Raw genomic sequence first — 132,349 nt, 5'->3', positions numbered from 1 at the left:
AATAAAAACAATATTTAATTTTTACGTTAAATGATAATTTTAATTACATTTTTAGAACATAAAGGTGGGTTGAATCTATATTGTCTTTAAGCTATGTTAATCTTTGAATGAACAATAATTGACATCCAACTAAAAAGTAATGAATTCTTCTGTATCCACATTGAATGTACTTTATTCTTACGTGAGTGTTAACAGTAGCTTTGACACAGAATTGAGAAATGAATCCAGAAAGAAGATGACCTTTCCCTATGTAAGTGTTGCTTTTTTTGAAAACTATGATACTGTAAGAAAAATACAACTTTTTAACTTAGGTACATTGTACACATACGCTGTGTGATCAAATCATTGTTATAATGTTCTGTTGTGCCAAATTTAAGGGTATAAACGGAAATGGTAGTTGACATTAAACCTCACAAATATTAATTACCCTGCTACTTTCTTTATATGTCAGTTCCAAGCAAATGGCTTTTAAACAATGCTATCTTAGGTAAAAACGATCATAGTTTTCCAATGTTAGAATCTCATATATCGATCATGAAATGACAAATCCCGGCAACAAACAAAAACTGAGAAAATCGCATGACCTCAAAAGGGAACAATATCAGTTGAGGCGACATAGTTATCGGATCCTTCTATATAGGTGTAATACCACCATTGATTTTCTCCTATTAGTCTTTGTTAAATTTGCACTTTTCAAAAAAATGTGCAGAACTTATCTTTGTTTCAAATAAATAAATACTTTGCATGAGTAAAGTTTTATCCTGTCCAGTTCTATAGAAAAAAATTCACATTACATTTCATTGCATATAAGAAAATAACCATCATTGGAAGTTAACCAATCAAATTTCTCCCCTTATTTTATCTGTGTACAAGGTTTAGTCACCATGTAACCTCAAGATTACAAAATTTTCTATAGAAATCCCAAATAAAAATTAATGGTGTTTTGAAATACCCAAGACATATGTTTTTGACACAGAAATGGTTTTACTGCAATAAAATGTAGGATTAATTACCTACAACTGTAAAATTCAAAGGGAATATTTTTTTCGACCTACTTTCGTATACAACCAGATGTGACATACCATGATTTGGTGGTATTACACCTAAAGAAGACATTTTTGTTCAATAAACTGAATGTGACTTTTTTCCTTTGTTATACTAGTTATTTCAAGCATTTCTGTTAAGTTTTGTCATAATCAGTTCAATAGTTTGAGAAAAATCTAGTATAATGAAAGACGACATCTACAGCGATTCGAGCAAAATTTCTTCGACAAATCCAAACCAAGCCGCATCAAGATAGAATAGTGTGTGGACCAATAAATGATCAAATATCTATCTTATCTCCCTACAAACAGTTGAATATGATACACAAGATGATTTTTGGAAGATAAATACCACTAATGGACCTCTTTGTTTTCTTTATAAGGTCTCTTTTGGTCAATTTATACCTCTCATTAGCTTAAAATTTCAAATTTTCAGGCCAAAAAATAACAATAATGGGGTAACTTTCACTCAGATATGGTAGAAATGTTATGAGAAATGAGTAATTGAAGCATTCAAGCACAATGAACAATCCATATAAAAGTTTACTGTCTCCAAGGAGGTTTCAATAAGTCCTTACGTAAAAATTAAATTTACGCCGCGTTCCAAAGAGGGACATAAAAGGCTTCTCTTTTAGTAAATAATTTGTCGTTACAGCATTAAAAATAATTTCATCTACTTATAACTATATATTTATTTAAGTATTTCCTAGGAAAAAGTTCTATCATAGCAGAATATAAGAAATAAGGAGAAAAAGCCCCCCCCCCCCCCCCCCTTTTAGTATGGCTTGTTCTGTCAACTGAATATTCATGGTAGAGTCCTATTTCAAGACAATTTTATCATAAAATGTGATTTGGAGACTCAATTTACTCAGAATATTTCATTTTTTAAATTATTTCACTTAAATAGCAAGAAATTTTAACACATGAGATTACTCACAAGGTCAAAGGTGCATGTGCAGCTTCCCATATTAGGTGTAATACCACCATTGATTTTCTCCTATTAGTCTTTGTTAAATTTGCACTTTTCAAAAAAATGTGCAGAACTTATCTTTGTTTCAAATAAAGAAATACTTGGCATGAGTAAAGTTTTATACTGTCCAGTTCTATAGAAAAAAATTCACATAACATTTCATTGCATATAAGAAAATAACCATCATTGGAAGTTAACCAATCAAATTTCTCCCCTTATTTTATCTGTGTACAAGGTTTAGTCACCATGTAACCTCAAGATTACAAAATTTTCTATAGAAATCCCAAATAAAAATTAATGGTGTTTTGAAATACCCATTGCAAGACATATGTTTATGACACAGAAATGGTTTTACTGCAATAAAATGTAGGATTAATTACCTACAACTGTAAAATTCAAAGGGAATATTTTTTTCGACCTACTTTCGTATACAACCGGATGTGACATACCATGATTTGGTGGTATTACACCTATATGCTTCACCCGCCATGCTAGATCATAATGTCTTACCGGTAATCAATGATAGGACAAAATTAGTAAAATATCAAAGCAGACGACTAAATTTCTCTTTAAAGATCTAATGCCTCGAAAACATGTCATAAGTAAGTAGAGACACTGGTAAATAGTATATACCTGTCAAAACCAAGAGACAATTGAGCAAGGCTAACATAGATTAAGGTTATAGTACTTTCCGGTTTGAATATCGAAAATTGATTAGGACGTGACAAATGAAGATCTCACTACAAAAACTGAGAGAGTTGTATAATCTCAAAAAAAAAAGCGAGACAGTATGTGTCAACAAGCATATCCTGCTTAGAATGCTTCACCCATCGTGCTGAATTAAAATGTCACAAACCGACATAGGACATAATTGATTGAATAACATATTAAACGACTAGTTTGATAAGATCTAAGACCGCACAAACATGTCATTATTAAAACGAAGATGTGGTATGATTGTCAATGAGGCAACTCTCCACAAGAGACCAAAATGACACAGAAATCAACAACTATAGGTCACCGTACGGCCTTCAACAATGAGCAAAGCCCATACACCATAGTTAGCTATAAAAGGCCCCGATAAGACAATGTAAAATAATTCAAACGAGAAAACTAACGGCCTTATTTATATACAAAAATGAACTAAAAACAAATATGTAACACATAAACAAACGACAACCACTGAATTACAGACTCCTGACTTGGGACAGGCACATACATAAATAATGTGGCGGGGTTAAACATGTAAGCGGGATCCCAACCCTCCCCCTAACCTGGGACAGTGGTATAACAGTACAACATAAGAACGAACTATAAAAATCAGCTGAAAAAGGCTTAATTCATCAGATGGATAAAAAAACAAGTGGACGTGACTGAGTACTTATACATCCCGACACAAAAAGACACAACGAACAGATCTGAGAGTACTCGCAGTTATCTGACAGCTATTTCAAAGCAACTAACAACTAATAAAAAAATCATGCATCTAAGACTAAACTATCAATCCGTGCACATCCAACATCCAATGGATTTAGTGTAAAGACGTCATAAACAGGCAGAGAAAAACATGACCTTGTGCAATGCCAAGTTACAGGTATCGACAGATTGTAGATCCATGAATCTGTATATGTATATAACATACTTGAATATTTTAGTTAGCTTTTAATTCACTGAGAACAAAATCAATACTTATACAAATAAAAACAATACTCAATGATCTTACTACAGTGTTGAATAGGTAACCTTTTAGAATAAGTTTATTTAAAGGAGCGACAAGTTTACATGGATCATTTCTTAATTTCCAGTCACGGTTAACAATAATTCCGTAAAAATGAGGATGTGCTATCCCGTTTGAAATTTTAACCAACCAAATTTCAAAACCAAATCTGTATAACTATGGAAAAATTTAGTAAAGGTTTTAAGTAATTTATAATAACGATATCCCTGGTTCAATAATTTACCAGCAATACATAGATATATTTTATAAGTTTCTTTATTATACTTCCAAGACAAAATTACGAGTCAAACATGAATTTATTTTTTTTGCAAAGTAAAACTTAATACCTGCATTTATCGAGAAAGTGCAGCAAATGTATTTACTGTCTTATTCTGTTATAATTTTTTAACATCAACATGACCAAAAGTTATAAGCTTCCAGGAAACAGCCGGATGTAATAAAACATTTAACCACTTTTACGAGCGCATTGTACCACCAGAGAATAGATAGTATTTGTTGTCCGCATGCAACGTCCTTTTCCGTATGGTGTCACGTTTATAAAATATTGTCTCATTCATTGATTTCCTCGGGATATTAATTGTGCACTGCAGATGATTTATTTTATTATTGTTTTTCGCTTTTGAATTCTTACACATCAACATGTTCAATTACCTTGCTTTTCAAAGATGATTATTTTATAATATCTAAATATGTTCAATACAGTTATTTTATACACAGAGTTGGGGTAGAACGGTTTCCATGACTACGGAAAATACTACAAAAACCATAAATTATCACAACATTGACGTCATCAAAATGTTCTCAGAATTGTACAGTCCGTTTGTGATACTCCTTCTTTTAAATACATACATACAAATATAATCAGACAACTAATTTTCGTAGATTTCATAACGGTAGCACTAGATCTGCATGCTATATGTTGTATGGACTGAAAATGTTTCCGATTTGTCTATCTACGTTTTCTATCGTTACCCTGACACTATACCGTGTGTATGTTATTTTTATACCTATATCTTCCTCTGGTGTTAAATGCAGAGTGTCATTGATAATGACAACATGGATTCTGGCGATATTACTTTTAATACATGGCGTGTGTAAGATTTAAACATGGAAAATGTGGAAAATGTGGACATAATTTTGGCAAATCTAAAAAGGTAAAATTACTGTATGACTGTGTATAGGAATTTCAGTTTATGTGGTATTAAACCCAACAAAAAGCCATTCAGTAGAGATCATATAGCTCTGATTTAAGAAAATAAAAACTATTGTACGACCTTCAATAATGGGCAAACACAAATATGAAGATTAGCTTTAAAAGACCTGTTTATGATAAAGTAAAACGAACAGTTTGTGTATGTTCAAATATTTATAAGATACCACATTTATAATGTAATATACAAGACGCGCCCTATCGTCTCATCAGTGAAGCTAAGATCAAAATAGTACAAACAATTAACAAAACACATATGATAGATAGAAATCAACAACAATCATTGAATTACAGACTGCGTACTTGATTACAAACAGAAACGATGTTTGATTCCTAACATTTTCTTCTTTTTCTTCTAAAAATCTCGGAATGATTTATTTAAGAGCCAGTCTGCCATAAAACCATGCAAAATCTCAAATTTCGTCCAAATTGGTAGTAATAACTTTGCAACATTATATATATTTCCAAAATCTTTGGGTATTTAGGGTTAAGATAAAAAAAAAATTTGGTTAATTCACACTATTTTCCATTTAACAGCCTTATTTGCATATTTGTGAATTATAAAAAAATAATGCAAAAAAATCACCAAAATTTAGGTACTTTTTAAAGGTTTGAATAATTGATATATCTCTTAAATATAGCATTATCTTGTTATATTTTGCAAAAAACATTATAACAAAAAAAGAAAAAATGCATTTTGACATACTTTTTACCTTTTGGCAGGTTGCCAGAGAGATTCGTGCAACAGATGTATTAAATAACTTGCATGTAGTACATGTACTCAGTAGGTGTTTTCTCTCAAGATCATATTTATTTTTTTAAACTTTTAGGATTTTTTTAAAGGTGCATATCAGTTCTAAGACAAGTAAAAAATTTTAGCCTGGCAAATAATGGGAAGTTAGTAAAAAATGCCCCGAATTATCTATAAAATGCACTATTGTAATTGTTTTTGGCCCTTAACATTTTAACTAAAACTGATCAAAGTAGACTTATATTTCGGACAATAACTTTAGTTTAAGTGTATAGATCTTTATGATTTTTTTTTCAGAAGGTTCAATACCACAAAATGAAGCCTTGGAACGATTTTGGGGATGATGGTCCCTACCGTTTAGGAATTAAGGACCCAAAAGGGGCCCAAAACAAGCATTTTATAGTTTAAGGATAATAACTTGTGTATAAGTATTTCAATTGCTCTGATATTGTATCATAATGTTTAAAACCACAAGTAGAAGGTTTGGATTCCTTTAAATGGGTCATGGAATCAAAGTTAGGAATAAAGGGCCAAAAAGGGGCCCAAAACAAGCATTTTTCTTATTTCAAGACGATAACTTGTGTGTAATTGTATGGATCTCTTTCAAACTGTACCACAATACTCCATATAACAAAGGGGAGGCTGGGATTTAGTTTTGGATTAATTGCCCAAAATATGTAGGAATAAGGGGCCAGAAAAGGGCCGAAAAGAAGCACATTTCTAGTTCCCAAACAATAACTTGGGTTTAAGTACATGTATATGGATCTCTCTGTAATTGTACTACAAGGTTCTGTACTAAAAAGGAAAGGATGGGATTGTTTTCAAGGGTTATTGCTGAAAGGGGGGTTTCAATAAGTTTGGGGGGATTTGTTAAAAAAAATTAAGGGATTTCTTTTTTTTTTTTTTTATTTTTCAAATTTCAAATCTTGAAAATTTTCAAGAAGAAATCTTCAATTGCACAGTATTGTTCAATAGATTTGTTGATCTTTGGCCACATTTATTTTGTAACAAAAACCTTTTTTTTTTGTCTAAAATTCAATCACAATCCAAATTCAGACAGCATCAAGCTTGAACATTGTGACCATATTTAATTTGCCCCAACTGTTCAGAGTCCAACCACTGCGGTTGTATAAAGCTGCGCCCTGCGGAGCACCTGGTTTTCACATACTTTCAATTCATGACAGTCTTTTAAAAAGCTTGTTATATGAAACAGAGTTGTGAACATACTTGTACTTCGAAAAATCTTCCTCTTTGAAACTTTTGATTGGAATGCAACCAATTATAGGGCCAATCACTCTTTGAGTGTCTTGATTAGAAAGTTGTGTCTATTAGAGCGTATGTAAAAAAAATGTGGCCATTTTTTTTTTATCTACGAAAAAAGATTATGTTTGCATATATAATGTGCCATATAAAAGTTTTTGATTTATATCTCAGATTAAATCAAGATAAAAGAAAGACATTTGAGGTAACCCTACTTCTTCAAAAATCGAAAGCTTTTCCAAAAATATCTTGAATGTTCCCTCTCCAAAGAGCATCTCTTTTGTGTTTGTTGATACTTTCAGATTTTGATTTTTAGTCCCCTAACGGCTAACGTCTAAGTGGACTTAGGTTTGCACTGCGTGTCTGTCAGTCTATCTGTCAGTTCGGCAAATCAGACTTTTTTGTGCTTGTAGATTTTGATTTGATTTATCATGACAAGTTACAGGTCAAATTCATTATTCACGCTTTAAGCTTTTCTCTTTGTTCAGTTGAAGCCCTTTCTCTAGAATTAAATTTTTAATGAAATACTTATTCATTAGAAGACTTCTGTTCAAACGGAAATAACTCATTTTTTTTTAAGACAAAATGAAATTTTGAATGTTTTTTCTTTTCTTTGGTATTTAGTGATTCAATTGTGTTCCAGTCTGATAACTGTGTGCAGAGTTGTTGTCTTTGGACATAGAAAATTCACTGAGATAGTCAGAATTCAACAAGTTTTTACATTTTGCTGGAAGATTTTGTCTCGATATTTTTATGTAGTTTACATTATGACAAATTATAGATCAAATTTTTGTTCCATTACAATGAATTTGTAACGGGTTGGGGACTATGTATTGCCATGTATTACTCGCTTCTTTTATCAAAAAATGTTCAACTCTGATGCTGCAAATTGTTTGATATTTAGTTAAAATAGACATTGATGACTTTATTATGTGAAACTTTTTTTTAGATCTATCATACTTTTACTCTTTTTTGCTAATACCTTCATCATGTTCATTCATGACTAAAAACTTGTATTTAGACCATTTTGCACGTTTTTCTTTACGGTAGACCACAATAATATTACATGTATATGAACAATAAAATCTTACCATTTTAATGACAATATAAAAAGATGATGTGGTATGATTGCTAATGAGACAACTGTCTACAATTAAGAGACCAAAATGACACAGACATTAACAACTATAGGTTACTGTACGGCCTTCAACAATGAGGAAAGCCCATACCGCATAGTCAGCTATAAAAGGCCCCGATAAGACAATGTAAAACAATTCAAATGAGAAAACTAACGGCCTTAATTATATAAAAAATGAACGAAAAACAAATATGTTACACAGAAACAAACGACTTCCACTGAATTACAGGCTCCTGACTTGGGACAGGCACATACAAAAATAATGTGGCGGGGTTAAACATGTAAGCGGGATCCAAACCCTCCCCCTAACCTGGGACAGTGGTATAACAGTAAATCATAAGAACGAACTATAAAAATCAGTTGAAAATGGCTTAACTCATCCGATGGACAAAAATACAAGTGGACGTGGTAGGGTAATTGTATGTCTGTTCAACAGTTTAACCCTTTATCTGTGTATATTTGTTTTTATACAACCGCAAAAATTGAAAAAAATTTGGTCCTATATTGGTATGACGTTGTCGTTGTCATCGTCGTCGTCATCCAAAGACATTTGGTTTTCGCACTATAACTTTAGTATAAGTAAATAGAAATCTATGAAATTTAAATACAAGGTTTATGAACATAAAAGAAAGGCTGGGATTGATTTTGGGAGTTTTGTTCCCAACAGTTTAGGAATTAGGGGCCAAAAAGGGTCCAAAATTAAACTGTTTGCTTTCATAAAAAAATGAATTATTGGGGTTCTATGATATGCCAAATCTAACAGTGAATTTAGATTCTTAATTTTTGGTCCTGTTTTCAAATTGGTTTACATCAAGGTCCAAAGGGTCCAAAATTAAACTTAGTTTGATTTTAACAAAAATGTAATTCTTGGGGTTCTTTGATATGCTGAATCTAAAAATGTACTGAGAATTTTTGTATTATGGGCCCAGTTTTCAAGTTGGTCCAAATCGGGGTCCAAAATTAAATTTTGTTTGATTTCAACAAAATTGAATATATGGGGTTCTTCAATATGCTGAATCTAACCATGTATTTAGTTTTTTAATATTTGGGACCGGTTATCAAATTGGTCCGAATTGAGGTCTTAAGGGTCTAAAATTGAAAATTATTTGATTTCATCAAAAAATTGAATTCTTGGGGTTCTATGATATGCTGAATATAACCATACATTTAGATTTTGGATATTGGACCATAATAGGTAAATGTTAAATTAAATTTTTTTAAGTTTTTAAGTTTAAGTTCTTAGACCACACTCATTGTGTTGTGTCAACTATTTAATCCCAAACCAAATTCAGAGCTATATCAAGCTTAAATGTTCTGTCCATACTTGCCCCAAATGTTCAGGGTTCAATCTCTGCGGTCGTATAAAGCTGCGCCCTGCGGAGTATCTGGTTATTACATGTGGTTATGAAATAAATTTTATTGCAATTTGAAATATTTGTGTTTGTCTCAGCTGGTAGTAATAGGCCAACTATATTTTACATGTCTTATTCCCAAGCCTCAAATTGCTAGAGATTACATTCTAGGAGGAAACTTGACATTACTGTTATGTCCACTGTTCTCCCAAAATTGACATAGGGATAACTAACTGGTTCATGTCAGCGTCACAAAATTTCAGTTGCAGTTTTATCAGGAACTTCTAGGAGTAGTCTATTTATATTTGGCATAAAGCTGCATCATAATATAGAAAATATAGCACTTTTCTAGGTAAGAGGCACAATTCTATGAAATTCACAAAACTATTAAATCTTCCTCTTTTCTGGAAATAAATTACATGAATTTACAAAGCTTTCACATTTATGATTCATTATCAAATACAACATGTTTTAAAAATTTAAGACTGAACTCAATTGTGGCCACTTTGAATTTAGACAAAAAGCGTCTAAAAACTAGACTATTATAAAATGCTAAATTTGTGAAGAACTCATGGTGATATTACCTGATGAGTGTGCATAGTATTGTAAATAAAACAGCCCATTTTTAAGTTACTAAAGTTATTTTCTTTTGAATAGGTTAATATTTTAAACATATTGTAAAAATGCTCAGTTTAGGGGCAAAAAATGCAAAAAAAAGCGGTCTTCCCAGGTTTACTCCTTTAGTATATTTTCTAATTTAAACTTAGTTGAACTTGGTTTATTCAATTAATATAACCAGTTAACATTAGTTCAGTCATTATTTTTCTTATATTTTGACTATCACATACTTTTGAAAAGTTTCTATTGAAACAGATCAAAAAATCAAAAAATCGGCAAAATGGCCATAACGCCTATCTTTAATTATTATTTTATCGTAATAAGGTATCATTTGCCGAGCACCATTTTCTAGCATTTTGTAGATGAATATATAAGCTTCATGAAATATTACATTTTATTGAAAATAAAACATGATCTTACAAGATTCAAGCCTTTAAAAATATACAAATTTTGCTGAATCGGCACTTTTTCAAAACCATGCAATTTCAACCTGTCAGTAGGGGTATTGAGAAATCTCACAACTTTTTGAATTATCATAATTTCCTTTCATTTCAAGTTGTTTGTTAAGATATATGTTATCATTAAGCTAATTTTTTTCCATAAAACAAAATTTTCGAATGTTCGGCATACACAAATAATGGCTGAATATTTTTTCAAAATATTTTGCACTAATAGTTATTACATATAAGGTATCTAAAATACAAAATATCAGCCTGATTGGAATATTTTGGATTTGGACAATTTTGCATGGTTTTATCACAGACTGGCTCTTAAAACAAATATTTCTTCTGTTTCTGTCTTTTAACCAAAAAAAGAGAAGCTGTCGTAAAATAACCAATGCGACAATACTGCAGTTAATACAACATGATGTACAAATTAACAACAGTAGGAACTGTACGGTCTTCAACATTGGGCAAAAACACAAAAATGTTTTCATTTTAATGATATATTGAACATTGCCATATATATCATCCTCTGATCCTCTGGCAGGAGACTGTACCAAATCATGAAAATGGCCATTGTTATAATATAGTTCGTGTTTGTGTGTGTTGCATTTAAATGTTTCTATTGTGTCGTTGTTCTCCTCATATATTTGATGTGTTTCCCTTAGTTTAAAAAAAAAAAAAAAGACGATGTGGTATGATGCAAATGAGACAACTGTCCACAAGAGACCAAAATGACACATTAACAACTATAGGTCACCGTACGGCCTTCAACAATTAGCAAAACCCATACCGCATAGTCAGCTATAAAAGGCCCCGATATGACAATGTAAAACAATTCAAACGAGAAAACTAACGGCCTTATTTATATAAACAAATGAACGAAAAACAAATATGCGACACATAAACAAACGACAACCACTCAATTACAGGCCCCTGACTTAGGACAGGCACATACATAAATAATGTGGCGGGGTTAAACATGTAAGCGCGATCCCACCCTCCCCCTAACCTGGGACAGTGGTATAACAGTACAACATAAGAACGAACTATTAAAAATAGTTGAAAAATGCTTAACTCATCAGATGGACAAAACTACAAGTGGACGTGGCCGGGTACTTGTACATCCCGACAACAAAAAGTCACTAGGTTTAGTTTGTAACCCCGATTTGTTTTATTATTTTTTTTTTTCTCAATCGATTTATGAATTAAATTTCGAAATTCCATAAGATTGAACCCACGGTCCTATTTATATACGACAATGAACAAAATACAAATATGATGAGTATAAATTTCTCTATTTAGAAGACAAAAATCGAATATATTGAAAACAAAGAGTTTGACGTTTGTAAATCACTACAAACCATTAAAGTCTGAAATGGCCTACATCTCTACTCAACTGTACTGATTTTTACTCGACCAGTCTGAATTGGTCTGACTTTTACTTGACATTACTCGACCCCAGTCTGAACCATACTTGACTGTACTGAATCGTACTTGACCCTTATCTTTGCCGTTGAAAATAGTCTGAACTATTACTCGACCAGTCTGAAACAGTCTTAACCCATTCTCGACATGTACTTGACCTATTTTTCCAGTCTAAACCATACTTAACCAAAGGTCTGAACAATACTCGACCAGTCTGAACCATACTAGACCAAGAAACTGTTAAAATAAATTTCTTTTTAACTTATATATATATATCTAAAAGTCTATAAAAACGACGTAGACTTAGACTTAAACTGATATATATATATATCTATATATATATATATATATATATATATATATATATATATATATATATATATATATATATATATATATATATATATATAACAACAGCCAACAAAATTTATAAAAAAATTAACCTTATAAAAGAAATATATCTCTGATTATATTTAGGATAAAAAAAATATATTATATATAGCTTATATAAAAAAAGGGATAAAATTAAACAAATAAATAAAAGTGTTTTCCTGATTAGTGGTGAAATATAAAGTATAACATCTGCTTGGGGGCAAACTCATAAATAAGATCACACCTGGCCAGAGGTATTAAATTCTAAATAACATTGATTCAAAATTGCAACATCCTGTTTAAATTAAATAACAAGGCCTTTCGAATATACATGTATGTACTAGATAAGTAATACACGAAGTTTAAGAAAATAGGGTTTTCTTTTTACCTGTAAAACACACATGTACTGAGGTAATAAGAACATATTAAAGTGCTTTATGTATGCCATGTTAATTTGACAAAAAAATACTTAAATTAATTGAAATATATTTTTACTGTTACTTTGGAATACATTTCCTTTTTTAAAAAGGTTATCAAGGATTGCTATGGAAATTCTATTATCATGATTATATTAAATTCTTGGTTTAATAAAACAAAACAATTAAGCTCTCATTGTTTTAAAATTTATTAAGTTGTTTTATATACTATTTTATATATATCTTAAAACATTCACTGCATTATTACCTGAACTCAACTGACACCATATATCTATACTAGGCTTAAGTAAATGGTGAAAATAGTCCAGTTACCATAAAATACTTCCGAAATATTTATAAAATTTTGAATAATATTGAAAATATACATATACATATACATCATTATGTAAGTGTTGATTAATATTGAGTTGCAGTTATATTATGATTGATTAGGCCAATTAAAATTAATTGCTAGATTTTCATCCCCGCCCGCCCCTCTGAAATCGTCCCGCCCCGATTTTTTTTATTTAACAAAAATACGATTTCCGGATTTTATCATGTCCGTTACCGGGAACCATCGATAATTTCGTTTCATTCAACACTTCCTGTTTCAAATTTCGTTTTTGTATTTCTCCGAGTAATCTAATAGCGATATGATTAAGTCGACATATTCTGCTGCTCTATTATGAAAACATCTACCGAGAATAGAGATTGATAACGAGAAGGGCATGAAATATTCGAGTAACGAGTAAAACGCCTTGTCATTTAACGAAAATTGCGGTAGTCACAAGTGAATCGAAAACCGTGTTTTTTCTTTATTTATACGATGACTTTGTGTCAGGAAATTTGGACTGTAAATGATATCCAAAGCGCAAGAATCGTAGAACAAATTGGTACAAAAAACATGACTGGATTAAAGAAATTGACACAAGCACGAATTTGTTTGATTTATGACCGTATATTGAGAAAAAAAAAGTCGACAAACACGCATTTTAATTCCCTTATATTTACCCATGGCTGTTGTTTTTGTTGACAAACAGCAAACACCCTCTGTAACTGTCCCAATACCCTCAATTTAGTCATTAAAAAACTACTTTTTGGTTAAGTTCATGTTTTACATCACATACTGAGTTTACATTTTATTTTGTACTCATAATACTTGTGTTGTATACAATTGTACCAATACATTTTATTGATTTTATGTGGACTACAAACCATTGCTTAGAAAGCAAAATAAATTTGGTGTAGGTCTAGTCCAACCGAAGAGAGCATTTCTCTTCCCTTTGATGTATACTATAAATAGGTTTCTAAAGCGGCAATTACATGTATAACAGTGGTTGCCAATCAGGGATTTTTATTTAAGAGTTTAAAAAATAGTGTCAGATTCCTTATACAACATGTATATACATTATACAAGCTTGTTTTCCACTAGCATATACCCCGCGGTATGAAGAACTTGTGACAAGGGTTTCATATGAAATAAAATTTAAAAAATAAAATCCTCCCACCCGCCCCATGTTTTTCAAAAATTTGGATGAAAATCTACTAATTAATTTTAGTTGGCCTTATTGTGAAATTTTAATTTCAGTACTGTATTGAATACATTTTTAATTTCAAGTTGCTGTTCAAATTTTATTTTTATTAAAAGAATTCCTAAATTGATAAAATTCAGTTGATAGATACAAAGAATAGGTCTAGGTTGGTTAAGACTTGGTAGAGTATGGTTCAGACTAGGTCGAGTATGGTTCAGACTAGGTCGAGTACGGTTCAGACTAGGTCGAGTACGGTTCAGACTAGGTCGAGTACGGTTCAGACTCGTATAAAATGGTTAAGTACACATTCAGACTGTTAAGTAAGGTTCAGACTACAGTCGAGTACTATCAAGTAAATCTCAGACGAATTCAGACTGGTCGAGTAAAAATCAGTACAGTCGAGTACAGATATAGGCCATTTCAGACTTTTAATGGTTTGTAGTGAATACAAAATGTACTTTCCTAAATGGAAACCAGAAAAATCGCTGTTGAATACAAACACAATTTTATATATACATGTATTAAACATTGAAAAGTATTATTTCGAAATGTTCGATGTGCTGTTTCATCAATGCCTAATAAATTCATTTAATAAAATAACATGCACTTATATATGAAACTTCATCACATTTTACACAGCAAATACAATATATTTTTGTTGTATATATTTCAAGGTACAATCAAGATTATTAACAAAATATTGTGTTTTTTTTTTTTTTTTTTTTCTAAGTTATGCTTATGTTTGATATCAGCATCAATCTGATTCTTCCTGTCCTTATAATTGTAATTTGCTTTACATGTATTGTTGTGACAGTATGTTGTTGCGAGAGAAAAGATTATTAAATGAGAATACGGGAAGAGTCAAAAGTAAATAACTTCTTTGAACTAGACAATTTAAGAATGAGTATGGGCATATCCACATTTCAAAACAACATACGGTTTAGAAGAAAATAATAAAGAAAAAAATTTGGAACATATAGATTCAACCCGTCTGGAACATTAAAAACGTCAATCTTTACAAACGGAGCAGGAAAGCTGCCATCAACACGCTGTTAGCCATTCCGTTGTTAGGTCTCTCATTGATTGTTGAACTTGTAAGCTGTGAATTCGCTATTATATAATGTACTACACATTACCATGACTAATATACAACATCATGAATACTACAGTTATATAGTTATTCGCTGTTGATAACGTAAGAGAAGAAAATCCTGGATAAATGTTCAGCTCATAGAAAGTCTGATATTTACGGTCCAATCTCATTTTTTACACAAATCTGTCACTGTATGTTAAATAAACAGAAATCTACACATTGTTGAAACTAGCACCATATCGTCTATATGATACATATATTTATCGTCCTTCCCTCCGCCTATATTACCCTGCTCTGTTGCTCCGTAATTCTCGTATCAAGACTTCAAAACGAGACCAGGCATTATCAGCGACGTCACAATGTGAGAGGAGAAGTTATCAGCGACGTCACAATGCGAGAGGAGACGTTATCAAGCTTGCTTTTGTCAAGCGTAAAACTGTCTTAGGGAGAAAGAAACGACCAGTAATAGAACGATAAAAAGATAATCGGGTTTTCTTCATATAGATATCGTAAAATATTAGCTTACTCGCCAAAAAGGTTCAGGTTGTGGCTCGCGGCTGATATTTTACGATATCAATGTGTAGAAAACCCGATAATCTATACATATACAAAGCTGCACTGTGACTTTAAGATGAAGAACAACAAAACAGTACTGTTCCTTTGCATTTTGTTTGTTTTTATGCTATGCATGGACTGATTTCGTGTCATTGATAGATAGTCCGTTTAGTTTGATTTTCATCTATGGAAATATATGGTCAATCTAACCTTACAATAAAAAAAAATCACAGAAATACCGAACTCCGACCAAATTGATAACAGAAAGTCTCTCATCATTATCAATGGCATTATCAACTGCTCAAACACAGCCATGAATGGATAACAGCTGTCATATTCCTTACTTGGTAGAGATATTTCAAACAAAGTTATCTGAGGTGATGGCGTCAAAAATTATAAGTGTAGTTAAAAATGTAGGCAGATAAATAACTATTATTTCATTTATTTACTTCAGAGGTTGAGTCTCATGACATTATTATTTTTGGCTTTTTGATGATCAAAAGAAGATGGTTGTCTTGGTTTTCTATTATTACTGCAATTTGATTGATTTTGCAGTGTTGTACAACAGAACTTTATCCAATACTTTAGTTACATGTTGCATCTGTTATATGTAATACAACTAACAAAACTATGTTAGCAGGTGTTATCTGTATAAAACTAACAAATCTATCTTACCGGTGTTATCTGTAATAAAACCATCTTATTGTTCTCTATCTCTCGCCCATAAAGTTTTTTTTTTCATATTGCTTTTTTTCATCTCGATTTTTTTTTATTGATAGGATTGAAATTGGGAAAGGAGGTTCGATTGTTGGGTTTTCCCCTAAATCATTTATTGTTATGCATATTCTTTTATTCATGGATCCTCATTTGAACACACAATTACCGTTTAAATCAATGATCTCAACACACATGAGATTGGGAACATTGAAGTTTCAAGAAGGAAGGCATCGATTCTAGTTTACTTTCCCGACTGACACTTGTGTTATTAAGGATGTGTGCTCCTCTATTTTTTTTAATTTTTGTCAGATTTTTGGAATCCTCTGGTTTTATCCATGTTTTAACAGCAAAAACTTTTGCTCACTAACCCCCAGTTTTCTTTTTATAATTTTATTACATACAGATTAAAAAGCCATATTTAAAAATCTTATGAAATCCTTGTTATTTTTTTCATATTTTTTGAAACAAAAAAGGTGCCAATGTTAAATGCAAGAAAAATCTAGAGAGAACTATTTCCCGCTAAATTTTCAAAGCCTTATATCTCGAAAACAAGCACACGGACTCTCAATTTTTTTCTGTTTTTTTAGTTTCTTTATTTATATACTATCAACTTATAACAGTTAAAAAGCTTGTTATTTTAAACAGAGTAGCGAACATTCTTACGTCATCATATGATAAAAGGTCAAAGTCCATTAAAACAATATTTATTTCCCAATAATAGCACCACCAGATCCAGAAATTCTGAAAGAAAATCAGGATATTGTAAAAAAAAATTAAGACAGAAAGTAATATATAAACATCATGATAAAAGTAATACAATAAATTCACATTATCGTGTCTTTTATAAACAGTATAGCAATGATAAAGCCCTACGATACGGATTTGACCCTAAGGTGATGTCTTTGCGAACTATTTCTAACCTTTATATTATCTGTATATAGAAGAAACCTGTTCTTCTCGGTAACATTTTACAAATCATTATTATTATAAAGTAGTTCGAAATGATATAACAGTGTATGATAATTAATAGTTATCCCATTAGGACGCGGTGTGTCAGTTTAAGATCATTCCGATGGCCGGAGGCCAGAGGACGATCTTACACTGATACACCAAGTCCGAATGGGATAACTATTTTACATCCCAGTTGTTTTAGATTAGACGAAAAACCATTTACTATTAAAAAATCTTGTTTAGAACACCACACAACCTTTATAATATACTTTATATATTACTATATGATGTATACCCTTTATGATCCCCTAACACGATGAGTGGATATCAAACAATGTCAACTCGCCTCAATGGCCAATCGGCCCACACTATATCACCACTTTATGAACAAATCGCCCCATTCTTGTAACCGACTTGACCAACTTTCAAAAAGTGTAAAATCAAATTGAACAATCAGTCTGACAACTCATTTATTTAACGAAAAGGATTTAAACCCTACTGAGTAAAGGTCTGCCAACTCGCCACAGTTATAAAAATATCTTGCTTCCTTTAAGTATGTTAAATTTCAGATAATTCGTTTCCAGTCGTCCTGGTGAAGTGGTATGTGTCGTGGCTTGATATGCTAAATATCTTGAGTTTGAATCCCAGCATATACACTGGATTTTTTTTCTACGTGAATTTTGATAGATAATTTTCTCCGTATTGATTATAAGTTTTATACTGGATTTGACATGTCCGCCAAAATGTTACAGAACAAAGGAAAGCATGCAAAACAAAGAAACTTAAACTGGGGTAATTTGGTTAGGGTGTAGATCATCCAAACAGAACAAAGGAGCTGGGTTGTATTTAAACTAACTTCTATATTAATTAAAGTAAAATATAAGATGACGTTGTGCACACTTTCATCATAGTGCGAACTTTTAGTAACACATACGTTTCTAAGTGAGTAGTATTCAATTCAATTAAAATCACACACAAACTAGATTATACTTTTTGACCGATTTGCCCAAAAATGGTGTAGGAAATTGTTTTAATTGTGTTATACATAAAAAAAGATATACTATATCTATATTAACAAAACTGTGTGTATAAACATAGATATATACGTATCTCCTGGATATTTAGAACATTTTCAGGTTTTGATTTTTAGGACTGGTTTACAAAGTTTGAAATTTTTGCTGCCTGATTTTAAACACCCGATCCCAGTTGTCAGTTTATTTCTAATGTATCAGTTTGACTGAACCTCTGGTATCTTTCTTTTCCGTTTATAAAAAAACCATTAGTAAATGTTAAAATTATAATGTAATATGAAATAACTCCCTACGGCAAATATCGGCTTCTTTCGCTGCTCTTGCGAAATCTACCGAAGTTTGCTGAATTGAGAACAAACTTACGACTTTTCACATATATAATAAGAATGTGATTCACATGACCAATCATTCCATTGCCACGAACCCGCTTGCCAAAGTGCCAGACAGTCTTCTCCTTGTGAATTATCTGGTTGTGTTGATATCCAGTCGGTGAAATCGAATGGCTCATCCGTTTCAGCCCACGTCCATTCCCCCTCTATAAGATCGTCCTCACCACCGACCCAAAAATTAGCTGAAAATGAGTAATAAATTGGTGGCGATTTTGTTGCTCAGTGTAATTATTCTGTGTGTTAATGTTTGTTGTTTTGTTGTTTTTCATGGGTTTTTAATCAAGGCATTTAGAGCTTGTTTTTGACTAATGATTTTAAAAATATAGTGGGTATATTTCACCTCCCCTCAATAAATGAACATTAAAATAGTATTATTTACGCTCTATATATTGTCTTGAAAATAATGTAGTTGAAGTTCTGCGATTTACGGTATTTGGACACAACATGTTTAGTATTGTCACTATATCAACTGTATGACAACATTTTGCATTTCAGGTTTATGTGTTGTAACTAATTTAAAGCCTTTTTCGAAAAAAAGGAAAGTATTCTAGTTATCCTTATTTGAACTGTGAAGATATTTTTTTCCCGGGAAAACATATCATCCTGTACGTTTGCACCTGTTCTAGTTGGAGAACCTTTTTAGTGGTTGTCTTCTACTAATGTGTTTCAGAAGTAGATTAAACCGTTGATTTTGGTGTAGGAACTGTTTTTCATTTGTCATTTAAGGGCCAGTTAGCTTGCTGTTTGGATTAAGCCATGGCTCTGTGTTGAAGGTTGTAATTTGATCTACAATTGTATACGGTTATACATTGTGACTTTAAATGACAGTGAGGCACTCATATCACATTTTCTTATTTCTAATTAACAGAACTAAAACATTCACTTTCACATACTTAAACCCATACATACCATTTATTATTTTTGACTGAGTTTTAAGAAAAGTGTTTTCGTCTGATGTTTCAATTGTTGCTAAGTAACCTGTATGGGCTTTACACGCACTCTAAAGCGAAAAGAGATACACTTTTTATTTGAAAATGTAAAAGAGTTAAGTAAATAAGAAAAAGCAAGGCACACAACACTGCTTTTCCTCTTTGATGGACGAAGGGGATTTTCCTCCAATGATTAAAAATGTCAAAAAACTTTTATCTGATTTTTGATTTGATGTTTCAAAAAATAAAAATAATCAGTGTTAAAAAATATATAGTTGTGTATTTTTCTTTAGTCGAGTGGTTACATCACTGTACAGTGTTAGCGAGAGGGTAAGAGCGCTTGCAAATATATTTTAAGCCGGTACATTTTTAATAAATTTTCTTTAAAAGGAGTTTGTAATTCATTGGCTGCCCTTTGTTATTGTATATCATATTTGTTTTGCGTTTAATGTTTTATTCATAAATAAAAACATTCATTCCCTCGATTAAATTAATATACATTTGCCATTTTGGGCCGATCATATATTATGCAATAGGGGATTTGTGTATTGTTGAAAGCCGTACTGTGACCTATATAAAGCTGCTTATATTCCACATTTGGTCTAATTTGGTACCATATCTAATTGTTGTTTTTTTTTTTATGTTAATTCTTATCACTGGGAAAGTATCAACCATTAGACTAAGAACGTTATTTTGAGTTTAAAGAGAACAAATCTTTAAGTAAGCTATAACAAGAAAGTACCGTCGTAAGATTTCATTAGTCTACTTACAGATGCGTCATACCAGCTTACTAGATGCTTAAAGAAACCATAACAGTGTCCACTATGAGGAAGCCATCCATGCGGGCAATTTGATATGAGAAGACTGTCAACTATATAAAGGATTGTTTATCATTATTGTGATAACAATTAAGTAGATCGGTAGTCATTTTCTGAGCATTCCTTTTAAAAATGTTGAAAGAAAACTGGATGTTTTTTACAAATATTTATCATGTTTATCAAGCTTCATTTGATATATTACAGACACGTTTAATAACATTAACGGTACCAAATGTCGCAACTAAAAGATAAAACAATTTAAAAACAAAATTACGGATTTTGTTGGTCCTCAATGCTCTTCAACTTCGTACTTTATATAGTCTCTCAACATGTTTTGATGCGAGCGTTACTGGTGAGTCTTTTGTAGACGAAACGGTCGTCTTGGGCAAATATGAAATTTTAATCCTGGTATTTATGATAAGTTTATTCAGACTCCCCAAATACCTGAATTAGCCGAATTTACATTAAGTCTAATCAAATTCTATCACGTTATGAAACCTATGAGCATCTTCCGAATCAACTTGAAATATGCTCTTAAACATTTGACCAATCAATAATTTCTAACAACATAAGGTCTTTTTGTTCTATGAATTCATTTTAACTACAGTAGTTTGATAATGCTGATGCAATGGCAAGGAAATTCTTTAGCTTTACTTTAACAAATAAAACACAACTTGGTAAAATAGATGTACAATCATGGTTATTAAAATTTCGATTGAAGCTACTTATCTATTACATAATAAACACAAAAATTTATTATAAAAAAATGTTAATATATCTCACCATCAACAAATCGTACAAATAGTACTATCAACACATGTCCAACTAATTTCATGATTTGTAAGAGGTATTCCGTTTGTGATTCGTATGGCCGAATTAAATTTAATGACCTTATATAACCTTTATAATCATCATATCGTCCGAAGATAAACTGTGTTCGTGTTATCAAGACCTACATAAATTCATCTATACGTTCTGTAAATTAAGAAATGGATACGTGTATTTTATATTACGATTATAATACAATTGACAAGTTTGCAAAATTATGTATTTCTTTTTAAGGAAATTTTGCATTCCAAATAGTGCAACCTTTACTTTTAGACTTTCTAGTAACACTAGACAAATTCTTTATATAAATTCGTTAAAATAAAAATTTTATTTTGAATAAAGCGGTGAATCAATGTTAACTGCTCCAACAAAGTTATGAGGAGGACAGATTAAGACTGACCCTCCGTAAATTTTATGGACACCATCACGACTTGGTTGATCCATACGATGTATCTTTGACCAAACTAGCTAAGGACATTTTTACCACATGGTAGATAGTGGTTTGTCATTACGTTGTCTAATCTTTTAATTACCAAACGTGACTTATTCCCGATTGTGACTGTTTTGCTGAGTGTGAATTCACATTACTATAAGACGTGTTACGTCTATCCCAAATTCATTATCTAGTTTGATGTTATATTTGTAATTCTCATCGGATTTTGTCAGATGTGTTGACGTCTTTTCTATTATATTCATGTGTTATGGTTAAAAAAAAATTATCACCGCCTTCATTTATTAGATTTGATTTTGTTCAACGTAATCTGTACGATGTTTTACGTTTGAAGTTAAATTCAAAACAAACCGGACATAGCTATATAATATAGTTAATTGCTACCTTAGTTTGCTATTAAGAAGTATTCGATGTGCATTGTTATTAAATGTAATATCAGTAATTAGTTCAAATATAATCTTAAATCAATCCTAATTCTATCTTATTTTTGAGATATAGTTTTAGTCATTCTAATGTGACGTCATGTTTGTGCTGTTTCAGAATTTCAACTAATGTGACGTAATTTTTGTGCCTTTTTACCACTTCGTATGTGACGTCACTTTTTTTCGCTTTTTGCGTTGAAGCCTTAAGGATGTACTTAGGTGAGGTTAGGTGAAAATTAATAAATTAAGAAGTTAAAATTGATACTATAAGCTGGTAGAGCATCAATTTAAAAGGAATAAAATAAGCTTAAAATATTGATAGGTCATGGACCTCCTTTTCGAGATATGTCAGATTTAAAATATGGCGGGAAAAGGCTGACTCAGACTTTTACCTTATATTTGCATTGGTATTATTACGTCTCAAAACAAAAGAAAGAAAATTAAGAATCTTCTAAAATTTTGGTAAATGACCTTTCATGAGCTATTAAGTCTTATATGAAAAAATAAATCGGTGTTATGGGGCAAAATATTTTACATTGTATTGTATGGAAAAACACCAAGGAGTCCGAACATTTGACACAAATTCCAAAACCTCACCTAAGTACATCCTTAAATAAGTCGGATGTACCTATTTTTTGTGTTGGTGTATGTATGTATCCGGGTTTTGTTTTTTACTGTTTGCAATAGCATAAATTGTTCTAAATAATAAGGATGTTCTTATCCCAAGCAGAAAACCCTAGCCGTATTTGGCACAACCTTTTTGAACTTTTGATCCTCAGATTAATAAGATTTTCTTTATTTTTTCTTTCTTTGTTAAGGTTTTAGAGTTCATTCTTCTGACTCCAATTGAAGTAATAACACAATAGAAGAGAAAATACAAGGGTACAAAAAAGGCCAACAAGCAACGACAAAATATTAAATGAAATTGCCGACAAGATAATTAACAAAAAGAATAAAACTATCCATAACAAACTACACAAAGAACCAAAGATTGGCAAACAATATCCTAAAAAAAACAGCAATGAAAATTATGGCGGAAATTTACATTTTCTTAGTTTTTAAGCAGATATTGCCAACAATGTCAAATGCAACCCGTCGTGTTCATCACAGCAAACAAAATTTCGGTGATAACTCACATATATGGATGTACATGTTTTTGCGTTCTAATTTTAGCAAAGTATCAACACATTATGGTTGTGTCAAATAAAGAAACAAAATAAAAATTTCTTCAGATCTTTTATAAAAAATACAAATAACATATAAATAATGTTAAATATTACAATGTACAATCCTGAACATAAATAAAATGATTAGAAAGAACTTTGGCAAAACTGTTCATGGAGTATATTAGGTCAGACATACAAGGAATACACAAAATTATGAATTTGAGACAAGTTGTATGAATAAGATTTCCTTTCAAATGGGTAACAGGGTCGGATCCAACCATTTAAAAAAGAGGGGTTCCAACCTAGGATAAGGGGGAGAGGTTTCAGCCATATGTCCCCATTGAAATGCATTGATCGGCCCAGAAAAGGGGGTTCAAATCCCCGGAACCCTCCCCTAGATCCGCCACTGGTTAACGAAAATTTGTAGGTCCATTTGCTCTTTAACTTTGTACTTATTTGGCTTTAGATCTGAGCTTCACTGATGAGTCTTATGTAGTCGACACGCGAGTCTGGCGTATTTAATTATAGTCCTGGTTCCTTTGATAACTATCTTAGGAATGACATGAATTGTTAGACATTAATTTTGTAAGATATAGACAAAAAAAGGTTTCGTTTATGGTATGCTTGATTTGTAAACTTGAGGTATCTTTCTGATTGTATTTCGTAAACGATTATATTTTAAATAATTCTTGGACCTGACTGAGAAATAAAAATTCAACATGTTTAACGAGGAAATTTTGATTATAATAGCTAAAAGATTATTTTAATTCAATTTAATTTAGATTCAACTTCAGACGTCATTTGTGTTGGAAAAAACTAAAAGCTAAAATGCTATTTCTTTATTTATTTTTTAATATCTATTTTGACTGAAAAGAGTATTTATCTCATTATATGTTTTTTTTTTATTTTATTTTATCAAAAATGCAATGATCAACCTTTTACCTTTCAGTAACTAAAAACAGATCGTACACGTGAGAAAAGGGTTATTTGGACACAAAAGTTGAATACGTATCTTAAAAAAATGGTATTTGCTCAGTGTTTTACAATGTTACCAATTCAAAGATACCGTTTTTTCTCAAATCGATCATTGTGTCTTCATTTATTTTATTATTTCAAACTTCCGCTGTATATGGGACGACCTTTTCTATATGTATTAAATTTGATTAACAGAGAAAAAATAATTAACGAAACATTAAAACATTGTTATTGAAAAAAGCACAATATGTTAAAACAAATCAACGTAACAGCAGACTTTAATTCACTACATTCATATGGTTTTAAATTACTGTGGATTCATTTATTTTCGTGGTTATCAATTTTCGTAGATTGAGAAAAACTTGCATTTTCGTAGATATTTGGTATCGTGTTTTGCTCATCCCTGTCTACAACGCTTATAGAATATTTTTTTTCGTTGCATATTTGAATTCATGGTCACCTGTTCCAACAAAACCCACGAAAATTGGTACCCAACGAATAATAATGAATCCACAGTACTAGACAATGGAATATCATTACTGGCCATAAATTATTCATTGCACTTCACTACAGGGATTACATATTGAGCAGGACGGACTTATTAGACTAGATTGATCCTGTTTTACCGCGTGGGACAGTCTCTTTTCATTACACACTTCTTGTTTAACAAAACGTGTCCTTTCGGACAAAGGCATTCTGGGGCACATGTGTCTCGACATATTTTTCGCCTTGTGTATGGATTATCACAAGTTCGTTCACATTTCTTTGTACACTTTTTGAAACGTGCACCTTCTGGGCATTGATCTGAAAAACAAAGAACACATTTAGTATTTGCGTTACACATGTACATAAAATCAAATTTTTATATAAATTAGACTGTTTGTTTTCCAGTTTGAATGGTTTAACATAAGTAATTTTTGGGGCCCTTTATAGCTTGCTGTTCGGTGTGAGCCTAGGCTTCGTTTTAAAGACCGTACCTTGACCTTTAATGGTTTACTTAAATTGTTATTTGGATGGAGAGTTGTCTCATTGGCACTCATACCACATCTTCCTATATCTATGTAACAAAAATATCGTAATCACAGGTAAACTCAAAAAAGGAAAACGCAATTACAACCTTAGACTTATATCAACCAATATAACGAATGGAAAACAATTGACATGTTTCTGACTTGGTATAGGCATTTTCAGAAGCATATTGTAGATCAAACCTGGTGTTATAAATAGCTAAACCTAAGTAAGGCATTTGATCATAGTTTCAATATCTTGGTTAAAAAGGTTGAGCTACCCGAACAGATTTGTTTGAATACTATGGACTCATTTTTTTTCGTGGGTACCAATTTTCGTGGATTAAGACAAAACTTACATATTCGTTGATATTTCGTATCGTGGTTTTACCGAAGTCTGCATACAAGCCAATAAAAAATGTGTTATTCGTCGTATATTTTATTTCGTTGATCACATTTACTCACAAATTCAAGGAAAATTGGTATTCAACGAACAATAATGAAACCACAGTAATGTGAGAATAATCGGGATCATACAAATAGTTATCAAAGGTACAACGTCTGAGGATTATAATTTTGTACGCCAGACGCGCGTATCGTCTACATAAGACTAATCAGTGACGCTCATATCAAAATATGTATCAGGCCACACAAGAACTACATTCACATTATAAGTTATATGGTTCGCTACTGACCCCATACGGATCCATAGAGGGTTATTAAAATCCATAGGGGGTGAGGCCGGAATTTATCGGACGCTGGACTTTTTCTGCGGCGTTTTGTTGAAAAATAAACAATGAAACACAACAACATTAATAGATGACGTCGCCATTAACGCGTCATGAACCCCATATGAAACTTACTAACCCCATACGGTCTCATAGGGGGTCACCACGTGACGGCGTTTAACCAATCACAACGTGATAATTCATCTGTGGTCCGATAAATTGTAAGATTATATCGAGTTTTCGATACTCCATGGTCTTCCTTAAAAGTTATCATCAAATAAAAATGTATACACGTTTACGTGAGAACCATATCATGACTGTTGTACACATATTTTGACTATTTTATTTATTAAGTCTGTTCACACATCATTGTAAATATAACGTAATTTGATGAGATTGTCAACAAAGTGTGAGGTTTAGCGCTATAAAACCAGGTTTGATCCACCATTTTCTACATTTAAAAATGCCTGTACCAATTCAGGAATATGACAGTTCTTATCCATTCGATTTTGATGTGTTTTGATTTTCCTCTAAGTTCAGTATTTTTGTGATTTTACTTTTTTTTTAAATGCAAGATTTAACATTATCTTCGGTACTTGTTATGCATAACAGATGGAGTTAAAATATGCAGCAACCCATGTGTAAGTGTGTTTGTTTGAATATGAACAATGAACATTCATCAAACTATTAACATAACGAAACGTCTACCATCATTTTATATAGATTGCTGTAAAATATTGGTATCCTTTAGTTTTAATATTTTTTTGACATTATATGTGTCTTTGCTTTCTTTTTGGTCTGGATCGTAGTCACGCAAACTATATATAGCATATATCTTACAAAACAAATATTTCTGTGATAATTAACATCTCTTACATTGTCACGCAACGCGTTGAACAAGATTAACAATATGTCTACTCATTGTTTTCAACAACATTATTTTATAAAATTTAGGTTAAAGTAGAAAACAAATAATGTTAACATCTTGCAAATCCAACGATTGTTGATGCATATATGGTGTTGTATTTTTAAACTTGTTCTTTTTATATTGTGTTACACAAAATACAGATGATTAGTAGATGTATTTCTGATTTATTTTCATGTAAAAGTGAGTCACAAAGGTATTGAAAATAAACTGCATTCACGTGCTTGTAAAAATATTGTTATTAGTAATTTAACATTTGAAATGATGAATTTCCTATGTCAAAATGACAAACATCATGTTAAACATAACCAAATGGTCTGTTCTCATCATTTTCTGTCTTAAAATTTTTTTAATTTCTTTTTTTTTTTTCCTTTCAAAATAAGATGCAAGTGTTATTGATCAGTATTATATAAACAAAACACGATTTTGACGTACCACATTTTAAAACTGGTAACTTTAAATTAAGTGGTCATGTTTACAAAACTTTGAATTTTTCGAAAAAACTAAGGATCTCTTATCTTAGGAATAGATTACCTTAGTCGTATTTGGCACAACTTTTTGGAATTTGGATCCTCAATGCTCTTCAACTTTGCACTTGTTTGGCTTTATAACTATTTTGAGATAAGCGTCACTGATGAGTCGTATTTAGACGAAACGCGCGTGTGGCGTACTAAATTATAATCCTGGTACCTTTGATAACTATTTCAAGAGTTTTTACACATCAGTAATTTACCATTATCGCAAAGATCAATATTATCAAAGTTTAAATTTAAATGTAAACTTACGCGGACAAATTATTTCTTCATCCCACTTGGTGGAAATTCCAAATCGTGAACACGCATGTGCATAAGCTTTGAATGATTCACATGCACATATTTGATCTTGTGGACAATCACACATATCCGTAATACACGATCTAAAACATAAACAGACTTGTAATATAATTATCTCACAGGCGATATCAAATTTTACAGAGCATCGTTTTTATACACAGTACAGGAATTGTGTTAAAATGGTTCTTTTAGAAAGTATTTAACACTGCAAAAGGCGAGTGTTGTATTTCTTGTATTGTCGTTGTTTATTTAATTGATTTTGGACTTCTATTTTCTATCATCGTGTTCTAGTTAAAACTACTCCACAAATGAAGCCCACATTGAGAACACATATATAGATATACATGAAAAGAATGCAAAACTATAACTTTGTATATCACATGTTTTACTGATAGGAACAACTAAAAAATAAACTGTTCAAGATATTTGCCGATGCAAGAGGTTTACAGATTGATATCATATATCTACATTACAACTATCAGGTGTTGCACTTCTAGTAGTGAATTATTAACATTCACCGACAGTTATCCGCCAAGCAACCAAGCTCATAAACTTACTGTATTGTTCAAATGGTATATGATGATTTCACGTTAAATAAGAACGGTTCCTGCAAGCAAATTACATGCTTTTGTTGATACGCTGCTAATTTTTTCAGTTTTTATAGGAAGTGTTTCTTACAACTTTTGTTTGTCTTGTACGGTACACTTATAAGATAAGGGTTATTTTTAAAATGAAAGAATCGATATTTGATCCCTTTTTAACTCTAGCAATTGTTTTTCGTTTTGACTTCATGAGGAAACCTACCTATAAAAAGGTCCAACGTCTACCCGGCGTCGACATTTTGTAAACATGCTTCCCAAAATAGTACTACATTCAGTTTTAGCTCTTTTCAATGCATGTTTTTCAGTATCGCAAGACGGCAATTTGGTTTCTTGTTTATCTACAATCGCACACGCAGCTCTACTGCCTACTCTCCAAGTATCTCCGAATTCCTCACTACTTTTGTAAACTTTCTGGTCTCTTCCACGCATGTCATCATCAGCATTTCCGTTATAATTACCACACAGTCCTTGCATTTTAGTTCTGTAACGACTAGCAACAGTGACTTCTACATAGCTATGACCGTCCCACACAACTTTAAGACCTATTTTTGATTGAAAGACTATGGATTGTCCCTCTCTATAAAGTTTAAAATGAGGTATCTTTGTAAACGGAAGTCGTACCCTCTTCCGGTTTACTTTTACTACCCGTTTTTGATGAAGTCCTACTTTATGTCCTGATATAAATATGGATAACATTTTAGTCCACGTGAACCACGGCGATGTTCTCGCCTCGTTCCTGACCCGTATAGCAAATGATTTACCCGATTCATCTTCTGCTAAGAGGTATTTACATGGTCCTTGGAAATTAAAAATCTTCCCATCGAATGTTCGGTAATGAGGATCGCCATACACAGTGCAAACACCCTCAACTACAATGATAAATAGGGAATTCGTTAAGTTACAGTTTTATTCATGTTACAGATAAGGATTTTTGTATGACCAGTTCAAAATCAAGAAACTTTTATAAAAAAAAAGTATTATAGTAATACACACTCATTCTCAATTTCATATTTCATTAATGCATATATGACTTATATCTACCATAATATACAAGAACATCATTGGTTATGGTTCGAATATTCTAAAAGAAACTGCCAATGCATGCAACAGTGCTGAACAGTTAACGCAATTCAACATTTCGTAGGAATCAAGTGCATATTGAACAGTTAAGTGTCGTGTGTAAACTGAAAACGTTTGGTATACTACAACTTTAGTACAAAATATTGGGGGAAACATATTTTCAATTTTAGGTATACATGTATTCTGTTACATATCTAAACTACAGTGAATAACAAGTGTATTTTGAGAATCGAGTTTAATTAACATTTTGATATAATCAATATATAAGGCACCTAATAAAACACAAAACAAACGAAATATTCTCTCTCACCTTCTACGCACCTAGGACAGCATTCCTCCTTTACATATTGTAATTTATAGCCCTGTAATAGATATTATAAAATGACTAGTATTTCTATTAAAATATATTCAGTGAATTATCTAAACGTGTGAACAAGGAAACTATTAAATCAAGAGTTCCAAATGGTGAAGTTGAAATCATCTCTTCGTAAATTTTATGGACGCCATCACGAATTGGTTGACGGCTTTGGAATAACCGTTTCAAAAATGATATCGGATATGTTCCTTACGTCGTAACTACAATCCCCTTTTCTTTTATGAATGTGACCTACCGAATTAGACTATTTACCGGATTTGTATTCACATAAGCAACACGACGGGTGCCACATGTGGAGCAGGATCTGCTTACCCTTCCGGAGCACCTGATATCACCCCTTGTTTTGGTGGGGTTCGTCTTGCTTATTCTTTAGTTTTCTATGTTGTGTCATGTGTACTATTGTATGTCTGTTTGTCCTTTTTGAATAATAGAGTAGAAAATTTTATTTCTGAAAAGTAACCAAATTCGACTAATTGATGTATGATGTACTTCGAGTGTGTAGTACAAATTCATGTGCTATAATTTTAGACACCACATATGTTATTAATACATACCATTGGGCACCAAAGAGTATTTTTACAGTTTTCCATGCGACACCTGGTTGCACCATCATCACAGTAACATGACATACATATATGAGGTTGCCACTTTTGTCCATCCTAAAAGTACAAAAAATTAAAATAACACTTTATGAGCATGGTGCTTATGCCGCTTGTTCTACGATTCAACCTTCATCAGAAATGCTGACAACTGACAATTTAAAAACCAACCATGTGAAAGAACTAATGAGTGCACAACGAGGCCGTTGAAACTTTTCTTTCTAAGTGGTTTTTTTTTTTTTTTTTTGTATATGTAATTTTACCCTTGGCTCTCTGTCATATTTCAGTAATCATATACTTTATTAAACCCTATGTGAGGTTTGGTGAGATGAAAACCATAGCTACAACCATTCCTAAAATTTGCTTTCAAACTGGAATTTCATTTTAATGTCACGTGTTGATGATTTGTTAACTTTTTATACAATCTATATCTGCAGCTTATTTCGTCTTCTGGTGTTGACATAGTTTCCCGTATTTACTTTTTTTGTCAATTTGTACAAGATGTGTACAGTGATGACTGATAGTGGAATTAACGATTTGTGGATTCTTATAGATTCTATATATAACTTTTGGACTGTTTTCGATCTCGGTCTGTTTCTGATATTTATTCTTACATGCTTTTGATTTTTTAACCCTGTATGCTAGCATTGCCTATGTAAATTTTAGGATTGTTTGCATGCACATTGAACGACAAATTTATGTGACGTATAAAATCTTCTGACGTCAGACACATAACTCAATGAATGTGTTTGTAGATAGATGTTTTTGTGTTCTGTTAAATTGTCCCTTTTAAAATTGTTATACGATGATGACTGATGTACCCATATTTCGACTATTTATTTATTGTGTCTGTTTAGTTAACGCATCAATGTAAATATAACGGAATTTGATGAGACTGTCATCAAAGTGACAGGGTTAGCGCTATAAACCAGGTTTAATCCACCATTTTCCACATTTGAAAATGCCTGTACCAACCAGGAATATGACAGTTCTTGTCCATTCGTTTTTGATTTGTTTTGTTATTTGAAATTGCCATGTGATTACGGACTTTCCAAATTGATTTTCCTCTAAGTTCAGTATTTTTGTGATTTTACTTTATACTTTGCCCAATTGTTTTGTATATCATAATCTATCTATTTGAATGTGTTCTGTTTAATTCCTGTTTCAATAGTTCCTTGCACAATCATTCACTCTTTTTTTTTCATTTTTACGTATACAATTGCACACCATTAGTGTTATATCGAACTATTGTATTGGCCATTATATATTTTTCGTATCTGATCTAGCTTTCTGATTTATCTATCCTCTGTTAAATGATGATGTTTTTTTACACATTTGCTCACCCTTTTAAATTTTAAAAACGTACCCGCTCCCTCATACAATATGAAGTTAAACGTTGTATGCGTCCAAAGTGATTTTCTGGATTTATCTTCATCAGGTACGCTCAAAGTCGAATATGAAAGCTCAGGATGTATACAAACCAAAACGTTCTATGTTTTAATCTTTGCTCGGTTTGTAGGTTGTTCCAATGTGCTCTTCATCTTCGTGTTTAATTTTGACTCCCAAATCTTGTTAATTCGAGCAACACTGATGAGGCTGACCTTAGAAGTCTAGGCAATCTTAGTAGTGTTATCTTAATGTCATCTTTTAATAATGTAAGCATACTGAACGAAATGAATTAAAAAAAATGAAGACAAACCTGTTTATATGTACCCTTGTATTCACATGGATCTTTACTAGGACAAATTTTACAACAGGAATCTTTTGGTTGGAATGCTCTGTCCAGAGAACAGGTCAAAGGTGGGCAAGATTCTCTATCACATATAGCAGTTCCTTCCTGTGAACATAAGGAAATGTATAACTTGTACTTATGCAAAAACAAATTGTACGTTTAAAACATATATTTATTCCATTCCAAATACACTTCCATAAAAACCTTTAAAAATGTATACCTTAATATATCACAGAATTCAACATGTTTGACAAGAAAAACAATTACTTTGATGAAAAATAAGAAAAACGAATTGAAAGAGAAATGCACAAAGTTTACATAGATCGCTCACAAACATATATCATGTTAAAACCGTGATACAAAAATAAATTCTGAAGTAAACAGAAAAGATACAAGACAATAAAATCATGAAATTTCGTTATAATTATCCAACAATATTCGAAAAATAAGCATACTGTATATGAATAAATAATTACTATAGTCTCACCATACATGTACATTTTGTGCAGTTCCCTGGCATAAAAAGTTGTCCTGTTTTGTAAATTTTATTTTGAAAGAAACACCTTCCTCCAGGTAAATTGAATATTCTTCTTTCACCTAAAACAGTATATATATTCAGTATAAACTTTGATCATAACTGTTTTTAATGGTTGAAATGTCCAGTCGGTTTTTTTGGATTTTTGAGTAATTTTTTTTAATATTTTTTAGGGAGATGAAGGGGGTCAAACAAAGAAAACGATGAAAAGAATTAATATAACTATATGTGACTTTTCAAATATGTGTACTATGGTCCTCATACAGGAAATATATAATTTGTTTATAAACTCACCAAAGATACAAGGGTTTGTATGTGGTACGCAAGACTTGCGTTTCGTTGCCATCGACGGATTAGTGGCACGCGAATCAAAACATTAAAAAAACCATTAATTACGAAGTCAATGAGGAAATAAAACAATCATTCAACATTGTTGTGCCCAATCAGACTTTATCTAGGGGTAGAAAACATTAGTGTCTCGAATCAATTTGACATTGTCTATACATAGGGGTAGAACAATTTTTTGTCGAAAGACATTGAAATTCCCTGAATAAAGGGTGTATAACCATTAGTGTTTCGAAAGACTTTGATATTTCCTGAACGAAAGGTAATATAAACATTGGAGTTTTGAGCGATTTTTTACCTTTTCTGAACAGATTATTGAAGGGACTTTGATAAACCGTTTTGATGTCCAATCATATCAACACAAACCCGTGGACTCTGGGCTGGAGATGTAGCTCATGCATTGTCATTATTGTTGTATCATTACCATGGTTACTACACAACAACACATGACGTTGTTGTTCTTTATAAATCCATTCGAAAATTAAGATGAGATATTTTCAAACTCAGTCACGAATATATACATATGAAGTTTAGAATTTTTAAAACTTGTCTACGTACCTGAACAAACAGCACAACATGATCCATTAGGAGTGTATATAACATTAGCTGGACAGTTTAAAACGGGACAAGCTTGCTTTTGACAAACTATACTTCCTCTCTGTAAAAACGAAAAGGGGAAAGGAATAAAACATAAGTTTTATTAACAATTTGAATGTAAACCTCTATAATGTACTTTTGTTATTTGTTATTTCTACAACTAACAGTTTAACACATCATGTGAATCTGTATTTTACTCTGTAGTTTATGTAATTACTGTTGATCATTTCGCGGTTTTCTCATAGTTTAAGCTGTTTTATTTGACTAATAGCTTAGACTTCAGATCCTTAATACACATGAATACGCATATTTTGTAGATGTGCGTGTAAATAAGTGGTCAATAGAAGTATATTTGTAAGCTAAAATAAGTATTAGCTCAACTAAAACTTGTATGACTGCTACTTTAATAACCATTATAGAAGGGAGATCATTTTGATTCAAACCAATTGAGGTACATAGAAGAATGGTCGATTGAAGCACGCCTTTTTTAATTCATCTTAGCTGTTAATAGTTGTCAAGGGTACCAGGATTATAATTTAGTACGCCAGACGCGCATTTCGTCTACAAAAGACTCATCAGTGACGCTCATATCAAAATATTTATAAAGCCAAACAAGGACAAAGTTGAAGAGCATTGAGAATCCAAAATTCTAAAAAGTTGTGCCAAATACGGCTAAGGTAATGTATGCCTGGGATAAGAAAATTCTTAGTTTTTCGTAAAATTTAAAGTTTTGTAAACAGGAAATTTATAAAAATAATCACATTATTGATATTCATGTCAATGGTATTGTTTTGTTTTTGTTTGTTCTTTCGATCGGGTATTGTCCTGTCATCTCAGAATTTGTATTCCCCTTTTTGTGTTGGTTTTCTTATATTTTTCTCCTGCTTTCGGGATATTGTATGATATATGCAGGTTATTGAGGCTTTAGGGATACTTAGTTCATACCTGACATAAACACTTTGTACATGGATCAGATTTTAATGTGAAAGACTCGCCATCACTGAGTTGTTTCCCTTGGTATTTACATCCTGAAATACAAATATAAATACATAAACTAGCTGTCGATATTGCACTGTGAAATGATGTACCAACACATCATTGGGTATATCATATCTGTATGTAATGAAATTATCAAGGTTTAGGATAATAGATAGGTTGCATCACAGTGACACGTCAGTCTATAGAACGGTAGATTGTTTCATATAGGCTTTAAAACAATTTACCATAACACCAACAACTTCCAGCAAAAGTTTACCGATTAGATACCTACTAAAATTAAATATTATGTTATAACCAAAATGCGGTTTGACAAGGATTCTCATACTTATATTTGTGCTAGAGTTATCTTTCTTTATTCACTTGACACTTTTAAACTAACGATATAAATGTCATACAAAGTGTTTGCACAAAAAAAAGAATAGCAAGAAATTCATTAGTTGACATACTCAAGTTTAAGAATATGTTTTTTTCAGATGCAATAACCGTGCCGCGTTTGTTTGAATGTGATAAAAGGAACCACGTGTTTGATATTTTTTAAGTTTAAATAACGACTAACTCTTAACATTTTAAAGTAAACATATTAACATGAATATCATAAAAGTATCAATAACGGGTTTTTTTTTTATTGAACGCAATTCTTTTTAAAAAAAAATGTGTTTACAAGTCGTGGAACACAAGTTAAGTTTTTTTTCTGTTGCTCAGTTCTTGTGATCATTTCAAAAGTACTTCATACGAAAGCAATGGCTATAACCCATCCGGAGAGATAAACAGTCAACAATCAGTGATAGTAAATCAAACATTGCTAGCGCTCAAATCAATTTTAACTACACTGATGAAAGGCAAGAGAAGAAACATTCAGTACTCCGCTTCGCATGATACGCCTTGAATATGAAACCTCAGTGCAGGTACGGATTGCTGGTTAAAGAATACGCTTCGAATAATATATATTCCCGTCAGAACTACTGATTACTGGTAAATAACTATTCCGTGCAGAAGCACAACTAACTCGCGGGATAAAAAAAAAATCCGCTATATGTCGCTGACTTTACATAATAAAATGATTAACCGAGTTTTACAGATTGAACGTGCTGTCAAATCAACTTTAAACAGGATAGCGAGAACCAACATTGTTTTTACAACTGCTTCAGTCAAGTTGATTTTGTTATATTTTTTTTATGTTTCCTCATTTAGTATATACATTTTTCTTACGGTAGATTAATTCCCAACCTCAAGGAAAGGCTGGAGAAGTTCAATGTGATAATGAAATAAGGCAATGGTTGCAATGTATGTGGTGATATGTTTTGGGCTTTCCAAACTTTTAAGTGATTCGAGCATTAATTATTTGTCTATCGTAGACGAAATCGAATAGCATTTAAAATGTTAAGCCTGGTATATTGATGAATAAATTCAAAAGTAAACCATTCATTTTTTCTGTCAAGATGCTTTGGTTAATTAGCTGGTTTCGTTTGCATTTAGACGTACTGTACCCAGTTAGACGAATCGTGTCCTATATATGACGTCCCATTTGTTCTTCAAACAAACTAGTTTAAAATGTAAACAAACCTTTTATAAATATGTACGTGGAATTTCAAAAGAATTTTTTGCTTTATCTACAGAAAATTATAATAAGGCATCATATATAAACAGTACGTTATTGATACTTGTATGATAATCATTTTAACATGTATACTTTAAAATGTATACAGTCAGTCATTATTTAGATTTAAAAATTATCAAACACGTGGTTTGTTAAATCCACGACACAAATACACAAGCGACGCTATTGCGTCTTGTTTATAAAAAAATCATTTTCAAATTTTAAGTATCAGTTAAGTTTAGATCTGGATAGGGTTTATGGAATAGCGAATAATGCTCAAAATGTGCAGAAAAAAGGTCAAAAAATAGAAAGAAAAGAGAAAAAAAATAGAACAATTAAACAATAAAGAATAATGGGCATTACAAAAAAAAGATTAGAGAAAAATAGTTTTAAAAGTTATAGAATACAGACAATCAAACCAATGAGTAAACAAAGACTGAAAAAACCAAAGGACATTTACATCAACAGTTATAGATAATAAATAAGAAACAACACAAACTCCACTAAAAACCGGGAGTGAAGCCAGGTGCTCCGGAAGGGTAAGCCTTGCCTACACTGTATTCAGCACCCGTCGTGTACAGAAGTGAAGGACCCCATCTAGACCCTCGTTCTAACTTCTTTATTCAAATTCACATATTATCTTATTCTTACAGTTTAAATCTCGACCCGGTCGGTTTGTATTTAAGTAGACATCAGTTATCTGCCAGTAAGTAAATATTTAGAATGGTTTGAATATAAAGATAAATGCCTTTTGTGGTCTATTTGATGACGGTAAATTTTAATGACTGCTCAAGAGACTCTATGAAGTACTTGTTTAAGTCAATTTTATCTCTCCGTGCACACCCAGAGGGCGGGTGCAAGACATTAGAAACTTTTGAATAATAGAATGCATTCCGGGACTAGGGCGGGTGCAAGACATTTAGCAACTTTTAAATAATAGAATGCATTCCTTGACAACCTAAATGGATTCACTTATTCAACGAAAATTTTAATTTCAAGTACTTCATATGAGCGTATTACAAATGTTTATTCAAAACAAGTCGCGCATCTCATGAAATGACTCCTCATAGTTACAAAGGCTTATAGTTGGGTACGTCAAACAAATAGTTATGGCGCTTGAATCAAAACAGTTGGAAGACCATACTGCAGATACTATTTCCGTTATCAATCAAATGGGTATAGAACAAAGATTCAGTTACTAGATACAACTCTTAAAATCTCTCTCTCTCTCCATGTGGAAATTATTTTGTTCAGGAAACTATGGTTATCAGAAGGTACAGCTTTATTTTTACACTATTCAATTATTCGTTTCGTCTTTCTAGGAAGTAAACAAAAAAACTTGTGTTGTCCTTTTTCAAATTTTAATGACTGATCAAGAGACTCTATGAAGTACTTGTTTAAGTCAATTGTATCTGTACACACACCAAGAGGGCGGGTGCAAGACATTTAGAAACTTTTAAATAATAGAATGCATTCTGGGATTAGGGCAGATGCAAGACATTTAGAAACTTTTGAATAATAGAATGCTTCCTGGACTAGGGCGTGTGCAAGACATTTAGACCACTTTTATTCCCCTTTAAAAGTGTCCTGTACCAAGTCAGGAAGATGGCCATTGTTATATTATTGTTCGTTTCTGTGTGTGTTGCATTTTAACGTTGAGTCGTTTGTGTTTTCTCTTATTTTTGAGATATTGAGATCAGACGTGGCACGGTACTTGTCTATCCCTAATTCATGTATTTGGTTTTCATGTTATATTTGTTATTCTCGTGGTGTTTTGTCTGATGCTTGGTCCGTTTCTGTGTGTGTTACGTTTCGGTGTTATGTCGTTGTTCTCCTCTTATATTTAACGCGTTTCCCTCGGTTTTAGTTTGTTACCCCGATTTTGTTTTTTGTCCCTGGATTTATGAGTTTTGAACAGCGGTATACTACTGTTGCCTTTATTTAGAAACTTTTGAATAATAGAATGCACTACTGGACATACTAAATGGATTCCCTTATTCAACAAAAATTTTAATTTCAAGTATTTTATATGAACGTAATACAAATGTTTATCCAAGACACAAAATGCATCCTATGAAATACCTCTGCGTATAGTTCGGTACGCCAGACTCGCGTTTTAAAAATATACCAGTGGTGCTCGAGTCAAAACATTTGGAAGATTAAACTGCAATTCGTGTAAATCGAGCTTAATAGGGGCTCAGTTCACCTTTACCTTGCAATATTTCCTTGCAAAAAAAATGTTTTGCGTTTTCAAAAGTTGCTAAATCAGTATATTGCATTCATAATGTCATGGAAAACATTGTCTAACGTAAAGAGCTTTCTCTCAGAATGTATTAACATCTGACTTCGAAATGTTCACAATATATACATCAGATATACTCACCATTACAAGAGCCACAGCACAGCCCAGACGTGGTAACAGGGTTCATACATGGGGTGTAGCACTTCATTTCCGATCTAGTTATAACTCCAGCCTACAATTGGAAAATTATAAGTCATCACTACTGCCAAAAATGCAACATTCAACTGATATTAAGTATTTATGATCATCAAACACAACAGTACACAATATAACGATCTCATATACATATGCCCAACATAAAATTGAGAAAGGAAATGGGGAATGTGTCAAAGCGAACACAACCCGACCATAGAGCAGACAGCAGCCGAAGGCCACCAATGGGTCTACGGTGTCAATAGTTTACGGTGCTGGGTTTATAAGAGGTCTGCATTTTTATTTCTGCAATTTATGACGCCTTTATCATTTTTTTTTTCTTTATATTTTGACATCTCAGTTCATTCTTTTCTTTAATTATGGCACATTTTTCTATATTCTTCATTTATTAACTGTATGTGCATGCTTCTCTATTATTTAAAAGTCATTCATATCATCATTAATATTATTATGGCTTAATCAGTAAAAATAAACATCTCAAAGTTCCAAATTACTCATGACCTAAACTTTTTTTTTTTAAACAGAAAGACTTTAATCGAAAGATTTTCATTTTAACTGTTAGTATTTTGCCATAGGTTTGATTACAAGTAAAATAGAAATGCTTACACAGAATTTGTGTTTTTGTTGCAATTTTTGCACATACAGGGAACTATTCATGTAAGAGATAGAATAAGAAGAAATACCGTCATGTTATTCTGCGCTAAACAACAGCAGTGTTAAGCGCTGAGAAACATTTTGATTTTAAATTAGTTTTATTTGAAAATGCTGAAAAATCTTTCTAATAAATGTATTAGATTTTTATTTGTACAGATTTTAAATGTAGTACATTTGTACATAACATTTATACATAGTGGTAAGCTTGATGTAAAATATTTAACAATTGATGTAAAATATTTAACAATTTATGTAAAATATTTAACAATTAAGAGCTACAAAATGCAATATTATAAATTATGTGGAAATGTTTCTCTTTAGGACATTTATAATAAAAAATAAATGTGATACAATTTCAAAGTCTAAACGTTAACGTTTTTCAATACTTTTTTTCCTCGAATAAACACATTCAAAAGAGAAGTTATAACATACAAACAACTACTAGTTTTAATTGTACAACATAGAAATACACCAATATACCGGTTTGATGAGCACCTATTATGCATTAAAGCTTTCGGATCCAAATGACAAATGATTGTGTTATGCAAACTATGGTACATTTGTTTCGTGCAACTGTTCAATTTCTAAAATACTTTTATATAATTATACAGCTGTGTCTAAATAATTTACAACTTATTATTACTTTTTTCACGAACATTTATTTTACTTATTAAACAAATTTCTCATTTAAACTTGTAACAGTACTTTTTAAAAGTGAAAACACAAAAGTACAAAACTGGAAGCAAAATTCAAAGCAAAAGTCCCTTATCAAATGTCAAATTCAAAAGCTCAAACACATCAAACGAATGGGAAACAACTGTCATAGTCGTGACTTTGTACAGGCATTTCCGTGCCTAAGTTGTTTTTACATGTCTACTGTTTTGTGCAACTTGGTGATTTTATATAATCCCGGTGGAAGGGATTATGTGGGAAATACAATAGATAAAATCAAATAATTGTCCGACATTTGGGAAATTTATACAAAATTTAATCTTAAATTTGTTTACAATTTTATTTGTAAAAATACCTATTATATAACATTGGGGGTGTATATATGTACTTTAAAAAATGAATAAGCATGGTCTTTGTTACAGTCTAATTATGTTGTCTTTGTTTATTATCATACTTACATTGAAATTTTAAAACTTGTGGTTACAGTATAAGGCACACATGTTAATATTTTCTGTATTATCATGATTATTAAAGTAGGAATTTCTTTTCTATTTTTTTTTTTTTTTTTTTTTTTTTTTTTTTTTTAATGTTTCATTTTTAAATATTTACGAAACTTATGGAACTATTTTATATACAGATTAATATTTTGAATCAATTAAAATCAAAGAATTTGGTGAAATTTCTAATTTCTAATTTCTCATGTCATGTTATCTTTCAATTTATGATTATACGACTAATTAGAAGTCAGGTTTACCACATGTATAAATATACTTTCAGTTTCGTTCAATTATTTTTAATTTAAATTTTCATATTTTCATTTGCCGTTAATTCAGTTTTGTACGACCCATTGATATACGGGATACGGTTTTTACTACAATCTACAAGAACCTGTTCTTTTATAGAAGTTGAATAATATTTCAAGCTGATGGAACCATTTTATCTTTCTATAAAAATTAATTGAGAATATTAAAGGACATCTTAGATATCATTCGATTTTAAATTAATTAGACTATTTAGTCTTTTCTTACACAGTTTAAAAGTGTGCGTCCTCATTCTTTCATCGAAATTTTAAGTAACTACCTTAAAATTGAATTTCAATGTCAAAAAAACGTTTTGCGAAAAGAAAATTAGCTATCTCGCCCCTTGTTCAAGGGTACAAAAACCTTTACAATATAATTAAGCTTTAATTTCAAATTTTCAATCTTTAAAAGCTTAAACAGGTCTTTAAACAGCCAGAAGCCGAAAATTATAACAATCGAAAATCGGTGTCGCTAACCGCTAAATTGACAGGGGGTGTCTTGAAAAGTCAAAAAGGATAATTAATAGCGAAAGTCATTTTCACAAACTTTATTTTTCCAATAATGAACTTGAAAAGAGGGTATTTAACACAGACCATCGTCCTATACACGGTTAATTAAGAAAGTGAAATGTCCGGCTGAAATGCTTTTGTTGTACACCTCGTGTTTAAGGGGTTGAGTCATGGTCTCACAATGTTCCATTACTTTACCACCCTTCAAATGGCTAAACAAATTACACATTAGATTCTCTGATAAACTGAAGATAATAGAGTGCTCCACAATGCATGTTTCATGCTCTTTTGACTGCCTTGAGGGATAGAAATAAATAACTAATTGGAACTCTGGGATTTTGTATAGTAGAATTCAATAGCAAATAGCTTGAATTTGCATACCTGTCTGTTTAAATTTTAGAAATCACTATTATAGTTGGTAACTGGAAAATGGAAAACTATTAGACATTCAAACGATGTCACACATTGTCCTTCAATTCTGCAACACTCTAATTTATTAAGATTGATAATACTTTATTCTGTTTGCAAAATACTTATGCAATGCTCGCTCCATTCAATGTCAAATGCACCCTTAACCCTAATGGACTTCTTTTAACCTTAGTTTTACTGTCCGAATTGCTGTATGTTTGCTTTTTTTTTTATATTGGCTAGAGGTATAAGGGGAGTGGGAGATCTCACAAAACAAAAAGGTTTGGTACCATTAGAAAAGTCAATATTAAATTATACTGTTAAACATTAAAACGTTTAATCTCGCTGCAAATGTTTACACCTGTCCTAAGTCAGTGGTTGTCCTCTGTTTAATTAGTTCATACGTGTTTCTCGTTTTTATATGGATTAGACCGTGAGTTTCCCCGTTTTAATGGTTTTACACTAGTATTTTTTTGGGGCCTTTAATAGCTTGCTGTTCGGTGTGAGCCAAGGCTCAATGTTGAAGGACGTGCCTTGACTTATAATGGTTTACTTTAAAAAAAAAAATGTTATTTGAGTGGAGAGTTGTCTCATTGGCACTCATACCACATCTTCCTATATCTATTAACCCCGCCGCATGTTTTTGCCTGAACCAAATCAGGAGCCTCTGGCTTTTGTTAGTATTGTAGGATTTTAATTTAAGTTATTCTTATATTTCGAAGTTTTGTATGACGTTTATTATCACTGTACTAGTAAACTTTTTTGGTAAGGGTCCAACCGAGGCTCGCCTCCAGGTGCAGGATTATCTTGCTGTTTTAGGACCCATTGTTAGCCTTCGGCTGTATTCTGCTCTTTGTCAGGGTTGTTGTCGCTTTGACACATTTTCCATTTCCATTCTCAATCTTAATTTCAGGTATATTATAAGAAGAATCAACTAATAACCTCTGTACTGTTATACCACTGTCCCAGGTTAGGGGAGAGTTGGGATCCCGCTAACATGTTTAACCCCGCCACATTTTGCATGTATGTGCCTGTCCCTAGTCAGGACCCTATAATTAAGTTGTTGTCGTTTATTATATATGTGTAAAATATTTGTTTTTCGTTCATTTTTTGTACATAAATTAGGCCGTTAGTTTTCTATTTTGATTTTTTTTACATTGTCATTTCGGGGCGTTTTATAACTGACTAGACAGTATGGGCTTTGCTCATTGTTGAAGCCGTACGGTGACATACAGTTGTTAATTTCTGTGTCATTTTGGTCTCTTGTGGGGAGTTGTCTCATTGGCAATCATACCACATCTTCTTTTTTATATAATAACAAACAAAAAAGAAAACAAACAAGAAAGACATGGTATAAAAAAGAAGATGTGGTATGATTGCCAATGAGACAACTATCCACAAAAGACCAAACTGACACAGACATTAACAACTATAGGTCACCGTACAGCCCTCAGCAATGAGCAAAGCCCATACCGCATAGTCAGATATAAAACGCCCCGATAAGACAATGTAAAACAATTCAAACGAGAAAACTAACGGCCTTATTTATGTAAAAAAATGAATGGTGCTTATATACAGTATAATAATAAAAACACCAAAGCATAGTTCAAAGTTTAAATTTCCTTGATCTGTATCTAAATTCCAATCTATATATTGTTCCCATGGCGTTGTACAGAGCCGGTTGTGGAGAAAAGGAGGTAGAGGGCGTAGGTCCCCAATTTGATTTGAAAATATCCTTTTTGGCATAAAATCGTCAAAATTTATTTAAAATATTAAATTTTCTATTGAAATTATGCACCCCTCTCCAACAAAATATAATTATGTAAATAACCTCCCAATCATATACTGTACTTACTCTACAGTGTAATGTAACACAAGGGTCATCAGCCTCTACCCACGACTGTCCACTATCGAATGCCTTGCCCTGGTACTGACAACGTTTACACACCTCACAACACTGGTTCTTCTGCCACGGGTTGTCAAACAATATCATATAACAACCTTCTAAACTCTGGCACACTTCTCGTTCACAACGAACTTCACCGTTCTGAAATAAAAAAAGGAGATAAATAAGCAAATGCTGATTGAAATAAATGTACATCATCAAACAAGAATAAAATACAATAAGGAGTGGAAAGTGATAAAGTATGGCTTTTCCCAGTTGTCCTTCATCCAAACATAAAAAAAGAAGATGTGGTATGATTGCCAATGAGACAACTTTCCACAAAATGACACAGAAATTAACGTACGGCTTGCAACAAAGAGCACAGTCCATACCGCATAGTCGGCTATAAAAGGCCCCGAAATGACAATGTAAAACAATTCAAACGAGAAAACTTAAGGCCTTATTTGTTTACGAAAAATGAACGATAAACTAATATGTAACACATAAACAAACGACAACCACTGAATAACATACTTGGAACAGCCACAGACATAAAAAGTCGTTTTCATTCTCAAGCTTTTTCGTCAATGCCGTTGATTTTAACAATAATAGGTCTCTAAACTGCCTTCGACAATGAGGAAGACCAAGAACATACCGTATAGCGGGTTATTTTCGAGGGTGTAAATTTTCGCTTATTTTTCGCGGAAACATCAAAATAAATTCCGCCAATTTAATACTGCACATTAGAAGGTGTTGAATAACGTTTTGAATCCGCCAAAATAATAACCGCAAAAATATTTCGTAAATCTTATTCAGTGAAAATCGCGAAATTTTACACCCGGAAAATTACCCGCTATACAGTATATAGTGTATAAAAAATTAAGGCTAAAATTAATTCCAACGAGTTATATAAACAAGTCTAAATTCAAAACTACGTTCAAACCTATGATTGCGTTGGATAAAAACCGCATTTTTTACGTGTGCATGTAAAACAAATTTCGTTGTAGGAGGGTCTAAATACAACACAAACAACATTTTCCATATATATATGTATATATAGCTTATATATCGTTATTGTATCCGACAAAAAATAAATGGTCAAAACCGACCCTTCGAATTGTAATTCCCGGAGGTAACTATGACTGTCTAATGCATACGAAATTGCATAGTATACAGACATATTTACATAATAATAACAAACAAAGTTAGAATATAAGAAGAAAAAAGCCGCCATTTAAGATCAAGCACAAGATAATGTCTGTAACAGTATGCAAAATATGAAAAACAAAACCATTAAATATGGACATCATATTCGTGTATTCGGAGATTTAATATACTCGGTACAATAAATATCACCGGTGTAAACTAAGACCGACGATTGAAGAAGACATTTTAAAATTTAGTTTCGTATAAATTGAGTCCATATAATGGGTTTTAGATCTTGATAAACTAAAGTTCTAAAATTCATGCACAATCATGAGCACTTAAACTTCGTCTATGACCAAAATTACCAAATATTTATGAGCGTATAAAATTTATTTAATCGTCTCATAAATATAAAGATGGTAGGCTGAGGTTATTTTTCTAAAAATTCGGAGATAAGGGTATCGTAAATCAAGACCCTTATAAAATATGAATATTAATTCATATTTAAAAACATAGACAACGGTTGTATTCAGAGGTAATAACGAGACAAAATGCACACATTAAAATTCGTAACTAAATATATACAGCAAGATGAGAATATATGAATTCATATTTCAAAACGGGACATGTTAACAATAGTTATGGTTAGCGCAGAGTGGTAATTTAAGTAACTAATTATATTTATTACAATGAAATGCTATCTCAGACTTGTATCAAAGCTTTGGTGGTCGCATGTCATAGCGGCAATCGGTGGGGTAAGGGGCGGGACCACGGTACTCAATTTGTTGATCAATTAAAGTTTTCAACAGTTTTATGTCCTCTCAAAAAGAGATAAATAATTAGTATTCCATGTATATAAATACTATTTAAAAGACAAAAATTAGCAAACAGGAAATCGGTAACCCTTAAAATTATTGATATTTATTATAAACGCTGTCCATCTTTTATTTATTTTTCTATAAGAAATAGATTATTAAAAAAATTACTAGAAAATAGGAAGATGTGGTAGGAGTGCCAAATAGACATCTCTCCACCAGAGAAATCTCCTGAAGTTTATATTTACAGAAATAATAATTCATTTATTAATAATTCACTTATCTAAAAAATTATTTATGTATTTGTTCTATTTCAGTATTGCCTTTTCAATATTAGTTTCCTTTTATGTATTGTATCTAAAAGACTTTTGTTTGTATTCGAGGCATTATAAATATGAATGTTTTCATTTTTTTAAAGTATATTGTATGTCCTTTCTAAAAACCAAATTCGGTAACTTGTTTTTGACAGACATATATCTCTTTGTTGTGAATACAAAAGCATAAAAACCTACTATATTTTCAATAAATTTACCAAAAAAAAAATATATAAGACGGCCTAATTTCGACAGCATCTTTTTATTCGACAGGTTAGTCACTGCTTCATCTTTTCGGATCTATATGTCTACTGTTTTGTAGACCCGAGTTTTGCCTTTTCTTCATCTGCTCATGTCCGTCATTAACGAATCTATAATCATTCATAATTACTTTACTATCTTTGTAATTTTCTTATCATTAGACAGAGAAGTACCTGCAAGTTATGTGCATGCATATACTTTTAAATTCCTTAATTGCAGGGTTAAACAAAGTGACTGGACAGGAGTTATTCAAAAACAGGAAGTAAGACCGGATATGACGCAAAGACGCTGATTGTCAAATGAAAAGAATGCTTCTTACCCGACTATTGCATTTTGGTTGTTACCTCCTAATTTAGAGCATAGACCAATCATTTACAGGCTAGTCAGTGAAAAAAAGTACACTATAAAATTCAGTTTTAAATAATTATACTAAGAAAAAAATGTTTAGACACAATTATTTAATTTGAAAGTACAAATACATATATAAAAAAAAGATGGAAGAAGTATCTAGGTATCATAATACTTCACTGATTAAAATAACTATTTCTCCCAATTAAGCTAACAGTAAAATATCAGTGACAAGGGAAAGTAATATAATCATTTAATTTGTATAAACAGTGTCTCTTTAACACACTTGTAACTTAGTCAAGAGGGCGGCATTTTGTTCTAAATTGCTCACGCCCCGTGAGGATCAATATCAGAGAGGTTTACAATTTATTAATGGGTAAAAAAAGACTGCATTATAACATAGGATTTAAATGGTGTGAGAACAGTAGTGTCAATAAATTATTTATCTTTTCTACAAGTGGTCTATCATTTTTATTGTTATTTCTCTTGTTAAAACTAAAATATCAATTTTAAAAAGATTAGGATTGAAAGTTTGATTTAGGTAATAGACTCAGAAGGTCTTGGTAGACAGACAGTAATAAAGTATACAAAGTTTGTTATTTCTTGTAATAATGTCTCCTCAATAAAACTTCTTAAATGGTTCGACAGCACTTAATCAGTGTATTGACATGGGCTTGTATGTTAAGATAGGAAAAAATACCCTAGAGGTACCCTAGGGGTAAACCGCAAATGTTTATATCACTTATCACAAAAGAAGTTCCTCGCAATCTTATCATAACTTTAACTTCTAAATTTGAAAATGCCTGTGCCGGGTCAGGAATGTGACGGTTGTTGTCCATTCGTTTGGTGGGTTTTGACCTTTGATTTTGGCATTTGGTTAGAGACTTTTCGTTTTTGGTTTTCCTCGGAGTTCAGTATTTTTGGCTTTTTTTATTTTGATCACTTGATAGTTTTCCATTATTTTAACTTGATTTAATATTATATGTGTTTTATGTTTTGTATTATTGTCAAAGTAGACCGATTAACAGCATCCAAATGATTTACAAAAATCAGTAACAGAACATATCTGATGACTGAGGACTGGTGTATATCAGGTTCAAAATTAAGCGGCAGTTGTGGTGCTTAACTAAACAATTTATATCTTTTTGGTGGTTTGTGTTGCTTAGTCTTTAGTTTTCTATGTTGTGTCTGCTGTACTATTGTTTGTCTGTTTGTCTTTTTACTTTTGACCATGGCATTGTCAGTTGATGAGTTTGACTGTCCTTCTGGTGTCTTTCGTCCCTCTCAGACAAGCACGTGGTACAAACCACCACAATACAGGAGATAACTTGATAACTTGTATTTTTTTTAAGATGATGTCTTTAATCAATATACATTTTCAAGTTCTTTTCAAAATTGAACTGGGATATTTCAAATACTAATTAAAAACTTTACAACCGTTTTTTTTTAAATTTAAATTTAAAACCGTTATAACCGTTTTTTTAAGTACCCCTTTTTAGCTCCTCATTTTAAAGTCTGATAATCAGGGGTTAGACAAGGACGCCGACTCTGATGTTTACTTTTTGTCACTTAATAGTTTTTAAACTAGATATCAATAGCCGTATAATGTAAAGCCATGGCGGTGTACGACAGGTTTCTATTATACAAGCAAAAGTTTAGCCGTCGACTAGTCTCGGTAGGGTAAAAATAATAGTATTTAATATTTATGATACAACGCTCGCATAATTTGGTAGTTCGGATGAAAGATAAAGTATGTTTTATTTATTTAATGTGCATCGCTAATTTAACCCCACACGAGCAGCTGGGAGAGATTAAAATGGGTTTTAATATAAATCTACTTGCTATTTGTTTATGCCCCGCTAGGTTGGTATATGACATTATGCGTCCGTCTGTTTGGTGCCGTCCGTTTGTCTGTGTGTTTAGTCATAGGTTAAAGTGCATATTTCAGGTAATTGACCATGTAAGTGTGATAATAGTGGCTAAACTTTATAAAACTTATTACAAATTTTCATTGTGCTGCGATTTATTTTTTATTTTTTTCTAGATATTTTCTAAATTATATTTTATATAGATTTTGACTATATATCATTAGTATAAACCTATCAAAAAGATCACGTTGCGAGCGATGCGTGTTTGCCAATCAGCCGTGAGATACGCGTGTTATGTGTGTCAAAACGTTTTTTCGTATCGCTTAGTTAATACCAGAAGTCTATAACTAGTCTGCTGATATTAGTCTGTGGAGTACATGTAGGTGTATTTGTTTATAAAATAACTTTATAAATTAACTATTTTCAATTCATACAATTTTGAAAATTCCAATCAAAATCTGTCTTCTTGAAGAATGAAAGTTAGTCAGTTTGTTTTGTTTTAGACGAGTTTGTTTTATAAACTTATAGTTCAAACATACGATTTGTATACAAAACTGATGACAAATTAATTTGTAAGATCAAAACAATTTATATCTGTCTCCTTATCATTTGTCAACATTCCTATGTAAATTTACACAAATAATTTCGTTTACCCTCGTATTAAAGCGATCATTTATAACCGAATAACGAGCCAAAATAAACAAAACAGCTAAGTATCAAGCGTGTATTCCGACTCGTGTCGGAGATTAACGATCATTAACGAGGTTTTACGGCTGCATTCGTTAAATTATCATAGGTGGCGCTTATCCTGATTGAAATTTAACAAAGTGAGAAAGCAAACATTCACATTCCAAATAATGGAGTTTATAAACCCGACTCTTGACTTTCAACTTTAAAATATCTTGGTAATAAACTACCTAACAAAAATGTTAGAAAATCAATAAAATTATTAATGATGTTAAAAATGTCTCATTGTATATTTCATTATTTGGTCATGAACAATATTGAACTGGGAGTGGAGTTATGCGCTACCGTCATGAAAACAGAGTTTTATTCAAATTTGTGCTAATTCCACTATAAAAACATGTCCTATAACATTCGAGATCTATAAGCTGATCTTCATAACTAAGATAGATAGATAGATACAATGTAGTTTATTCTCATAAAACCATGCAAATACAAAGGTATACGAGCATTCTCCTCACACCTAAGGAGATATCTTAACTAATATTTACTCATGAATTATTATTTTTTTCAGCTGGTGTAACGTTTGTTAGCGCACCGACCAGTTTAAAAGGGGTAGTGTTGAGTTCTAAAAAATGTATTAACCCCGACACAAGTCTCAATGTGAATGTGTCTTTGAAAATAAACTCATGAATGAGCCTCACATGTTGAACTTATAACATGAAGTAATCAAGGATTAATCATAAAATCTAAATACTGTTATTGATTGATTGATTGGTGACAGTTAATTGTAATCCTACAAGATATATGTCATATTTGGTCTGTTTATAGATTCAGATTCAGATTCAATATTTTATTTTAGTCTCACCACATACAAACATAAAATGAGATTCACATACATAGATTTAAAACATTAAAACATTTGCATTGCATGTACCAATCTTAAAAAGATTTAGGAGAGACTTTTAAGATATACATTGTATTATATACATATAAACATATTTTTACAATTTATAATTAAAATTCACAATATACATTTTTACTAAATGATAGTAAAACATTTGTTTCATTAAGAACTAGTGAAATAAAATACTATTTCTTCTTAATAAAATATTGTTGCAGGTATTGGCAACTATAGCAGCAACATTGCCATTACTAAATAAAAATATAAATTTTTCTTCTTTATATCAAGAAAGGTCCCCAAAACGTTAAACAAAAACTGCACATGTAGTAGAAATAATGTTGTGTTTTTTAGATAAAAAATGAATTATAATTATATAAAATTAAGAATTGAAATGAGGAATATGTCACAATGACAACAACCCAACTAAGGAGTATTCCTAAAGCAATGAATATATCTCAGGAGTTCTCGCCCGGACACGCACTCCATTATCTAGTATATTGTAAGAGCATAATTTCTTGTTTTTATATAGATTAAACCGTTGGTTTTCCCGTTTGAATGGTTTAACACTAGTAATTTTTGGGGCCCTTTATAGCTTGCTGTTAGGTGTGAGCCAATGCTCCGTGTTGAAGGCCGTACGTTGACCTATAATGGTTTACTTTTATAAATTATTTGGATGGAAAGTTGTCTCATTGGCACTCATACCACATCTTGCTATATCTATAAACCTGAAGCACGCAGAAGCACTCTACTGTCTCTGCATAAAACATAAATAAATTGCGTCGCATATTGGGTACATATATAATCAACTTCACATTAAACAGTTTGAGGGGTATTTGGATGAAATGAATACCTAATCATATATCCTAGGGGTATTTGGATGAAATGAATACCTAATCATATATCCTATCTTTCAACTAGACGATAATACCACAAAACACCTGTTCAAAATCAGAACTCAATTTTGTTAATGGAATCTTTTTCTCTTACAAATTCCTGTCATACCGATTATATCTATGTTACAAAGACTTGTAAAAGCGCCATTGTTAACCCGGTTTTCAAAAGGCCAATTTCACATAAAGACCCCGTTTTTTCTCAGTCAACCTATTACGTGAAAGGCCATACTTTATCCCATCTCAATCCTACTCAAAACAATTCTTTCTTTTTATAACTGCACGAGTTGTCTATGTTTTTGTCTTGGGTGTATTATCATTAAGACATTTTGATAGTCTGAGTACCACTTTATTTTCTCTGTGAAGAGCCATCTAAACGTTGTGTCAACACAATTAGATAAGTCTGAACAGACGGGTAAAAATAAACAATTGTCCTTTTGAAGGAGGTACCCAGCAGTTTGGATAAATATCATGTAGCTTAACATTTTTGATTTTTTATTTCAACATTTCTTTTCAAATTTAATTCATTTTAAGCCAGTATATTTCATTATAATTTTCCAAAATTAATTCATTTTAAGCCAGTAAATTTCATTATAATTTTCCAAAACAATTGTCTTTTGAAGGAGGTACCCAGCAGTTTGGATAAATATCATGTAGCTTAACATTTTTTATTTTTTATTTCAACATTTCTTTTCCAAATTTAATTCATTTTAAGCCAGTAAATTTCATTATAATTTTCCAAAACAATTGTCTTTTGAAGGAGGTACCTAGCAGTTTGGATAAATATCATGTAGTTTAACTTTTTTTATTTTTTATTTCAACATTTCTTTTCCAAATTTAATTCATTTTAAGCCAGTAAATTTCATTATAATTTTCCAAAACAATTGTCTTTTAAGGAGGTACCCAGCAGTTTGGATAAATATCATGTAGCTTAACATTTTTTATTTTTTATTTCAACATTTCTTTTCCAAATTTAATTCATTTTAAGCCAGTATATTTCATTATAATTTTCCAAAATTAATTCATTTTAAGCCAGTAAATTTCATTATAATTTTCCAAAACAATTGTCTTTTGAAGGAGGTACCCAGCAGTTTGGATAAATATCATGTAGCTTATCATTTTTAATTTTTTATTTCAACATTTCTGTTCCAAATTTAATTCATTTTAAGCCAGTAAATTTCATTATAATTTTCCAAAACAATTGTCTTTTGAAGGAGGTACCTAGCAGTTTGGATAAATATCATGTAGTTTAACTTTTTTTATTTTTTATTTCAACATTTCTTTTCCAAATTTAATTCATTTTAAGCCAGTAAATTTCATTATAATTTTCCAAAACAATTGTCTTTTAAGGAGGTACCCAGCAGTTTGGATAAATATCATGTAGCTTAACATTTTTTATTTTTTATTTCAACATTTCTTTTCCAAATTTAATTCATTTTAAGCCAGTAAATTTCATTATAATTTTCCAAAACATTTGTTTTTTGAAGGAGGTACCCAGCAGTTTGGATAAATATCATGTAGCTTAACATTTTTTATTTTTTATTTCAACATTTCTTTTCCAAATTTAATTCATTTTAAGCCAGAAAATTTCATTATAATTTTCCAAAACATTTGTCTTTTAAAGGAGGTACCCAGCAGTTTGGTTAAATATCATATAGTTTAACTTTTTTGATTTTTCATTTCAACATTTCTTCCAAAATTAACCACTAGATTTCTTCATTTCAACATTTTTTCTCTAAATTTAGCCACTATATATCTTTACAATTGCCTTTTAAGAAGGTACCTAGCAGTTTGGTTAAGTATCTTGCAGTTTAACATTTTTGTTTGATTTTTCATTTCAACATTTTTACAAATTGAGCTACTAGCTAGGTTTCTTTAAAATTGTCCTTCTTTAAAGAAAGTACTCTGCATTTTGGTAAATATTTTGTAATTTAACATTTTTCATTTCAAGGATCCTTTACTATAGATAATTTAGCTGATCTGTAACAATAACATCTTCATGCCTTATATATCATGTACTGTAGTACACCGCTAGATTAAAGCTGACGAGGAAAGGTAACACACGGCCAGCGAAAGCTCTTTTATGAGAGCCCAGGTGGTCGTGTGGTCTAGCGGGACGACTGCAGTGCAGGCGATTTGATGTCACGATATCACAGTAGCATGGGTTCGAATCTCGGCGAGGGAAGAACCAAAAATTTGCGAAAGCAAATTTACAGATCTAACATTGTTGGGTTGATGTTTAGACGAGTTGTATATATATATATATACATTAACGATAACAATTCTGTCTGATGAACCGCTGGAGATGCGGTGAAAGCGCTAACAGAAACAATGTTCGATTTATGATGTGATTTTTTGTGTTTTTTACTTTTAAATTATATATATATGTATATATACATAAAAATTATATATATATATGTATATATATATATATATATATATAATATTTGATGAACTTTTTTGTACCATTGTAACTTAATGGTGTTTGAGAAATAAAGAATCTTGATTAAAACGTTCATCTGATTTTTACAGAGTTATCTCCCTGTAGTGTGATGTACCACCTTAAAGTACGCATGCAATTGAAATGAAAACAATGACACGAATAAAATATTATTGTGAGATGAAGCATGACGGTAATTGATCATCATAGCCATTCAACCATAACTGCCAGATATAAATGTTGTCAGCAGGGCAATATTGTTTTAACAGATTAATTGATTTTTTGTATAATTGTGAGAGAAGGTACTAAACTGTATTGACATTTATTTCAAAATTTCTTAGTTTAAAAAGGTCGATGTAAAGTTTAATTGCTTCTTACATGGTATTCGTAACCAAAGTAGCAATAATTTTCCTAACATAGTTATTCATTTTTTGTTAATTGTGAAAGAATTTACATTTATTGCCAGTTCCAATTTCTTGGTTTAAAAAAGTCGATATTGTAAAAAAGTCGTGTAATGCTTACTTATACTTTAAAACTTAATCCTCTGCATGTTCTTGAACACATAAGGCATCATCAGAGGGCCAAATGTAATCTCAAACAGTGAACTTTCAGAAAGAACAGGTGTGAAGAATATAGTAAACGGGAGCATGTGAAAAAAGTGTTGACATGGACACCACAAGGGACAAGAAAGCCTGGAAGACCGCAAAACACATGGGGAAGAAATATAGCAGCAGAGATAAAAAGACATGGTTACACCTGGAATCAAATAGACAAAATCGCAAATGATAGAACGAGTTGGAGGTCCCTTGTTGATGCCTTATGTGTAATGCTAAATCGTCTCTTACTTGGTATTTTTTATCAGCCATGCAATACTTTTCTTATCAAATTAACTGATTTTTTGCTTCATTATACGAGTAGTCACTTTTGAACTTTATTGCCGGTCCAAGTTCTTGGTTTAAAACTTCGTTGTTCTGTGCAATGCTTACCCGTTCATATCCTGTACTTTGTTAATAGTAATGCAACATTGTTCTAAAACTATAAGATGCTTTATGTTAGCCTTCAACAATGAGCAAAACCCATATATGCATAGCAAGTTATAAAAGGTCAGAGTCTCTGTTATTAACATATTTGTCGTTTTTCTTTCGGTCATGGTATTCTCAGTGAATCGTCTTGTGTCTTTTGGTCATGGTATTCTCAGTGAATCGTCTTATGTCTTGAGGTCATGGTATTCTTAGTGAATCGTCTTGTGTCTTTAGGTCATGGTATTCTCAGTGAATCGTCTTGTGTCTTTTGGTCATGGTATTCTCAGTGAATCGTCTTGTGCCTTTTGGTCATGGTATTCTCAGTGAATCGTCTTGTTTCTTTTGGTCATGGTATTCTCAGTGAATCGTCTTGTGTCTTTTGGTCATGGTATTCTGGTATTCTCAGTGAATCGTCTTGTGTCTTTTGGTCATGGTATTCTCAGTGAATCGTCTTTTGTCTTTTGGTCATGGTATTCTCAGTAAATCGTCTTGTGCCTTTTGGTCATGGTATTCTCAGTGAATCGTCTTGTGTCTTTTGGTCATGGTATTCTCAGTGAATCGTCTTGTGTCTTTATGTCATGGTATTCTCAGTGAATAGTCTTGTTTCTTTTGGTCATGGTATTCTCAGTGAATCGTCTTGTGTCTTTTGGTCATGATATTCTCAGTGAATCGTCTTATGTCTTTAGGTCATGGTATTCTCAGTGAATCGTCTTGTGCCTTTTGGTCATGGTATTCTCAGTGAATCGTCTTGTGTCTTTTGGTCATGGTATTCTCAGTGAATCGTCTTATGTCTTTAGGTCATGGTATTCTCAGTGAATCGTCTTGTGCCTTTTGGTCATGATATTCTCAGTGAATTGTCTTGTGTCTTTTGGTCATGGTATTCTCAGTGAATCGTCTTGTGTCTTTATGTCATGGTATTCTCAGTGAATCGTTTTGTGTCTTTTGGTCATGGTATTCTCAGTGAATCGTCTTGTTTCTTTTGGTCATGGTATTCTCAGTGAATCGTCTTGTGTCTTTTGGTCATGTTATTCTCAGTGAATCGTCTTCTGTCTTTAGGTCATGGTATTCTCAGTGAATCGTCTGTGTCTTTTGGTCATGGTATTCTCATTGAATCGTCTTGTGTCTTTTGGTCATGGTATTCTCAGTGAATCGTCTTGTGTTTTTTGGTCATGGTATTCTCAGTGAATCGTCTGTGTCTTTTGGTCATGGTATTCTCGGTGAATCGTCTTATGTCTTTTGGTCATGGTATTCTCAGTGAATCGTCTTGTGTCTTTATGTCATGGTATTCTCAGTGAATCGTCTTGTGTCTTTTGGTCATGGTATTCTCAGTGAATCGTCTTGTGTCTTTATGTCATGGTATTCTCAGTGAATCGTCTTGTGTCTTTATGTCATGTATTCTCAGTGAATCGTCTTGTGTCTTTTGGTCATGGTATTCTCGGTGAATCGTCTTATTACTTTTGGTCATGGTATTCTGGTATTCTCAGTGAATCGTCTTGTGTCTTTTGCTCATGGTATTCTCAGTGAATCGTTTTGCGTTTAAGATTTATGATTATTCCTATTTCTTTAAACTGAGACGGCAGTTATACGACAATTGTTTTTTCAAGCGTTAATATACAGTGAAACCTGACTAAACCGAATCCTGTATAAACCGAAAACCTGTATAAACCAAACATGTTCGAAAGCACCATCATATCAAAGTATGTGCGTTGTGAATCTGATAAAACCGAACATTGGCCAAAACTGGACAAAATCTCAAGTCCTGAACAGGTTCGGTTTAAACAGGTTTCACTATATTTACTACACGTCAGTCAAGTATTTTATGTTACATAATTATGTGACTTGATGGGGGTGTAAAATATCTCATTATGTTTTATTGCTTGTATTATGAAATAATTGATCACAAAATATGTCAGTTACGTTCGAATAGGTGTGAAATAGTATCTCTGTTTTTACATGTGTCTTGTTTGATTTATATGAATACCTTTACTAGACATAATTATAACTGTTTATGCTGATTTTCACATTGCTTAATTTGACGAAAAATTATTATGGTAAGTATTCGACGAGGTATGATATCGAGTGGTTTTTTGCGCGACCTTGAATTGTCATAAGCTAGCTAGAAAGAAAAAGTGTCACAAAAATATAAGCACACTATATTTGACTATAGACATGCACATTACATGTATGTTGATCCCAACATGTTCTTACAAGTTTCCCTGCTCTATGGTCGGGTTGTTGTCGCTTTGACACATTCCCCATATCCTTTCTCAATTGTATTCTCTAAAAAATCAAAACTTTGGCCTGTGTCATGTTAATGGACGGGCTATGGGTAGAAATTGGGAAAATTTGGATTGGAAATAAAAAGCTGGCCTGGTAAGAACTGAAAATCGGTAACCTTGTCAAAAAGACAGCGGGAATTGCAATACGTAACTCAATTTCAGTCATTCAAAAAATCCTTCTGCTCTCTTAAAAGAAAAACCAAACAGTTTTCCCCTTTAGCGATTATTTTGTTCAGCATATAGGGTCAATTGAAGCTTGATAAGACAACTGGAATTAGTTGCTAAAAACAGTTTACCCATGGACAATGCCTGCTTTATTCACTGGTCAACATTTGTCCAGTGGATAAAAGTATCAAGCAACCCGGTACTGAATTTTATCGCTTGTGTTTACATCAGCGCACTTTTATATATATATAAGGTCACAAGAACTTGATAGAACGTATTGATCTTATTGTATGGTTTAGTCTAGGCGCACGTATTCAATAAATAGTGATCAATATGATAATATGATCTCATTGTCCGTTTAAGTCATCATGGTCTTTGCGCACTTTTTGTCAATATAGAACAAGTCAGAACTCGATAGTACGTTAGAATCTTATTGTATGTTTTAGACGAAGCGCACTTTTTTTATGCGTAGGGTCAACAAAAGGTGAATAGTACGTTGGAATCTTCTTGACAATGTATTTGTATATCGGTTGTCCTTAGCGAAAGATGTTCAATATATAAGGCACCAGGATTTTATTGTAAAATCAAATCTTAGCGCACTTTTTGCCCATTTATGGAGCAACAAGAACTTGATAGTACGTTGAACACTTATTTAATTTTTTATCATCAGCGCATGTTGTTCAATAAATATGGCAACGAGATCTTATTCTATGTTTTAGTTTAAGCGCACTTTTTTCAATTTATGGGATCAACGTGAACTTAGTAGTACTTTGGAATCGCATTGTATGTTTTAGATGAAGCCTTTTTTACAAGAATAAGGTCAACACGAACTTGGTAGTACGTTTGCATCTTATTGTAAAATTTCGTCTAATCGCACTTTTTTAAATATATAAGGTCAACACGAACTTGGTAGTACGTTGGAATCTTATTGTAAAATTTCGTCTAATCGCACTTTTTTTCAATATATAAGGTCAACATAAACTTGATAGTACGTTAACATCTTATTGTATGTTTTAGCCTTAAGGTTTACTACTAACAAGCAACCCTTTATTTGCACTAAAGCGAACGAGACCTATCATTTTTCACAAAGATTCTACCTAAACAATCTTTTATGATATTAAAATTATATTAATAAGTTCAGTGCGTGTAAATGAATTGATATTTTATTGAGTCACGTAGCAAATGGTACGATCTAAAATAAACGTGGAAGATTAAATACATTGTGGTATCTTGTTCTTTGATAAAAGGTGCACATAGTTTGGTATTCTATTGTGAAAGAGAAAATTAACCCTGTTGGAAGCTCATTATTATAGTCTGTTTGGGCGAGAATCTAATTTCGTCATCAAATGACTTTCTGATCATTGGAATGACGGTCACCCACGTGCAACAAATCGACGCATTGTAATGACCCTAATTTTGCACTTCCATTTAATTGGACAATGAATTTGTTTTTCGCAGTTTTTTCTTTCTATTTTCTACAAGACAATACGTATTTAAATAACGCTTTAATATATATAAAAAGAATCAGACAGTTTCGTGAAATCTGCAGATTACGCAATTTCGAAATAAAGACTTGTAGCTGCGTAATTCAGTTATAACATGTATTAAAATATATTTATGAGATTTATAAATCCTTATGGCTTTTTCAAGATTTAGATGGGAGGGATGGTCTTAACTGAAGTTTTAAGCTCTTAACTGATAATGATTTAAAACATATTAGAGAGGCGGAAGACAATATGAATGAATACTTTATTACAAAAAGCATAATATATATGCTATGGCAACGAAAACATATTTACAACATGATAAACAGCATAGATCAATACATATAAATCATTATAAGAAAACAAATAAACATTAAGTAACAATATGTGATCTGATTAACCATGCAGATTTTATGTAATTACACATTTTTTTCATATGTAAAACAGAAATTGACCTTAATAAATACTGCAATTTAGTCATGTTTGGCCAAGCACAATATAATTTTGGCTATATATATATATAAATATATAAGCCTAATTGATCTATAGGCAGGACATACTAATAAAAGTGGTATTCGTTTTCAACTGCATAGTACAACATTCGCATAAACGTAATTATCTAGCCATGCCATTATAAATTATCTTCCTGTTTCAATGTTCAGCTTTAGTGTACCACTTCGCAATTTAGTTAAAAAGTGTGAAATATAACAGCAGTTTAAATAATATATGTACTGCATACAGATGTTGTGAAAAAAGACAATCACAACTTCTTCAAGAATAATCTCAACACTGATCACACTTTAACTTTTCATTGTTAAATTCAATCATATTTCAAATGCAATATCTTTAATATTTAACTTTTGAATTAAATGTTGCAATCAAATATATAATATATAGTTTTTACTTTTTTATTTTTAAAGTGCAGTGTGTCCAGGGGGTTTCTATATGTTCCAACTATATGTCCCCATTCAAATGCATTGATCATCACAAAGGGGTTCCAACCCTTCGAACCCCTCCCCCTTGGATCCGCCACTGGTGTCTATATCATATCAACACTTACCTTACAAAAACAACGGATACACGGACCCGTAATTCCTTCTATGTAAATATCTTCTCCTTCTGTGTCACACCGAGATATCGTTCCTAAAAAATAAAATAAAGTCAATGTAAACATCTTCTACTTCTGTATCACACCGATATATCGTTCATGGAAAATAAAATAAAGTCGATGTAAATATCTTCTCCTTCTGTATCACACAGAGATATCGTTCCTAATAAGTATAATTAAGTCAATGTGAATCAAAAAAGAAGAATTGTTTAAAAAGGATTAGGGAGCAACCATTTAGTTTCAAAAAGAGGGGGATATGGTCGTTTGTCTGAGTACCAAACAATTAAACAATTTTGGAGAAAAAAACATAGAACTCCATAAAACTCCCTTGAAGGTAAATGGTCGTTCTCTTGTTGTTCAAAAGAGAGATTTCCAGGTGAAATTTCAAAAAGGGAAGTTCTTAAAAGCTTTCAAAAATCAGAAGTTAGATTTTATAAAATAGCGTAATGAACGGAAAACATCTGTCATATTCCTGATATATGCATGTAGGCATTTTTCAACAACACTTTTTACATTGAAGAAATTTAAAGACAGTGAAACCTTTCCAATTGTATCAAAACCTGAGACTGTAATTTTTGTTTTATTTAAGAAATATTCGTAGGGTCGAGTATATTCCTATTTCGTTCTGCCTCGGCTATATTCTCCAATCTCGCGATACCAAAAAAAAATACTTAAACCATATCCAACTACCCGTGTTAATCCTAGATATATTAAATTTCGTATTTTAGTGAATGGTGAAATGCAATTTACAAATGGTAGCATGTGATACGTTTGTAAGGTAAACAAATTGCTGCAACCAATCAATTTTGTTAATGGAAATACAAATAAAACATGCATGTGTGCCTATCGATTTTGTTTAAGCTTGATGTTTTTGTCTTTTAAGAAATTAAAATAGGTTTATGAGCCTTGCTACATGTAGTATATCGTGTCGTTTACTGATTGATTGATTGATTGATTGATTGATTGATTGATTGATTGATTGATTGATTGATTGATTGATTGATTGATTGCTATTATGTCGCGGCTATTTTGGTATTTGGAGAAAACCGGGGTACCCGGATGGAAACGCCGACCTTGGGTAGAAAAACTGACAATCTTAGTCAATGGGTTGACATATTGTACAACATACACAGCAGTGATTGGAAATAAAGAAATGTCATCTCTTGGTCTTCCACCGACTGGAAATTAATCCTTTGGCGAACTATGGTAATGACTGTAAAATGTATAAATGCGGAATAACGTCTCGTAAGATGAAGGGCCAAACTCTTTGCACGTTTAGAAATCTCTTGGGGGGTCTGTAAGTGACCTGTCAAAGTGCTCGATTTTTGTCCATAATCATTATACCTCATATTCCAGTGGCACTACAAAATGCTCACCAACCTTTCCGGGGTACCCCCTTTTGCTTATTTTTTTTTCGCCCGGGGCATGAAATGCCGGCCACTAGACGTTAAGATCGATGTTATTACTAATCATGTTGTAATCATATCTATGTGCTATAAACGACCTAAACTTTAAAAAGAAGATGTGGTATGATAGCCAATAAGACAACTCTCCACAAGAGACCAAAATGACACAAAAATTAACAACAATAGGTCACCGTAGGCCTTTAACATTGAGCAAAGCCCATATCGCATAGTCAGCTATGGAAGGCTATGGAAGGCCCCGAAATGGCAATGTAAAACAATTCAAACGAGAAAACTAACGGCTTTATTTATTTTTGTTTTATGCATTTACTTGTTCGTTTATTCTTTTCATCGACAAAACTGTAATATCACTTTCTTTCATTTTAGATAGTAAATTTTTATTATTTTTCAAAACTTCTCATTTTCGTCCTTCATATTTTGTTTCCAAAAAAGTAACGAAAACAATATCTGAATGTACATTATTATATTGTAGTTCTTAAATATACATATAAATAGTTCGTCGTATGTTAACTCAATCAAGCAATTCATACTTTTGCCTGATTTAGCAAATTTCAAATGAATGTTAACTGACAACCATAATCGGTTATTTAGTAGTTTGTTAAATAACTTCTTTATAATACATCGACATTTAAAAAAAAAAGATTGAATGAAATATTTTAAAATTGAAAAATGCGTTAAATAACACAACGCAGAACAGCATGAAATAATACATCTATTTAAAAAAATAAATATAGTCTTTATATTTCAGCAATATATCATATCTCGATCACTCGCATGCTTATAGAACGTCAGGTACATATTTAAGAAAAATTACATATATATCTTTTTTTTAAATTTACAATGTGTAAGCCTGTTTTTGTTGTTTGTCAATTGTTAACCTTTTTCAAACGATTATTGTGTTGTATTTTATTGTAAGTTGTGCATTGGGATAAAAACAATCATGAGGAACACAACTTTTAACTTTAATTGTGGGGCAATGTTTTTCATTACTCAGACTAGAACAAACAATTTTTTCCATTTTAAGAGCGATTCTCAAAACAAAATAAATTAGTTGGTGACCTTCTGTTGTTGTATGTTCTATGGTCGGGTTGTTGTCTCTTTGACACATTCCCCATTTCGATTCTTAATTTTACATTTACTTGGTCAACGATTTTAAAACATCAATTATGATTGTAACAATCCACCATAAACGAACTGAAATATATGTAAGCAACTATAGGGCGATATACAGCCTTCAATAAGCTCCGCGTACAAAACAAAAAAGAAAACAATTCGAAAAAGAAAACTAACGGCCTGAATCATTGCCAAAACAATAAAGATAAAAAAAGTCAGGCAGCAACACACGATTGCCACTGAATCAATTAAAGGCTTCTAGATGAATATAAAAAAAGAAGATGTGGTATGATTGCCAGTGAGACAACTCTCCAAAAGAGACCAAAATAACACAAAAATTAACAACTATAGGTCATCGTACGGTCTTCAACAATGAGCAAAGCCCTTACCGCATATTCAGCTATTAAAGGCCCCGAAATGACAATGTAAAGCAATTTAAATGAGAAAACTAACGGCCTAATTAATGTAAAAATTGAACAAAAAACAAATATGTCAAGAACAAAGAGAAAGTGACGGGGTTAAGTAAGTGTGTTGGGCTCAGACCCCCCCTATTTTCGACAGGGAAAATTAAATAGTCAGTTGGAAAATTTCATAGATGACCATGTAAGGGACTGCTTTGGCCATTTAAAGCCTTATTCAAAGAGCTCCGGCAAGACAAACTTAAGAGAACTCAATTCATAAGCTAAAACTAATGGCAAAATCAATAAACGATAAACAAATATGATAGATAGCAACCAAAGCGACAACCACTGAATTACATGATACTGGATTGGGACAAGTTCATATAGAGAATGGGTCGGGGTTTAGCATGCGTGTTGGGGTTCAAACCTCCCCTACGACAGTGGTGTAACAACGCCAAATCAACTTTAAAAAGTCAGTTGGAAAATATATTGACTTTACTCATTGTTGAAGGCCGCACAGTGACCTATAGTTGTTAATTGCTGTGTCATTTGGTCTCTTGTGAAGAGTTTTTTCCTTGGCAATTATACCACATCTTCTTGTTTATAATGATGTAACCCCTATTTTGACAATAAAGATCCACCAAAAAGCTTCGGCAAGACAAAAGAGAACACAATTCAAATGCGAAACTTATGGCGTGATTTACTTAAAACCAATAAACAATAGAAATAAAATATATATGACAAACAGAAACCAACGCGATTTACACAGAATTGCAGGTTTTTGGTTGTGCCTGCGTGTGGGGACCCAAACTTCCCCTAAGACAGTGGCGTAACATTACAACCCAATTAGAGCAAACTGATATAGTCATTTTTGAAAAGTCTATGGAACGTAAACTCTAACAAATGTCGCTCCTGCTCTACTGATGAGGGTCCCTTTACGATCGTGTAAGATGCAGAAAATATGCACACTCCCTACAATTGTATACATATGCTTCTTTACGCTAACGTTCTGAAAATGTCTTTTCCTCATCCTTTTTTCAAAACATATGTCATAATGAGCTCGCACCGCAACGTCACTTTAAAGATGACTGCATTTTTCATATGATAAATGTATTTTAAATCATTTACAAATGAAGCAAACATTCTTTGCTTAAAATATACCCTGAAGAATTAATTTTAATGCAAAAGCGATGAACATTTATCATAAAGTTTAACATTCGGTTGGTTAAATAGTATGTGAAACTTAATACATTACTTTGAAAAGTGTAAAGATTTTCATCAAAACTTTAACAAAGTAGTTTGTCCCATTTCAATTTGCCTGTCCGGATAATAGCTTTTCGTGATCGATTTCCTTTTTATATTTTGACAATGTGATGGTAAAGTGTTCATTTTCTGTCATGAAACACCTGGTTATCACCCAGTCAATCTTTAAGGTAAAAATGATAGGTAAGAATGGATTAAAGCAAGGCTATATGTACTCATTAAGAACGAATTCATGATTAATGTATGGGGACAATTTGATGATATGTTAAATTCTATTAAAATACACAAGGGCGACAATCTACGAAATCTTTATAACTTGTGCAGGTTTTTTTCCAGTAACCAAGGTTAGTCCGTTAATTTGACGAAATGTACGGACTTACCCGAAGAACGAAATGGACTTGAAATATATGATTGATTTATTCACGGTACAAATTGTTAAAATTGCTATTCACAAATTCCCGCCAAAACTTGTTCTTATCATTGTCTATGGACTTTTTAAAAACGTTTTCGAAGTACAGTGAAACCTGACTAAATCGAATCCTGCATAAACCGAAAACCTTTACAAACCAAACTTGTTTTTAGCACCGTCAAATAAAATTGTATGCATCGTGAACGCGATAGAACCGAACATCAAGCAAAACCGAACACAATCTAGCATAAGTCCCGAAAAGGTTCGGTTTAAACAGGTTTCTTTGTAGCTCAATTAAATGAAATCAGCACTTCACACTTACGTTGAAAGTGCTTTTCTGGAGTAATCGTCATCAGGCCTTGTAGTCTTAAAACTTTCGTGTCAGTTGTTTGCACTCATTCCCCAAAATCAACCAATCAAAATGCTGGATTTCATGTTTCGAGCATTAACTGTGTGCTCCGAGCAGAGAGCAAAGTTTTATGACTTCAACCTAAAAATCGTTTAGAGTTAAATATTTGAAAGCCAAGCCGGATGTGACAGAACTGAAACAGTTGAAGAGGTGTTTAACCAATCATGACATAACGAGTTTTCTCTAAATATCTCGAAGATGATTTTTAAAAAGACGTTTGATGGACTTTAAGTTGCTTATATTTTCACTCAAAATTGATAACGAAACACATTTTATATCAACTTCAACACATTTCTTTTTTTCTGTAAACTTCAACATAATTATATCTTTTTGTATGTAAGAGCATGGTAGGAAATAGTCATTTCGAAGACTTTATACTAGTATATGATTTTTTTTTTTTACTTATTTATTTATTTTAATTATATTTTTTGTGAAACTATTTCTGTATGATAGCAAATATTCCGTTCCTTAATACCATACTCTATTGTTATACCATGGAAGCAGCATTTGACCGATAGAGGGCGTTGATTGTGTTCTAGTTACAAGAGTGTAAGTGATATAGATCGTAGAACGACAGACAGTGATTCATATCATGTGAATTATATTCCGATAAAAAAAATGTATTAATACAACTCTTATGTTCTCCGTCAATTTTATTGACAAGGTCTAAAAAAATACGATTTATTACAGCGGTTCTTCATTTATACACAATCAAAATTCGTAATTACATCATAAAAGACAGTCATATCTGTATAGCATCTTGGCCAATATGGTGAATATCGTCTGGACATAGATGACCGTAAGAAAAAATAGAAACCATTATCTTGATTACATCAATGTTTTAAGATTTTTCATGACCATTAATTCGTCAAAACGTCCAGAATCAGTAAAGGATGAACACTATGTCGATATATAGAAATACAAATAGGAAGAGGGGAGGGGGGACTTTGGAAAAATATTATTAAAACTATATATTTCAAAATGTCGAGATTTTGCTACATAATATAGAAAAACAGGGCGACATTTAAAAATTAAAGTAATAAGGGGGCCAGTATTTACAAAACCAAAAACGAAATTAGAAATGTATGGACTTCTATCCCTTACGGACCTCATGCATCAGGAAACAATGTTTGTTTAGGGGTATTACTTGATCAATTCCTATTTGTTTGATACATTTAGACTATTATTTCGTTCTTTAGTAAGTGTGAGATGATATCTGATTAGGAAATTGACAACATAGGCGTTGATTTATCTCTTAAAATGATGAGTTTTTCATATTTGTCTATTGATTTTATATCTTTGTCCTGAAATGAACAGCTTTCTGTTTGGCAGTTGTAGATCTTCTTCAATTACATTTACCAATTGTTTTGTTTTTACTCAATTTTGAAATATTAACATGTACATCACAGTAGCTTGATATAAAAACTAGATTGGAATTTAAATTAATTGAAATGCTTTTAACGAATATTGCTTGAATTCATTTTTCAATAATAAAATAGAATATTGTCACATATCAATCAGAATAACGAAATAATGGACCGATGTTTACAACCAGAACTATTCCTAAGTTGAATTAGGAACAGTGGGGGGGGAGGGGGGGGGGGGAATTCGACGAACTAACGATAAACCAACTACATGTGAAACCTGACTAAACCGAATCCTGTATAAACCGAAAACCTGTATAAACCAAACATGTTCTAAAGCAGAGTCATATCAAATATATGTACGTTGTGAACCTGATAAAACCGAACATCGGCCAAAACCGAACAAAATCTTAAGTCCCGAAGAGGTTCGGTTTAAACAGGTTTCCCTGTAGTCAGTTCTGTTGATTTACTTAATTTGAGACGTGTTGTCGTAGAGCAGCGGAATAAAATGACTGAATTATCCGCGTTAACAAATTTGACAAAAAAATCGAAACTTTAAAATAACGAATAAACCAGTTCCTGTATATTCGTATATAATAGCATTACATAAACATGCTTAAAAATTATATTTTCACCAAACACTTAGAGGTTTAATTCATAAAACTATATATATGACTTTTCATTTTTGTTTGAATACCATGTATAATTATTCCGGTTAGCCTTTTAAAGTTCCTCTATACATCTATGTATGTCAATGCCACTCGTATGTCAATTCAATGGGTAAAATTCCTCGACGTTACACGAACAATAAGAATATAATTTTTACAATACACTTATGCCTTTGTGGTAAGATAAAAATACTATAAGATAAAGGACAAACTATTTAACCAAAATAGACCATCTTGTTTCCTTTGAACAGAAACAAAATTGGGTCCTTTAAGATAACATCAGTTTAGTAGTATGATTATTAGTATTGTCTGAAACAGAGAAAATATTAAATCTATCATATTGCGACATCACCACAATGATATTTTTTCTTAGTCATCATTTCAACAAGAAGTTTCGCATAGTCTTAAAATATACGATTTTGTTTATTAGTATTTAGTATGAAAATACGAAGATGTGGTACGAATGCCAATAAAACGTTAACTCTCCACAAGAAACCAAAATGACATAGCAACATAAGCAGTTAACCACCTTAGGTCACCGTAGGTCTTCAATCATGAGCAGAACCCATGTTTGATTTAACTCGTGAATATGTCTTATGTTCATTCAGTTTCATTCACAATAAATATTGAACCATAATGAATGATCTAGTTCTTATATTAGTCCTGTTTGCGTTGATTTTTAACTGAAAGTTACAGTCAGAAATGAAAGGACTAACAAGAAACTGTCATTAGTTTTGTTTCTGGTCAGATGTTTTACCTGGGCTGGTCAGATGTTTTACCTGAGCTTTTCATCAGAAGCTTTGTTAACGTGTTTGCTTTTGGTTCCAGAAATGTTCCAACGACCAGTACAACTAGTAGTTGTAAACTTTGGACCAGTGAAACGAACAGCTCTAACAGACTTTGGGCTATGTTATGCATACACAACAAAAAATGAAACATGTAGGATATTCTGATGCCGTAGATGGCAATTAATTACTTTTGAAATTGAAACAAGTTAAATGAAAATGTCAAAAGCTGCACAAAATAAATGAGATATATCAGAATGTACACTTTAATTGAACTTCTGAAGAAAAATATTGTCAAACACAAATAAATAAAATGTTGAAATTCCATTCTCAGTGAGCTATATAAACCTCTAATTAGACAACTCTCCACCAGAGACCAAATGACATAAAAGTTAAAAACTATAGGTCACCGTACGGCCTTCAACTTTGAGTAAAACTATAGGTCACCGTACGGCCTTCAACTTTGAGTAAAACTATAGTTCACCATACGGCTTCAACTTTGAGTAAAACTATACCGTATAGTCAGTCATAAAAGTTCCAGAAATGACAATGTAAAACAACTGAAACGAGAAAACTAACGGCCTGATTAATTCAAAAAAAAAAATGAGTGCAATACAAAACTAATTTATATATATGCTGGTGATCCGATGGATAAATCTGTTGTAGAGTTGTCAATGGCTCAGACGTACTTATAAACATAATTATTTTCTGTGACTGTATCTTACATCAATTTGTAGGATCCTTTACTATAGATAATTTAGCTGATCTGTAAAAATAACATCTTCATGCCTCATATATCATGTGCTGTAGTACGACGCTAGATTAAAACTGACGTAACACCCGGCCACCGAAAGCTTCATTTTTATGAACCGGTCGCAGTTGTCGATATATACTAGTATACAATATCATAATGAACTTGAGCTTTTGATATTTTCATTTAACCGGTGGTCGTGTGCTCTAGCGCACCGGTTACAGTGCATGCGATTTGGTGTCATGACATCTCAGTAGCATGGGTTCGAATCCCGGCGAGGGAAAAACCAAAAATTTGCAAAAGCAAATTTACAGATTTAACATTGTTGGGTTGATGTTTAGACGAGTTGCAACAAATAACTTGCAACCACCGAATTACAGGCTACAAGTTCCTGACTAGTGGTGCAGTAATGTGATAGTATAGCATATGAAAAAACTATAAAATACATTTAAAAAGAGGTTTCTATCAAGAATTTCCTCGAGTATTCAAGTACTTATACATCTTTGCTTTCAAAGCCTTTTGGTTTAAAATTCATAATTAAATTATTCAAGAAAGGACTTCGGATGCACCTACTTTATTAAGTGTTATATTTCAACTGCAAGTCACTGGGAATATGTTTTAATTGTACTTGCTAATTATATATTTATGTACATGTCCTAATTTAAATTTTCATGCCAATTGTCATATAAAGAAAAACATAGCATTGCTGTTAGAGCTGTTATATTCTGTCACACTTATCATTACCCTAGCTAACTATTTAACCATTTATCGTGATTTTGCGGGTAGAAAATGTGTTTGATGCTATATTTTTCTCGGAGCTATTTACAGTAATGATATTTTAATGCGATATTTACGACTTGTACCAGACGATATTTAACGTCGAAGTGATCAGCGGTCCTTAGTGCATTTCAAATAAAAGAAAGAGATAAACGTTGGAGGCTTGTACGACAAGGGTCGTCATCCCTGTATCATGACTTAGCAACTCTTAGTCAAAATACATGCAGGAATAATCGGATATATAGTAGTATACAATATCATAATGAACTCACACGAAGCGTCATATGTACTTTTTATATAGATTAGACCGTTGGTTTTCCCAGTGGCGGATCCAGAAATTTTCATAAGTGGGGGCCAACTGACTGACCTAAGAGGGGGGCTGCTCCAGTCACGCTTCAGTGATTCCCTATATAAGCAACCAATTTTTTCCCCTAAATCCGCCTATGTTTCCCGTTTGAATGGTTTTACATTACTAATGTTTGGGTCCCTTTACAGCTTGTTCGGTGTTGGCCAAGGCTCCGTGTTGAAGGCCGTACCTTGACCTATAATGGTTAACTTTTGTGGATTGTTATTTGGATGGAGTGTCTCATTGGCACTCATACCACATCTTCCTATATCTATTTAATTTCAACCAATATTTGTCACTGGATGTTCAACAACCAACAATTAAAGAAATGAATGAATACATGTTAATAACTTTTCGGTCCTAGGTCAAAATATTTTAAAAAAAAAAAAGAGTTAAATTTTATATATAAAAAAAAATGACTGTTCATGCAGTAGAAAAATAATAGTGGTAACTTATGTAGGAGAACTTCAATAAACAAGTGTTTACATTTTTCAAAGCTTTCATAAGTGTTCTCTATTAAATATTTCAGAAAGCATTTATGGTCAAAAATTTCATGTAGCACTGAGAAGAAGAAAGGAGAAAGATACCAGAGGGACATTCGAACTATTAATCGAAAATAAACAATATAAAAAAGATGTGGTATGATTGCCAATGAGACAACTGTCCACAAGAGACCAAAATGACACAGAAATTAACACCTATATGTCACCGTACGGCCTGCAACAATGAGCAAAGCCCATACCGCATAGTCAGCTATAAAATTATTACTGGCTTTGAACAAGCTAACAGTAACTGTGAGTACTCTCAGATCTGCACGTATTGTCTTTTCGTTGTTAAGATGTACAAGTACACAACCACGTCCATTCTGTGTTTTTCTTAGATGTATTTCTATTTGTATCCGTCTGATGAGTTAAGCCTTTATCAACAGATTGGTTTAGTTTGTTCTTATGTTGTACTGTTACACCACTGTATTAAGTTAGGGGGAGGGTTGGCGGTCCTCTGAACATATTTAACCCCGTCACATTCTGAATATATATGTCATTTGGTCTCTCCCTCTGAATAGTTACATGTATTATTTGTAAAGCAACTCGCCGCTATTATTTGATGAGCGTTGAATCTCTTTTTCTCTCTTTCAAAGATTTATATATATTTCTCTCTCTTTCAATGATTTATATATATACAAATATTCAATTACAGAGGTAATAAACAAATGCAACATTTGTCACACACCAAGATGCCGCGAACATTTGTTTTCTTAATCTGTGACATAAAACAAATCTGACAAAACCAATTCATGATTTATAATAGCATTGTTGACATTTAAAATAAACTTTAAAATATTCAATATGTAATCCCAAACGTTAATTTGTACTTCTATTGTTTCGGATCGATATGTAAATAAAAAAATTAACAATCCATTTCTATTTTTAGATTAATTAATACTATGATGGAATCAATCTAGAATTCGATCAATTTTATAAAAGTACGAAATATGATTAATAAAACATCTGCTCTCTATATGATAATATGCAGCCATATATTAAATTGGAAATAGATGCAAATTTAGTCATAATTTCAATAAATATTGTCTACTACGAATACCAATGAACCCCGGATCTGCAGTAAAAACAGTTAAATTTGATCATTATTATCATAGGTGAATATCACTTTGCGGTCCCTGATATATGACTTTATTTCTTTTAAACTCAATTCGTATACATCACGTATATACAATGTATACACATACTGATTTTTTGGTGTATATGGTTTTGTCAGATGGTAAGCAAAAAGCTCGGACAAACCTCGGAACTGCAGTTAAAACAGTTGTTTATATGACTTAATTTCTTTTAAACTCAATTCATGTATATATACATATGTACGTATGATTATTTTTCCCATATGTATAGTTTTGTAATATGGTATGCAAAAAGCACAGACAAGAATGTACAGGAAAAGCAATTTAACATGACGGATTTATAAACAAAGTCCAAATAGAAAATTAACCAACTCTAATGGATTCTAACAAATAAAATGGTGGTACCACAATGGATTAATGATAAACATGGGTACCATTTTTTTTTTTTATTTTCACTCAAAATGTTTTGTGGTAATTATTTTAATAATTACAGCCAGTTAAGAAAGCATCACAATGTGACACATTTATTATTTATTTATATTAGCAGGCCTTCTGTGCACATATAAGTGCTTGTGAGTAATCCTAAAAGAAATAAGGGTTTAAGAGATATCTCGAATCTGTCTATTTACTAATGGTGTATCATAACTTCTTTCCAAAGGAACCTTTTTTTCCTTTTAAAAATATTATATGGTTGATTGAGACGTGAATATTTGACAATCTGACAGCCACCCATAACTACGATATATCGGGAAATACAAGGCAGACACAGATATTCATGAAATACAATCGTCAAATGGCTTATAACTTGCTAAAATTTAAAAGCAATTGACAGTTTGACTTTTGGATGGTTAGGTATATGTTGGCCTCCCTTCTTTTAAGTTTATGTAAAAAAAAATGCATTTCATTGTTTATTTAATTATTTAGGGGAACTGAAAAAAATTGCAACATTCCTGCTGAAGGAAAATTTAGAAAAGTACCGAATAGCTCCTAACATGTCTACGTATTTTTATATCTCTTGTTCAGATGCTTATGTTTGGGCATTCCCGATGAAGGTTAATCTAAAACAAAAAGTTCTTAACCCTTATTTGGGTATACTTTCTAGATTCCGTTTGGTAAAAAAAAAAATCCCAACGCGGCTACGTACTTTTACATTTCTTGATTTTCAATGTTTACATTTGATGTTTTCTTGTGGAGGTTAATCTAAAAAAGTGCTTCTCTAGCTATCCACTTTTTGCTTCCTTTTGGTCAACTTGATTAGCCTCTAACGTAGCAACTTTTTTTTACGTCCCTTGTTTTCAAAGGTTTATTTTGTAGCAGTCCCGATGAAGGTAAATCTAAGAAATCACTTTCTAGGTTTCTTTTGATCGAGTGGCTCCTAGCTTTACGTCTCTATCTTTCAAATGTTTACCTTTTTAGCATTCTCAATGAAGGTAAATCTAGAAAAGCGCTTCGGACACATGGAATTTAAAAAAAAATATAGTTTTAATTAACTTAAGTTTGATCGTTGACGCAGGATTAATGCATTTGAAAATTGACTTTACGTTTTATATTTAAGAAACAGTATGCGACACCCATCATCCCTGTATAATAAGTTTATCAAAGTTAATACAGGGAAACCTGGCTAAACTGAACCTATTCGGGACTTAAGATTTTGTTCGGTTTTGGTCGATGTCCGGTTTTATCAGGTTCCCATTGCATACTATTTTATATGACGGTGCTTAAGAACATTTTTGGTTTATACAGGTTTTCGGTTTATGCAGGATTCGGTTAAGTCAGGTTTTGCTGTACTTGTTTTGGCATTTACTTACAATGAAATTGGATCTAGGATTATTATCTTAAATGATATTTTTCTTTATAAAGAGAGTCACGAGTAATTTATTTCAGCAACAATATAGCACGGCAGGTCATAATTTTTAATCGAATTGTACCGGGGTTTTTGTAGATATATTTAGTATACAATCTTATATACAAAGCATATGGTTTAAAATCTTTCTTTTTTACAATATTACTGCTCATGTGCAGAAGCGCGTGCATGCTTAAAATATTATTTGTCTACATATACTGGTTAACAGCTTTATAGAACATCCACTAGATCTTAGGACTTGTGTATATTCATTGTTGAAGGCCGCGCTGTCATGTAGTTGAATATCTTTATCTTATTTTGTTTCTAGTGGGCTAGTTGCCTCAGTTTCATTGCAATCAGATTACATCTTATTTTTATACTTTTCAGATTCAAATTGAAAAAAAATGTTTATACTTTTAAAACATATTTGTGAATGGTATTTTATATGTTATCCGTAAATAAAATATTCAATAGAAATATTATTTGTTCTACATGAAGCAAATGTCTGTACCAAAATAAAGAATTTATCAGTTGTTATTCTTTCGTTTAATGTGCTTGAGATTTTGATTTGCAATTTGATTAGGGGACTTTCCGTTTTGAATTGTATTAGGAGTTCGTATTTTTTTTTTTTTTAACTTTAATTTATACTAAAGAAAGCAATATTATTCTTAAGAAATAATGTCTCCAAACATCTAAATGCGGTTAAGAAGCTTCGGTTAATTATCTAGTCCGCAAACTTTTAAAATATTTCATCAAACAAAGATAATACTGCAGTGTTTCTATTTCTAAATTTGTGGTAAGTTGCTTTGGTTATATTTATTGTACATGTATAATTTTTAAGTTTCTACACACGCGTACATTTAAGTTTTCTTTTGTTTATCATATTTAATAGGCTAATACCAAATTAGCCTTGCACAAAGGAGGACGCTGCTAGACGGTTTGACTGAATACCAAAATAAACATACGAATATAGCTGCAATTTCTTTGCTAGCGGTTAGTCAATTTTACCGAAAGGATATTATAGAACTAAGAATTGCAGCAAATTTCTAACGACTGCAATTTTTAACCGAATAAATAGAGGATAAAGAAATGTATTTGTTTGAATGTATTAAAAAGGAAAATATGAAAAATACTTCCATTTGTTTCTTGCTTCTGGTCATTTTAAGTTTTGGAAATCAGTTTTTTTTTATATCAAAGTTGATCAATGTGTCACTATGTTATAAATATTTTCAGAAATATCCGTTTAACTATCGAAAATCCACTGTATAATCTATCTATTATATTTTTGCAGACATTGAGACAAATAGAACAGAAATAATTTTTATAAAATAATTTTATGTCTTTGATTTTATGACAGACCCGACCAGTTTAACTATAGAAAACGCACTGTTAAATATATCTATAATTTTGTTTGTAGACATTGAGATAATAAGAACTGAACATATTTTGTTAAATAATTTTATGACATTGATTTTAAGAAAGACCCGACCAAGAAAAAAATGAAATTGTTTTAGAATGACAATAATATATATATAAGTATAGAAAGGCAAAATTACAGGTGAGAGTAAAGAAAATTGACATATCTAATAATGTAGAAAGGTGTAATAAGAAATTAGCATAATAACGTAATTATAGTTACTTACCTACTAATTGGGATCCGACAGGTGCGAATAAAAATGTCAGTGTATGTAGCATCCACAAAATCACATAACACCGATGATTTCTGTAATTAATCGTCAAAATAAGCATAGTCAAAATTACACATCGGAACTTTCCGGCAGTCCACGAGCATTCTACTACGGCCAAAATTACTTTCTTGTAATAAAGTTACAAAAACACACCACGTAAACTATATACTTAAAGATGTAAATTAAGAAGTAAATTATCCCTTTTGGTTCGTAAAAATATCAACTGCTTCCTAATTAAGTTAAACTCCCAGGTAGAGAGGTTTTTTTAACAGTTACGGGATATGTCGCCAGGTTTTAGTCCGTTTCACACCCTGGTAGACATACATGTTCCTAAGATTTCTCGGTGATAACGATCTTAATTCGTTTTAAAACTTTCTCAAATATTTTCTTCAAGATAAACCAGTAATTAAATTCTTTATCTCGTTAACTGATCATACCATTAAAGTATTCCTTAAATAGCCTCAGGAAAAATCCGTGTTAATATCAAGAATATTATCGCAAAAAATTAAAATGTCATTTGTTTCTTGTTTTTATCATCGGGTAATAATCAAAATTGCTTAATTACCCTCAAGAAGTCCTCTGTCGATATGCAGGAGATATTAATTGACACAGATCACTTTCATCAGGACGATCGCGAACATCAGATACCATGTCCTGCCTACTTCCCAACCGCAATCCACTTGGGTTTTATTTTAAGTTCTTCTCAGATCTGATAGTTTTCATAATAAACCTCAAAAAAGATAATTCATAAATATTATTCATGACTTAAGAAAATTATGTCGTCTGCAGTACAAACTTTTATCTTCTTTATCCAATAGTTAAATTTACATTTTTTCACCATAATAGGACATATTTTGATTGGTTACCTTACAACAATTGGGCGTGGTCAATAGGAAAGTTAATAACATTAATATAGTATGCAGTACAAATATTTGCAGACGACCAACATTTCACGTGGATTTATTTAGTTAATGGAGCCATTTTACCGTCAGAACTTTAAATGTATTGCTGTTTATTTCTTTTGCACATCATCATAAAATTTGTCATTTCCTTTTGAAGATTGTTATATTAATAAAAATATTTTACATTTAATTTGAAACATTATAGCTGATCGTGTTTTATGAGAAGTAACTATCCATGAACGAAAGGAGAAAATTCTTAAGTGATCAAAATGGAAATGAATTTCATTGACAAAATTCTACGGTCGACTTCGTAAAGATATTTGACTTTTTGTAACATTGTAAGTACAGGTGTTTCAGTACATTAGTATTTGTAATAAAGACAAAGAAATTCAACATTACAATTTTGTATTTTTTTATAAAATTATTTTGATTGATAAAATTGACTATTTGTGCATTGCAAGATCAGTGACACTCCATTAGGGATAATCCAATGTTTCAGCGATTTGATGTTTTGGTATAACAGAGATCAGCATATTTTGGCCCGGTATACATCTATCCATTTTTAAAGATGTTGTTCGGGTGACTACATGTACAACCTTCTAAAACATACAGTCGGGGTTTTATTACTATATGATGGATGTGTATGGGTTTGTGTGAAGGGGAAGGGGGCATGTTTCAAGGAATAATCAGTTTTTGTAACTCAGTCCAGATTCCGTGTGATGTACACACTAAAAGTATCAAAAAGGCAAGTTTTGAAGCGTACAAATCAAAACAACAATACTACTTTACACGCTTCAGTGGTTTTGGAAAGTTTCTTGTGGTATCGGAAAATCTCCATTCTGGTTGACCACAACTATAAAACAAAACCTCAAGTCTAATGATAATAAATTAAAAAAAATAACATAGTATACAAAAGATAGATTGGTTTGAGTTATGCGTGTCAGTTATAAAACCACATTTATGAAAGTGGAAAAAGAAGTCTATATGAAGTGATTGATTAAATGTGTTGAATTTCACTCTTCTTTGGTAACCGTCTTTTATTTCAACCAATTAATGAATATGACTATATATATAGAGAGATATTGGATTTCTCCAATAAGATAATAAGACAGCAACAAAACGGTACAAATATTTGCTTATGTTCAAAGATAGGCATGCTTCAATCGGAGGAAAAAGCATAAGGGAACTTAACTGTTTTGTTACAACTAAAGGGTCTTAGAGCATCTAGGCCTCGTTGACTTAGTGGCATAGTGAAACATGACTAAACCGAATCATGTATAAACCGAAAACCTGTATAAACCAAACATGTTCTAAGGCACTGTCATATCAAATTATGTGCGTTGTGAACCTGATAAAACCGAACATCGGCCAAAACAGAACAAAATCCTAAGTCCCGAAGAGGTTCGGTTTAAACAGGTTTCACTGTATATGCAGCTCACCAACGGAATCGTTAGCACTGAGGTAATGAGTACGAATCCCGTACTCGACAGGTGCGTTCAACTCCGATCTAAATTGAATACGATTGACATTGTCTGTCGAAGGTTTTTGGTTCTCGTTAGGCAATCCCAGCTCTTGCAGCAATAAAATCTGACAGTCACGATACGGAGACGAGTGCTGAAAAGGGCATCTAACATCCGTCAGTCAATCAATCAACTAATCAACCAATCAAGAAGTGGAAGCAATTCACTACCATGATTCACATAATTCAAAATTTGATAATCATATACATATATTAAAAATTGTGATCTGAGGTCACAACGAGATCTCAGACAATTTATTATCGTAATGTATACGGTATGGGTTTTGCTCATTGTCGAAGGCATATACGGTGACCTATACATTGTAATGTCTATGTAATATAGTCTCTTATGGAGAGTGGCAATCATACCACCTCTTCTTATTTCTAATATAACTGGTCGTAAAGGCATACAGATGTCATTGTGGTATGATTGCCAATAAGACAAATATCTTCCAGGTACCAAATGACGTAGATGTAGGCAATAAGGTTATTATAAGTATATATTTTTGTGATACAATCATGCATATATATATAAATACTGGTTAATAAAATCATAAAGGTAAATTCTGAAAAACTGGTATTATTGCCAATAGGACAACTATCTACCAGACACCAAAATATTATGACGTAGATATAAGCAATTACGTTGTTATATATGTATATATCTTTGTGATAAAATTATGTATAAATACTGGTTAGTAGAATCTTAAAGGTAAATCTTGTTTATGGGCAATACAATACAATATTTTATCTCCCTAATTAAGACTTAATTGAGGATTACGATTACATGACATGACAGATACATCAATTAGTCAATATGATTATACCGTACACCTGATAACATAGACAGAATAAAATACAAATTCTGACCTATATTGATACCATTCTGACCTACATTGATAGTATATATATATTATGAGTTCAAAATATGTATTTTAGATATAAGTTGTGTTTGTAGATTTGGGCAGTTTTTTGGGGTCTTATTATAAGAAGATTGGCTATGATTGCCAATAAGACAACTTGTAAAACATAATCAACCAGATGATGTAGACTTGAATGAAACGGAATTAAATTTTAGCATAGTTAGTAGCCTTCTGTGTGCTCAACCCTCCCCATACCCTGGAGACTGGAGTATAAACACTCACGTATCTCTAGTATGCTTTTGGTCACTTGTGAAGAGTTGTCTTATTGGCAATCTTACCACAATTTTTTTTTTTATATTCGTCTATCAGTGAACTGCTTTGATTCAGGTATCCCCTCTCATAAATGAAAATCATTAAAAATCTTGTCATTTTGTAAAATAGATAGTAAAAATATAGGAGAGAAAGTCTAACCTAAAATAAATATCATTGACAAATATAAAACCGATGAAAAACAGGAGAGAAACACTAACATAAAATAAGTATCGCGGGAAATACAACCAAAGAAACGGGAGAGAAAGACTAATAGTAACATAAAATAATATCATTGTTAAATAAAAACAAGGGAAAAGGGAAAACAATAACATAAAATAAACATCATTGTTAAATAAAAACAAGGGAAAAGGGAAAAAAATAACATAAAATAAACATCATTGTTAAATAAAAACAAGGGAAAAGGGAAAACAATAACATAAAATGAATATCATTGTTAAAAAAAACAAGGGAAAAGGGAAAAGAATAACATAAAATGAATAGCATTGTTAAAAAAAACCAAGGGAAAAGGGAAAACAATAACATAAAATGAATATCGTTATATAAAAACAAGGGAAAAGGGAAAACAATAACATAAAATGAATATCATTGTTAAAAAAACCAAGGGAAAAGGTAAAAGAATAACATAAAATGAACAGCATTGTTAAATAAAAACAAGGTGAAAACATGGGAGTATTACTACCATGTACTACTACAAGGCTAGTATGAAGTTAAATTCATTGGGATATATATAACCAAGGGTAAAACAGTTGGAAAAGGCAAACTCAAAACTCAATGTCGTATATATAAGCATACCATTGTACTATTAAATATTCAGAAATGATATAAACTAACACAAACCACTAAGATATATCTTATCACCACTTTGGATTTTTCCTAACGTTTATGGACGTATATGATGATGACACTTACAATTCTGCCGTCTACAATAGATAAAGTCGCAATAGTTTCGTTATTTTAATGATATAAATTGATTGTTTAATTAAACATAACTTTACAGCATCATAAACAAAACTTTAGTATCTGATTAAAATGTCTGCATGGGTATCGCTTATTATTGTTTAACATTGTGATAGTTAATAATAATCTGTGTTTGAATTAAAACTTGCCTCTGATAGACGTAACTTGGCAATAGTATATTGTTTATTTATTCTATTATTTTCAGGTATTTTGATATCATTTGTAAAATTGACAATGATATGGAATATATTTGATCGAGCGCTACGTGTTAAAAATGCGAGAGTTGCGTACATGTGTTTTAAAAGCGACTGTTACACAAACGCGAGCGAACGCGAGTCATAAATTTCCAACTAAATGAGCGGGCGACTCAGTAGTGTGATGAATCCTATTTTTACGTTAGATAGATACTTAGAGAAATATCGGGGAAATTCTTTTCGCAATTGCATGAGGAATAAATGTATGTGTAGATCCCAAATGTACAAATTCTAATTATTCTTGCTGTTATTTGTTTGATCCCAAAACATAAGGGAAAAAAATACAACTAATAAAACTTTACGCACCACTACTTTAGAAAATAGTTCCATCTAAAAAAACATTAATTAATACGTTGGCCAAGTGTGTGTTTTTCGAAAATTTTGGCATACAAACGAGAGAAACAATTCTCCCACAATAGCTCTATCTTTTTAGATTCATACACGTATTTTTATAGATGATATAGCTCTGGGACATTTATACTAACAGTTTAGTATAATAGTTTTAAAACAGCGCACCCATTTTTGTTTTTAATAAATTTCCTTTTTGGGGAAGATGTCGGATCATTTTTAATCCCCTCATGAAAAAATTATTGCCATTCGTCTAGAACATGTTGAGATATTACCTATCAAATAAAATTCTCATTTGGGGGACACCATTTTTCTTTAAACATTAACAATTTTGAAAGTTTTATAACCGGCAACAAATACGATTTGATTGAAATCACTTGATATAAACTGTTTTTGTTGAATTTAAACACGATAATATTTCAAATTTGGTGGTCCCTGTTGTAATAACTTATCGAAGTGTAAAAACTTTCTTCATTTTTCGCCTCTCCGGTTACTAAAGTATAGATTAGATAGTAGAGATAATAGGGTATTATACATATAATACAACAAACCACCATATAAAATATTAATAATATTTTGGCTGTTTGTATTTACCTTTTTTACGACAATTTTTTATACTCTCTGCGGGACAGCGGACCAGGTTTTATACTGTTTTGATTAGCATAAGCCGCCTTTATGATACTTCATGTATGAAATTTTCATCTTTTATAACCGAATTAAGATGAGATTACAAATTTTGCAGTTTCAAAAAGTTAAAAGGCATCAAAAATGACGGCATACGTCAGGACATTGTGATTGAGGATGCCTGGCGCGACAACGTTGTACCACAGTCTATTTGGCTAGAAATTAATGAAAGAACAAACTGTTTGACAAAATAAATCCAAAAATTATTGTCCTTAAATCACATTATCCTGTCTTGGTTATCTAACTCGCTTTTTGTTCATAAATGAAGATTGGAAAAATAAGGTTTAAATTAAACGTTGAACTTGGTGACTGATCGAAATCTGATTTAAGAAACTTTTCTCTTAATCATTGCGGTCCATTGGTAATTTTAGTAAATTGCTATGCATACACAAGTGAAATCTAAAGATTTTGAGTAATTTTACATTTTAAAATTAAATGTATCATTTTTATTTTAAAAAAAAGCATCCACGAAAATTTACCCGGAATGAAGCAATTTAGAGTCCAGTATAATAAAAAGCTGATCGAGGCGTGTTTCTCTGCTTCCGTACATCCTGAGTATAAAAAAGGAGATGTGGTACGACTTCCGAACATCCTGAGTATAAAAAAAGAGATGTGATACGATTGCCAATGAGACAACTAGCCACCAAAGTTCACATAGATTATATGAAATAATGTAAGTATTTACAGGCAACTATATGGCCTTCAAAAATGAGAAAAACAATATCGTATTATCGACTATAAAACTCTGAGTATTTTTAATTTTCATCCTTCATTAACAAAGCAGAGAAATCTAAATAGTATAGCTGCACTATTTCTACCTTTTCTAAAGAGTTCTCATATTATGTTGTAATAAATGTTGTTCACAGAAGCTTTAGATATAAGAAGATGTGGTATGAGTGCCAATGAGACAGCCCTTCATCCAAGCCACAATATATAAAAGTAATACATGTTTTATGCAAACAATAACATGTACGATTGTTTAATCCTCTCTCCTCGTTGACCGCCGGATCTTTTTAATAAAAGGAGTAGTTGAACATATCGATTTAACTTCAAAATTAGAAGAAGGTAATGTTTATTGACTGAGTCGTTTTTTTTTTCATCCAAAGCGCAACATTTTTTTCTTTGACGCTATCAATCAAATTTAGTTATTTATTCAAAATTTGACACTATAAGGTATGAGGAAAATCTAAATCAGAAATATTTGTTTTCGTTAAATTGGGGGTCAGAAAAATTGATTATATTTAAGGCGAATAAAACATACCCCCCTTTTTTCTAAATTTAAATCGTCGTTCAACAATAACAATAAAAACGCAGGAAGACATTCTTCATTACGGTCAGGGTAAAGTCAACATGAGAAAATGCTATAATTTGAGGCCATGGCTCGTCAGCCTATATAACATGGTCATTATCGTATTAAGGAAAGTGATCTTTATCTTAATCTCATCTAACCACTTGTTCAAAAATAATGGCGTCAGTTTATTTAAAAATTTTACAACTGATTTTAAACGTGTTAAATGACCACCACCGAACTTGATATAGTGTTGATTGACCAATAATCAGTTAGCGTATAGCCCGAGACGAGTTATTTCGTAGTGTATACCCCTTCAGACAAAAAAAAAGCAAATCGAAAACATTTTTTTTACAGCGTAGTATATAAGTTTGGACAAATAATGTCAAAATGAAAGAAAATGTATCGGCTCTTACTCAAAATATGGATAAATATCTGCTAAGGGGGTCTGTAATTCCTTTTGACAGGTTTAGACATACTAATATTTGACCTTTTCAAACTGGACCAAATAATCACTACTTATAACCTTAAAATTCATGCCTGAATTCTTGTCTCGTGGTATGTCATCTCCCTAATCACTATTTTATGAATGAATTATAAAGAAGCTGTCTGAAGAAATAAAATGCAATGTAAACTTTCCACACAAAGGGCTCCCCCCCCCAAAAAAAAACCCTCCGACAGTACATGTATATGTTGTTTCGTACCCGGCATTATTTTTTAAAAATTTATTTATTAACCAATAAATGGCAGAGTTGTGTCTCCAACAAAAAATGTATAGACGATACCGGCGTTTTGCATTTGCGCCGATCTGCATTTCATTTGCGCCGAGTTTTTCTTTCATTTGCGCCGATTATTTTTTTCATTTGCGCCGATTTTTTTACAGGTAAATTACAGGTGAATAGATATAAGAAGATGTGGTATGAGTGCAAATGAGAGAACTCTCCATCCAAGTCATGTAATTTTTATTTTATCATTTTAGACCTCTTCAATTAGCCATTTGTATAAATGTAATGAATTGTCAATCAAAATATAGATATAGGAAGATGTGGTGTGAGTGCTAATGAGACAACTCTCCATCCAAATAACAATTAATAAAAGTAAACCATTATAGGTCAATGTACGACCTTCAACATGGAGCCTTGGCTCACACCGAACAACAAGCTATAAAGGGTCCCAAAATAACTAGTGTAAAACCATTCAAACGGGAAACCTGTTGTCCCCTGCTCACTACGGGGAGATGGAAGAAGGCCTAGAAGATACACCTCCAGACTTTTTCCTTGACAGTACCCGTAGTTCTTTAACCTCTGTCTTTCGGACATCTGCCACATGTTTATGCTCGATCAGTGTTTTGACACTAGAATCCGTGGTGACTATGGTTTTACACGATTTATGGTACATTTGTAAGATATGTTGTTATGTTTCAGGACACTAACCTTCCGATATGTACGGCCCTCGATGACTAAAGAATTGACTCCTCGGCTCGTTTCAGTGTGTAATATGTCCATCATGTTACATCGAAGTTCCAGAACAATATGAATCAAAAGTAATTTAAACATAAATGAACAACAATTATAACCAGATTTTATCAATGGTATAGTACAGTATATGTACAAGTATTAATGAAATCGGCGCAAATGAAAGAATGAAAATTTTCAAAATCGGCGCAAATGTCATACGCCCGGCGATACATGTACGTGTATAACAAGAATAAAGCCTCAAGAGACAAACAATATATAGAACGATGAACGATCACTGACTTTATCCGAACTTAAAAATCAATATGAAAATAAGAAGATGTGGTATAATGATTTGTCAATTTGACAACTCACCACCTAGGATGAGATGATTCAGAAGATAACAAATAGAATAGGACACCGTACACATTTTATTTTCAAATTTCAAGTTTAGAAGAAATACGGAAAATTTCAGTCAATCTGAATATATTTACAACCCTAAATCCTTAGCATGGCACCAACATTTGAGTATGTTCCATGATCAAAAGCATGGGTACTGTACGATATTTTCGAAGTTTCGAAGAAAGAAAGCGAGTCCTTTATATTGCACCTACATTTGTTACAATTTACGGAATTCGGTGCACTTTTCTATCAAACAGATTTTGTGTTTAACTTTATGTTTCTACATCTATAAAGAGTGCAGAATATGCAGCTGTCTCGTTTAAATGAGGCAATTTTCGTCTTAAAGGTAAAATTTTAATCCAATTAGTAAAGAATGTTCGAATTTATAGTTCAAACGTTGAAATTCTTTACTTTTTAAATGAAGTCACCTGTTGCATGGTGAATTTAATATGATTTGTACAGCTTAATATGGTAAAGGTTCTCTTTCTTGTCTCTGTCACCGAGGGTCTGGATTTAGGGTCCTTAATTATGTATTCTTTCAATGAATGGATAATTTTTCTATATTCTTTATATTTTAGCACTGAATCAATCTCGTATTTTTTATTTTTGTTAGTTCGTGTTTTTCTTTTCTTTATGCCAATTGTTCTCTCTTCTGTATTCCCCATCCAGACCCTCTTGTGACCTTCTTTCTCTGTCACTACTATTCCCCATCCACACCCTCTTGTGACCTTCTTTCTCTGTCACTACTTCATTTCGTATTCTCTAAAATATATTTAGACCATTTTTCTATATTCTTTATATTTTAGCACCTCGTCATTCTTTATTCTTGATTTTCTTCAATTTTTCTCTTTTTTTTTTTATATTTTTGGTCGATTATTCTCTATGCTGTATTCCCCATCTACACACTCGTGTGACTTTCTTTCTTTTGCTGACATTTTAATCTTCCACGGATCCAAAACCTCTCATACGGGGGGGGGGAGGTCCTCTCCAGTCGAGCTTCAGTGATACCCTATTTAATGAACCAAATGTTTACTACAAAAGCGGGCCCGCGCCCGAGCCCCACAAGGGCCTCCTTGATCCGCCAATGAAATATCTCATTGAACAGTATAATTTTATGTTCTTTATTTTAGGAATTTACCAAATTTTGGGAGAATCAACTGCTATAGTATCCTGTTTCGAAATCCTATTTATCTGTGACTCTGTCAGATCATGTAGCTGCAACCAGTATAGCTAGAGGTTTGTGGCAATGAAACAATTTAAAATTTCAGTGCACAAATAAAATTTAGAATGGAAATGGGGAATGTGTCAAAGCGACAACATCCCGACCATAGAGCAGACAACAGCCGAAGGCCACCAATGGGTCTTCAATGTAGCTTGAAACTCCCGCACCCGGAGGCGTTCTTCAGCTGGCGTCCTCCAGCATGCTTAAAATGCATAATGTATTATGAAATATTAAACACTTTAAAAATCGTGCGTCCAGAGCATTTTTTCCCCCTGTAATTGAGTTATACGCTGGAAAGTTTTCAGCCCTATAAATGTATGACCAAACACCAGGACTTAACAGAATAAAAATTTAAGGTCAACTTTGCATGATGTCATTTGAAAACTTAGTTTCATATGTAATCAAGTATATCGTCTGATGGCCAAGGATATCATGGATCGGTGTTCTGAAAGCAGGGATTGATAACAAAAAGTTCAGTTTTATACAAGTGAGAGGTTTAGCTAGCTTTAAAACCAGGTTCAATCCGCCATTTTCTACATAAGAAAGGGTCTGTACCAAGTTAGGAATATAACAGTTGTCATCCATTCAATTTAGTTTGATGTTTGTGAGCTTTTGGTTTCGCCATTTGATTATAGACTTTCCGTTTTTAATCTTCCTCGTAGTTCAGTATTTTTGTGATTTTACCTTTTATCATCTTGGACACCTGATTTCGGTATTTACCTGTTAGTATTGTCCCTTTACTAGATCAGTAATAATGTATTGCTGTGTCAAAACCCATAGTGTCAACCATCTATCTTCACATAAATTGATCTAAAATATAACCTACAAAATAAATGGTTAATCAATAATTCTCTAAAATTCCAATTAAATAAATAAAATATAGAAAATTTCAAGTAGTTTTAAAAATGAGTTTCTGACCTACAGATTGTGGGCATAATTTGAATTTATTCCAGTTGTAGACGAAACTGTCAGTAAGACATGTTATACTGACACAGATCTGATCGCCCTTTTTACATGTCAGATTAAACATGCTTATGAAATATATAATATATTGAAACGCACTCTAAATATGTACAAAATGCATGAAATCTAGGGCTACAGGTGATTTGCCATATTTAAAAACATTCAAACCGAGTAAAATATACATTAACGGTGATTACTATTGAACTTTTTACCATAAATGCCACGAAAATCTTGTTAAACAAATGTTGACACGTTAATTTACTAAGTAACAATACTAATCGGTTCGTTGTATCTTGTCGACATCTTGTTTTTTGCCGGGAGAATGGGTAATTATACGAATCATTAGCGACATGATTAAAAGCTAGATTTCAACGTGTTAGTATCAATAGTCTTGTATTTTTGTCATTTTGATTATAGGTAATTATCTGAGAGTGTTGTTTTATTTACGGGATATAATTGTAATGTTCTGCTTGTTTTGGGCGATATATGTTTTAACCCGCCTTTAGACAAGCATAGTCGCTTTGATCATAGAACCCAATTAGGACATTTTTATGATAAAAGAAGACTAACATACATTTTTGAAATATTGTTTGGGATTTTCGTATGATATACGAGATTGTACGAGATTGTACCGGGTGTACAATGCACAAATACTATGTCCTCAGAGACTTAATCTAGAAGTACCATTGTCCCACAAAACTTATGACAAATTTCTTTCTAAGGACGGAATTTGAAGTTGAAACAGAAAAGAAAAGAATGCCATTCACCTGAAAATGCAATTTATTTTTGCTCTCCTGTGGGTTGACAGTAAATACAGTAAAATTATTATTTTTGATAAATCAGCAACTTTGAAAAAGTTAATTTAATTCAAAATCTATAAAATTCAATTTTAAGCTCCCCGTCTTTTTGTTAACGTGGTTTCTATATCTATATTTATTTAAGGGAGTTGTTTGTTACTTTGTTTATAATTAAAAAAAATTAAAAAGTTGCATTTTTAAGGGGGGCGTAGGATCGGTACCGTCCTGTTTGATCGCGAAATGTTTTCAAAAATTACGTTTGAAACCTTATGTACATGTACTTTTTTAGTACGAACTCGTCCAAATTTTTATTTTTATGTTAAATAATCTTGAATAATGACCCCTTTCAAATATCCTATTATCGCCCTTGCTATATATAACGTATGCTGATCTTTCATGAGATTTACGGAGGCTAAGTGGCCTACATGTAAGTAGTCTAACTACTGTATCACTATAGCCTGTCAAACTGAGGATATAAGTTTGAATCCGTAGAAGGTGCCCTGGACTCTGACTTTAGTTGACAAGGAGTGTTAGGTTTCCTACCGAAGATTGATATGTTTCTCCGAGCACTCCGATAAAAACTGACTGCTACGAAAAAGGCATATCAGTGCTGAAAATGGCGTTAAACATAATCCAATCAATTATTTCCGGTATTTCAAAAATTGATGTGTTGTGCGAATACGCATTTTATAATTTTAAAAAATGCAAAAAGAAATAAGTTCATTAATTAAGTTGTGATTTTGCTTGTATAGTTTAACCTTTAATTCTTTAAATTTAAAGTTTAACATTTTAGTCAATCGTACTTATCAATGATCCAGATATAATTGATACAGATTTTTTTATTCAGATATCGAAATATCACGATATGGTTTCGCACCCCCGCTAACAAACCCCATAGTCATACTATAACTTATAATGCCTTTAATTATAATTAATTATCTCACTTCACAATTTATACTATTTCAGATGACATGAACGTTATTGTATGACAAGTGCTAAATTGAGATTAAAATGAAATGTCATTTATTGACAGGACCGATACAGCTATTATCTCTCTTTGGGGTAAATTTTAAAATTACTTGTTTATATCGATGAATCAATTATTTCAGTTTAGAATTCAACACGAATTTTTACTACAGGGATTTGCCTTTAGGGCGATTTGTTTGGTTTTTTTTTTCAATTTAAGCCACAAACCAGTGGCAACACATCTACTCTGCTATTAAAATCCACATAGGTAAGGGGACGGGTTGGGCACCCGCTAAACATGTTTAACCTCGCCACGTTCTGTATGTGCCACTGTTAAGCCATGCGGAACCGACTATTCGTTTCAACTTATTTTGTTCATTCTTTGTACATGTATAAATCAAGCCATTAATTTTCTTTTTTACAATTGTATTCGTCATTTCTGTGTCTTTCTGATAGCTGACTTAGCGATATGGGTGTGGCGCAGTGAAGATCGCTCGATGACTTGTAGTTGTTACTTCTCCGTCAATTGGTCTATGGGAGAATTTTGTTCCATTGGAAATCATTACCACATCTTATTATGTTTACATTTAATATGACCAGAGTAGGCTAAACAAATCATCGGGTTTCCGTGCCAGTATAGGTTTCGTAAAATGTAGGTCAATCGACTCAAGACTACATGTAAGTGAAGCGAATCATCTTAATTGGCTCGTGCGCTGTGCTCGGTTATTCGCAATAAAAGTACCAGTTATCTTCAGACATTCATTATGTTCTTATGAATTATAGTTCTATATTTTTGAATGAAAAATAACTGTAAATTTGAATTAGCACCATATACACCGACTTTCATACGAAAAGCAGGTCAGTAGTGCATACGATCATAAACGGTACCAATTATGTTGAATTTAGCGTGATCAAATTACTTATTAATTTTATTCACTAAATGATAGCCGATTTTTATCTTATCCTAAATTAATGTCATAATTTTCTTTTTGTGTTGCAAGAAAATTACGTAGATTATATGTCCCATCGTTATTTTACCCGTAAATCTGGTAGTAAGATACATCCTTCCTAATTAAATCTGTCAGGTTTTGAATGTTTGGTTAGAAAGTGAGAAGAGCTGAGATCAAAATCTTCTCTCACCCACCAATGCGTTATTGTTGCACATGCAAATAAATACCCCGCACATTACACTATACCGATCACAGACAGCAAATACGATTTTTTTCTACTGATAATAGAGGCCCTTCATGGGGGTGTTCAAGTAATCACATACTCAATAGTCACAAATGTTTTGCTTATTAAATCACATAATCATTAAAAAAAAAATGAACAATATGATCAAATAATAAAAAATAGTTATAGATTATCAAATAATAAAATAATCATAAAATATTTGGTCCGGTAATCACATGATCACTATAAAAACGGCCAAGTAATCACATGATCAAAAACCCCATAAAGAGGCTCATAATATACAGATCTAAGATCTCTGGTTCAGTCAATGTTTATCTTTATCATATATCATTAAAACTACTCGGCAACCCGCTAAATTTTAAATTAACAAAAGCATGTTAAAATTTATTTGTAAATATATCATTATCATGGTATTGACAATAACGTTAAAGTCAGATAAAGCACAAAGGCCTACTTTTTGTCGGCGGGATTAATCTAGGTAGGGTTATTTACTGTATAAACATCCAACGAGAACTGTATCTATTTACAAGATAAGAGATTTGGAAATGTTGTGTTTGATTACAATAATGGATGTGTATTCTACAAAAACTAGTTTCGGTTGTTTATACAGATTTTTTTAATTCATTGACACGATTTTTATGAATTTGAAGTCATTTAATGTTAAACGTTATCATTAACTTTTAAAATTGAAACTGCAAATTTATTTTAATTGGATTTTTTTTTAATACGAAATAACAATTCATTTTAAAGAATTTATCACCATTGGTCATTTGAAAGTCTTGCAATTTTAAACTGATTGACTAATGGCGTTGTGACATCCATCGGCAAATATTACACGCATATTTCAGATGATAACGTGTAAATGTGATATGAATATTCCAGCAGTTGAACTAGAACTGTAATATGCTCTAGTTCACGGATTAATAGACCACTCAGTCACATCATTTTGACTCCTAGTCGACCAGTCACAATTTTGGTTTCTCCCTAATGCAACACGTACTTTGCAGATAAAGTGTAAATTCACATTTTAAAGTCTTTTGTTTGACGCAGTTGATGATCAAACCATCCATTATCCCTGCTTGTTTCCAGCTAAATTACACGAAATTTAAACCCCCAAAAATAATCGGTTTTTATCTAGTATGCTCGAGACAAAAGAGAAATATGCAAGTGAGAGGTTTTAAATTAGCTAGCTATAAAACCAGGTTCAATCCACACATAAAAAAATGCCTATCTACCAAGTCAGAAATATGACAGTTGTTATCCATTTGATGTGTTTGAGCTTTTGAATTTGCCATTTGAATAATGACTTTCCGTTTTGAATTTTCCTCGGATTTCCAATATTTTTGTGATTTTACTTTTTTATACAGATATAACTTATAACACTATTATATATGACGAGGAAGGATATTTTATGACTTTTCTGCATCTAGAAGTTCTACAACGTCGAACTGAAGTTTCCATTCTGACAGGAAAATGAAGACTCTCCGACCCTTAGAAAATTTTACGAAGAACTGTTAACTCTTCAATATCCACAATCAATTAAAATTTAGACTGCGTCAGATGAGAAAATAATAGACCTTATTCAAATAAGTATCAATACATTTGTTAACTTATTTCAGGTTGGAAAAAAATCTCTTACAACTTTTAGCTATGATCATGAAAACACGAATTTTATAATTGTTTTATTTAATTGACCTGTGTACTTTATTGTTGGACCACGTGTTATCATGAATGAAAAGTTTTATTGAGTAATGCAATTGCTCGAGGAATAATACGTGATGTGCAGTTAGCCAATCAGAATAACGTATTATAATGAAACATACATCTAATGTAATTATTAGTGCATACAGTTTATTACCCACCTATGGTGTATCTGTTAAGTTGTATTCTATTGCTGTTCTGCATCTAGAAGTTCTTCAACGACGAACTAAGGTGTTTACCCAGACAGGTAGACGAAGACCCTCCAACCCTTAGAAGATTTGGCTTACGAAATTGTTTTAACTGTTCAATATCCTTAATTGATTATGATAATATTTTTAAAGATGCGGTCGCCAGAATTCATTTTCATGTAATATTGCTGTTTTGGATTTAAAAAATTCCGCCTATTAGGTATTTTAAAATAAACGACTAGATTTGTTACCTTTAAAATAAGGTCTATGAGAGATGCACTTTTATTAGTGCATATAATTTATTACCCCCACCTATGGTGTATCTGTTAAGACAAATTTGTATGAATGCAAAATGCTGAGTAGTAGTGACACAAATATTCTAACGATTTTTATCAAATCATTTACAAAATTCTTTAACGTTTAGCCATTGTTATTAAACATTTCCTACCAGTTTTCACAAATATCGTATTTTCCCAGATAATGAGATATACCCGACTTTGTAACTCGACACAATATACAGTACAAAAGACAAGCTTTCAATATTTACCATTGTAGAAAACCTCGGCTACCCTCGGCTGTCATCATTATTGTGTTTTTGTTAGATATGAATATAGATGGCGAATTTGAGACGATAATTGTCACTCATTATCGTATGAGAGTGGTACAAAACATTTAAATTCTTTTTTTTTTCTTTTTCTAGCTATTAAAACTTTTTTTCTTTTTCTTGCTATTAAAGTGATTGTCGATTTCATATTAAAAGGAAAAATTGGTATGTTCACTATAGATCTCGTCTTGTATAGAAATTGGTTTGAATTAAAGAGCATTTCTACACTCACTTGCGTTGAACAGCTAATGTAGAGTGGGGGTTTTACATGCGCACCACCTTAATTTACAACTGTATCCTTGATTTTGTTCCTCCACCCTTAGGTTTCCCCCTTCATTTTTCTCTCTCCATCCTTGCATTTACTTCTCTATCCATCGTCTCTTCTACATATTCCTTAGTTTTGTTCCTATACACCATAAGTTTATACTTTCATTTTCTGTTTTTCCCTCTCCTCTTCATGATTGATTTTTCTACTCTACCCTAAACTTTTCTCCACTTCTTTTGATTTAAGCTCATACCCCTAGTTTTCTCCCAATAATTGATTTATTCTGCACCTCATTATCGTATACGAGTGGTACAAAACATTTTTTTTTCTTCTTCTTTTCTAGCTATTAAAGGGACTGTAGACTTATATTAAAAGGAAAAATTGCTATGTTCACTATAGATCTCCTCTTGTATAGAAATTGCTATGCTCACTATAGATCTCCTCTTGAATAGAATGTGGTTTGAATTAAAGAGCATTTCTACACTCACTTCCACGCACACCGCCTTGAATTGACACTTGACGGACACAGTAGCCTTAATTAGTATCCCAAACCTAGATATATCTCCCTCCCTTTTCCCGTGATATTTTTCCTTCGCCTTTTGGTTTGGATAATATAAAAGCTAATTAAATGATTTTAAGCAAACTTCAAAATAAAATGTGTTTATGTCCTTAACTTTCAATTTAGCGTTTACAAGTTTGATACAAAACTTTTACAACTATAAGGTTTGGAGAACTCTGATTTTTTTGTTGCCGTCATCTGCTTGATATCATATTTTTTTGTTTTCAAATTGAAGATCACAATATTCTCTTTTTTTTTTGGTTGAAAAACATACCCCTCCTCCTTGAAGTTAAATGATCGTAACCTTACCAATTCAAACTATACGAATGCAGATACACAAATGTGTGATACTGAGAAATTTAGTTATGATTGGAAGAATTTTGAAAATGATACTACCCTGAAACAAAAACTGAGAAAATTGGCCTAATATTTTAAGACTGATGATTTTTTTGACATGTTCAATGCGCCAACAGATAAAATTGTACCGATTAAAGGGAGGCAAATCAAATTTAAAACGCATATAAAATCGCTTCAGTTATACCAGAATAATGTATTGTTCATTTCAATTTAAATGCACTCACCTACATATTTACTACATACAGATTAGAAAACATTCATAGTTTTATAAAAAACAATTAAAATTTTAATGGTAAAAATTACATGTAGAATGTTTTTTTTTGTCTGTGATAATTTGCCAATTACAGAAAACCAAACACCTTTATTTGTTGAATCGTCATTGAAGTAAATGATTGATATTTCAATATGCGCACCCAGAGAAAAGCTAGACTTTGCACATCTTCCATTTGCTGCTAGTTAATATACAAATCTTTTCTATATTCTTCTTTAATTTGCTCCGCCGACGAGTAAGAGAGTTACAATAGGTCTGATGTTTAACAGATTTCTAGTATATATAGTACCGTAACCATTGCCATAATTCTTCTGATTTAGAAAAGCGCTTAGGATGCACGAAATCATAAATTGTTTTTATGTAACTTGACACCTACGGGTGCGGGAATTCTCGCTGCATTGAAGACCCATTGGTTGCCTTCGGCTGTTGTTTGCTCTATGGTCGGGTGGTTGTCGCTTTGACATATTCACCATTTCCTTTCTCAATTTTATGCTTTACTGTATCAAAATACACTGTTATAGATATACTTCCTATAAGATTTGAGTTTCAGTTGAGAATGTCTTTCTCTATCATATTCGTATTCGCCTTCATTCTTCAAAACCTGCACAAATCTTAAAAGTGTAAAAAAGTGCTACATTTTCAGTTCCAGTCAAATTTTACCCAACAAAGTGCAAATGTATATAAATTGACAATGCTTTGAAATAAAGTTAAGATTGGATGTCTTTTTTTTAAACGTCCTGTTGCAAATTACAAATGTAGATACATGAAAAATCCCTAAGAATAAGAGAAATGGATCATCTACCATTGCGCATGAAATTAGTCAGATCTGCGTTGGATACAATAATTCACCTTTATAAATACATGTACATAGAAAAACAACAAAATATCGGAAGAGCTATATTTATCTGTGCTCATATTATCTGGAACAAACAACACATGATATCGGCGCATTTTCACGGTAAGGTGGGCATGGTAACGTTCCACACTTAGCGACAACTGCATCATCAACATTTTCCCGTTCTGACTAGTACCGCCACCCTCTCTATATTGCGCCTGGTGATCAACACATATGTATTCAGACGCAGCTTCGTGAATGTCCCTTCCTGCTGCTAATCGTCCATAATATTCTAAGTGCCAATCTCCATAACACTTTGTTTTTCCTGGAATCATGACAACCGATGTTTTACCAGTTGCCCTACACACTGCGCATGGTGGGTCGTTTTGGTAAAGATTATTCCCAAAGTAGTTGTCCTGGTATTCCCCGCCGTACATTGTCGATACTTCAGATGGAAATTGAACCTTATCTCCATGAATGAAATCAGGATCGTGTGGTAAACAGATAGTGTTTGCAGGCGCTCCTTTATGAGTGTAATATCCCCCGCCGATAATTCCTACAATGTACACAAAACAAAGAATTAAAAATCTATGTAGTATCACAAGTTCTGGGTCAGTGGAGGTGTACAATAATATCGCATCAGGATTTATCCTGGCAAATTATACATATCTATATAGAATCAAAGAATATTGTGTTCATTTTCAAGGTTAGTACAGTTATAGATTTATACGGTATGTATTGAAAAGTCACTGAAGAATATTAGGAAAGAAAGATAACTCTAATGTTAATATGTTTAATTGCACTTGACGACAAAATTTTATACCAAATTAGTCCAGGGTATTTTTACAGATGCCAATGGAAAATCAACACAACATAGCTTTATTATACATCAAAACGTAACTTATCTTCCCTACTCATCCTGTATGATGCCCTTATAAGTCTCGTAGCTACCTTTTACGTTGGGTTTGGGTTTTTTTCAGTGGTGTAGAACCCACATTTTATTCGCCATGGCTACGAACTTTGAAGCTTTGGAACCACAAAACCATTTCAACTGTTGTCAATTCCAAGACTTCTAGTTTTTCAGTATCAGAAATATTTGGAAATATAGGATTATTTATTTCGATGTTGATAATTTTTTTTATATGTAATATCTTTTTATTATTTTGACAGGGACACAATGGTTTTACAAGTTCGACAAATTTAAACCAAAAATCTGTTTAGCCAACTATATTTTTGCTTGATGTACTGTTTTAACATCTGTGTGCTTTGTGGTAATTTAATGTAATTCATTATTTAACGCCCCTTTCTGCATATTTGGGGGAAGCTGGAGATAATCGCCCACTATCGGCAGAAAAAAAGTACCCATTCCTAGTCAACTAAGATTGTAGTCAAATGTACTTGCCATGTCGATGTAATAACTCACAACTCCAGTGTTGATAGGCTAGTGTAAACAAGGCCGTTAGTTCTCTCGTTTGAATTGTTTTACATTTTCATTTAGGGCATTTTATAGCTGACTATGCGGTATGGGCTTTGCTCATTTTTGAAGGCCGTACGGTGATCTATACTAGTAGTTGTTAATGTCTGTGTCATTTTGGTCTCTCTTGTGGAGAGTTGCCTCATTGGCTACATGTATCATACCATATCTTCTTTTTTTATAGTGATATATTATTTACCGAAGTCATAACAACTATAGGCATACAACATATAAACTACACACAAAGTATACATAGATAGCAGAAGATAATGTGTGAAACATATTACATCATGATAGATCTTAATTTGTGTGCACGAAATATAAATTTACTCAAATTACATAATTCTCTGAGATAACTTAGAACTCATTATTTGTATATTTTTATACATAGAAGGTTTTCAATAATATGGTCTTATGAAATATGATCTAAGACCGTGATAAGTAAGACATTTAAAAATCAAATGCATCTCATCTTCAATGTCATTTTTACAAAAACTACATAGTCTATAACTTCTTGGAATTGCAGAATAGCGACCACATTCTATAGCTGAAGTATTACTACTAAGTATTATTTTGGTAATACTTGTCTTATAAATAACTGGTATTAGTTAACATATAATATAAATAATTTTGTAACCAAAAGTTTTGAAAAATATATATATAACTTGTACATTTAACTAAATTATTGATTTGGCTGTCAATTAATAATACTACATTGGACGGTCCAACAAATCATACCATCCAGTCTCGGAAACCTTTACTAGTTCTTTAAATAAATAAATTAGAACAATATTAAATGAATTTGTATTGTCTTTTTAATTATTTATCTTTCGGTAATTACTCGGTACATGTGTTATGTGTATACAAAACGTCTGCTGATTATACAAATGGGAGAAACTATTGAATAATATAGTTATCTTCTTGAAGATATAGGTCATGTCATAAATATTTACCTGTGTATACTAACTCGGTTCCATTAATTGGACAGTCTTTTCTTCCCCATCGTGTGTATGCAGACCCTAAAGAAGAACAACAAAAACGTTAGAAGTATAGTTATGAATACTGTACATGCATATTCGCAAGTAGTAAAAGAAAGTGAAAATCGGAAAAGTAATGTTTTTTTTTTTTTATTTCTAAAATATTTCCGATTGAATTTTTTTTCAAAAGAGGTTAACTTTGAATTTCTTCAAAAAGGGGGAGACATGTGAATTTTGATAGATAATTGTCTTATTGGCAATCATATATCATCTCCTTATTTTTGTTTACGGAATGACTGTGATCTTTTTTTTTTTTGTCTTATATGACGAAATAACATCAAAAATGTGTTGCACTGTTAATAACCCGCGTTACATGTTATTTCAAATTGCGAACCAATTATTTTTTTTTTGTTATTTCGAATAGACAGAAAAAATAAAACAGGTCTGGAGTTCCTTATAATTCAATTCTGAATTCTATTTTAGACCGGGATAAATCATGAAAAAACTTTGACGACGTCACGGTCACAAATTTATATTTGTATATCTTTAAATCGTCAAATTTTATATTTCAGGTTCCGTACATTTGTTTTTTTTTTGATTTCCATACATATGATATGCATTTCCGTTTTATTGATATAAAAATATACTACACGGTCATGGACTTTGTTTTTATGGTAAACATTGTATATCATTCAAATGCGTATCATTTTTTTATCAGATATAACAACGAAATATTCAAACTCATAGGCCGAAAATAAAATGACAATGCCATGGCTAAAGAGAAAAGGACCAGCAGACACACAGCAGTACACAAAACATCAGATAGAAAAGTAAAAACTGAGCAGCACCAACCCCAACAAAAACCAGAGGGTGATCTGGCTCAATATCTTTAATTGTTTTTACATAGGCGGTAATGGTAACGTTTTTTCCTGTAGCTCAGTCCATATCGTAAACTTGGATATGTATGATAGCTCGTTTCGAAGCTGTGACATTTTCACATATGTGGTTAAATTTTCGGGGTACGAAGTGAGATTACTTTTTCCGTAAATTAGCAAACCCCGAACATCCTTTTGTGATGCGGCTCCTTGTGGTAAAATATCCCCTTTTTAACACAATAAGTTCTTTGAAAATTTAATACTTTGAACACATTCAATAGCTCCATAGTTTTTACACATTTATTCTATGTTCCTCTACTTTCCTAATCACCACAAATAATTAAGTTCAGTCATTTGTTAAAAATAGAAACATGTCCGATATCACTACACAGAGATTTTTCTTTACACGTGACTTTTGAGTTCCTCATTTCGAGGCGCATTAGGGATGTTGTCCCATCTAAGGAACTTTGAAGGGTAGGCAGATCATGCTCAACATGAAACACCATATTTATATCCTTCAGAGCGGTGTTCATGCATGTTAAAATAATACCACAATACGTCGAAATAAAGGTAACGTCACCACGTTGTGAGCGATAATTGGAGTTTTTCACTACCACCTATAGGAAACGGATTAGTTGAAAAACGAGGTCAGTGCCCATATGAATTATAACTATTGGACGTTATATTCCGTTTTGGATAAATCGGCACAATTCACACATCAAAACCTCCTAGAAAAAATGTCTTTTAAATTCTATAGTCAATGGTGCTGAAAACCCTGACGATCGGAACACTTTGCAGTCAAATTCTTGCGTTCTGCACCCGTTATAGATAAGATTCTAGTTCAGTTGAAGCGAAATTTTCATGTACTAGTATGATAGAGATAAATCGCGATCAAGAGTCAAAATCATTTAATAAAATATGTATAAAGGAATATGGAACAAAAATACCACTCCTGAAGACAATTTACGCCTCAAACATCAACGTCTTTTATAGATCAATGCCCACTCCATCGGATTAGAAATCATATATCAACGAACGATTGTATCCCTTTACCTATAATAAATATGCTAAATTAGTATACAAAAAGTCATGCGTATATATTAGATGCTCTTCTTTGGACTCATCCTGTCTAGCAGTAACAACTGTACATTCTTATGTCTGCATATTCATGCCAATGTAATAAAACTTACCGGTAAGTTTTGAATTTTCTAACAGTGATGTCTTTTGCGTCAATGTTGAAACCTCTGCTCTGAGCTTGTGACGAAGTCAATAATGATTAAATATATTTTATTACGTAATTACAAAGTCAAGAAAGATTCTAAAGTTCAATTGTTCGAATGTTCACAAACTGTCTTTAAAGTTAAATTGTTCGAATGTTCAATATCTCACACGGGCACGTGATCGTATAGTGGTATAACTGTTCGTTCATGTTAGAGTACTTCGGATATTAAGCGCATGAGTTCCAGCCTACCCGCGAGGGGTGAGACCTTGGCGGAATCTCCGGTACCAATCTCTTGTACCAAGCTGTCCTCCTCGTCCAAGTCCAAAGCTGGATCTTATATAGTCTAGTGTCCATAAACATCGGCCCATAGCTGATGGCCAGTTACGTATTAGTCTGGATGTTGAATAATTCTTGTCTGTGGTTAATTGTCAAACTGCAATTAACCCCTGAAGGATACATGTTATTTCACAGTATACATGGTCATTTATTGGCTGCAGGTTATATGTCTATAATATTTGAACAGATCGTTATTAAGTGTCCAAAGCGTACATGATTGTCATTGAATTGTTTAATTCCTTTTTTAATAAATTTCCTAATTAATACTCCTTGATAATTAATGATATGAAACACAATTGTGTTACATTTTCCTTTCCTCCTAAATAAAACGAAAGTTCAATAAAATACGGTAGTTTTTCTTCCTGTAGGTTATTGTGATAGTTCATTGCAAAGTTTCCGGTAACCATCACCACACATCTTAAGTTTATAATAAGTTCATTACATTCACCAAGTCCAATAGCTGGATATATTTACACATAGTTCATTTGAATCACCAGTTAAACAGTTCGATATACATAGTTCATGTTTTATTTCCGTCACCATCAAAGTATAAAGTTCACTCAACTGCTGGAAAGGGCGCACATCTTTGTACAAATGTCGTCATCATCATCTCCATTACGTAGTATTTGACGCATCTAGCTGGTTGGTTCGTCCTTCTTAAGAGGCTGTTAACATCGGCAATCGATTAAGTTTTGTCCATGACCAATGGTGCGGAGGAAGACATCTCTCTGTTATCAGTAACATCTATTCCAACCAATTGCGAAGACACCATTTGTTTTTACCCAATTGTTCGTGGCATTAGAACCAGAACTCACAACATTCTTTTTGGCTAACCAAGATATATTCTTAATTAATTAACAGTACAAAAATATGGCTATTCCAATGAAGATCGCACCTAAACCCCACTGATAAATTTATCTCAATTTGGACGAACTAAAACTTTTTTTACTTCCACTTATTTCTTTTTTTTATTATTATTTATCATCTATCAGATTATTGATAGTTTGTTAACTCGCCTTGAGTTCGCATGATTGTCCAAGCCTAGCAATATTTTGTACAATTTCTACATATAAATCAATATCTTCTTTTTTTTTATCGAATTATCTGTTAGAACAAAAACTAAATAAAAGGGGGAATCTGTCGTATACAACTTCTACAAGTTTACAAATCCTACATAATATTTACATTAGACGTAAAAAAAATCATTAAAAATTTACAATAAACAAAAATCAATTCGATCATTTTATATAACCCCTACACCTACATGATACTAATAAAAAAAATTACTAAAATTATATGTGTTACTTTGTTACCAATTGTAATAGTTTTTACTTATTTAAATTTAGTTCCTCATTAATTAATCTTAAGGCTAAACATAAAATACAGACCACATATGATCACATATTTATTCTCATCACTCTTAAAAATAAAATTAAGATTCCATTGATAAAAATTATAACTATATCTTGCGCAATTGGTTACTGACTATATTCCATATTTGACAACAACAACAACTTGTTGCGAAAAAAAAAATGTTGTTCTCTGTAATGTATTACATTTTTCTAAAATAAGTATATAGTTTCCTTTTTCTATTTCCTTTCTTTTTTCATATATCTATTTTTCATTTGTTTTAAAATTTCAAACCTACTGCCTATCCCTTTTATACATTTACATACGACTTAGTGTTAGGGTATATGTTGAGATCTGAATTTAAAAATAGTATATACATTTAAAACTTAACTACCCTCTTAAAAACGAAAACAATTAAACAAAAATATATGACTACTTATAAACAAAACACATCGTTAAGATTCTTTTTTCAACTCCTTAATTAATTATTTCGTTATTCTTATTTCATGATTATAATCCTCATCATTGTTTACTTTTCAATTTCAATTTAACTTGAATGCTAGTTTTCCTTTTATATCAATTATCTATTTCACTTAAATTTTGTCATTAAGTTCTGAAGTTCATATGTCTCTTATTTTTTCTTTACAAATATCAGTCTACTACAAAAATACTAGTAAATCCCTAAGGGCAAACATATCAATGTGCTATTTTCTGAAGATACGTCTCTTTTCCTATTAACAATATGTAAATATGGCGTAATCTAACACCATAAAAAAAAAACTTGCACCATTTAATTACTAACATCACTTATGTTTATAATCAACCGAAGAAGGAGTTGGAATCTAAAATTATAGACTATTTGTTTTCTCTAAACAAATGTGCGTACACACTACCCAACTGCGCAAACCAATATAATCAATGGCAATAACACGCAAACAATGTATCCTCAATGTACCCTTAACTTCATCTACCAAAGGTTCTAATTCAACCTTCATTTACACCGGTGCTCTACTAATTTTACGTAAAACATATGTTTTCTAGAATAATTGAGTGTATCTTCAAAAAAAAAACCATAATATGACCAAAAACCGCCATTAAATACGGAACAAAAAATGCTAATGTATCAGACATTTTATCTTTTTACATATTTACTTTAAACGAAAAACTAGCTTCTCTAAACTTCACCAAAAAAAAAAACCGGTTTATTTTTTTAAGAATCATATGTGTAATCTATCCTATCTCTTAAACAACACGTACCTCATAAAAAATAACACAAAAAAATAACCTTTCATTCTGAAAAAAAAATGTGTATAATATTCATAATTTTTAAATTGACCTATAATTCCTTTAAACACCCAATAAAAAGGTTTATTTGAACCACATCTCGTGTACAAACATCAGATTTTCAGCCTTTTTAAAATACGGCCTCTATCCCTTTAAAATTAAAAACTTTACTTAATATTTGTGCCATCCCTTGAAAAGCCATTTCTACTTGTTGTACTGACATAGAAATATCTTGATTTTCCATTAAGAAAAATGAAAGTAACTGAGTTCTTACCTTTTATATTCCTTCGCGTTATTTTAGACAATCCAAGTCGATCGTGGTCAAACGGCATCAAAACGTGACTTATATGACGAAGTCAATAATGATTAAATATATTTTATTACGTAATTACAAAGTCAAGAAAGATTCTAAAGTTCAATTGTTCGAATGTTCACAAACTGTCTTTAAAGTTAAATTGTTCGAATGTTCAATATCTCACACGGGCACGTGATCGTATAGTGGTATAACTGTTCGTTCATGTTAGAGTACTTCGGATATTAAGCGCATGAGTTCCAGCCTACCCGCGAGGGGTGAGACCTTGGCGGAATCTCCGGTACCAATCTCTTGTACCAAGCTGTCCTCCTCGTCCAAGTCCAAAGCTGGATCTTATATAGTCTAGGGTCCATAAACATCGGCCCATAGCTGATGGCCGGTTACGTATTAGTCTGGATGTTGAATAATTCTTGTCTGTGGTTAATTGTCAAACTGCAATTAACCCCTGAAGGATACATGTTATTTCACAGTATACATGGTCATTTATTGGCTGCAGGTTATATGTCTATAATATTTGAACAGATCGTTATTAAGTGTCCAAAGCGTACATGATTGTCATTGAATTGTTTAATTCCTTTTTTAATAAATTTCCTAATTAATACTCCTTGATAATTAATGATATGAAACACAATTGTGTTACAAGCTTTTGCAGTTCTAACGTCATGTGTTGCAAGGTTGAAGCAATATCCGGATCGTTTAAAAGAAGGCGTGTTTTAACCGCTACTATCCCGTTTAGAAAACATGTCCAAACAATCCACTGACATAATTGTTTACAATCAAACATCATTGTATTATAAATTCCAAAGATAGCATACCAGACACGTAGTTGAAACTGATAACAGCTTATCGAAACAAAGGTGACCATGTTGGTGAAAATCGTAACTATGTTTACTTCTGGATGTCTTCTCGGTTTGTCCATCTTTGAGTTGTTGTCCCAATGCATATACCCATCACATAGGTGTACGTTTTCAATAGGACGTCTGATCAGAATTGGACGTTCAATAAGATACCTAGAGTAAGTGATATGCCATAGTCTTTGTATGTGAAGAACCCTTGCAACAACTCTTTGAGGGGCCTGCAGGTTGACCGTTGGAACGCCAAAATTCTGTTTTATCCAAATACTCGTACTTTCTCTAGTAGCAGTCCAAATTTCGCGACCTCCTGCTCAGACCTGAACGTCCTCTATTATAGAACAGGACACTTCTATTATTCGTTCTTATTGTTAGTTTATCATCGTCCTAACAGGCATTCTATAGTTGCCACATAATTTTGTTCAACCAACTATCAACCAAACAATTTGTTAAAGGTCACAGTTCTTTTTGTAAAAGACATCATCTGTCAAGATTGCAGGTCGGATTCGTCCATTGAGGCACACATGTACATGTACTTTATCTTCTTTCCAGACAACACAATGAAAAACTTTTTCTTAATATTGATAACCATCACATTTACTGGCTTGGTTATAAATTTGTATAGTATCGAAAGAAAGATATAACAATTACTTTCTGCAGAGCTTAGAGATCATGCAACACTTTTTGCTGAGAATGTGGTGCGAGACAATACAATCACCAATCTAATTAAAATATTGATTACGTTATACAACATTCTAATTAAAATATTGATCAATATTTTAATTATAATTAGATTGTACAATCACTTGTCTCTTTACCATAAGAATGTGGTCTGAGACAATACAATCACTTGTCTCCTCACCCTTAAAATGTGATGTGAGACTTTAAATACGGATTTTTTGTGTTATTAAAATTTGCTGTTACAAAATATTAGAAATTATTATAAATTAAGGAATGTATCTCCCTCATGCAAAGCTCTGATTCCTTTTACGAATTTGGTTATACTTTTTGGACCTTTTGGATTATAGCTCTTCAACTTTTATATATGCTTTGGATTTCAAATATTTTGGCCACGAGCATCACTGAAGAGACATGAATTGTCGAAATGCGCATCTGGCGCAACAAAATTGGTACCGTTGATTTTATTTAACATTATGTATCGCCTAACTCTTAAAATGTGGTGTGAGGTAATAAAATTACTTGTCGCTTTACTCTTAGAATCTGGTGTAAGACTGTAATGTTACATATTATTGTATATTTTGTAATTCTGGAAATGTTGTCTTTTTCCGTAATCGGACTTACTGTTATCATAACACCGGTTTACGTTTGGCAAAGAGCTCAGTGCTATATTATTTTGTATTTGGAAACTTTGGAACACAATGGAGTAAGTTAAATTTATCATTGTATGTTAGTTTATAAGGGAATAAGCTTTTTAATTGTTTTCTTGATGATTATTATGTGTATTTTTTACACAACACACATTCTTGTCGTCCGATAACGGGACAATGTATTTTTTGTGTCGGCAAACTTGTTTTTGACTTTTTTTATGTACGAACGTCTACTAAATAATTATTGCCTCATTGCATAAAGTCCCAGGGTCGCGATCAACCCTATTTGTTTATTTTTTGAATTTTGGTAGACGACACACGCTTGTTTATTTTGAAACTACAGTCCCGCATAATACAACATGTCAAAATTAGTGCGCATCGTTGGGATATAAACTACAGTACTTCACATGCTACACATGTGTAACCTCTTGTTTGAAATTTGTTCGTGTAACTTTTAGAGACCTTTATTACACTGTTTTAAGTCAATATATTATAGTTGTTTTTCATACTATAGTGCTGAACAGTGAAACATGTACTAACACACTATGACTTTATGTATTAATCTTTTGGTATTGTAAACCCATTATTCCACATACTTTTAAGGTTATTATTTTAATAAGGGCATTATTGTTATACTAAATTATGTAGTCTTCATTCATGTACTCTTTTTGATAATGAATATGTAAAATAATCTTGAAATAAGGATCTGATTGTTTTTATTATAAAACTTATGATTGTCATTTGTACTTTCAGATCTAACCACATCATCATGTTCTCAAACATTTTGAATAAACGGTTAAACTGCTGCATCGCCTTTTCCTTATAAGGCCAGGGCAGTACAAAGACCATCAAATTACTCGTCTTAATGTTGTTCGTGTTGCTAAGTTTGTAGTTTACTATGTTGTGTTTGTGAACTGCTATTTGTCTATTTGCTTTTTTGTTTATTTTGTTTCATATGATGTTGTCTTTTAGTTATTTCGGCTTACAGTTTTGAAAGTCCCAAGTTTTGCCTTTATTGTTTACTAATCAATCGAAAATCCTGATTTCCTCAAAACTATTTATTAATTCTAACAAAATACACAAAATATTTAAAACATATATTTTTTTGACTCATTAAGCTTTGCCATACATGAGCAGGCTAAACATATTACGTTTACTTTGAACAAACAACACGAGACATTGGTGCCAAATCATAATTAGGTGGACACGGTAATGACCCACATTTAGCCCAAACCTTATGGAAAAGTTTTCCATTATTATCAAAGGCACCACCTTCGATACATTGTGCCTGGTGATCAACGCATACAAATTCAGATGCAGCCACATGGCTATCGGCTCCTGATGCCAATCTTCCATAGAATTCTCGGTTCCAGTCTCCATAACATTTTGTTTTGCCGGGAATCATTACCACAGACGACTTGGTAACTGCTCTTCAAACTGCACAAGGTACATCATTGTTATATAAATTATGACCGGAGTAATTGTCTTGGTATTCACTCCCGTATAATGTTGCACTTCCACCGGGTGTATCCCCCTGAATAAAGTCTGGGTCGTGAGGTAAACAAACGTAGTTAACAGCTGATCCAGTATGATCAAACAAGTCTCCACCTGTAACTCCTGTAAAAACACAAACAGATTCACACATGTCTTTGTAAATATAAAGTGTAAAAATGGGACGAAAACTTTTAACTTTGTTCGATAATATAGGTCGTATAACCTCAATATGTTTGCACACTTTCTGTAAAGTTCCAAAGTTCTGAAGAAAAAAAAAAACATATTAAAAACATCTTTTACAAATTATGCTCACAAAAAGAAGATTTTGTCTGAGGACACGAATTCCCATGCTTAAGCTTGGGAATTTTCTAAATTTCAAGGGGCATAACTATAGAACGGTATATGTATCATAAACCGCATTTGAACTATGGGATGTAGTTCTAAGAATTGTGTATGACTTTCATAAAACTTGGACAAAACAAACGTAAGCTTGAGGAAACGAAAAAATTGCAATTTTTCAAGGTATAAAAGTAAAATCCCAAAAATACTTAAATAAACTCATCATAACTCCGAGGAAAATTCATAGCGAAAAGTTTCTAATTTTATGGCAAAATTAAAAGATAAAACACATGACAATAGTATATTCCTGACTTGGTACAGACATTTTGTAATGTAGAAAATGGTGGACTGAACCTGATTTTAAAGATAGCTAAACCTCTCACTTGTATGACAGTCGCATATATTATATCATTATATACGATAAGGTACATTACACTATAACGGTTCACACACGGGATTGAACTTCAAGGACCTACTACTGTTTAAATGTATCCGTAAATATATAAATGTCTTTTAATGATATAACATCAACTGGTGACGTATACGTAGTAGGTTATATAAATGCAGTTTAAATAATGGGGATGATACCAGCTGATTTTCAATCATATCACATTTATTTATTTTTTATGACACAAGAAGGTATAACGAATATTATTCTCATGGATCCGAAATCCGTAAAGGATTTTCAATTCAGACGGTATTTTAACCCGATCTAAACATACACATAAATTGAAATAGAAAACGATATCATGCAATTGACCTCTGCTATGCCTATTTGAGTTTATGGTATATGTTATTATATGTATTTGGTTTTGATGTTATATTTGTTATTCTCATCGGAGTTTGTCTAATGCTTAGTTCTTTTTTGTGTGTGTTACATTTTAATGTTGTGTCGTTGTTCTCCTCTTATATTTCATGCGTTTCCCTCAGTTTTGGTTTGTTACCCCAATTTTGTTTTTTGTCCATAGATTTTCGAGTTTTGAACAGCGGTATACTACTGTTGCCTTTATTAAACAAATAAGTTAATTATCGTTTTTACCTATATGAAAATATATTTTTGTGAATCGAATCAGTCAACGAAATGGTTCACCTTTGTTTTACTTTCAATGTTCCTGCTCTTTTCATGGCTTACACTCTCTAGGTTATGTGATAAATTGAAGGCCACCTGAATACGAATTAAATGAGGTCAATTTATTCACTTGCAAGCAAATAATTCATAAGCGATGTTAAGACAGGGCTATGAATCAATCAAATTAAGGTCATCACTCAAGAAATTGAAAAAGTGTGTCAGAAATCATATCAGATATTCTTCCTCAGTCATAATAACCTTCCATCATTACCGAACTGAACAAAGAAATAACACGACTGGTGCCGTATACCGGTGCATGAAATGCTTACTCTTCCGGAGCACCTGAATTCACTCCCGGTTTTTAGTGGAGTTCGTGTTGTTTCTTATTTCTTATTTATAACTGTTGATGTAAATGTCCTTTGGGGTTTTTTTTGAGTCTTTGTTTACTCCTTGGTTTTGATTGTTATTGTCTTTTTGCTCTTTTTAACCAGATTGAACCAAATTAGCTGCTAAACCGAATTATAATTTCATTAATTCACTTTCATTAATGATAGAATAAAACTTAATCATATTCAAATTTGTGACATGTCAAGAGCTAATGCCCCTTTCAGATAATGAATATTTAATTAAAGAATCAAGTGTATAGCAAAACATAACAAACAAACAATTTATGTGGAAATTTCACTTGGAATGACGAGAAATGATATCATTACATAACTGCCGACGAGATTGATTTGAGTGACAAGTCTGTGTACCGTTGATGGCAATGGATGCTCAATTTCCTCCAGTTTGAATACTAAAGAGAACGAGGACCATGATCCCCAAATACGTCGGTTCTAATTCTAATCACCAACTGGTTTCTTTTCGTGGATGAAGTGTACATTTGTTCATCAAACACTATTTGATGGGAATGAAATATGCCGTCCTCACATTTTCTTTTTTTTTTAACGGTTTTGAAAAATAACAGGTTAAACCCACCATTTTTCCTTAAATCTCAAATTTCAGGTTCCGGAGTTTTTTTGTTATTTGCTATTGATATAAAAAGTCATGGACCTTGTTTTTATGGTATATATCATTTACATTGTTATAAGATATGACAAAAGAATATTCAAACTCATAGGCCGAAAATAAAATGACAACACCATGGCTAAAGAGAAAAGAACCAGCAGACGAACAGCAGTTCACAAAACACACGACACGAATCTCAACAAAAACCAGAGGGGGATCTAAGGAGCTCCGGAAGGGTAGGCAGATCCTGCTCAACATGAAACACCGCTTTGCATTTATATGCTATAAAGTGACCATTAAAGACTAAATTACTGTTTTTATCCTCCTCCAATATACCCTTATATCACAGTGGCAGTCAAAATTTCTCGACCTTTGTCGTAAATATTGTACTAAAAGCATGGACATCTCTATGTGATCCGTGTACACTCATAGGTCCTTTAAACAAACTTATTAGTAAAGGTTAGCTTACCCAAGGTTAATTGAATTAGAAAAAAATGATACTGCTTTCATTTGCACTTATATCGATTTTGTCAATACCAAATAAATACATAACTAAACTAAATTTGTATTTTTTCAAATATTTTTTTCTTGTTCTTTTAAAGTATAAATACACTTTCAATATGTACATTACTTTGACGTTTTTTTTTATTGCCCATCGATGTATTTATATACTTAGTTGGAATTATTGTACATGTATAAACTACTATCTATTAACGTTGTTCAGATTTCTTCCAGAAAATCTTTTGTACCAACAACTAGAATTTCAAAAGTCAAGCTAAACAATCCTTGCAGTATAGCACTGCGTATCAAGATCTATAGATTTACAAAGCATACAGTTTAAATTGACAATATGAAGTCATGATTAGATATTAATCAGGAAATGTTCATTAAAAGATACGATTCTTATAAAAAAAATATTCAAAGCATGTTATCTTGTGAAAATAGTCATTTTAGTCGTTTTAAACATGTGTCAATTTTGCACAACAGTGACGGAATTTGATGCAACTGTCATACAAGTGAGAGGTTTAGTGCTATAAACCAGGTTCAACCCACCCTTTTCTACATTTGAAAATGCCTGTACCAAGTCAGGAATATGACAGTTGTTGTCCATTCGTTTGAAGTGTTTTATCATTTGATTAGGGACATTCCGTTTTTGAATTTTCATCGGAGTTTTGTATTTTTGTGATTTTACTTTTTTATATGGATTTCTTGTTGAATCCATCTGATGAGTTAAACCTTTTTCAACTGATTTTTGGCTTGTTTTTATATGTTGTACTGTTACACCAATGTCCACGCCTAGACTAATTTGTGTAACCCCTCCACATTCTGTATGTATGTACCTGTCCCAAGTCAGGAGCCTGGAATTCAGAGGTTGTCGTTTGTTGATGTGTTAAATATTTGTTTTTCGTTCATTTGTTTTCGTACATAAATTATGCCGTTAGTTTTCTCGTTTGAATTGTTTTACATTTGTCTTTTCAGGGAGTTTATAGTTGACTGTGGGGTATGCGATTTGTTCATTGTTGAAGACCGTACGGAGACGTATAGTTGTTAATGTCTGTGTCATTTGGTCTCTTGTGGAGAGTTTTCTCATTGGCAATCATACCACCTTTTCCTTTTTTTTTTATATAATTAATCCTTTTTATCTGTGGCATGGTTTTAAGATTTTCTGAATATCCCGTAATTCATAGTATTGTGTCGGTTTTTTTTTTTCGTGTTGCTTAGTCTGTTGTTTTCTATGTTGTATGTTTTCTGTTGTTATTTAATTTGTCATTACTCGTTGTATGGTTTGCCTCTGCGTCATCAGTCTCTCTTTTGTACATAAATCAACTACTAACGTGATGTTCTCTAAAGTATAAAAAATATCTGACAGAATACACAAAAATATCAAAGACATTTATCATTTATCATGCATATAATACAAATATTGGTATCACTTGGAACAAACAACACATGACATCGGTGCCATATCATAATAAGGTGGACACGGCAATGACCCGCATTTAGCCCCGACCTTATAGAAAAGTTTTCCATCAAGATTAGCACCACCGCCTTCTATATATTGCGCCTGGTGATCAACACATACAAATTCAGATGCAGCTTTATGGTTATCGTATCCAGCTGCCAATCGTCCATAAAATTCTCGGTTCCAGTCTCCATAACAATTGATTTTGCCGGGAATCATAACCACAGATGACTTGGTAATTGTTCTGCAAACTGCACAAGGTACATCATTGTTATATAAATTATGACCGAAGTAATTGTCTTGGTATTCACTCCCGTATAACGTTGCACTTCCACCAGGTGTATCCTAAAGTTAGAGAACATAAACGGAAAATTCAGCAATTTTTCTATCTGTAAAGGGGCATAACTCTTGGACGGTTTAAGTGACACCACCAAAATTCAAACTAAGTCTGTGTTTTATGGTAATAAGCAATGTGATTAAGTTTCATAACATTTGGTTGAGGCAAACTAAAGATAGAGAACAGAAACCAACTTTGGGACGTACTGAAGGACGGACAAGGGTAAACCTTAATGCCCCCTCCGCCACTGCAGGGGCATAAAAATGTGTAAATATAACAATTGATTAAATTAGGCAAAATTCAATGAATGGTCATTGCACATGGTTGTCATAAAGGTTTGAGAATCAAAACAGTATATAATAGTTAGGACCAGCAAATTGTCCTCAAGGCCACAAGGAAAATATGTTTTGAGAACCATAAAAAAAATCGATTATTCTGCCGTATACAAATAATAATCAGTTAGGTTTTTAAAAATAATAATAATAGACAAGCTGTCCTTTTCCACCATATACAATAGAAACATTGACAAATTCTTGCACAATTTAATGTAGATCGTTGGTATATTTTTCCTCAGATAGAACATGTAGAATTTGTATGCCCCCAACGTAGCAAAGGGGGCATTAAGTTGTACCCTTGTCCGTAAGTACGTCCGTTCCAGAGTTATACCATTATATAAATTGAAAAAAGTGCTGACTTTTTTGTTTCCGTTCTCTAACTTAAGTTCATGAAGTTTGCCACAACCAAATGTTTTGAAACTTATACACAATGCTTATTTCCATAAAATTCAGAACAGTTAGAATATTATTGGTTTAACATGTACTGTCAATAAGTTATGCCCCTTATAAATTGGAAAAAATGCTGAATTTTCCGTTTCCGTTCTCTCTTTTTCGTCTGTCTGACATAGTTCATCTTACACTGACCTCATTTTCTTAGAACATTGATAATGTTAAGTTAGTATGATACTTGTATTAAAATCTTTACATAACACTTACAGAGTTTCAAAAGTAATTCAATGATAAATAAAACCAACCAGACATTTCAGGGTGAACCTTCTTGCTTAACAGATCTTAGTCTAGGTTTAAAGTTTTTAAAGCATTAATCTGTTTCAAAAACCAACAATGAGTTGCATTAAATTGTTCCTGTAACTTTTTTATGGCCATTTTGAAAGACAAAGTATCCTGAGCTATTTTTTTTAAAATGTTCATTAAGATTTGTTTTTCTAGATAATCATGTTATGCTCATTAATGAAGGATATACGGTGACCTGTGGTTGTTTATTTCTATGTCTTTGCTCTCTGGTGGAGAGTTAATTGTCTCATTGACAATTACAACACATCGTCTTATTTTTATACATAGACTTACTAGTAATTAATTTTGGATTCAACATTATTCTTTTTCACTGACAGCATCAGTCTTAGATACTACAACGGGTTATGCGTATTACCAATTTTTTTTTAAACTTCTGAGAAATCTTACATATTAGATTGAAGGGAGGGGGTACATATGATGCCCTCAACTTTAGAAGTTGTGTTATGCTTAAATTCTTAGAATACTTAGTTCACAAGTAAACTAAATGAGATACCACGTTTTTTTTCAACAAATTTTATAATTTTGAAAAAAAAAAAAAAAAAATCGAAAAAAGGGGGGTGGACCATGATGATTTTTCATTTTGTACAAGTCTATCTTCATTTACTATATATTTTTGTTTAAAATTAACAAATGCGTGTCAGAATTGCACATATAAATGGAATATTTTAGCTTTTTAAGTTACTAAATGTTTGATTATTCATCTGATTGTTAATCTGAATTTTGGTGAAAATTGACAATTTTTGACTAAAATTTTTTTTTTAAAGAAAAAAAAAACGCACGACTTTCTTTTTATTTTATGAATATATAGAATGTGGTCTTTCAAAATTTGTCAATGACATTTCATGGTATTGTTGGTCTTGGGAGATAAACAGATTTAAAATTTAGGAGTTTTTGAAATTTTTCATTTTCGAAATTTAACACATTTTTAAATGGTTGCTATGGAAACAAACTATTTAGTAAATCCACAATTTTAATGTTTTTGTATAGTTTGGGGTTTTGTTTGTCAATACTGTAAATATACATATTGTTTGTATTGATTAACAATATTTCTATGGGACTTTAAATTCCGTTATTTTTTATTTTCAAAAAGGGTCTTTTTCACATATTCAAGCAAAATGTTGATTTGATGGTTACCATGGCAACGGGCATAATACAGGGAAAATAAAGACAGAATTTTACTCATCTACCAAAGTTCTTATGATATAGGGCAAAAAAAATTACTTCTGTGACATGTCATGAATCACCTTCTGCATGATTTTTACAAAGACAGGTACTTAAATAACAATTCATTTTAAAGAATTTATCACCATTGGTCATTCGAAAGTCTTGCAATTTTTTAACTGATTGATTAATCATGGTGTTGTGACATCCATCGGCAAATATTACACGCATATTTCAGATGATAACGTGTAAATGTGATATGAATATTCCAGCAGTTGAACTAGAACTGTAATATGCTCTAGTTCACGGATTAATAGTCCACTCAGTCACATCATTTTGACTCCTAGTCGACCAGTCACAATTTTGGTTTCTCCCGAATGCAACACGTACTTTGCAGATAAAGTGTAAATTCACATTTTAAAGTCTTTTGTTTGACACAGTTGATGATCAAACCATCCATTATCCCTGCTTGTTTCCAGCTAAATTACACGAAATTTAAACCCCCCAAAATAATCGGTTTTTATCTATGCTCGAGACAATAGAGAAATATACAAGTGAGAGGTTTTACATAACCTATCTACCAAGTCAGAGGTTTTACATAACCTATCTACCAAGTCAGAAATATGACAGTTGTTATCCATTTGATGTGTTTGAGCTTTTGAATTTGCCATTTGAATAATGACTTTCCGTTTTGAATTTTCCTCGGATTTCCAATATTTTTGTGATTTTACTTTTTTATACAGATATAACTTATAACACTATTATATATGACGAGGAAGGATATTTTATTACTTTTCTGCATCTAGAAGTTCTACAACGTCGAACTGAAGTTTCCATTCTGACAGGAAAATGAAGACTCTCCGATCCTTAGAAAATGTTACGAAGAACTGTTAACTCTTCAATATCCACAATCAATTAAAATTTAGACTGCGTCAGATGAGAAAATAATAGACCTTAGGGACGACATCAAAAGATCAATGTAAGATAAAAAAAAAAAAAACTTAACTCAAATAGTTTGGGGTGTGGGGTTGAACTGCTGCAAGATGTGGTTATCCGACATTGATTTTTACATATGGGTCAATCAATTTTTTCCAAATTAAGTAAAGAGGGGGGAAACGGGGGGGGAGGGGGGAGGGGGGTTAGTGAAAAAACTATGTGATTTAAGTTTTTTATCCTTCATTGAACTTTTGATGTCGTCCCTTATTCAAATAAGTATCAATACATTTGTTAACTTATTTCAGGTTGGAAAAAAATCTCTTACAATTTTAAGCTATGATCATGAAAACACGAATTTTATAATTGTTTTATTTAATTGACCTGTGCACTTTATTGTGGGACCACGTGTTATCATGAATGAAAAGTTTTATTGAGTAATGCAATTGCTTGAGGAATAATACGTGATGTGCAGTTAGCCAATCAGAATAACGTATTATACTAAAACATAAATCTAATGTAATTATAAGTGCATACAGTTTATTACCCACCTATGGTGTATCTGTTAAGTTGTATTTTATTGCTGTTCTGCATCTAGAAGTTCTTCAACGACGAACTAAGGTGTTTACCCAGACAGGTAGACAAAGACTCTCCAACCCTTAGAAGATTTGACTTACGAAATTGTGTTAAGTGTTCAATATCCTTAATTGATTATGATAATATATGATTAAAGATGCGTTCGCCAGAATTCATTTTCATGTAATATTGCTGTTTTGGATTTCAAAAATTCCGCCTATTAGGTATTTAAAATTAACGACCAGATTTGGTACCTTTAAAATAACGTCTATGAGAGATGCACTTTTATCAGTGCATATAATTTATTACCCCCACCTATGGTGTATCTTTTAAAGACAAATTTGTATGAATACAAACTGCTGAGTAGTAGTGACACAAATATTCTAACGATTTTTATCAAATCATTTACAAAATTCTTTAACATTTAGGCATTGTTATTAAACATTTCCTACCAGTTTTCACAAATATCGTATTTTCCCAGATAATGAGATATACCCGACTTTGTAACTCGACACAATATACAGTACAATATTTACCATTGTAGAAAGCCTCGGCTACCCTCGGCTGTCATCATTATTGTGTTTTTGTTAGATATGAATATAGATGGCGAATTTGAGACGATAATTGTCACTCATTATCGTATGAGAGTGGTACAAAACATTTAAATTTTTTTCTTCTTCTAGCTATTAAACTTTTTTTTCTTTTTCTAGCTATTAAAGTGATTGTAGACTTCATATTAAAAGGAAAAATTGGTATGTTCACTATAGATCTCGTATAGAAATTGGTATGAATTAAAGAGCATTTCTACACTCACTTGCATTCAGCTAATGTAGAGTGGGGGTTTTACATGCGCACCACCTTAATTTATAACTGTATCCTTGATTTTGTTCTTCCACCATTAGGTTTCCCCCTTCATTTTTCTCTCTCCATCCTTGCATTTATTTCTCTATCCATCGTCTCTTCTACATATTCCTTAGTTTTGTTCCTATACACCATGAGGTTATACTGTCATTTTCTGTTTTTCCCTCTCCTCTTCATGATTGATTTTTCTACTCTACCCTAAACTTTTCTCCACTTTTTTTAATTTAAGCCCATACCCCTAGTTTTCTCCCAATCCTTGATTTATTCTGCACCTCATTATCGTATACGAGTGGTACAAAACATTTAAATTCTTTTTTCTTCTTTTCTAGCTATTAAAGGGACTGTAGACTTTATATTAAAAGGAAAAATTGCTATGTTCACTATAGATCTCTTTTTGAATAAAAATGGGTTTGAATTAAAGAGCATTTCTACACTCACTTCCACGCACACAGCCTTGACTTGTCTCTTGACGGACACAGTATCCTTAATTTGTATCCCAAACCTAGATATATCTCCCTCCCTTTTCCCACGATATTTTTCCTTCGCCTTTTGGTTTGGATAATATAAAAGTTAATTAAATGATTTTGAGCAAACTTCAAAATAATATGTGTGTATGTCCTTAACTTTCAATTTAGCGTTTACAAGTTTGATACAAAACTTTTACAACTATAAGGTTTGGAGAACTCTGATTTTTTTTGTTGCCGTCATCTGCTTGATATCATATTTTTTGTTTTCAAATTGAAGATCCCAATATTCTTTTTTTTCGGTTGAAAAACATACCCCTCCTCCTTGAAGTTAAATGATTGTAACTTTACCAATTCAAACTATACGAATGCAGATACACAAATGTGTGATACTGAAAAATTTAGTTAAGATTGGAAGAATTTTGAAAATGATACCACCCTGAAACAAAAACTGAGAAAATTGGCCTAATATTTTAAGACTGATGATTTTTTGACATGTTCAATGCGCCAACAGATAAAATTGTACCGATTAAAGGGAGGCAAATCAAATTTAAAACACATATAAAATCGCTTCAGTTCTATACCAGAATAATGTATTGTTCATTTCAATTTAAATGCACTCACCTACATATTTACTACAATATATAGATTTGAAAACATTGATATGTATTATATTTTTTTTTAAATTTTAATGGTAAAAATTACATGTAGAATGTTTATTCGTCTGTGATAATTTGCCAATTACAGAAAAACCAAACACCTTTATTTGTTGAATCGTCATTAAAGTAAACGATTGATATTTCAATATGCAATGCACCCAGAGAAAAGCTAGACTTTGCACATCTTCCATCTGCTTCTAGTTAATATACAAATCTTTTCTATATTCTTCTTTTGCTCCGCCGACGAGTAAGAGAGTTACAATAGGTCTGACGTTTAACAGATTTCTAGTATATATAGTACCGTAACCCTTGCCACATTCTGATTTAGGAAAGCGCTTAAATAAAGGATGCACGAAATCATAGTGTTTTTATGTAACTTGAGACCAGATTTAACAAATACATGCTTTATTGTATCAAAATACACTGTTATAGATATACTTCCTATAATATTTGAGTTCAATTGAGAATATCTTCCTCTGTCATTTTCGCCTTCATTCTTCAAAACCTGCATAAATCTTAAAAGTGTAAAAAAGTGCTACATTTTCAGTGCCAGACAAATTTTACCCAACAAACTGCAAATGTATATAAATTTACAATGCTTTGAAATAAAGTTAAGATTGGATGTCTTTTTATAAACGCCCTTTCTTCTTTTGCTCCGCCGACGAGTAAGAGAGTTACAATAGGTCTGACTTTTAACAGATTTCTAGTATATATAGTACCGTAACCCTTGCCATATTCTGATTTAGGAAAGCGCTTAGGATGCACGAAATCATAAAGTGTTTTTATGTAACTTGAGACCAGATTTAACAAATACATGCTTTATTGTATCAAAATACACTGTTATAGATATACTTCCTATAAGATTTGAGTTTCAGTTGAGAATGTCTTTCTCTGTCATTTTCGCCTTCATTCTTCAAAACCTGCACAAATCATAAAAGTGTAAAAAAGTGCTACATTTTCAGTTCCAGTCAAATTTTACCCAACAAAGTGCAAATGTATATAAATTAACAATGCTTTGAAATAAAGTTAAGATTGGATGTCTTTTTTATAAACGCCCTGTTGGAAATTACAAATGTACATACATGAAAAATCCCTAAGAATAAGAGAAATGGATCATCTACCATTGCGCATGAAATTAGTCAGATCTGCGTTGGATACAATATTATAATTCACCTTTATAAAATCATGTACATAGAAAAACAACAAAATATCGGAAGAGCTATATTTATCTGTGCTCATATTATCTGGAACAAACAACACATGATATCGGCGCATTTTCACGGTAAGGTGGGCATGGTAACGTTCCACACTTAGCGACAACTGCATACAACATTTTCCCATTCTGACTAGTACCGCCACTCTCTCTATATTGCGCCTGGTGATCAACACATATGTATTCAGACGCAGCTTCGTGAATGTCCCTTCCTGCTGCTAATCGTCCATAATATTCTAAGTGCCAATCTCCATAACACTTTGTTTTTCCTGGAATCATGACAACCGATGTTTTACCAGTTGCCCTACACACTGCGCATGGTGGGTCGTTTTGGTAAAGATTATTCCCAAAGTAGTTGTCCTGGTATTCCCCGCCGTACATTGTCGATACTTCAGATGGAAATTGAACCTTATCTCCATGAATGAAATCAGGATCGTGTGGTAAACAGATAGTGTTTGCAGGCGCTCCTTTATGAGTGTAATATCCCCCGCCGATAATTCCTACAATGTACACAAAACAAAGAATTAAAAACCTATGTAGTATCACAAGTTCTGGGTCAGTGGAGGGGTACAATAATATCGCATCAGGATTTATCCTGGCAAATTATACATATCTATATAGAATCAAAGAATATTGTGTTCATTTTCAAGGTTAGTACAGTTATAGATTTATACGGTATGTATTGAAAAGTCACTGAAGAATATTAGGAAAGAAAGATAACTCTAATGTTAATATGTTTAATTGCACTTGACGACAAAATTTTATACCAAATTAGTCCAGGGTATTTTTACAGATGCCAATGGAAAATCAACACAACATAGCTTTATTATACATCAAAACGTAACTTATCTTCCCTTCTCATCCTGTATGATGCCCTTATAAGTCTCGTAGCTACCTTTTACGTTGGGTTTGTGTTTTTTTCAGTGGTGTAGAACCCACATTTTATTCGCCATGGCTACGAACTTTAAAGCCTTGGAACCACAAAACCATTTCAACTGTTGTCAATTCCAAGACTTCTAGTTTTTCAGTATCAGAAATATTTGGAAATATAGGATTATTTATTTCGATGTTGATAAAATTTTTTATATGTAATATCTTTTTATTATTTTGACAGGGACACAATGGTTTTACAAGTTCGACAAATTCAAACCAAAAATCTGTTTAGCCAACTATATTTTTGCTTGATGTACTGTTTTAACATCTGTGTGCTTTGTGGTAATTTAATGTAATTCATTATTTAACGCCCCTTTCTGCATATTTGGGGGAAGCTGGAGATAATCGCCCACTATCGGCAGAAAAAAAGTACCCATTCCTAGTCAACTAAGATTGTAGTCAAATGTACTTGCCATGTCGATGTAATAACTCACAACTCCAGTGTTGATAGGCTAGTGTAAAAAAGGCCGTTAGTTCTCTCGTTGAATTGTTTTACATTTTCATTTCGGGGCATTTTATAGCTGACTATGCGGTATGGGCTTTGCTCATTTTTGAAGGCCGTACGGTGATCTATACTAGTAGTTGTTAATGTCTGTGTCATTTTGGTCTCTCTTGTGGAGAGTTGCCTCATTGGCTACATGTATCATACCATATCTTCTTTTTTTATAGTGATATATTATTTACCGAAGTCATAACAACTATAGGCATACAACATATAAACTACACAAAGTATACATAGATAGCAGAAGATAATGTGTGAAACATATTACATCATGATAGATCTTAATTTGTGTGCACGAAATATAAATTTACTCAAATTACATAATTCTCTGAGATAACTTAGAACTCATTATTTGTATATTTTTATACATAGAAGGTTTTCAATAATATGGTCTTATAAAATATGATCTAAGACCGTGATAAGTAAGACATTTAAAAATCAAATGCATCTCATCTTCAATGTCATTTTTATAAAAACTACATAGTCTTTTACTTCTTGTAATTGCAGAATAGCGACCACATTCTATAGCTGAAGTATTACTACTAAGTCTTATTTTGGTAATACTTGTCTTATAAATAACTGGTATTAGTTAACATATAATATAAATAATTTTGTAACCAAAAGTTTTGAAAAATATATATATAACTTGTACATTTAACTAAATTATTGATTTGGCTGTCAATTAATAATACTACATTGGACGGTCCAACAAATCATACCATCCAGTCTCGGAAACCTTTACTAGTTCTTTAAATAAATAAATTAGAACAATATTAAATGAATTTGTATTGTCTTTTTAATTATTTATCTTTCGGTAATTACTCGGTACATGTGTTATGTGTATACAAAACGTCTGCTGATTATACAAATGGGAGAAACTATTGAATAATATAGTTATCTTCTTGAAGATATAGGTCATGTCATAAATATTTACCTGTGTATACTAACTCGGTTCCATTAATTGGACAGTCTTTTCTTCCCCATCGTGTGTATGCAGACCCTAAAGAAGAACAACAAAAACGTTAGAAGTATAGTTATGAATACTGTACATGCATATTCGCAAGTAGTAAAAGAAAGTGAAAATCGGAAAAGTAATGTTTTTTTTTTTTTTATTTCTAAAATATTTCCGATTGAATTTTTTTTCAAAAGAGGTTAACTTTGAATTTCTTCAAAAAGGGGGAGACATGTGAATTTTGATAGATAATTGTCTTATTGACAATCATATATATCATCTCCTTATCTTTGTTTACGGAATGACTGTGATCTTTTTTTTTTTGTCTTATATGACGAAATAACATCAAAAATGTGTTGCACTGTTAATAACCCGCGTTACATGTTATTTCAAATTGCGAACCAATTATTTTTTTTTTGTTATTTCGAATAGACAGAAAAAATAAAACAGGTCTGGAGTTCCTTATAATTCAATTCTGAATTCTATTTTAGACCGGGGTAAATCATGAAAAAACTTTGACGACGTCACGGTCACAAATTTATATTTGTATATCTTTAAATCGTCAAATTTTATATTTCAGGTTCCGTACATTTGGTTTTTTTTTTAATTTCCATACATATGATATACATTTCCGTTTTATTGATATAAAAATATACTACACGGTCATGGACTTTGTTTTTATGGTATACAATGTATGTCATTCAAATGCATATCAATTTTTTTTATCAGATATAACAACGAAATATTCAAACTCATAGGCCGAAAATAAAATGACAATGCCATGGCTAAACAAAGAAGGACCAGCAGACAAACAGCAGTACACAAAAGATCAGATAGAAAAGTAAAAACTGAGCAGCACGAACTCCAACAAATACCAGAGGTAGATAGATCTAAGGAGCTTTGAAGGGTAGGCAGATCATGCTCAACATGAAACACCATATGTATATCCTTCAGAGCGGTGTTCTTGCATGTTAAAATAATACCACAATACGTCGAAATATAGGTAACGTCACCACGTTGTGAGCGATAATTGGAGTTTTTCACTACTACCTATAGGAAACGGATTAGTTGAAAAACGAGGTCAGTGCCCATATGAATTATAACTATTGGACGTTATATTCCGTTTTGGATAAATCGGCACAATTCACACACCAAAACCTCCTAGAAAAAATGTCTTTTAAATTCTATAGTCAATGGTGTTGAAAACCCTGACGATCGGAACACTTTGCAGTCAAATTCTTGCGTTCTGCACCCGTTATAGATAAGATTCTAGTTCAGTTTAAGCGAAATTTTCATGTACTAGTATGATGGAGATAAATCGATAAAGAGTCAAAATCATTTAATAAAATATGTATAAAGGAATATGGAACAAAAATACCACTCCTGAAGACAATTTACGCCTCAAACATCAACGTCTTTTATAGATCAATGCCCACTGCATCGGATTAGAAATCATATATCAACGAACGATTGTATCCCGTTACCTATAATAGGTATGCTAAATTAGTATACAAAAAGTCATGCGTATATATTAGATGCTCTTCTTTGGACTCATCCTGTCTAGCAGTAACAACTGTACATTCTTATGTCTGCATATTCATGCCAATGTAATAAAACTTACCGGTAAGTTTTGAATTTTCTAACAGTGATGTCTTTTGTGTCAATGCTGAAACCTCTGCTCTGAGCTTTTGCAGTTCTAACGTCATGTGTTGCAAGGTTGATGCAATATCCGGATCGTTTAAAAGAAGGCGTGTTTTAACCGCTACTATCCCGTTTAGAAAACATGTCCAAACAATCCACTGACATAATTGTTTACAATCAGACATCATTGTATTATAAATTCCAAAGATAGCATACCAGTCACGTAGTTGAAACTGATAACAGCTTATCGAAACAAAGGTGACCATGTTGGTGAAAATCGTAACTATGTTTACTTCTGGATGTCTTCTCGGTTTTTCCATCTTTGGGTTGTTGTCCAAATGCATATACCCATCACATAGGTTTACGTTTTCAATAGGACGTCTGATAAGAATTGGACGTTAAATCAGATACCTAGAGTAAGTGATATGCCATAGTCTTTGTATGTGAAGAACCCTTGCAACAACTCTTTGAGGGGCCTGCAGGTTGACCGTTGGAACGCCAAAATTCTGTTTTATCCAAATACTCGTACTTTCTCTAGTAGCAGTCCAAATTTCGCGAACTCCTGCTCAGACCTGAACGTCCTCTATTATAGAACAGGACACTTCTATTATTCGTTCTTATTGTTAGTTTATTATCGTCCTAACAGGCATTCTATAGTTGCCACATAATTTTGTTCAACCAACTATCAACCAAACAATTTGTTAAAGGTCACAGTTCTTTTTGTAAAAGACATCATCTGTCAAGATTGCAGGTCGGATTCGTCCATTGAGGCACACATGTACATGTACTTTATCTTCTTTCCAGACAACACAATGAAAAACTTTTTCTTAATATTGATAACCATCACATTTACTGGCTTGGTTATAAATTTGTATAGTATCGAAAGAAAGATATAACAATTACTTTCTGCAGAGCTTAGAGATCATGCAACACTTTTTGCTGAGAATGTGGTGCGAGACAATACAATCACCAATCTAATTAAAATATTGATCTCTGATTACGTTATACTACATTCTAATTAAAATATTGATCTCTGATTACGTTATACTACAGATCAATATTTTAATTATAATTAGATTGTACAATCACTTGTCTCTTTACCATAAGAATGTGGTCTGAGACAATAAAATCACTTGTCTCCTCACCCTTAAAATGTGATGTGAGACTTTAACATTATGTATCGCCTAACTCTTAAAATGTGGTGTGAGGTAATAAAATCACTTGTCGCTTTACTCTTAGAATCTGGTGTAAGACTGTAATGTTACATATTTTTGTATATTTTGTAATTCTGGAAATGTTGTCTTTTTCCGTAATCGGACTTACTGTTATCATAACACCGGTTTACGTTTGCCAAAGAGCTCAGTGCTATATTATTTTGTATTTGGAAACTTTGGAACACAATGGAGTAAGTTAATTTTATCATTGTATGTTAGTTTATAAGGGAATAAGCTTTTTAATTGTTTTCTTGATGATTATTATGTGTATTTTTTACACAACACACATTCTTGTCGTCCGATAACGGGACAATGTATTTTTTGTGTCGGCAAACTTGTTTTTGACTTTTTTTTATGTACGAACGTCTACTAAATAATTATTGCCTCATTGCATAAAGTCCCAGGGTCGCAATCAACCCTATTTGTTTATTTTTTGAATTTTGGTAGACGACACACGCTTGTTTATTTTGAAACTACAGTCCCGCATCAACACAACATGTCAAAATTTGTGCGCATCGTTGGGGTATAAATGTGTAACCTCTAGTTTGAAATTTGTTCGTGTAACTTTTAGAGACCTTTATTACACTGTTTTAAGTCTATATATTATAGTTGTTTTTCATACTATAGTGCTGAACAGTGAAACATGTACTAACACACTATGACTTTATGTATTAAGTATTTGGTATTGTAAACCCATTATTCCACATACTTTTAAGGTTATTATTTTAATAAGGGCATTATTGTTATACTAAATTTTGTAGTCTTCATTCATGTACTCTTTTTGATAATGAATATGTAAAATAATCTTAAAATAAGGATCTAATTGCTTTTATTGTAAACTTATGATTGTCATTTGTACTTTCAGATCTAACCACATCATCATGTTCTCAAACATTTTGAATAAACGGTTAAACTGCTGCATCGCCTTTTCCTTATAAGGCCAGGGCAGTACAAAGACCATCAAATTACTCGTCTAAATGTTGTTCGTGTTGCTAAGTTTGTAGCTTACTATGTTGTGTTTGTGAACTGCTATTTGTCTATTTGCTTTTTTTTTTTATTTTGTTTCATATGATGTAGTCTTTTAGTTATATCGGCTTACAGTTTTGAAAGTCCCAAGTTTTGCCTTTATTGTTTACTAATCAATCGAAAATCCTGATTTCCTCAAAACTATTTAGTAATTCTTACAAAATACACAAAATATTCAAAACATATATTTTCAGACTCATTAAGCTTTGCCATACATGAGCAGGCTAAACATATTACGTTTACTTTGAACAAACAACACAAGACATTGGTGCCATATCATAATAAGGTGGACACGGTAATGACCCACATTTAGCCCCAACCTTATAGAAAAGTTTTCCATTATTATCAACGGCACCACCTTCGATATATTGTGCCTGGTGATCAACGCATACATATTCAGATGCAGCCACATGGCTATCGGCTCCTGATGCCAATCTTCCATAGAATTCTCGGTTCCAGTCTCCATAGCATTTTGTTTTGCCGGGAATCATTACCACAGACGACTTGGTAACTGCTCTACAAACTGCACAAGGTACATCATTGTTATATAAATTATGACCAAAGTAATTGTCTTGGTATTCACTCCCGTATAATGTTGCACTTCCACCAGGTGTATCCCCCTGAATAAAGTCTGGGTCGTGAGGTAAACAAACGTAGTTAACAGCTGATCCAGTATGATCAAATAAGCCTCCACCTGTAACTCCTGTAAAAACACAAACAGATTCACACATGTCTTTGTAAATATAAAGTGTAAAAATGGGATAAAAACATCTAACTTTGTTCGATAATATAGGTCGTATAACCTCAATATGTTTGCACACTTTCTGTAAAGTTCCAAAGTTCTGGAGAAAAAACACTTATTAAAAACATCTTTACAAATTATGCTCACAAAAGAAGAATTTGTCTGAGGACATGAATTCCCATGCTCAAGCTTGGGAATTTTCTAAATTTCAAGGGGCATAACAATAGAACGGTATATGTATCATAAACCGCATTTGAACTTTGGGATGTAGTTCTAAGAATTGTGTATGACTTTCATAAAACTTGGACAAAACAAACGTAAGCTTGAGGAAACGACAAAATTGCAATTTTTCAAGGTATAAAAGTAAAATCACAAAAACACTTAAATAAACTCATCATAACTCCGAGGAAAATTCATAGCGAAATGTTTCTAATTTAATGGCAAAATTAAAAGATAAAACACATGACAATAGCATATTTCTGACTTGGTACACACCTTTTCTAATGTAGAAAATGGTGGACTGAACCTGATTTTAAAGATAGCTAAACCTCTCACTTGTATGACAGTCGCATCATTATATTGAAAACGATAAGGTACATTACACTAGAACGGTGAGCTACTCATGTCACAATTCAAAGTCCGTCTGCAAGTTTTTATATAATGAGCATTTGGTACAATTTTCATAAACTTTAGTTACAGTATATTTCCATGTTTAACATATTGATTGAGTACATTTTCGCATTGTTGGTGATGCATGATGCTTAACACTAACAGGAGTCGCATCATCGAGTGTCAGTTCTCTTGGAGTTCATTCGATTCCAACAGTTTTTCATGAATCAATCTAAGGGATATGAACATCGGTAAACTAAATCCCTTTGATTTAAATGGAATAATTTCGGGTCTATTTCTTTCAAATAACTCTAAAACGTATTAGGTAATTTCTGTTTAAGTAGCATTACTATGTGGGTTTATCTCACTTAAAATTACAATAATTACCCGTATAAACCAGCTCTGTCCCGTTTGATGGACAGTCCTTCCTTCCCCATCTGGTATAAACAGAACCAAAACCTTAAAGAAAATATTTTCATCATCGACTAAAATTTATTTTTTATTCAAACAGTGAACACAATATGCAATACGTTAAATCATTTGAAAACAAACGGAATGATTATCTTATTTCATAATTTAAAAAACAAATCACACACACACTACCATCTTAATTCTTCTTTCATCTAAAAACATGAAAAATAAATAGCGAAATTGATCAGAATGTAAGGGGAAATTGTAGGGAAATCAGATTTTAAGTACTAAACAAGAGTTCGATAGGGGGATAATTGGGCATATAACATACAATGCATACGGTTCGACAACTATCAAAGCATAACGAAATGTGTCCATATCTACATTTTCTTAGCGGGTTATCTCATTCTGGTCGCCATTTTCAACTAACACGCTGATAGACAATGTCACTAGTAACAAAAGAAGTATATGTTTATGTTCAAGCACACGTTCCTCGGAAGTTTAAATTGAAATAAAAATCTTACCAGACTTTGAGTTTTCTAACTGTGTTACTTTAGTGTTGGCGGATCCGAGGTCCTGTTCCAGTTGTGAAGTTTTTTGTTTAAGAGTTTGTAACTCCAATGACATTTGTTTGATTTGAGCCATGACATCAGGATCGTTTAAAAGAAGCCGCTTATCTTCGGCGATAACTTCTGCAATCGAAAATAAAAAACAAACAAAGCATTTGAAATTGCGCATTGTCCTTCTAGAGTTCCTAATATATGTCTAGATAGTCTACATGTATATGTCACATAACTACACCCCCGTTATCTTATATGAATAACTATTGTTAGCTTTATCTTATGAAAATCGTTTACATTTACATTACTTTTGATCCGATTGCTTTTTAAACTCGTTGCTTTTTCTTGTCAAATAAGTCTCGAATACAGTTCACACACGGGATTGTACTTCAAGTACCTGCTGATCTGTTTAAATGTATCCGTACATATAAATGTCTTTTAATGAAAAAAAACAGCAACTGGTGACGTATACGTTGTAGGTTATATAAATGCAGTTTAAATAATGGGGATGATACCAGCTGATTTTTAATCATATCACATTTATTTATTCTTTATGACATAAGAAGGTATAATATTATTCTCATGGATCCGAAATCCGTAAAGGATTATCAATTCCGACGGTATTTTACCCAATCTAAACTTACACATAAATTGAAATAGAAAACGATATCATGCAATTGACTTCTGCTATGCCTGTTTGAGTTTATGGTATAGGTTAAACAAATAAGTTAATTATCGTTTTTACCTATATGAAAAAATATTTTTGTGAATTGAATCAGTCAACGAAATGGTTCACCTTTGTTTTACATTCAATGTTACTGCTCTTTTCATGGCTTACACTCTCTAGGTTATGTGATAAATTGAAGGCCATCTGAATACGGATTTGATGTGGTCGATTTATTCACTTGCCAGCAAATAATTTATAAGCGATGCTAAGACAGGGCTATGAATCAATCAAATTAAGGTAATCACTCAAGACATTTTACGGTCGCCATCATGAGCTCATTGGCCATAATGACAAAAGTGTGTCAGAAATCATATCTGATATTCTTCCTCAGTCATAATTACCTTCCATCATTACCGAACTGAACAAAGAAATAACACGACTGGTGCCGTATACGGTGCATGAAATGCTCACCCTTCCGGAGCACCTAAATTCACTCCCGGTTTTTAGTGGAGTTTGTGTTGTTTCTTATTTATCATTTATAACTGTTGATGTAAATGTCCTTTGGTTTTTTGAGTCTTTGTTTACGCCTTGGTTTTTATTGTTATTGTCTTTTTTCTCTTTTTAACCAGATTCAACCAAATTAGCTGCTAAACCGAATTATTATTTCATTAATTCACTTTCATTAATGATAGAACAAAACTTTATCATATTCAAATTTGTGACATGTCAAGATCCAATGCCCCTTTCAGATAAGGAATAGTTAATTAAAGAATCAAGTGTATGAAAAAACATAACAAACGAACAATCTATGTGGAAATAACGGCCACAGTTCACTTGGAATGACGAGATCTGATATCATAACAGAATTGACGACGAGATTGATTTGGCTGACAAGTCTGTGTACTGTTGATGGCAATGGATGCTCTATTTCCTCCAGTTTGAATACCAAAGAGAACGAGGACCATGATCCCCAAATACGTTAGTTCTAATTCAAATCACCACCTGGTTTCTTTTCGTGGATGAAGTGTACATGTGTTCATCAAACACTATTTGATGGGAATGAAATATGACATCCTCACAGTTTCTTTATTTTAACGGTTTTGAAAAAAAAACAGGTTAAATTTTAAACCCACCTTTTTTTCTCAAAATGTTGTGTACCAGGACCAGGAAAACGGCAATTGTTATATTATAGTGTAGTAGACCAGTAAATTTTTCACACTTGATAAAGCCTTTAGCGACGGGGGCAAAATAAAAAAGGAAGATATTCCATCAATTCTGTTATTATTTATAATCTAGAACATACAACACATGTTATCCGTACGTTGTTATAGTATGGTGGACATGGCAAAGTTCCGAACCTGGCAACAACTGCAAACAATAGTTTCCGGTTTTGATTAGCACTACCACCTTCTAGATACTGTGCTTGGTGATCGACACATATGTATTTAGACGATGCCTCTTGCGAGTCCCTTCCTGCTGCTAATCATTATATTTTAAGTGCCAATTTCCATGTAATCATTATGACAGAAGTTTTGCCAGTTGCCCTACATACTGAGCATGGTGGGTCGTTTTGGTAAAGACTATTTCCAAGTAGTTATCCTGTTACATGTATTCTCCGCCATACATTTTTGATGCTTCAGACGGGAATTGGATCTTATCTCCATGAATGAAATCAGGATCGTGTGGTAAACATACATAGTTTGAGGGCGCTCCTTTATGTGTGTAATATCCGCCACCGACAATTCCTACAAAGTATACAAAACAGGGACTTAAATTTTTTTTATTGAGAAACACAAATGATGGGTCATTAGATAGGTACATGTACAATAATGTCACAACCGGGTTTTATACTTACAAATTATATAAATTGTATCTATATAAAGATCAAAGAATATTGTGTTCATTTCCAATGTTATTATAAAAAGAAGATGTGGTATGATTGCCAATGAGACAAATGTCCACAAGGAACCAAAATGACACAGACATTAACAACTATAGGTCACCATACGGCCTTCAACAATGAACAAAGCCCATACCGCATAGTCAGCTATAAAAGGCCCCGATATGACAATGTAAAACAATTCAAACGAGAAAACTAACGGCCTTATTTATATATAAAAAAAATGTTAAATTGCACTTGACGAATGTGTACATCAAACAGAATTTTATACCAAATTAGTCCAGGTTATTTTAACAAATGGAAAAGTATTTCCTTCTGCAGCTTTAAGATCGTAATGGAAAATCTACCCAACATAGTTTTATTATACATGAAAACGCAACTTATTTCCCCTACTCATCCTGAATGATGTCTTTAGATCTATATGTCTCTTAGCTACTGTTTACGTTGGGTTGGTTTTTTGTCAGTGGTGTATCAGAAAGAATTGGAAATATAGGATTGTTTATTTCGATGTCATTTAAAAGTTTTATATGAACTATCTTTTTTATTTTGACAGACGAGGAAAAGTGGTGTTTTTTTAATTTTTATTTTTTTTTTTTTTTTATCTTCAATGGATTTATAAATTCTTACCAAAAATCTGTTAGGCCAACTATATGTTTGCTTGAAATCTTGTTTTAACATCTTTTTTTTTGTGCTTTGTGGTAATTTACTGTAATTGATCGTTTAACGCCTCTTTCAACACTTTTGGAGAAAGCTTGAGATAATGGCCCACTATCGGCAGAAAAAAGCATCCTAGTCCACTAAGATTGGAGTCAAATGTACCTGTCACAACCTCAGTGTTGATAGGCTAGTGTAAATTAATTAATTGGTTAGTTTTCTCGTTTGAATTGTCTTACATTGTAATTTCGGGGCCATTCATAGCCGACTACGGTATGCGGTATTGGCTTTGCTCATTGTTGAAGGCCGTACAGTGACCTATAGTTGTTAATATCTGTGTCATTTTGGTCTCACTTGTGGCGAGATGCCTCATTTGCAATCATACCACATCTTCTTTTTTTTATAGTGAGTATTGATACTGAGATATTGATATTATTTGTACATGGAACGTCTACTGGTTACATAAATGAGAGAAGTATTGAAAAATATAGTTATCTTATTGAAAATATAGGTCATGTTATTAATACTTACCAGTATATATCAACTCGGTTTCATTAAGTGGACAGTCTTTTCTTCCCCATCGTGTGTATACAGACCCTTAAAAAGAACAATAAAAAAGTTAAAAATATAGTTTTCAATATTGTACATGCATATTTACTATTACCGTATACTAAAGTGTGAAATAACGTGAAAATCAGAAATTTCTTTATTTTTAAATATTTCTGTTTGAATTCTTTCAAAAGAGGTGAACATTTAATTCTTCAAAAAGTGGTGAACATTGGAACTTTTTATCATTGGCAATCATATATCATCTCCTTATTCTATATTTGTATATCTTTAAATCGTCAAATCTCAAATTCCAGGTTCCGGAGGTTTTTTTATTTTTTATTTACTAGTGTTCAATACATACATTCCGTTTTATTGATATAAAAAGTCATGGACTTTGTTTTTATGACATATATCATTTACATGTATATCACGTTGTTATGAGATATAACAAAGGAATATTTAAACTCATAGGCCTAAAATGAAATGACAATGCCATGGCTAAAGAGAAAAGAACCAGCACACAAACAGCAGTTCACAAAACACAAGATAGAAAACTATCTCGACACGAATCTTAACAAAAAACAGAGGGGGATGTAAGGAGCTATGGAAGGGTAGGTAGATCCTGCTCAACACGAAACACCGCTTTGAATTTATATGCTATAAAGTGTTGTTCGTGCATGTTGAAATAAAACCACAATACGTCAAAATGAAGGTAACGTCACCACGTTGAGAGCCGTAAACGGCGATAAAAGACGATTTTCACTACTAGCTATGATACGTGTTGGTTGAATAACGAGGTGGGTGACCATATGAATTGTATCTATTGGACGTTTAATTCTGCTTGATTAAATCGGCCCAGTTCACACATCAAAAACTTCCAGCAAAAATTGTCTTTTATATTCTTTAGTCAATGGTGTTGAAGATCTTGATGATCAGAATACTTTGTAGCAAAATATAGCGTTCTGCAACCGTTAAGTCCCGGTCACAACAGATCGTACGTTTTTTTTTGTCATGGAAGATATGTAGTCCAAATTACAAAAAAAAAAATTCGAGTGATCACATCAACTACGACATGTCCACGATGAGTACACGACAGAGAAAAAAGAATTGTAATTGTAATGTCGTAGGTAAGTCGCAAGTCAGTCGTACGACAATCGTGAGTTTATTTACGGGTTATTTTTTAGGTTTTTATGTCATGGAATGCGCGTGTTAAGCCAAATTTTGTAAACGTTGTGTGCCGCTTGTTATCGTTTGCTAAACGCTACGACAGTAGAAACAAATGCAGCGTTTCATTAATATTTTCTGCACCTGTTTTAACTTTCAATAATGAATGCACATGTTGGTAATCAGACTTATTACAAAAGCTGAAACAAATACATTGTTTAATCAGGCTGAAGTTAGAACAAAATGTAGTGTTTGTACTAACGAACGATGAACGACAAACTGTAGACGCATTTGTAGCGAGTGCAAAGTTTGTCAAAGTTTAGGTAAACTTTGCAAATGTATGTTAGAAACAAATGACCAAAACATGTGCACGCTTAGCAGATTGTGTTGTTTGTGTTAGAAAGAAATGCAACATTAGTCGTTTTAAACATATGTCAATTTTGCACACAACAGTGACTGGATCGTCCATCATTACCACGAATTATTAAAATTAGCCTTTCTTAGCTGCCTCGTTCATTGTTTTAGAAGAATTCATATGTTGCGGATTACAGCAGTAATATAAGCACAATTACAGAAATGTTTTGGTAGTCGATTTTATTACCCACTCTGAAAAATCAAATATGGCGACAAAAAATACCTCTAAAATAACTCTAAGAAAAATTCCAAGCGGAAAATTCCTTATAAAATGGAAAAATCAAAGGCTCAAGCACATTCAACAGATCGATGACAACTACCGTTTTTCAGACTTGTTACAGGCATTTCCCACGGGTTAAATTTTCAAGATGTCTACCAATCAGTTTAAATTTCACAACCATGAAAATGTTAGTGTACATTATGTTCAGACCAAATCTTTTAAAGGAATATAAAAACGTATCTAAAGTTTCTAGTGCGTCATGTGGCAGAGTCATATTTGATTGATATATCAAATATGATATTGATGATATTAATTTTATTGGAGTGTTTGATAGTTTGGTTATTCATTGTTTCTATTTCTAGCACTATTGTTCTAGTATCATTCTCTTTTCCCTTTGGTGAACCTCTTTTCTTTCATATCATTTTGGAGGGAAAATTCTAACCTTTTGATTGGTCAATCTTTAGGCCAAAGGTCTTACTATATGTTTTCATTGTTTCTGGTAGATTTAGACTGCAGACATATTGGAATGCAGTGATAATAACCTGCTTGATATATTCAATTCTGACATTGATGATATTTGTATTATACTTCTTGGATTTTCAATATTCTTATATTTAGGTCAGTTGATTAACCTTATTTCTAATTAACAAACTAATAGTATGTCATTTTAATACTTTGTGAAAGGATTGATTGTATGTATTGAATGGAGGAATATTTGGAGTACGAAAGAGTAAAAGATTAAATCATTTTATAAAAACACAGAGTCATATTAAACATTTTAATATAAAACATTCTAGTACTTTAAATATTATAAAGATACAATAAAAGTGAAAGACAGATAACTTTGGTATTTGAATAATACAGATCTCTGAAACTACATATTTTAGATGTAGTTGTATATTTTATTTAATTGGTGAAATAGTCCTGCCACTGGACTTATGAATGTTATATTTTGTATTTATTCAGGATATGGATTAATACCTTGTCAAGTTGTCAAATGAGTAGTGCTCAGATTTTAATGTACACAGCACTGTGATATTCCAGCTAGTACACTGACCTTTGTACCATATACATGGTAAGCATTGTGTTCTATGTTGTTTATTTGTAATGTCTGTACTGTCTATGTTTTATTCAAGTAATTGTCTGTTTTGTGAAGTGTAGTTTATGTAATATCTTTATGTTGGTCAGAATTTGTATACTTTGTATACAAATATATTTATAAAATGGACAACTCATTAATAGATTTGAGATGTATATAATTATTAATTATTATGAGATACATATGAATAATGTATTGGAAAGTGAACCAAAGAGTTCGATTTGAGTGCTTTTAGGACTTGTTTCAGTATATAGATATCTAAAGGAATAAATATGAATTGTAGTTATTCCCCTTTGCCCATATGTTATATGTACTGTCTTGTCATGTGAATATTTATTATTTGTTATTATATGTTGTAGGGTCTTAAATATTTGTGTATTAAAAGAACAGAACCCTAGAATAGTTTTCGTTGTATTTGACCAGAAAATACCCCGTTACATTATTTATAGAAC

At 32.2% G+C, this 132,349-nt stretch overlaps 3 protein-coding genes and 4 long non-coding RNA genes across 8 annotated transcripts; all 7 read right to left on the bottom strand.

Moving 5' to 3' along the window:
* Nucleotides 1–17,318: 17,318 nt before the first annotated feature.
* LOC143058651 (uncharacterized) lies at nt 17,319–21,659 on the bottom strand. The gene is made up of 5 exons (XR_012973170.1): nt 21,538–21,659; nt 20,707–20,807; nt 19,917–20,007; nt 18,982–19,189; nt 17,319–17,377 (listed from the first exon to the last, which is right to left on the bottom strand). It is a non-coding gene; the product is annotated as an uncharacterized LOC143058651 (long non-coding RNA).
* A 2,019-nt stretch (nt 21,660–23,678) lies between these two features.
* LOC143059639 (BMP-binding endothelial regulator protein-like) lies at nt 23,679–75,322 on the bottom strand. 2 transcript variants are annotated; one of them, XM_076233160.1, is made up of 14 exons: nt 75,105–75,322; nt 74,495–74,574; nt 59,615–59,697; nt 43,905–44,096; nt 38,935–39,025; nt 34,901–34,983; nt 33,917–34,016; nt 32,966–33,075; nt 32,446–32,583; nt 30,702–30,806; nt 30,082–30,133; nt 28,894–29,560; nt 28,042–28,172; nt 23,679–25,400 (listed from the first exon to the last, which is right to left on the bottom strand). In XM_076233160.1, exons 2-14 carry the CDS (start codon nt 74,544–74,546, stop codon nt 25,219–25,221), a joined length of 1,986 nt encoding a protein of 661 aa, XP_076089275.1. In that variant the 5' UTR covers nt 74,547–74,574; nt 75,105–75,322; the 3' UTR covers nt 23,679–25,218. The 2 variants fall into 2 exon arrangements, with proteins under 2 accessions (XP_076089275.1, XP_076089274.1); XM_076233159.1 differs by having other exon boundaries at nt 74,495–75,321.
* A 17,210-nt stretch (nt 75,323–92,532) lies between these two features.
* LOC143059579 (uncharacterized) lies at nt 92,533–115,884 on the bottom strand. The gene is made up of 2 exons (XR_012973520.1): nt 115,812–115,884; nt 92,533–93,002 (listed from the first exon to the last, which is right to left on the bottom strand). It is a non-coding gene; the product is annotated as an uncharacterized LOC143059579 (long non-coding RNA).
* LOC143059578 (uncharacterized) lies at nt 93,515–98,051 on the bottom strand. Its single transcript, XR_012973519.1, has 3 exons — nt 97,982–98,051; nt 95,893–95,958; nt 93,515–94,021 (listed from the first exon to the last, which is right to left on the bottom strand). It is a non-coding gene; the product is annotated as an uncharacterized LOC143059578 (long non-coding RNA).
* A 751-nt stretch (nt 115,885–116,635) lies between the features above and the next one.
* Nucleotides 116,636–120,884, bottom strand: LOC143059679 (short-chain collagen C4-like). The gene is made up of 3 exons (XM_076233220.1): nt 120,649–120,884; nt 119,010–119,075; nt 116,636–117,140 (listed from the first exon to the last, which is right to left on the bottom strand). The coding sequence occupies exons 1-3, from the start codon at nt 120,854–120,856 to the stop codon at nt 116,668–116,670; spliced, it is 747 nt and encodes a 248-aa protein (XP_076089335.1). The 5' UTR covers nt 120,857–120,884; the 3' UTR covers nt 116,636–116,667.
* Nucleotides 120,885–123,472: 2,588 nt separating this feature from the next.
* On the bottom strand, nt 123,473–125,332 carry LOC143059577 (uncharacterized). The gene is made up of 3 exons (XR_012973518.1): nt 125,195–125,332; nt 124,647–124,718; nt 123,473–123,611 (listed from the first exon to the last, which is right to left on the bottom strand). It is a non-coding gene; the product is annotated as an uncharacterized LOC143059577 (long non-coding RNA).
* Nucleotides 125,333–127,182: 1,850 nt separating this feature from the next.
* On the bottom strand, nt 127,183–129,363 carry LOC143059328 (uncharacterized). Its single transcript, XM_076232810.1, has 4 exons — nt 129,345–129,363; nt 128,983–129,048; nt 127,533–127,642; nt 127,183–127,314 (listed from the first exon to the last, which is right to left on the bottom strand). The coding sequence occupies exons 1-4, from the start codon at nt 129,361–129,363 to the stop codon at nt 127,183–127,185; spliced, it is 327 nt and encodes a 108-aa protein (XP_076088925.1).
* Between the last annotated feature and the right edge of the window lie 2,986 nt (nt 129,364–132,349).

This window comes from Mytilus galloprovincialis, chromosome 14 (assembly GCF_965363235.1).
Source record: "Mytilus galloprovincialis chromosome 14, xbMytGall1.hap1.1, whole genome shotgun sequence".
NCBI lineage: Eukaryota > Metazoa > Mollusca > Bivalvia > Mytilida > Mytilidae > Mytilus > Mytilus galloprovincialis.
Note: the sequence above shows the minus strand (reverse complement) of the source record. Positions and strands in the feature narration are given on the sequence as shown.

What these genes read in the sequence shown, in the direction of transcription:
- LOC143059639 (XM_076233159.1), bottom strand. Translation starts at nt 74,600, where the DNA reads ATGCTTATTTTGACGATTAATTACAGAAATCATCGGTGTTATGTGATT. An exon ending in TGTCGGATCCCAATTAGTAG is followed by an intron (nt 59,698 to 74,494) that starts GTAAGTAACTAT and finishes TTTATTTTTTAG; the next exon opens with GAACGATATCTCGGTGTGAC. An exon ending in GTACAAAGTGTTTATGTCAG is followed by an intron (nt 34,017 to 34,900) that starts GTATGAACTAAG and finishes TCGTTTTTACAG; the next exon opens with AGAGGAAGTATAGTTTGTCA.
- LOC143059679 (XM_076233220.1), bottom strand. Translation starts at nt 120,856, where the DNA reads ATGATGTCTGATTGTAAACAATTATGTCAGTGGATTGTTTGGACATGT. An exon ending in AGAAAATTCAAAACTTACCG is followed by an intron (nt 119,076 to 120,648) that starts GTAAGTTTTATT and finishes GTTCTTCTTTAG; the next exon opens with GGTCTGCATACACACGATGG. An exon ending in AACCGAGTTAGTATACACAG is followed by an intron (nt 117,141 to 119,009) that starts GTAAATATTTAT and finishes TGTACATTGTAG; the next exon opens with GAATTATCGGCGGGGGATAT.
- LOC143059328 (XM_076232810.1), bottom strand. An exon ending in AACCGAGTTGATATATACTG is followed by an intron (nt 127,643 to 128,982) that starts GTAAGTATTAAT and finishes TATACTTTGTAG; the next exon opens with GAATTGTCGGTGGCGGATAT. An exon ending in AGATCCAATTCCCGTCTGAA is followed by an intron (nt 127,315 to 127,532) that starts GCATCAAAAATG and finishes CACCAAGCACAG; the next exon opens with TATCTAGAAGGTGGTAGTGC.